Consider the following 121,896-nt stretch of genomic DNA (forward strand, 5'->3'; position numbering starts at 1 on the left):
AAGCTAATTTACTGTAACCATCCATGCTAGTGAGAAAGAACAGCTTTTCATAAATTAACTCAGTAAAAGTCTGTGAAAAAAAAAAATATGAGGTTATGACAGCTGAATTTAATGTTTTCATAATGAAGCCTTCTTTTTCAACTGGAAAATCTTTTTTTTTTGTTTCCAATATTTATATTTTAAAAGGCTTAAAATGTTCAGAAGCTCAAATAAAAAAAGTGGTTTTCAAAATCAGCATAACAACATTTCAAATATCCCCAATCTTTTTTTTCCCAGAGACTATTTCCCACAGAGTTTCTATTCACTATGTTTTATAAGCTGAGGGTCTTCATGCCAGGAAGAAAATATACTTGAAAATCAGACCTTCATAGAAACAAAAACAACAAAAAAAATATACTTGAGACTCCTTTGTAAACTTTACTTATTTAATTAAATGTTATCTCATGGATGCCTATCCAAATATTGCAAATCAGGCACAGGCACTCTTCTAAAGCAGTTCATACTACAGTCTTTGCCAATAACTTTGCCTATTTTCCAAACATCTGCTTCTGTTTAGTGTGATTCATTTAAAATCACAGGCACTGGCAAAATGAATGCATTCCATCATGCCCTTTCCTGTACTTTGGTACTCTAGGTGTTATTCAGACTTTCTAGATCAAAGAAAGAACCACTTCATATTTCAGTTCCAGGGTATGAAATACTGCAAGAGGAATCTGATCTATCCATACAGTAGTATTATGCTATTTCTAGTTTCATTCCTGCCTGATGAGGGCAAGTGAAGAAATATGTAAGCACTTAAAAGCATAAATTGAATTTGAACCTCGAGCACTTATGTTTAATATGTTGGACAAAACATTTTTGCATTGCTGTTGTCAGGCTCTGTAACCAGTAAAGAGTTTCTTTTATACTGACTGCATCAGTACAGCAACGTACAACTTCCCAGTGGGAGATTTGATACTTAGGGCTCAGAGAGTCAATCAGAGTCTGCAGTAAGGCCCAGTTTTAAATAAATAAATAAATGTTACTGCATTGTCTAGCTGCATGTGTTTCAGTATTTGTGATCTTACAAAGGTGGACAGAGTAGGTCTGTAAATACATAATTGTTGCAAATGTTCATTCATTAGAACACAGGACTGAATGTTGAGTATCTCATCTCTAAAATGGGAATAATGATACTTCCTAGCCTGGGTAGGTATTAGTCTCCCTTTTGGGAAATCACAGGGATTTCGCTACAGTCACATTTTGCTGGTCTTTTTGTCTATAGGATGGGTTAGTCCATTAATAATATGCTAATAACAAAGTATTTGTCCCCTTTAAAAATTAGATCTTTGTTGCTATAAAAACAAGGTCCACAGAAAAAGAAGCAGTCTCCACTGTTGCCAGCCCTTACTGTCTGATTGCGTGACTTGGCTTTGCACCTCAACTCTCTGCACATTAGTGTCCCTGATTGCTAGATAAGGTAATGGTCCCCCAAGCTACAAAAGCGCTTTAGCATCCCTAGACAAAAGGCACTGTGGAAGCACAAAAGAACTGTTTACATGAGTTAAAAAATAACTTTTAACCTTTGATCTTGAAGATCTGTTTCACATGTGCACCATATGCTCAATGGCCTAACAGCTTCAGCTTCACTGTTTTCCTGTGGATACACTCTTTGACTTCACAGCCCTTATGCTTTTAGCTTGATGGCATCCGAGGTGTTTCTTAGCATTCATATTCTGCCAGCAACACATATGCTTTGCTCCTCAGGATCTGGGAAATTTGCTGCATTCCTTTCTTTTCAACACTAATCTTTGGAGAAGTTAACCTTTGAAGAAACCTAAGCAAACAAACAAGAAATCCCACAAGCATAAGGGATTTGCAGCATGTTGAAAATGCATAGGGGTGGAAAAACAACTCTGTAGTTGTCAGCTGAACCTGATCCAAACAATCTGATCAAAGATGATAACTTGATTTTGTTTTGTACAGAAGACCTTTGTTTATACATCAGGTGCTTAATAAGGGGAAACCATTAGCAACATTTAAGCAGCTGTTCTAAAATAAGAAATATGATGTCTAGAAGAGAAGAACAGTAGCCTACAGAAGAAATTAAATTTTTATAGGACTTCTGGTGACAAAGGAGATTATACGGAATGTAGAAGGTTTACTTCAGGGCAGAAGATATATGAAGGATATTTTGCCTCTAAGGGTTGGAGAAGAGTGGCTGGAAAGTTGCCCAGCAGAAAAGGATTTGGGGGGGTCTGGTCAATAGCTGGCTGAACACAACCCAGTAGTGTGCCCAGGTGGCCCAGAAGGCCAGTGGCATCATGGCCTGAATCAGAAATAGTATGGCCAGCAGGACTATGGAAGTTATTGTCCCTCTGTACTTGCTGCTGGTAAGACTACACCTCCGGAACTGTGTTTACTTTTGAGCTTCTCATTATAAGAAGGATATTGAGTTGCTGGAATGTATTCAGACAAGAGGAATTAAGCTGGTTAAGGGACTAGGAAAGACATATGCGGAGTGTTGGAGGGAAATTGGGTTGTTTAGTCTGGGGAAAAGTAGTCTGAGGGGAGACCTCATTGCTCTCTACAACTACCTGAAAAGAGATTGCAAGCAAGGTGGGTATCAGTCTCTTTTCTCAGGTGAAAAGGGATAGGATGTGAGGAAACAGCCTCAAATTGTGCCAGGAGTGGTTTAGACTGGATATCAGGAAGAATTTCTTAATGGAAGGGATGGTTTGGCATTAGAACAGGCTACCCAAGGAACTGGAGTCACCATCCAGGAGGTATTTAAGAGACGTGTGGATGTGATGCCAGGGATGTAGTTTAGTGGTAGTTGGTGGTTGGACTTGATGATCTTAAGGGTCTTTTCCAACTTATTTGTTTTTATGATTCTATGATTCTTGTATTTGTTTTAGGGAACATTGTGGAGCTATAAAAAGAGCAGGAATAGAAATAGGAATAGAGGTAGTAATGAGCACGTTACATATGCATTGTATAGTGATTATGCTCTAAAGACTAAAAAACAAAGACCATTTGCCCAAGCCAAATGGACATAAATAGAAAGAAAACATGAGAAATGAAACAAAAGAGTAGCCTCACACTTTGAAAACTGCAAAGTCACTTCAAAATACAGGACAAAGAGAGGAAAAGAGAGGTTTTTGTCCCTCATCCCTCCATCTCTACCTTCCCCATTTAGCAGTCAACTAGCAGTCAGCACTTTCTTACTGATGAATCAGTCTCATATCCTCATGCACTAAACGCACCACTCCATCTCCCTCTCCTTCCCTCATGCCAGCTCTCCAAATGTAAGAACAGCCATGCTCTATATTGTAGGTCCACTTAAGAAAACAGCATACTAGCTCTGTAGGCCAGTGGTAAACATGGGAATAGCCCGAGTGTGGTTCAGTTCTCTCCGTTAGTTCAAGTCCTCCTTACAGTCAAGAGCAGTCATCAGTGGAGACTTCTTTCATGAGATTGCCTAATCCCATTTTGAACCCATTCATAGTTTTGTCCTCTTGCCGTCACAGAATCACAGAATGGCCAGGGTTGGAAGGGACCTCTGAAGATCATCTAGTCCAACCCTCCTGCAGAGAAGGATCACCTAGTGCACATTGTGCAGGAAGGCATCCAGGTGGGTTTTGAATGTCTCCAGAGAAGGAGATGCCACAACCTTTCTGGGCAATCTAAGCCAGTGCTATGTCACCCTCACAGTGCCCTCTCATATAATCAGCTGGAACTTCCTGTGCTTCGGTTTTGTGCACATTGCCTCTCATCCTGCTGCTGGGCACAACTGAAAAGAAACTGTTTCAATCCTCTCAACACCCTCCCCTCAGATATTTATACACATTGATGAGGTCTCCCCTCAGTCTTCTCTTTTCCAGGCTAAACAGGCACAGTTCTCTCAGCCTGTCCTCTTGAGACAGGTGCTCCAGTCCTCAAAGCATTTTTATAGCCCTCCTCTGGACTCTCTACAGTAGCTCCATATCCCTCTTGTACTGGGGAGCCTGGAACTGGACACAATACTCCAAGTGTGGCCACACCAGGGCTGAGTACAGAGGGAGGATCACCTCCCTTGACCTGCTGGCAGCGCTGTTTGAATGCAGCCCAGGATACCATTGGCTTTCTTGGCCACAAGGGCACACTGCTGGCTTGTGGTCCACCTGCTGTCCACGAGGTCTCCCAGGTCCCTCTCTGCAGAGCTGCTCTCCAGTGAGTCACCTCTCAGCCTGTACTGGTGCCTGGGGTTATTCCTCCCTAGGTGCAGGATCCTGTACTTACCCTTGTTGAGCATAATAAGGTTCCTCTCATGAGGTTGCCTCTCAAGTTGTATCCATTGTCACTGAACTACACAATGTGTTCAGAAAAGGTACTCCACACTTTTTGGAGTTCAGCACTTCTCCATATTGTTTTACTTGCTTCCCAGTCTACTTCTTGTCTTATGGGAAGTTCCTTATTTGCTTTTTCCAGACCATTCATGATTTTGCAGCCCTCTATCACAACAGCCCTCAGCTACCTCTTTTTCAAAGTGGACAGCCTATTTAGTCTCTCCATAATTACATAATTCCAGTCTGCTGATTATTCTTAATCCTTTACTTTGTACCCCTCTCAGTTCCATTAACTTCTTTTTGCAGTGGGAAAGATCAGAGCTGAGGACAACTTTCAAGATGTGGGCATGTTATAGTCTTCCCATGGCATCTACAAGTCTACTAGACTCAACAAGAAGCTGAAAAGAAAAGAAATGGTAGCTGCATAGCAACCAGTTATAATCACTGCAAGTCCTTTTGTACTAGACAAGTACTTCTAAAAGTAAAATAAAATAAAATAAAATAAAATAAAATAAAATAAAATAAAATAAAATAAAATAAAATAAAATAAAATAAAATAAAATAAACAAAATTAGCAACCACCAAAAAAAAGAATAAAAAATGAAGAGAAACATGCAAAACAGTCATCTTTGCCATCACCCAAAACAAATAGGCAGCAGAAAAATAAATTTGAAAAACATTGCTAACACCAAGCTATGCTGCCAAATGTTTTCTTCTGCCTTGCAAAATGATGTATGTTGATTTTATTTCAACCTCCAAACAAAGTAATTTGGGTTCTGGGAAAGTCAAAAAATTAATAGCTAAAATACTTTCTAAGTGTGGCAAGTGCTACATAGAACAGCAAAAAAAGCTACAAAGAAAAAAAAAAAAAAAGCTACATAGAACTACAGGCCTGTCAGTTTGACCTCAGTACCAGGGAAGCTCATGGAGCAGATCCTCTTGAGAGTCATCACACAGCACTTGCAGGGCAAGCAGGCGATCAGGCCCAGTCAGCATGGGTTTATGAAAGGCAGGTCCTGCTTGATGAACCTGATCTCCTTCTATGACAAAGTGACGCACTGGGTGGATGAGGGAAAGGCTGTGGATGTGGTCTACCTTGACTTCAGCAAGGCTTTTGACACCGTCTCCCACAGCATTCTCCTCAAGAAACTGGCTGCCCTAGGCTTGGACTGGTGTACGCTTCGTTGGGTTAGAAACTGGCTGGATAGCCGGGCCCGAAGAGTCGTGGTAAATGGAGTCAAATCCAGTTGGAGGCCAGTCACTAGTGGCGTCCCCCAGGGCTCGGTGCTGGGGCCGGTCCTCTTTAATATTTTCATCGATGATCTGGACAAGGGCATTGAGTGCACCCTCAGTAAGTTTGCAGATGACACCAAGCTATGCGCGTGTGTCGATCTGCTTGAGGGTAGGAAAGCTCTGCAGGAGGATCTGGATAGGCTGCACCGATGGGCTGAGGTCAACTGCATGAAGTTCAACAAGGCCAAGTGCCAGGTCCTGCACCTGGGGTGCAATAACCCCAAGCAGAACTACAGGCTGGGAGATGAGTGGTTGGAGAGCTGCCAGGCAGAGAAGGACCTGGGAGTGATGGTGGATAGTCGGCTGAATATGAGCCAGCAGTGTGCTCAGGTGGCCAAGAAGGCCAACAGCATCCTGGCTTGTATAAGAAGCAGTGTGACCAGCAGGGCTAGGGAGGTGATCGTCCCCCTGTACTCAGCTCTGGTGAGGCCGCACCTCGAGTACTGTGTTCAGTTTTGGGCCCCTCGCTACAAGAAGGACATCAAGGTGCTTGAGTGGGTCCAGAGAAGGGCGACGAAGCTGTTGAGGGGCCTGGAGAACAAGTCCTACGAGGAGCGGCTGAAGGAGCTGGGCTTGTTCAGCCTGGAGAAAAGGAGGCTCAGGGGTGACCTTATTGCTCTTTACAGATACCTTAAAGGAGGCTGTAGCAAGGTGGGGGTTGGTCTATTCTTCCACGTGCCTGGTGACAGGATGAGGGGGAATGGGCTTAAGTTGCGCCAGGGGAGTTTTAAGTTGGATCTTAGGAAGAACTTCTTTACTGAAAGGGTTGTTAGACTTTGGAACAGGCTGCCCAGGGAAGTGGTGGAGTCACCATCCCTGGAGGTCTTTAAAAGATGTTTAGATGTAGAGCTTAGGGATATGGTTTAGTGGGGACTGTTAGCGTTAGGTCAGAGGTTGGACTCGATGATCTTGAGGTCTCTTCCAACCTAGAAATTCTGTGATTCTATGAAATAATGCAAAGCAAGTGTAATGATAAAAGACTAAAAGAGAAGACAAGTGGTAAAAGCAGTAAGCGTGACTACAACTGATGGAGGACTACACAATGATCAACATAAAGCAAAAGGTGCAATTTCAATGTTAAGAGTACAGAATACTGAAACATCATATCTGAGTGCTGTCATTCAGTCATCCCAGACTAAAAAACTTTGAAGTGATGATACTGATTTTTGACCCTCTGTAATAACAATTAAGTTATGTGTAAAGTGTTTGCTGTAGTTTTAAAGTTGAAAATGTGTAATAAATTGAGTAGCTAGATTATGAATGCACTTGTATCATTCTTTCTAACCCAAAATCCTAGAAATTTGAGGTGAACATTGAGAAGCGAAAGCATGAATTAATGTCTGATTGAAATTTGATTATACAAATAGGGGACATTTCAAGCTGAAGAATGACTTAAGCTTACAAAAGAATTTTGAGAACCCCTAAGCAAGGGCTAACCACTTGCAAGAATCTACCTCAAGTTAATTCATGTGTTCTGGGTTATTTCTCAGAATAGTTTCAGGAACCTTCAAGGAACAAAGACACTCTTTAGGGCCATTTATAAATATTTTTTTTCTGATGCAGGTATGTCCACCTTTATGTTCTCATCTGGGCCCCTCAGTTGTGATGATACTAAAGATTGTAGGGCAGTACAGGGAACAGGATTAAATGTATATGTATATATACATATATATATATATATAAAAGAAATACATATATATATAAATGTATTTAATTAGGTTTCTTCATTCAGATGAATTAAGACAATTTCTTGTCCATCCCTGCAACTATACTAACACAGCAAAGAAGGGTGAATAGGGATGTGGATGAGTGCTTAGGGCCAAGGGAGAAAAGTAAGAATTTCTAAATTTTGTGCCTTCGCTAGGAGGATTTTCAAGGAGCCACAGTCTTGTCTACAGACACTGAAGGAGATACATCTGTCATAGTGCCTTTTGGCCACAAGAGGAATAGACTTGAATGCTTAGTGATATTTGATATTCATCTGTGTATCTTGTTAGGCCCTTTCTGTCTATTAAATATCCAGAATGACTGGTGTCACAATAATAGGCCCATATACTTTATTTCAATAGTGACCTAGTTGTCAAATTACCTGTCAGGCAGAGAACTGGATGAAGCCGTGAAATCAGTTAGTTAAACTGGCCAGTCGCTGGCAGATAATGAGGTAAACAAGATCCTACCAAGATTTGTTACAGACAATTAGACCTGGTTATATGGAAAATGGTTTTCAAATATCCAGCACTAAAGATGTGTCTAATAAATCACTGCCTAGGAGGAGTGGAATTACTCAGTCCTGTAACTATCTGAAAGTAGTCTCTGCAATACTGAATATGGATATTAATTCAAGTGAGGTGAGTTCTATTTGCAAAGATGAGGCAATACTCAACCAAGGGTGTCTTTGGAGCAGAGAACTTTCCAAGAAGTAAAATACTTCCTTAATTGAGAAAGTTTTGTCATAGAACCTAACAAGATGAATGTAAAAGAAAAAAAAAAGAAAAAAAAAGCACTGCAACATCATATCATTTTAAATTTATTTTTATGTTTTTAAAAAGAAACAGAATCTACTTTCTGATGTACATTACAGATACTATATCATCCCATTAGCAGCTGTGGCTCAAAAGACAAGATTAAATATTTCCTTTCCTTAATGACTAGATTTATTCAGTAATGGCTGAACCATTTGCGTGACCATTTGACAGGAAAGCAGAGGTGGTTAATGAGAACTTCATTAAGACTGATGATGAAACAATACTGTAATAAAGGCATAAATTCAGAGTGTGGGAGGATGCAAAGACAGGAGTAAGCACTGCAAATGTGTAGTTTGACCTCTTCTGTAACAGAGACTGTGAGGTTTGAAATAAATGTCTGGCTTTTAAAAAAGAAAGAAAAAAAAATGTTTTAAATTGAAGAGATTTTCATTTCAGGAGGATGTTGGTTATTGTTCTGTCAAAAATTTGTCAATAATACTTATGAAATGTACTTGATTTCAAGTCAAATTTTGCTTAAATTCAAATTCCAATAAATGTCTCTTGTCATACTTTTGTTTTTTTATGTACCTGATGCCCATTTTTGAGGAGTCAGGAGTATACCCATATATTTTTGCTTAGTTTGGAATACCAAACAGGTGTGTTTGCTTTACTACCATAAAACCGTCTTTTACTAAGAAACTGAAGATCTCTCTATTAACTCTTTTTTTCCTCCTATTTTGATATCTGAAAACTGTGATAAACTAACATCTTCACCTTCCTTTTTTATAAACTAAACAAACCTGTTTCTTTAAAAATTTCACTGAGACCTTTTTTTTTTTTCCAAATATTTAGTAATTCTCATGTTCTTTTTCTTGCTCCTCTCCAGTTTTAAGGCCATCTGTCTTAAAGTGAGAACACTTGCACTTGATACACCATTCCATCTGTTGTCACAGCCGCCCAGATACAAAGGCAGAATATCTTCGATTTATAACTTAACTATTTTCTGTGAAGCATTGTTCAGGTGAACTTGATGTTCATCTACATATCTACTGAGATTTCCAACTGCTTTTATAGCAGTTCCGGAATAAACCATAGTGAATACATGTGCAAGTGTCAATGTGTGTGGATTTCTTATCGTGAATAACCCAAGCAGAGATGAAGAGATTGAGTAGTTCTGAATGAATGAGTGAAATTACGGAGGCAAGATGAATGGGATTTTGTGTTAATCTAAAAAGATAATGAGAAATAGATTCATTCTGGTTTATTTTTTTTCCATCCAGACTATAAAGCCCTGACTGGAATGCCTTTATTAGGAGCAAAATTGCTCCATGCTCCCTCTCTAGTAGTTAGAGACAGGCACTTCCAGGGGAAGGTTCAGATCTTGGTAGGGAACATTACACTTTCACTAACCTTCTGTTATATATTATATATTGAGTATCCTAAAGGAGCTGCGTTACAGATCACAGCTTGCACTGACAGTTCTTCATCTGACTATTGTTATTAGAAAAAACGAGATAAGGCAACTATTTTGTAGAAAGGTAGATCTGTGATTTTTATGGAAGAATGCATTAGCATTCAGCGTTTACTATGGTAAAAACTTTCACTTACAAAGACTGTAGGAAAAAAAGAAGCTATTAACCTTCATCATCATAAATAATTAACCATGATAGCAGCTGTACGTAAGATCCATCTCTCAGTTAATGTTTATCCAGACAGATAATACCTGAACTGACCAAAACCAAACACAAATCCCATGGCACACCGAAGTCAATCTGTCAAAATCTGCTTACATGTCTAACTGCATGAAAAATAATCGACTCTTTAAATAAATAGCATTCTAAAATTATTTTTTTGCTTGTGAGCTAATTGAGATCCTACAGCTCTTTGAAGGCTGTTTATTATTTGGAGTGCAAATATAGAGTGTTACAATTTGGGGAAAGATCCTGTGTGCAACACAAATGTGGAATAGAAATTACAAGAGAAAGGATTTGCGAGAAGAATCCAGAAAAGCAAGACCATGTGACTGTGGCTAGAAATCTTGTTAAAATACAGCACTTCAGTGACATGTTCTCTTCATAGAAACAAAACAGGAAATCAGGGAGGACAGAAGCTAGGGATGCATGAATGAAGATCAAGAGGCTTCTCAAGAGTAAACGAGAACTCAAGTTCAGTTTTGACCTTGAAATTTTTGAATACACATATATAGGTTCTCCAAAAGCACCTCTAAAAGGAGGCAGGGGTGGGGTGTGAATTTCTTAAGTTATTCAGCTGTAACTTAATAGTCTTCTAATTTCAATGTGTTTTCATTTTTGTTTTTAATCTTAAAGTATAATTTTGCTCAGGTTGTCAGAGCTGAAGGGATGTTAGGGACCCTCCTTTGAAATTAGGTTTGACAGTTCTCCATCCCAACACTACATTTGCGCTAATTGCAGACTGGCACAAAAGGAGTAACCTTTTGCAGACCTGTGGACTTACTAATCACTATTGCCTCAGGGAAAAGTGGTACCCCTGTGCTTCAGTCTGAGGCAAGAGAGGGCAGTATGTGTGAGATATTTTTTTTTTTTCTGTAGCTCTTCTGAACCAAATTTTGGAAATATAGAGAAGAAATACAGATGTGAAAATGAGAGAAGACAATGAAAGAACTAATATTAGAAGGATTTAAAAAAAGGACGGAGGTAGCGGGGGGGCAGGAGGGGGGAGAAAACTGACTGAGGAAAGAAGGTCAGAGAATACAGGAGGAGCCAGCAGACAGCCAAAGCCTAGTAAATGTTGTCTTCAGTTCAGTTATTGTGCTAACATGGGAAAGCTTTATCCTCAGCAGCCTGTCTTTTCATGCTAATTGTCTCTTTTCATTTATGAGCAAACACAGATATTGTTCGCCACAGTGATTTCTAAATAGTTGTTAATGGGCTCTGGAAATGAAATATGGAAAGCAATTCCTACCTCTCAGACTTATTTTTTGAAGCTGGCAGCATTCAGGGGCATATATCAATCACCACTTCCATTTTGACTGGCTCACATCTGAAAAGTTTTCTTTGCAGTCATAAAATGTGGATATGAAATTGTTTGATCCATGATCCTGAAGCACTAAGATAACTCTATCATGAAGGAAAACAGCTTACTCGCTAAGCTGCCCCAAATAGGCTAAATGTGACTTACAGATCCAACAGATGCAAGTACAGAGTGATAAACAAAGGAGATACAACAGTTATAAATCATATTATAGAAAAGTCATTGCTGAAAATTACAGCAATAAAAGGTTTTAAGAAGAGTGTGCTTAGACATGATTAATAGAGTAATGTTCTCTGTGTGCTTCTGCTTTGGTATTCAGCAAATACCTTGGAGCTTTTGTTTTGTTGTTTGTTTGTTTGTTTGTTTGTTTTTTCATACTCCCCAGGGCAGGTTATTCCAGGGTTGCTCAACAAATAACTGCTGAAATGATACCGCTTAGGCTGCTTGTGTCTGCCAGAGTAGCCCTGCCCAACTACACAGATCCTTTATAAGAAAGCCAAGGAGGGAGAAGAAACCCTGTAGGACAACAAAATAATAAGTGCCTGTACCTCAAAAAGGAAAAGGAGAACAAAAAAGATGAAGAGACAAAAATAAATAAATAAATAAATAAAATAAAATAAAAGAATGGACATCAGCATCTATTTCTAGATCTTTACATGAGGAACACAGATCCCCCTCCCCAGGAATCAGAACATTACAAAATGAGTTTGAAGGTGATCCTGGAAAATGTTCATGCAGAACAATTCTGCAGTGGCAGCAGGAGGGATGGACTGGATGTGAACTTACTCTGGGTCTCTTCCATCTCCAGTTTCTATGAAAACAGTCACCATTCTGTAGAAATATGGTAAATATTTAAAAAAATCATAGATACAAACTAAATAAAATATATTAAATAACAAGTTCAGCCAACTTAATCATGACTTTTCAACTTTTTGAAACAAGACAGCAGGGAGGAAGAAGGAACAGGCTTAAGATTTTCAGTCCTCTTTGTTTAAGGCTAATTCACATAGGACACACCTTCATGAGACTCGTTCAATAACATTTATGGAGCTGGGCTGGAGTTGTTGTTGGATTGTTCTCAGTCCACAGAGCTGCTGATTCTACCCAGTGCACACTGGGTGCTGTCTCTCTCTAGCAGCCTTTAATTCAGATTTTGCTTTGTTTGTATTTCACTCCTTAGCTGGATCAGTAGATATCGTTTTGGGTAGTGTAATACCAGTCCAGTCCTTGCTGCATTTACTCACCCAGAAGAAACTACACCAAGTGCTGATTTCTTTCTTCATTCCTGCACTGAACAAAACAACATCAGTTATCCTCCAACAGCAAATCTGCTCCTCTGTAAAAGAGCCATGTGTTGCAAATACAAAGACTTCATAATCCTCAGCAGGGGAAGAGGAATTTTTGATATAAAAAACACAGAGCTCTGTATTTGAGCACGTGGTGCATCTATAAAGTCTAGCTGTAGTGAAGGGACTTGTGTTCCATGGGACAGCCACTAGACAGTGATATAGCCTCACTTACACGGCCAAAGTATGTCAGCTTCACACACCACTAAATGCCCTATCTGGCATTTCCTTCACAGCCTAACAACTCAAATTTTCTCTGAATCCTAGTCAGATCTCCGCTTGCACGTATTCCTTCTGTGTACTCATATCATTCAGTCTCAGCAGAGAGGAAGTCTTGAAGCCTTTTCTTCTATAAAAATCCAAGATGAGGAACATTCTGGGATAGAGGGAGACAGGAGTATGCCTTGCCTTTTATGATGTGTCTGTCCACTGGAAGGAAGACCTCAGTTTTCTGGGTTGTAGATCTTCAGAGTGCTGTCTTCACACTATCAGCTCAGCTTCTTTTATTAGCACTAAAAACAACTTAAGAAGATATGGCAGACATAGTTGTTTTTCCTATCATGTACTTCCCTGGACTTATGTAAGAGAACAAAACAAAGGAGAGCTTGTTTTATGCTTTATATCTATAATTCTCTTCAGCACATTGGGGCCTGGTCACAAGGCTAAGCCATTGGTAACGTGGCTCAAATTTGGACTCCAGCTTCCCAGGCAACTGGCTCAAGCCAGTTGCACCCATACCTGTAGCATTAGGCATACCTCTGACAAGCACCAGCTGCATCATCAGCAAGCTTTGCTGGAACGAGCATCAGACTTTCCAGTTAGGCCATCTGACTTTGTGCCTTGCTATTTAGCCTTCATACCTCACTCCTGGCCCCTTCTTCTTCTCCAGCCACATGCACACCTTTTGTAAGAGGCACAGATAATAGGCTAACTTACTGGAGCACCAAGCCAGTCCTAGCTGCTGCACTTGAGAGCTGCAAGAGTTCTGTTTGGGAGGTCACCTACATCTCTGTCCAGAGTTTGCTAGTTAGAGATATGGATGTAATTGTCCTCTTAACCCTCTGCAGAGTTTCTGCAGGGAAATCCTTCTGTAGCCCCATTTGTGGTATTATTTTGTCCTTCGCTCCCAGTAGGGACCTTCAATGCAAGAACAAAATGACTATATGCAGAAAGCAACCCTTACTTCTCTTCTGTATAAGCTGTCACCTGCCTGGTTCAAATCAACACAACTTTACCATTCCCCATGCTTCTGTGGGACTCCATCACCTCATGGCATCTGCACATTCCCTATTCCCGTTACTCAGTAGGAGATTAACTTGGAGAGGAGAAAGTCATCCTCACAACCAATGTGTCTGCGATGTCCTGCAACAGAGATATTATCCCTGACCAGAGGCCATCAAAGGCAGCATCAAAAGAGCTGACAACTTACATGAGTTGGTTCAATTGTGCCTCTGTTTGCCTTAGTGCAGGGCATAAGTTGTGCTACATGCATAAATCCACAGCTAGGCCTAGGTGGCTACAGATGCTACTCCAGTCCATGGTCTCTTCCACAGAGCTAGACAAAATCTATGACATAATTTCCACCACTGGCTAGGCGGGGCTGGTTCAGCAATGAATACAGCAAAATCTGTCTGTCAGATATTGTGGATGAAGTTTGGAAAGGCACCACAGGCATTTTGTGACATCTGGCCTGGATCCTTTACTACTTAAAATGTTTTGTTTTCTTCCATCATTTCTGCCTCTGTCACATAACTATAGCTGTGTGTTTGTTCGAAATATCCAACTCTCTCTTCTTCTACAGTTTCTCCACAGCCAGAGAACAGACTTTAGAAAAAGGGTTTTTTTGCTATGCTCTGGTGTAGTCCTGGAAAATATGATTCCATAAACTTGGTGTACTAAGAAATCTCTAATGTTTCTTAAAAGAAAACTTTATTTTTATTTGGGATTCAAAATATTAACACATTAGAGTGCTGTCTGGAACTGCTAGATTTGCTTGGGTGCCTAAAGATCTTTAGTTTAACCTTAACAGTGAATTCTCTGCATTTGTAAACCTTTTCTCTAGAACCTCTTCCAATTAAGCATGATTAAGAGTTATTCATTTACCTTTGCAATCTATAAAATATTTTTTTTTTAATCTGGAAACTGTAGTCCTCTCATTATGATTATACAATTATACTTTAAAAACTCCTAAGGATGTTGCTCTATTTCTTAAAAAATATATATATATTGTACTGCAGTAGAAATGGGAAAATAAATTAACTGCAAAATTAACTGCTTCCTGATTTGTGCAATGCTATTTGAGGATCCAGGTGGGTTTGAGAGCATTGGTAGTTCTGCAAAAATATGTGGACTAGTCATTTTCTAAAGTTAGGCCTTGTGAATCTCTTTCAGAAGCGAAGGTCTTGTGTCAACTCTTCAGGTTGAAAGCTACCATACACTTTTAATATATTCTAAGCGTCACTCTCACAAGTACATTGAAACTCTAACAATATTTGCATTGTTATTATCTTCGGAAAATTGAAACTAAACTTTTGGAACGTATCCAGACCACTGGGGTTGAGCTGCAGAATGGCACAAAAATCTGAGTATAGAGCTACACGCAGCATGATATCTTAAAAAAGCAGTAGAGATAAGCTTCAGATATACACCTAAGAGATGAGCTTCAGATACAAACTATGTAATGATCCCAAAAGACAGTGTGGCTCTCAACCAGTGTTGAACTTTGGATGTGAAAAGAAGTGTAAGGTAAGTGCTAGCAAATACTGATGAAAACATTTTTTCTCTGTATTTCGTTTCTTAAGATCCAAATAAATTGTCCATTTGGGTGAATAAAGAAAATGTGGGGTTATATGTATGCACGCAACCACACAACACAGTACAGACAGAGCTGAGGATTTTCTGCTTCGGAGATCCAGGTCTCTGGCACTGTCTTCACCGCATCAGGTTCAAGCCACAGGGGAAAAACAGAGAGAAGAAGGCTGGAGATTTCCCAGCGTGAACTGGAGTCCGACCCCGTTTCTACCCTTTGGAAAACGAAGCAAGGGATGCTTTCCTTCCCCGCGGCAATGCCCCACCACAGGGCTCCGGGCTCGGGTGTCAGCCCGGCCAGTGCCGGCACACGGAGGGGAGCGGCACACGGAGCATCCCGGCGCATCGCTGCCCCGCGTGGGAACTTGCCCGTGGGGGCAGCCCCGCTGCAAAAAACCTTGGTGAAGCCTCGCAGAGGTATCGGCTTCGCCCACCACCCCACACCCGGTGCCCCGGCCGGGCTTTGCCGAGCCTGGGAGCGGGGCGCGCCCGGGCGGGTCCCCGCGGTCTCCGCCGCCCGCCCCGCCTGCGTGGCCCGTGGGAGCGGGTCCGGGTGCCGGAGGCGGCGGGGAGGGCTGGGACGGGGCCCTGGCCAGGGGTTTCTCTCTCCCCCACCCCCCTCCTCCCCTCGCCGCCGGTTCCCGTGAGGCTGCAAGTGCCGCCGCGGCAGCTGGGGGGCCGGCGGGGGATGCTGCCGCCGCCCTACCCAGCGCCGGAGTAAGGGCAGGCGCTGGTGGCAGCAGGAGCAGCCCCGGCGGAGGGACGAGGTGAGCGGGGAGCGGGGGCAAGGGGGCGGGTGGGCGCCCGGCAGCGGGGCCGGGGTGGGCAGCGCTGCCGTCGGGAGCAGCCCGCCCTTGCTGGGGGCTGGGGGCGCACGGGGAAGGGACGGGGCGCAGCCCGCGGGGTCTGCTCCGTGCCCGGGAGGGGGGAGCCCGCAGGGCAGCGCAGCGCCGGGTTTGGGCTTTGCGGGTGCGGGAGAGCGGAGGAGCAGCGGGGTGGGGGCGCGAGTCGGGGGCGACGGGGAGCGAGGGGCATCCCCGGCTGACTGAGCCCGGCCGGCAATGCCGGATGCAGACGTAACTCGTCGGAGGGACCCCCTCCGCCTCCCCTCCACAAATCTGGGGCAGGATGGCTTGTGGTACAGCTACCATCCGGCAAAAGGAGAGATCGCCGGACAGCTCAGAGGTGTTTTCTCTGGCTGAAGTTATCTAGAAATAATATTGAGGCGAAGAACCGTAATTCATAACAAAACTTTGAAGAGCAACAGGTCGTTTCACTGAAATCACACGTGGTGGGGAAAAAAATCGCCTCAAGTTGTCCCGATGGAAAGCAACTAACAGCGATATCGTGTATACTGAATCATAATTATTGCTTGGGGAACTCCAAACACTACTCAAAATGTTACCATATGTCTGAAGGGATTTCAAAAAAACTAGAGTCTTTTCTTAAAACCTTCATTTTTACTTCTGGGGATACAATCTTTAGAATTCCTTTGATACATTTAATCATTTGAAGTGTTTCCGTTTTTGATGATGTTTTTCCAACCTGAAACAGACAGCCCAATATATGCAGACCTCCTGTTTTCTGTCAGGTTTTGCCCCCCAAACCTGCCTCTGTGTGCTTGCTGCACAAACTAGAATTAACCATGCTGGACAACCCAGGCTGCACTTAGAGGAGCAAGGGACATAACGGACAAGCCAGTCACCCTACATATCCCAGCAGCACCAGTGTGATGCTCCTGTTCTGTCATGGTGTGTGGAGGAGAGTGGCTTTGCATCTGCATCCTTCCCTGATTTCCCCATTTGGGTAGTGTTTCTATCACAGTCAGGACTTTCTTGCGAGCTACTCGAGTTTCACTAACTGGTGTAAATGTAAAGAGGATGTGCTGGGAGGGGCGAGGTCAGGGGAATATTAGTGAGGCATTGCTAAGGCTAATTTCCAGACAGTGTAGTGTCCCTGAAAGTGTTTATGCTAGTAGTGGAAATTAGAGCCCTTAACTCCCGTTCCTGATTTAGGCTGGGGCTGGGCAGCTGTGGACTCTTTCCTCTCTGTCCTGCCTTTCTGCAGCCTCACCAAGCTGCATTACTAAGCTCTCCTTTCAATGAGAAATGCAACTTCCAGCCCAGGGAACAGGATCCAGTCCTGCTCCCAGTGAATTCTCTGGGATGTGGTCATTGATCTCAGTGTCATGGTTTCTGTATCCATACATCCTTTCTAGTTGTGAGAGGGGAAAAAATATGGTTAGGATGATTATTAAATATATTTTTGCCAAGGTGTACTGAGTGGCAGTGAAGGGAGCTGATGGCTGTTCAGAGGAAGCATTTGAAGTCACCTACATATTTCCTAGGGTGATCCCGACTTTGTGCAAAGTGTGTTTCACAGTATTTGACACCAAACTGTCCAACCTATAATTTTTTCTAAGGTTAGTGGTGGAATGGGTGACATCCAGGCAACATTTTGGCATTGTTCTCAAAGCAGCAGTAGAGTGATGTTGAAGGAGAAGATTGTACAGTTACTTTCTACACTAAATTTAAGGCTCAGTGGAAGATTCCAGGTTTGTCAGTCTGACATGCTTTGCACCACTCTCAAAGAGCAATGCTTTCTTGATATTAGATTACCTCGTTAGAATTATCTTCTGAAATATAAGCAAAAATGTCAAATGAGACAGTAAGAGCTTTTCAGTAAGCTCCCATTCCATCTGCATGTGTACTGGTGGCTGCAAACAACCTCTTCTGCATAAGTTGATGGACTTTCTTGGTCACTTATTAACTGCAAGAGTGAGGAATGCTTTACCTGCGCTAATTTGTGCCAAGGATTGCAAGAACGTTATTGATACTCAAAGTAGACTGAGGAGGGCATTGGTAGCTCTAGTATCAAAATCTTCTTTTCTAATGTATCAGGGCTATTCCATATGAACACATTTTATTCAGTTGAGAAGGTTAGGATAACTGAACTGCTCAGCTCACAAAATATGAGAGATTGTAATCTTTTCATGTGTATGTGAAACGCAAGTGAGTGCAATATGATCTAGTGACTTAATTCTAAAGACGATTCCAGAACTTGTTCTGGGTTTGGACACTGACCTTGAAAAAACTATTTCCTTTCAGTTTTCCTGTTTCAAAAGTGGGGTTAAGGACAGCATTTTATGTGGTCTTGTTGGAAATGTCTCATTTAGAAATAGGTGTTTTTTTTAAAGCACACTGGAATTTCCATGCCAAAAACTCTGTATTGTTTCAAAGCCTAATTACCATATGGGAACATGAAAGCAAAGGGAAGTTTCAGAATTTTCTGGTCCTTTTTCCCACCGTGTTCAGGAGGTTTCAATCGACTGCTGTGGTGCATAGGATCATGTGACTGCTTCTGTTTTGCATTCTTCAAGTGGATCTTACAACTGGATCCCCTGTATCTGAAACTAGCTTTAGTGATCAAAATGAAGTTTTCAGTCGTAGGGAAAATTTCATGATACTTAACTTGACACTTTCTAATCATTAGCTTGGGGCACTTGGCATTGACTTAATAACATACACATACGATTCATTGCACTGATATTGAGTACTTTGGTGGACAAGACGCTGAACACCTGGGTGAGTGTATGATATGGGGATGGCAGTTAGTAAGTGCCTGGGTGGTTTTTTTTTGTTGTTTGTTTGTTTTTCATGTGGCAAACATGGCTGGGGTGGGAGGAGGCTTTGGGTTTGTTGCTGTTGTTTTGTTTTGTTTTTAACACAACTGTGATACTGTAGCTACAGTCCTGCAGCATTGTCTTACGCAGATAGTAAGGGCCATTGTGCTGTGTCCTAAGTCTGGAGGTAGATTTGAACCATTGCTCCCCAGGATTTCTCAAAGTGTAAGTACTCATGGCTATGGTGGCACTTCACATGCTGTGTCCATTCCAACACCCACCATTTCACTGCATTGCATTGGGAATGGGAACTTGTGGTGGCAGATAAAAAGAGAAGAAGGAAAAGAAGCCAGAGAAAAGAAAGAACAAAGGAATGGAAAAGAGACAGGAGCAAGGGTAGCAGTAATTCTAGCAAAGGGAACATTTTCCAGTGAGCAATTCTGAATGTGATGTAAAAAATAACAACTGAAAGTTTTATTTTACTACACAGAGCCCAGATTCTTCCTTTGATCTCTGTGCAAGCTTCCTTTTGGCATCTGTGGGAGATCAGTGGAAAGAGGGGAGTGTGTAGTCTTGAATTTATGATGCAGCCCATGAACAGTCATGAAACATAATTCAGTCCTCTCCAAAAATGAATACATAGCTGTGAGTCAGCTAGGAAGGTACACTGATGGTCCTGAAATAAATAAAATAAAATAAAATAAAATAAAATAAAATAAAATAAAATAAAATAAAATAAAATAAAATAAAATAAAATAAAATAAAATAAAATAAAATAAAATAAAATAAAATAAAAACTCAGTCTGTTCAGAGACATCTCACCACCAAAATAATAGATAAGCCATCTGAATACACTGCTCATTGCAACTAAAATGTTGGCATCTGTTGAAACTAGCTCACTGTCTCTGCTACTGCCTGCAGGAATTCGTTTGTATGCTTGATTTGTGTAATAGTGTACACAAATAGACTATTTTTGAGATTTTTACTCGTAGTCAGTGTCTAGAGACACAGTTACTTCAGCTTAATAAGGTAGGAATGCATTAAATGGCCCATAATGAATAACAAGAAATTCTCTACACTTCCTTAAATTACAGGATCTGCAAATTTTAGTTTATTCTTAGTTTAAATTGTTAGTAAATTTTAATAGTTGCACTTTAAACTTGCAATTAGCAATATATGAGTATTAAGAGATATTAACAGATGCACCAACTACTCTGAGCAAACCAAATATGCAAGAATTCATGTAACTTTAGTCAGTTGACTTCAGATGTTAATCATGAATAATCAAAGAGCATTTCTACGTATCTACAGAAAGTTTGCTGTAACTTGAGAGTTTGATACCTGATGCATCTGTTTCTTTATTGTGCCACTAATATGCTTGAACACTTGATATTGTGAGTTAAAATATTGGGAAACTAGGTTCTTTAGGATCCTTTACATACCTCTTATGAGAAACAGAACATTTAGGAGCAACCCAAAGCAAAGTCTAACATTAAATTGTCAGTGTAAATCACCTCTGCTGTAAAAAGCCCTCCCCACTTTCTGCTTTCAGTCTGCAAGTCTTTCTAGCACTGTGATGCTGCTCAGAGCAGTGTGCTGGGTTTTGCAAGCAGCAGGGCTGCTGACATATTGCTGTTACCATTACTTCTCTTAGGAGGGCATGTCAGAAACCAGAATACTCATCTATAATGTGCTCTGCAAACAGAAAAAAAGCTGGTCCTTGCTATAAAGTGGTGAGATTGTCCCAGGCAGATTAGGTTAAGGAGATGAAAGACATTTCATCTTTTCATCTCCTGTCATCATGTCCTCAAGACAGAGTTTAACAGATGTAGCCCTTTTCTCCAAGAAGTACCAAATAACCTGTATTTTCTGCTTTCTGTTCTCTGTGCTTTGTTTTCATTTTGCAACATTGCTTGAAATGGTGACATTCATTCCCCATTTCTGTTTTTCCATCCTTTGTCTTACTAGTGGCATGACACCAATAATTAAGCATTTGTTTGAGAAGTTGCTTTGATTGAGAAACTGCCTGTGCAAAAGGAGCACCACTGAAGACAAGCTGTTGGAGACATGTAGTATTATGGGGAGATTTCCTCCAGCCCCATTACTCCTAGCTCCTCTAGCACCAACTGGAAGTATGAGCAGGTGATGGAGATGGGAGCAACTGTCTCAGTGAGTGTGCAGCAGATCTGTGCCTCTTACACCAGCTTTTAGTGTCAAAGTATTCAGCAAATTTAGAAGGTCTTCAGAAGTATCCACTCACGGCTGCATTTGCATGGTCCATTGCACACAGATCTCCACAGAGGCAAGGCAGAAAGAGAGCATGGGCTTTGGTGATGATGGGATTCACCAGTGAAATTACAGATTGGGGATAGAGGTAACAGATTTCATGTTCATCCAGCATTACTTAAATTCATCTTTGAGAAGCCTGAGATGATGTAGAGCTTGCAGACAATTTCATCAAGCCCCCTCCCTCTTCCCAAAAATGTTCAGGATCCTTTAAAATACATAGTGACTGTCATTTTCGATGCAAAACAGTACGCTGCCTAGCCCACAGCTGCTGTGTCCTGGAAGGGTAAGGACCTGTAGGTTTGGTGTTATGTCTGCCAGCCTGGTGCAGTTCTCTCAGAACAGTGTGTAGGCAGGTTTAAATATCCAAAACAGTGTCTAGGTAGTTGGTGCTTTTGGCAGGGGTTGCCTTCTTACTCCCATCATTTTTCACCTCTCACCTCATTGCTGTCACACACAATGCACATTTCTGCTCTGTTCTTTGGCCTCACTTGAGAGTTGTGGGAAGCTCTGTGGGTCTACATGTGCCACATGCAGTCCACTATGGTAGCTGTTTTCAAGGTGAACTACTTAGCTGCATGCATTCTTAAATATTTTGAAAGTATCATAATTGGTATTTGTAAGGAACTTCTGACTAACATTGAGTGAGCCAGCCATCCAAGCCCTGCAATACTAAACCAGTTTTCAGATCTATCTTTCTTTGTTTAAATTTTATAACACATTCTACATTTAGCCTTTGAGGAGGAATTTAACTAAACTGTACCCTGTCTACACCAAACAGTAAACTCACTCTATGCCATGCACTGGGGCATCTTGCTAAGATGTTGTTCTCTCTACACAAGGGTTTTGAAAGTATTTTTAATAATGGAAGTAGTTCCTTCCAGGAGACTTCATATTAGAAAGGCAGCAGTTCTCAAAGGACAATTAAGGACAACTAATCTACATCACATTTAAGTCCCACAAATACCATGAGTCTTTCTTCATAGTCATATACTTTGCAAGACTGTCATATTCTTGCATAAATGATAAAACAGCAAATGCTGCTGATGAGTTTTCTCCATTTAGTAGCCTTCAGTCTAGGGAAAAAGCACAGATTTATAAACCAAAATGTAATCCTAAGTCTTACGCTGCTTTTATCATGATTCCAGGCAACCTGCCTACAGTCCTTATCTTACCATAGGAAGACAACTGTAATTCTTCTGTTTTATGAATTAGAGATTGAAGGGGCTGGATCCAGTTAACAAATGACATACTGGATATAAAATTGGTTTCTAAACAGCAGAAATAGTTTCCACCCATTGCACCACAACATCCTTAAATACATCACCCTATATATTACCCTTGTCTAAAACATTGTAATAAAGACACAAACATTAATAGCAACAGTGGTGTGTGAATCTATAGGTGAACGCAAAGGCATGATTTTTTGGTATGATTTAGACTTATGTCTTCAATAAATACATCAATAAGAGATTCTGTTTCTTTTACTTCCCAGGACAGTGTTAGGTTGAGTAATTGTACCAGCTAGCAAAGGTAAACTGCTGCTTCCATATCTTGGAAGGCTTGTTTGCACATTTAATGGTATCATGTATCATGTGTCATATATCTGATGTATCTTGTCCATTTTCATGGGCATTTGCATACCTACACCTCTGAAAAGCTATCAAACAGAAACCTCTGCTTAATCTTAAGGAAAAGCCTTTTTCCTCCTCTCTCTACAGTTAGATCAGAGCATGTACTTCAAATATGATGTCTTGGAGCTTTCAATTTGAGAACTTTGAGCAGAGTCTCCCTATGAAATGATGCAGGAGGCATAGCGTCAATGTGTTAGCATGCAGAGAAGATATCTTGACCATCCAAGGCTAGGCAGCATCTGAATGATACTTTGAGGGTGGAAAAAATTCTGTGCCTGAAGTGGGTAATGAGTATCTCAGGAACATTTGAGCATTTGAACTTCAGTTCCTTGGTATTAAGAACTGCAATTGCTTCCTCTTCTGGATTGTCTGCCACATTTACTGTATTTGTTTCTCTGTACTTGTGTGTTGACATTTTGGTCCACAACCATGAGAGCCAGAAGTGTTTAATTTAGCTGGAAATTGTGATTCAAATTAAAACACCTGATTGCCAATCAACAAAGTCATAGGTACATTCTTGCTGAGTTCATGCTCTGACCATAGATGTATCTGTAGCTCTATGTCTGGAATCTCATACAGGCAGAGCCTATCAACTTTTATTGGAAAGAGCCAGAATGAAGCAGAGTAAGTCCATGGGGTTGTTTTGCTGTAGCTAGTGTTGTTGCTTTCACAAAGTTTATTTAAGTTTTCATTTCGGGCAAGGAAGTATTTTATGATGGAAGACCAACAAATATTGGGCAGAAGGCACTCTGAATGGAGAGGAGTTTAATACGACTAGAAATGCTGATATGTTCATGTGATGAGTGTGGTGAGTGTCATGGATGAACTATATGGGGAGAAGAGATACAGTGGTTCTTTATGTTGTTGGACACCTCCCATGCAATGATAGAGCTGAAAGAACTTAGGTAGGGCCTGGATCTAGCCAGATTTCAGTACTTGTCAAACTGGAACTGCTCTGGTTGAATTCAGATGTCTGACATTATGTCTACAGTGCTGAACAAGGTAGCTGGGTAGAGTAGTGTGATGCCACTATATCAAAGTAGTTTAAAGATTTTATTCTGAAATGTCTTCTTCCTGAAAGTTTTATGGTTTTGCCAAATTATCTCTCGTGTAAGCAATACTGAGATATCTTTACCATTTTCAATTTTTAGAGTGAAATTTTATTCTGGGATGTGATTTCTAATAGTCCTATTTTCCTATTCAATACATCTGTTGCCATATTTATCAAGGTGAGAGCTGCACTTACAAAAGACAAAAACAAATCTTGAGCACTGTGGTTTCTATTAACATTGCAAAACTAGCAGAGCTGACACAACTATTTGTACCCTCTCTCTTCATTAGTATTGCCTAGAAAATTACTGACTTTTAAGTGACAGTTGTAACACCAGACAGGAAAATATGGAAGCACCTAAGTGACACAGAGGGCACAATTCGTTGTAACAACTTGTTGTTGTTGTTAACAATTTGCAGACTGGAAGGTAATCTTGGAGCAATGGCCATTAAAAATAATAATATATTACAAATTATGAAGTGAATACACTTGCACACAACTCATGGAATATTAAGATTTTGTTTTTATCATAGCTTTTTAAAACAGCTCTACGTTATGTGGCCTTGACTGAAAGCTCTCCTTGTAGTAAATCACAGCATATTTAAATAGCTGCCTCAGAAACAAGAAAGTATGGCTGAATTGATCCAGGATTTGAACATAAAATTCTAGACAGTAATAACTGTTGACAATGGCTTGGCCTCCAGATACTGTCTTTCATCAAAAGATCTGAAAGAGCTTTTAAAAATGTATAATTACAGCATAATGGGTTTCCATTTTGTATCAAGGATTATCAAAATATAAAAAATATACAACAATAATTTTCAGATCTCTATTGCTGGGTACTCATGTTCATTTTATGATTCATGTTATTGGTCTAAATATGGGTTTAGATGGCAGTTTGCATTCGAGTTTGAAAGTAACATGATTTCCAGACCCAAAGATGACAGGGAGAATTTTCCGTGAGCATATAAAACATTTAAAAGCCTATTTTATTTATTTTTGCCCACTGGGATCTGTGCTCTTAAATTTCTTTTTTGCTTTAAATAATTTGTCTTTGCTTCAGTTTGTAGTCGCCAGCTAACAAAGCTCTATGATGCTTAAGCTAATAATGTAGCATCTTCTTCAGAAGCAAAGCAACTACTAAAGTTATTCAGGCAACATTACAGCAACAATAACAAGGAAGGAAAAAGGACATAATTCTTGGTTAAGCATCTAACATAACAGTGCCGATGTGTACCCAGCAATGCACATTTCCTCCTACGTTAAGTATTTTAGGTGAGAAAGAATTCACATCCTGTTGGAGAAGGGGATTATGAGATACATATCTCTTAATTAAAGGAACACGGTTTCACTAATAGAGCTGACAGTAGGGTTAGATAACTCATGCTCTAATCTTTTTCTTTTGATACTGTGGACTGATAGAAGTCAAAGATGAACAGTGACCCTAAGGGATCTCTCTGCTTTTCCTATGTACTTTGTCCACATTAAATTTAAGTGCTCTCATGTTAATATTTTGGCACTTTCTTCCAAAAAGTTTGTGGATTACAGTTTTAAGTTGTTTCTAAAATTTAGAGACCAATCTCCTGAGAACCTGCTAACTTCCTTAACTTTTTCTGTAATTAGAGAAAATACCCATGGGAGTTAAAGATAACCTTCCCCCAGTGGTACTCAGTTGTTAAAAACCTTGTCAGAATCATGGGCAACTGAGTGATGCAGGGTGGTCCTGTAGTTATACAGCAACATGCAGGGCTGAAGCTGGCCTCCCTGTTTGTTACTGGATTTGGGGAAATGCAAAGATGTCATAAAGTTATTTCTGTTTCACCCTGTCCCATCTGGCCTTATGCCAAGAACAGCTTGGAGAATCTGGGCATGACTTGTACAGCAGCATTTACTTATGTGTAATTGTTGCAGCTCATAGTTCCTCCTCGGTTAAATGTTTAACCTATGGGTTGTAACAGATGCTGAGATGCATTGCTTTCCACTATCTTTATTTTTTCATTAATAAAATAATAAAATACTTTTATACATGGATTGTGTAGATCTTAAGAAGGTAAAAAATAAATCTGTCTTCCACTGCTTACTTAGTTTGCAAGTCCTGACAGTTTGTTGGAGTCCTGATATCTGTTTATCCTGGTGCATATTTGCAGTGCAACTTAAAAGGTTTACAATAACCATTTTATGAAAAAAAAATATATAGATTTCCTCACTCTGAACAAAATTTATAACTATATCAAATGGTCTTATCCTAACTCTGATTCAATATACCTGCATTTTTCCTATGACTGAAGAAACAGAAAGATCTTGTGGTTCTTCTGCAGATTGTTAAATGAACTATCCTACAACCATTTCTTCCAAAAAATTCTACATGCTCCAAGATGTTACAGTGATACGTACAAAATGATAATAACAGCTGCTTGATATGATATTTTTCTAGGAATACTGTATGAATGTATAAATAAAGATTACATGATAATGCAAATCTCATCTAGTTGAAAAATGAAACAATGGACAAACAGATCTGTACAGACTTTAGCTCGTGCTGTGGGGTTGAGCTAGCTAATTTTTTAGTTCAGTTCTAGTTCAGGTGTTGCCATGACAGAAGTTGTTTCATCTCATTTAAACAAAAAGGAAAAATAATCAGTCAGGTTCAGCCCGGATTTGAAGAAAAGCTCCTGCTCTTGCATCCTGATTCCAGGATCATTTAATCACACATAAGTAATCAGATTATTACTAATAGAATATAAGTAAAATTGATAGCAGATTTTGAAATTTTAATCAACTTTACACAGATTTAATACTTATTTAGAAATTTTTATCAGTAGTAAATTTCCTTTGCTGTTCTTCATGTATTATTCACTATTCCATAGTCTTAAAATATTATTAGTTTAGAAGTTAGAAAATATGTATGCAGCTAATGGATCCTTTCAAGGTTAAATGATACCAAGAAAAAGAAACCTTCTTATATGTTATCTGTCTGAACAACAGTTTTGTATTGACAGAATAGAATAGAGCTTGAACCAGACATGCTACTTCAACTTTGTCTTTACCTGTATTTTGAGCATTTCTGGTATCCTATGTTATAAAAAAAAAAAAAAAAATGGTATTAAAATAATAATAAAGAAAGAAATAAAATATATGTACTTCTAATAATCATATGAATGCATTACATTGAACATGCTTTGAAAAATAGTTTAAAGATAATGGCAACTGGCACTGCAAGACCTGAGTGACAGAGACTGAACTCTCTTTTCAAAACTGACTCCAGGTCAGGCTTTTCAAGTCAGAGAATTGATGCTCTCTGGTGAGCAAGTCAACACTTAGTTTTGTCTGGTTAACCACTCATCAGTTTTTTTATCCTGAATTACAGATTTCCTACACAACATATGAATGACCTGTTGAAAGATTTGAAGGTAGCAATTAAGTTGGGAGCTACATAAATTGCCATGGAATAAGATGGCAAGTAAAGAGACTGGGATGCTCCTCCTCTGTGATGAGATTCCAGCTGTGTACTCTTTTTATCTACCTTCTGGCTTCTGGTACTGTGCATTTTTCTCACTAGGATCCTGAATTTCCTATTGTCAAACCTTTTCAGTATTGGTAAATTTGGTTCAGACTTCTTGCTGTGTGGTTTGACCAGTGGCAGACCACATTTCTTCGGTCTACTTTAAAAGCCTAGCTTCGGACACTTCATCTGGGGGTCTGAGCAGTTCACCAGCTTGTCTGGGTGTGTTCTTGAGCAAAATGGTAGATTACTATAGTCATGTGTGAACAGGGATAAGGGAGATTGGAGGTCTTTTCAGTGATACTCATCTGAAAGATGAATGAGGGCAGGATTTAACAGAAAATTAAATTATTTAAATCAAATTATGGAAACATGGAAGTTGTATCAGAAAGGTGGTGTTTGTTGTTGTTGTTTGTTTTGTTTTGTTTTTGCAAAAACACAGTATAGTTTGGGGTCAAAAAACAAAGACCCACTTCACAATTGAATTACAATAATCTGAAGTTTGGTTGGTTCAAGTCTTTCAGCCAAGTCAACACCAAGCAGAGATGGCAGATCTCCAGAAACTGTGTTATAGACAAGTGTCCACCTCTCCAATGTCCATGTTTGTTCCTGAGCAATGTTTCTGACATTTCTGGCTTAAAACTGGGAAAGGTTTTGTAATTCTTCTGACGCTGAATGGAAAAATATCTTAAGTTCTGCCAGCATTCACTACATAGGGATTATTTATTTATTTATGACATAGCTTTGTTATAGGGGTGGCTGTCTAGTGGTTTTGAAACTGAATGACACCTACATGGTAAATAAATACATCTTGGACAGGTGTAAGCCAAGCTCCTGCTGCTTTTCAGCAAGACTTAGATTCTCAAGGGTGAGATTTTTATACTTAATTAATACCTAAACATTTGACTAGGAAGTTACTGGGCTTTTCAAACATACCTAATTATCCAGCTCTTTCTGACTTCAGTTCCCAGGTCTGAGGACTCTCATCTATAGTGTCTATTGAAACGGCAAGTGTTTGTGGTGTTGTGACATAAACAATTAGCATTTATTTGATCAAACTGTAGTCCAATGTGTTTTCTCTCACTAAATCTCCAGTTCTTAGTTTCATTTGTTATTTCCATGCCCTATTGTTACCAAACATTGTAACTGTTCATTCAGCAACTTTTTTATGGGGGGTGAAGGGGAGAGTGGTTGTTTCAGGTATAGGTCTATATTTTACAGAAGATGTTCTGGCTTAGGAAAAGTTGTACTACCTGCAATGATTGGTCCATTTCAATGTGTGTCAAATGTATTAAAAGTGTTTAAACAGGCACCTCTCTCAAGACCAGAACTTCTGAAGGTGATGGAACTGTGTAACTATATGTGTTTGGCACCTGTATTCTTGCAAATGAGACATCAGAATTTACCCTAAAAACTGTATTGTTTTAAAGCTGCAGGTAAAGCTCAATTTGCGTGTTTTTACAGGGCTTATATGATGCTAATTTTATCCAACATGGCTAGATTCCAGAAGACACAGAATAGGTAATAGTCTTAGTAGTGAGACCAAACCCAGGAACAGCAGATTGACAGGCAGACAAAGACACGGTGCTTCACTGCTGAGTTTACATGATTTTAAATACATAAATGTATTAATGAAACTTTTGAGTATAAATATCCATTTATAAACCATAAATTCAGAAATAATCATATAGGTACATAAATAAGAATTGTGATGGTGTCTAATTGATAGTTCTTGACAGAAGATACAGTAACAAGCAAATATAGTAAAGACAACTGAGTCAAAAATGGCTTACCTTTGAAATAAGAAAAAGAACAGCTGAACATGCATTTCTGGATTTCAACAGAGTGTTCCTTATTTTTTGTCCCCTAAGTACAGTTTCAGCATGGTCTCTTCGTGATGGTCTTACCATGTACGTAACAATATGTTTGTGAGCACTTTCCCATCTCCATCCTTCAGCCAATATAGACAGAAAAAAGCAGTACAGAATGGATACTGTGTGACTGGTGTCAACTGGTGGAAAACTAAAGCACAAGATAATTTTTTTTTTCAACCCAGGAATATAACAGGCTTACAAAAGTGATTTATCTTTTTTTTTTTTTTTTTTTTTTTTTTTTAAGTAATGACAAATAATAAGAGCAATAAAAATATTCATTGCTAATGATGAAACTTACTGGTAGAAATATGAAGTCCTTTTGCATCAGTGCTTCAACAACTTAAAACTGTAGAAGATGAAGATGACACTTAAGGTGAAAGGTTAATTATTGCAGCTCAGTGTATATAGTTCTGAAATAACCAGCAATAATTTATGCTGAAGAAAGGGTCTAGGCAAGTCATATAGAGGTGTGGATCTATTTTTCTCTGTATCTGTATATAAATCTTGGTGTTCTTACTGGGAGTCTGATAATCAAAATAATATATTTTTATAATATTCCCCTCTTATTAATCTATCTCTAAGATAATATTCCTAAGATAACAGGAAACTTTTCTATCTCTTCAGAAAACCCTTTGTGGCTTCCTATAAACTCTGAAAACACTTAGTGTCCCTTGATACTGATGTTCCAGACAGAGTTATTAGTGCTGAGCCTCCAGACACAGAAATTGAATTTACAGGCTCTTTGCTCAAAGGCTTCAAAGAGCTGAAAGGATGGAGAGAGTCTGGCATGGAATGGTATACTTTTCCTGATTTCACTTTACATAAATTAAATAAACATTTACAAATAAAATCATGAAAACATCTATTTTAATTAGGTGCATAAGAATTAGCTGTTCATTATATCCTCCCACTTGCACATTGTGGGGAAGAACTATTTGTCTTCCAAGAGTGTGGAGGTGAGGCAAGACTTCATTTAATGTTCATTAGGAAGTCGTGGATCCTTGGAGAGAAAGTATGAGAGGTGTATGCAGTATTATTATCATTAAAAGGTATGTATAATAATATCCTCTTCCTTTATTCTACTGAGAAACAATGACTCATTTTCAGTATAATCCATCCTCCACTGAAAAGGTCAAAGCTAATTGCTATCTCTCTATTTACTGTCTTGGTAAGAAGAGGTTTCTTTTGCTGCATCCAATATACAAGGAGTAAACGGCCAAGCAAGAAATCAAGCTGTCAAGAAACATGGCATATACAGTGAACACTGGAAATCTTACTGATACAGTGTACCTCCTACTACTGTTTTCATAGCCATGTTTTTGTTGTTAATAAGTTAAGCTCAGAAAGAGGTTATAAATGTTAATGTTAGATTTGTGTTCTCCTTGATTCCTTGCAGAAGGACCAATACGGGGGTGTTTTGCTTTGTTTGAAGTTGTTTCCTTCAGCTTTGCAAATATCAAGAGAAATGAGCTTCCTGTCCTCTTAAGATTTAGGAGTAGCCTTGACATTTAATAATTAAATGATGATTGTGCTAGGTCTTTTGCAAGGCTCTTTAGCAGTGTTTTCAGACATAATTAAAAAATAAATAAATGGGAGAGGGTAAAAATTTGATTAAAATTAGCTGCTCCAAGTCACTTTCTGAATGTTTGTGATGATACTTTTGTGATGGTACTTTTTCACTGCCTAGCTGGTATTTTCATAGAGTTTTCCAGATTGCAGAAATGCAGATTTGCTCAAGTGAATTTCTGTGGTACATCTTAGGTCTCTCTTTTTAATAGCGGGAAGGGGAATTATATGACCATTTTTCCATTGACAAGTTGGTTTTAAGATTATTTCCCTTTGCTTTGTATCACATTAGCTTTTTTTAGCAAACTACAGATCTGGTAGACTTGGGCTTAGCAAAGGCACATTTTGAATATTGAATCTGTGGAGTTAAAAAGCAAAGAAAATTGTACATTACTTTATTGAGAAGCCTCAGGAGGGTTAGAGAATGTGTTTTCAGGTGCTGCATTTGTGCTTCCCATTGTAAATGTAGTTAGCTCTCTTGAAAGTGAACTATCAATGAAATGACCTCTTGCTAATCTATATTTATTCTTCTTCTGAGGCTTTGTCTTTGTTCTATTCAGTTTCTAAGTCAAAACAAAATAAAACACCATTGCTAACACTGCAGGTTTAGCCTACTATCTGAAAATCAAGCTGGGCTTGTTCTGCTTCACTACAGTAGCACCCACAGCACAAGCACTCTGGATCTGGAATTTATCAGGGCTTTTTGTTTATGTTCAAGACAAGTATACACGTGACCTAGACTTCAACTTTTACAATGCTGACACTATAGGAAACACTTCCCTTGTCAGTAAATTGATATGTCAACACCACTAGTTACAACACTTAAAACCAGTGGCAACTTTTTTCAGTTTCTGTTAACTTTTTTAGATACTCAAAAACAGTTGCCTAGACAGCTGAAATGTGAAAGCTCCACTGAGTTAATTCCTCAACAGCCAAAGTATAGACAATCTGCAGCATAATCCACTATCACATTGTTCTCATTTCATGACAGTGATAAGTATGGCACACATACTCTATATACATGTTGGCTTTTAAAAATGTTATGCTCTGAGGAGCTTGCAGCAAAACTGTCATGGATATGTACCCTTCCTTTACCCAGATGCTATGCATGTCCTTTGCTGCACATATAATCACAATAAACAAGGCTGTGATTGCATCCCCTGAAAAAATGTGTTTGAATATTTGAAGATCTTGTAAATCTATCAAATCTCTAGGTTTAAGTTTGTTGTTTGCATCTCCCTGTGGAAGTCTAGGGAGATAAGAAGAGAAAACAGTGACTTAGCTGCACTTGGGATTCTCGCCAGTCTTTGTGAGATGGAAAATTCCTTCCTAATTCCATATCTGACTTTAAATTTGACCCTCAGCATGTGAGCAAGATAGACCAACACACACACTTCAGAAAAGAAAGATTCTTTGTGTCCTAACAGGACACTGGTGCAACTTTTCCAAGGTCCTAGTCTGGCTGCTGCCGATCAATGAAGCTTTGTCTTCCGTCAAACATCCTAGAGTGTGTGGGTAAATTGGGCATCAGAAAAAAGAGCTGTTCTCTACCTCCTTCAGGCCGTCAACAGAGACCTTGAAACATGAGAGTTGGTTGTAGTGTACATCTCAATGCAGAGTTACCAGAAAGATGAGTTTATGGAGCACAATTCAGAAAGCCACTAGTCACCATGGGAGAGTTGTAGTTTATATATTCCGACATTAGTGATCATTTAAACATGAAAATTATTCTCTTCAATGCTAGCTTTTCTGTTCTTCTCAGTTTTTAACAAAACCAGTTTTATTTTGCTATCTAGATGACTAGTTAATAAATAATAAATAAAGAAACTCAAAACGAGACTGATCTCCAACTGATCTCTATAGAAATGCCCCCACTCATTGATATAATGCCTTTAAAAATCCTTTGAGATTTCTCCATAAATTAGTTTTGAATCTCTCCTTTAATTGCAATTTTCAAATGCATTTGCCCATATACCTTGGAGAAGTCCATTTGGTACTCTACACAGTCACATTTATCAAGCAGCTTCTCAGAATAAAATAGGGGGAGGTGGGGGACACAAGACAATTCGTGTTAATTTCACTTTATCCTTTCTGATTTTTTAGAAATAATGCTAATTTAATTGATTTCATTGTTGTATCCACATTGATATTGGGGTACAATGCCTAAAATTTCCTGGGCATTCCTTCTTTAGTAATTATTTAACACCTAGATACATTTGCAGTTCTCTGGCCCTTTGGAATTTTCCCCGTTTTCCATGAGATGGTCAGTATCAACATCAGTGGTTCGAAGAACTCCTCATACAGTTTATGTAAGACTCCAGGCCTGTTGATTTGAAAACATTTAATTTTAGCAGATCTCATCTCACATCTCTTTTTATTACCTACAGTGAATTTTGTTGGGCTGACGTAATATGGGATGATACATTCTCCAGCTTCATTCCAAGGACAATTTTGTCCTTGTGCAAAGGACAAAATGTTTATTGGGTATTGCCGCCTTTTCTGGATTGCCATTTATAGTTTTATCATCCACACCTAGCAATGGGCTCATGGCCAGTTCAAAACTTTTTCTAATATTTATAAAAATATCTTTTTTCTCTCATAAAACTCTATTAACTATTAGTATTTCCTTGATTTTATTAAGTTCCCTCATAAGTTTCCTGCATATTTTATCTTATAAATTGTTATTAACATTTACTCTTCCTTTTCTTTCATGCTGCAGATAAGTGAGTTTTACTGTTTTATTGCCATCATCTAGCCCAGACAGCTTCTGGTTTAGTATAAATATTTTTGTGCTTAGAAGTGCATTTTTGGCTTGTGATTGGATATGCTTAGCACTTTATTTTACATTTCCCATTTGATTTTACACTACCAGTCAATTGGGCTAACAATCATCCTAAACTTTGGAATTTTGTCCTGTTTAAAGTTCCAAGTCTATATTTTGGAACCGATCCTCTATTATGATTGATGACACATTCTGCTTGCACATGGTGACTATCACCACTACCTAGGCAACTGCCAGTTCAAGGCAAGCAGTTACACCATCTACTCCACCAGAAACACATTTGTGGCTGATCTATTTTAGCTTTGACAGGGAAGTGTCTGCATTACCACAGGAGCCCTGGTAATCTTAACAGTCATTTTGTTATTGTACACTTGAAAGATACAGTACATACTTTTTAGCAAGAGTACAGCCCTGATGACACAGTTTATTTCAAGTTAGCAAGGAAATTGTAATAAGAACTAAATGATAATAAGAAGAAAGCTTTCACTGAGGAGATGAGTAAAAAGTCATTAGGAATGATTCCAGCAAGATTCCAAAAGGAGGCAAATGGTTGCCTAAAAAGATTTTATTTTTATTTTTTTTTTTGGTCCTACCAGCTGCATTCTTATTCTGTGCTGTTTGTTGCTGGATCACAGCATTTCTAAAACATCATCAATGCAGATACATTCTGATCTTCAGGTTTATCTTTGCGTGGAGGAGAGCATGGGTCATTCCCCAGCCTTGCACTTGTATCATTGCTGGAGAACAGATCCCTAAATGAAGGGGTGAGGCACCTTTTGAAGCTTAATAATGGTCTGTCTCTTGCCTCCCTCCAGTTCTTTTCCTGACATTTCCAGAGGACAGAGATAAAATTTCCGAATTTCCTTACAGAATCACAGAATTTCTAGGTTGGAAGAGACCTCAAGATCATCGAGTCCAACCTCTGACCTAACGCTAGCAGTCCCCACTAAACCATATCCCTAAGCTCTACATCTAAACGTCTTTTGAAGACTTCCAGGGATGATGACTCCACCACTTCCCTGGGCAGCCTGTTCCAATGTCTAACAACCCTTTCAGTGAAGAAGTTCTTCCTAACATCTAACCTAAAACTCCCCTGGCGCAACTTAAGCCCATTCCCCCTCGTCCTGTCACCAGGCACGTGGGAGAATAGACCAACCCCCACCTCGCTACAGCCTCCTTTAAGGTATCTGTAGAGTGCAATAAGGTCGCCCTTGAGCCTCCTCTTCTCCAGGCTGAACAAGCCCAGCTCCCTCAGCCGCTCCTCGTAGGACTTGTTCTCCAGGCCCCTCAACAGCTTCGTCGCCCTTCTCTGCACCCGCTCAAGCACCTTGATGTCCTTCTTGTAGTGAAGGGCCCAAAACTGAACACAGTACTCGAGGTGCGGCCTCACCAGAGCTGAGTACAGGGGGACGATCACCTCCCTAGCCCTGCTGGTCACACTGTTCCTGATACAAGCCAGGATGCTGTTGGCCTTCTTGGCCACCTGAGCACACTGCTGGCTCATATTCAGCTGACTATCCACCATCACTCCCAGGTCCTTCTCTGCCTGGCAGCTCTCCAACCATTCCTCTCCCAGCCTATAGCTCTGCTTGGGGTTATTGCACCCCAGGTGCAGGACCCGGCACTTGGCCTTGTTAAACTTCATGCAGTTGACCTCAGCCCATCGGTGCAGCCTATCCAGATCCTCCTGCAGAGCTTTCCTACCCTCAAGCAGATCGACACATGCGCATAGCTTGGTGTCATCTGCAAACTTACTGAGGGTGCACTCAATGCCCTCGTCCAGATCAGCGATGAAGATATTAAAGAGGACCGGCCCCAGCACCGAGCCCTGGGGGACGCCACTAGTGACTGGCCTCCAACTGGACTTGGCTCCATTCACCACGACTCTTTGGGTCCGGCTATCCAGCCAGTTTCTAACCCAACGAAGCATGCGCCAGTCCAAGCCTAGGGCAGCCAGTTTCTTGAGGAGAATCCTTCTTTGGGAGATTTATAGACTGCCATGAATAATTATAGGAGCGACTCAAGACTAAGCTGGATGGTTCTCCTTTTGTAAGGAGAAAAAAAAAAAAAAAAACTCCTAGGTGAGGGGAAAGTATGGCCAAGAAATGGTGAACACACATTGATCCTTGTGGGTTCCTTCCAACTCAGATTGTCTATGATTCTACGATTTGTTTTATGACTTGAACTTGCAGAGGAGTCACTCCTGTCACCAGAATTGTGTTGTTTCCCCTCCCAAGTAGTTGCTGAAAGCACCCATTGACTCTACCAATGCTGAGAACCGTTCAGTGATAGAGTGAAAAGCCGTGGATGGGGGCAGGGGTTGGGGTGAATTTGTGCCCATGGAAACCATCACTGGAAGTGAAATGCACATCTAAGTCTGGCCCTGTCCTGGCATGCCTTCATTTGCTACGTTAACCCTGACAGCAGCACCACCAGTCAGCCTAATTCCTTGTTATAAACAAAGATATATGCATAAATATCTAGTCAAGGTAGGAAATGTGTTTATTTTTTATTTTTACATTTCTATTCTATTCTTTTATTTTCTTTCTTTTTCCACTTGCTTAAATAAGCACCGGAGAGCTGTTGTGTTTTTTGTTTTTTTGTTTTTTTTTTTTTTATCACGCTCCTGCTCCTGCATTTTTCCAACCCAATTAGGCCATTACCACGGCTAAATGAGGCATGGAGCCTCCAAAAGTCACACCGTCGTCCCGGAGATGAAGCACATATAGCTGCAGAGTTGGCAGGCAGGTGAGGTGGCTGGGGCTCACTGGAGTGTGACCCTGACTGTTTTTGTGTTCCAGAAAGATCACCTTCAGAACGAGGTGGGGAGGGGAGAAGTCAAATTAAAATATTACTTTAAAAGAGCACCGTGCTCACTAGGGGTTGCAATGTTGTGGTCAAATGATGTGGTTGTGTTTGTTAGGGATGCATAGATGATCCTGCTTACCTCAGGCCTATGTAGATTCTTTGGGACATGGTACTCAAGGCCCAGTGGCTAATTGGCAGGAGTGCCAGCTCACAGTTCCTATCCACGGTCTCTTCTGATTTCTGAACGACATGGGAAATAAAAAGGGCTGTGAATGTGAAGAATGTGAAAGCAAAGACTGTGAAAGCCATAATATATCTTCCTGGGTTTCTGACATCATTTTTCTCCTCACTGGTCAAGAGCCCCATCCCTACCAGAGCCTGTCCATAGGCCTGTAGTGCTCCTGGGCAATCCCACTGCATGGGGGGGATGATTAGTACAGCAGCCAGGCTCCATCTGACAGTGTTTGGGTCATTTGTACTGTGCCAGCTTGTGCAGTAAAGCAGAGCATTCTTCAGCACTTTCCATGACACGAAAGAATAGATTTGCTTTTATCTTTCTATGGGAATTTTTTGTGCTAGGTATTGAAAGGAAGCAGAGGAAAGGGTCATCTGTCCTGCAATGATGCATTGATAATCCTTGCCAATCTTTCTTCAGTAACAAATTGGAAAAACTTATGTGTCTAATGAAAGGGGGAAAAGGGCTCCATTGGAAAAATAAGGAATGCAAACTCTATAAATTAGACTCACCAAAGACAAGCTTGGGATCCCCTGCTTTATTTCAGAGAGGAACTCTGACAGAAAGGATGATGATTTTCTGTCCTATACTGTTTTAAGCACATAAGTTTTTGTGTGCTGAAAAATAATACTTGCACTTTTAGGCATTCCTTTTTTGTACAGTGAAGGTTGGATGAAGTCCTTAGCTCAAAATGCAGATTATTTTAGAATTTGAATATTTTCCCTTGTCCACAACTTCACCTCAGTTCTGCTTCCTTCACTCACACTGAGCAAGATGTTGATTACTTTATTCTAGAACTGACTTATAGGGTTGATATTCACAAAACTGCTTAGGATGTTAACCAACTGTTAACTAGTGGAGCTAGAAATATTTCTTGAGACACTAATGTTATAATAGTCTAGCACAGTATTGTTGAAGCATATATCACTGGGTACTGCAGGATCTCACACCAAATGAGATATGAGGTCTCAGACCAAATGAGATGCTGCTTTGAATAAAGATGGCAATTTCTATAACTCCCATACATTACAGAGCAGAAACTATGCATCTGTAGGGTTCAAAATTAATTCTGTAAATAATCTTTAACAGAATATTGAAAAAATATTTGAATTAGTCCTCCTCATCTTCTACAATTAATCATGGAAAGTTTTGTACAAACTTGTAAAAAATATAGTACATCCCTGCAAAGGGCAGGTGGAGCAATAGGGGACAGCTATGCTGGGTGCTTGCACATTGCTGCTTTGGATTTGGTACTGCCAGTACTGGCTGCATGTCATGGGTCTTTGTTATCTCATTGACATCTTTAGCAGGGAAGTGGAGCTCCACAGACCCAGCCAGCATTTCTTAGATGAATAATAAAGCCATAGAAGATAAACAAGTCCTTGCATATCACTTTGATCTTCCAGTGCATTGCACATGAAAATAAGGGTTATTGGTCCTATTCAGGTATCAGCATATAGTGTATGGTATTGTATTCCACCCTGTGCTACTGCTGCCATGAGACATGCTAGCACAAGCCAGCTCTGCAGGGTTGAGTCAGCAAAACCTGCTGTTCTCTCCCTGTAGGACTAGGGCAGGACATATGCCTGTCTGTGTCAGTCACTCACCTCTCCTCATGCCTACATTTCTATTGTTGATTTTCTTCTTTGCCTTCCACTGATCTATGTTTAGTGAATTTCATGGGTTCAGCAGAACTTCTGTCCTTGTTAAGAGTCCAGATTTTCCCATGAACTTATCAAGACTCTCTGTATATTAATAATACTTTCCTTTCCTGGGGACCTTTTAGGTCCTTATTCACCCTTGCCTTCTTTAATGGGAAGAGGTTACACATAGTATACAGGCAGAAGAAATACAAAAATGGGAGAGATTTTTGCTATTAGAATGAAAGGAGAGAGAAGAAAGCTGGAGAAGGAATAATTATTTGGTTTAAAAATCATAACAAATAGAAAATAGGCAATAGAAAAATGGGGGAGGGGAGGGGAGGGGAAGACATCCTGGGACAGTAGAGAACTAGAAGTGTAAAGGAAAGAAAGTGTAGGGAAAAAAAAATCTAAAATAATTTATTAATAAATCACACTGGACAATGATAAATTAAACCATCCAACAAAAATAAAGTGTTTGTTTTTAATAAGAGTATAAATGAGAATGGAGCAGCCAGCCAGGGGCTACTTTGGCTTCTGATTCAGCAAACCACTAAAGTACATGGTAAGCTTTTAGAATCTACTAAATTTCATTACAGTCAATCTCACTAAAGTTGAGCACATACTTAAGTGTTTTTTCTGAATTGGATTTATGTTGAAATTGGCTCAGAATTACAGTTGTCCTTATTATTTGGTTCACTGAGGATTCTGCAGGGGAAAAAATGGGATCAAAAATGTGTTTTGCTTCAGACTGAGATATTTTTTTTTTAATCAAATAAAATTAAAGGAAATTACTAGGCAAAATATGTTTCTCCCTTGCAAGCAATTTCACAAAGTTGAATTGGGAAAAATGTTCAGTTCTCAAATCTGATTTATATTTTTTTCCTAGAGGAAAGTCTGAATCAACCTTAATTCAGCTGATATTCAGTTTGATATTTGTCAGTTTCACATTGAGGAAGCATAGTTGCAAGAAATTTCTGAAATAATTTCTAGCTACTCTTACAAGTCAGGAAGACAAGTCCCAGACAAGGAAAGTGATTGGAGTAAGGCTACCTAGTCAGGAGAAAGAAGCAGGTATCATGTCAAGGACCCTTGCCCATGCCACCTCCAGGAAAACATCATTTTTGACAAAGCCATACCACATTGTTATCAGAAATCTGTTATCCTACTTATTTTTAAAGTTATACTTTACAGACAGATTGACATTTCTAGTAGCTTGCAATGAACCTCAATGCATCATAGAAAGTTTTGGAAAGAATTTTGCTGATACAACCCAGATTCTTCTCATATTTATTTAGATAATCCAAGCTTATTTTGCTCCTGCTATTTTTAAAGGAATGATCAAAAGCTAGTTTATTAACTCTGAAAAATACAGGAAGATACTTATGTTTTTCTTTATTCTAGTGTTCTTATTCTATAATTTCATGTTCTCTGACATTTCATCTTGCTAACCAGAATATCTTACACTGGCCAGTCAGAAAGTGTGAGATCTCTTTTGAATGGCACAGCACTACATCATGTAATTTTAACTACTTACAGACCACTGACTACTTTGGCATCTCCTACATCACTCTCCAATTCTTTCCTGCTTCATGACATAGCATAGAGAGGAAACCATTTAAAAATGTCTAATCCTTTTGACCAGTCCTTCTAAACAGTTATTTTCTAAGCAGTTGGAAGACAAAAAAAAAAAAAAATGGATGTAGGGTACAAAGCATCCAAAACTTGATAACAAGGATATTTACTTCTTATTCTAAAACAGATTAAAGAAGCACAGTTTCAGAAATTATGTTCATGGATTGGCATTTGTTCATATACAAGAACTGATCTGAAGCTTCTTTTCATTTGCTTGTAGAGAAAAACATCTTAAGAAATGCCCTGATGCAAAGTGTATAATACGATTGTATTTTTTATGGGCATGCCTAGAAAGGAAGAAAGATTGTGCTAGAGGGATTGAGCCCTCTTCTCAACCCCAGACATGCTTCTGTTAGGAAAGAAAGAAGATTGACTAAGAACTGAGAAAGATGGAGAAACTTCCAGTTACCTACATAGTGTTCTGTAAGGCAGTGTTGGATTTTCTTCTGTGAGCTGTGAACATAATGCCCATTTACACTTCTGTATCTTCTAAGGACAACCTCAGAAAAGCTATTAACACTGAAAATTAGGAATTAAGAGAAATTCAATTGGGTGATACTTGCTTGCAAAGCTTAGATGCAGAAGAAAAGGCTTGCTTGAGATGCGGGGATGTATATATAATATGCGGGAATGTAAGAAATCCTGAAAAGCACACAGATTGAATGCCTGACCATTTCACCTGCAGGCAGAAGTGTGAACTAATGAAACTTTGCAAAGAATATCTAGTGCCATCCCACAAAGTTGTAATGTCCTCATTCTGCAGAGCACCCCTCAAGCTTGCTTTTTCCATCTCTCCAGGATTGTCTAGTAACCTCCCAAAAACATGGAGTGGGGTAACAGAGTTGTCACTGGATTGCACATGCTTACACACTTCAGCATGGTTGATGGGACTATCTTTAGAAAAAAGAAAAAAAAAAAAGGAAAAGAAAAGAAAAATTAGAAAGACTAAGATCATTAAAAAAATATATAATCTTAGTAAAGTACTTTACCTCTCATTTTATGGTAGCTTTTAAGGGTCCCAATCTCCCCTCTAAATGAAGACAAAAATCATAGAATCATTCCGGTTGGAAAAGATCTCTCAGATCGTCTGAGCCAACACTTAGCCTAGTACTGACAAGTCCACCACTAAACCATGCTACAAAGTTCTACATCTACAAGTCTCTTGAAGGCCACCAGGGATGGTTACTCAACCACTTCCCTGGGCAGCCTATTGCAATGCTGCACAACCCTTTCAACAAAGAAATTTCTCCTAACAACTGACCTGGACCTTCCATGGAGCAACTTGAGGCCATTTTGCCTCATCAGTTGGTGCTTGGAAGAAGAGCCTGATACACATCTTGCGACAACCTCCTTTAAAGTAATTGTAAAGTACAGTAAGGTCCCCCTTGAGCCTACTTTTCTCCACATCAAACTCAGCTCCCTCAGCCACTCCTCACAGGACTTGTTCTCTAGACCCTTCACCAGCTTTGTTGCCCTTCTTCAGACACACTCCAGCACCTCGATGTCCTTCTTGTAGTGAGGGGCCCAAAACTGAACACAGTACCTGAGGTGCAGCCTCACCAGAGCTGACTACAGAGGGACAGTCACTTCCCTAGTCCTGCTGACTACACTATTTCTGATATAAGCCAGGATGCGATTGGCCTTCTTGGCCACCTGAACACACTGCTGGGTCATGTTCAGCCAGCTATTGACCAATACCCCCAGGTCTCTTTCCTCCAGTCAGCTTTCCAGACACTCTCTCCCCAGCCTGTAGCATTGCATGGGGTTGTTGTGCCCCAAGTGCAGGACCCAGCACTTGGCCTTGTTGAACCTCATCCCATTGGCCTCAGCACATGGGTCCAGCCTATCCAGATCCCTCTATAGAGCCTTCCTGCCCTCGTGCAGATCAACGCTCATGCCTAACTTATAATCATCTGCAAATTTACTGAGGGTGCACTCAATCCCCTTGTCCAGATCACTGATAAAGATATTGAGGAGAACTGGCCCCAGTACTGAGCCCTGGGGTCACCACTAGTGACCAGCCTCCAGATCTCCATTCACCACGAGTCTTTGGGCCCAGACACCCAGATACTTTTTAAGTCAGTGAGGCATACATTCATGAGCAGTCAGCTTCTTCAGCAGAATGCTGTGGGAAATGGTGTCAAAAGCCTTACTGAAATGTACGTAGACCACATCCACAGCCCAACTTACCTGTGATCCTCAGACTGTTGTTATATCTAAGTCATATTTTCACCCACTTTAAACAACTTACAGGATGGTAGGTTTTTAACAGGATGGGAAGGAAACAGCCAAGTAAGTTATCCATGATAAGGCAAGAATTTCAAACATAGAGAGGAAAAACACAGCAGATGCAGACCACATGAATTCTTTGGCACCTCAAATCTTTAAATCTGAGATTGCTTGAGGGCCCAATGCATTTTCCAGCATAAATTAGGGTAACCAGTAACTGGTTGGTTCATGACAGCTTTCCAAAAGGCTAGAGACAGGCTGTTGAGCTCTTAGAACTCCCTAAAGCCTGGAAATCACTTGAAGCCCTGCAGTTCTGCCATGGCTAGTGGGTGGTGATGGTGGGTGCTTAGCTCCGAAGGATTTTTTAGCTATTCATTAAACAGTTTGATGACTTTATCACGTTGCTTCTTGTCTAGTCATTTCCCAATAAGCACTGGGGGCACAGCAGAATGTTTTGCTTGGTAGGATGCTTTGATATCCTCACTCATTTCAATGTTTTCTGATACGCATACGCACACACTTTTGCTATGATTGTACTGAAACAGGAACAGGAGTGGAAAGATGAAAATTTACAGGATTGTCTTATTCCCTCATGGAGTTTGCTTCAGAGATTTGTGGTATGTCTTTCAGAAATGGTGTTTAGCTCTTCTTATGGAAAATTCTCACACTTCAGAGGAATAAAGAGATGCCCATGAGGTCCTCAGAGCTGCTTTGCAAGCTAGCCTGAAGCCTTGCCTGTGTAGAAGTGGCTCCAAAAACCAATGCCACCCACCACATAGATATCCACTAGGCTCTTTCTGTCCAAAAATCACTTACGGACCCATGTCTGTTAACATCTAATGGAGTTAGCTGAGACCATTCAATGTTAAAAGCCAAAATATGTCTCTGAGATTTTTTCTACTTCCACTTCTGTTTTCGCTTTTTTTTTTTTTTTTGCTTCCCACCATCAGCAAACACAGGGTTATTTCTACAAACAGATATCAGTTCCCAGGACCTAAATCACACTGATCAAGGATTTTGAACATGCTACTTCTGGTTTGCAAGTTATTTCAAAAGTGTTATGTGAATCCCTAAATCAGGTGTAGTCCTGATGCTATGGAGGTTGCTATGAAGTCACATGGTCCCACCTGTATTGCTTGGCCTGGAATCATACTCTCTTTATGAGACAGTAAAGTCTCATAGTCTCTCTACTAAATCCACACATGGTAAATGCTGCCTGATGAGCTGAGAAGGTGTGGGTTACCTGGTTGTGCAAAAGCCAGGAGCTGATGCTCTTTTAACTGCCCTTGCAAACTGCCATTTGCTACCACCATATTTGTTTGAGACTCATTGAAACAGTGCTCTGGTTAGACCTGGCTGAGGCTTAGGCATCAATCTCTAACAGTTTAGGATTCCTTGTTCTCAAATTGCTCTGTTGTGCAGATTATCAATAGTGATACCCTAGGCACTTTTCTCCCCCCCTGCAATTTAGAAGTCCTGAACACAGATCAGAGTGTGACTTTTTATTATTCTTTATTACTTGGACGCCAGTACATGAGTTTAGTGGTAAAGGAAAACTAGTGATATGACTGCTACATGAAAATAATGCTACAGATATGAAAACTATTCTAAACACCTAGCAGATGGTAACCCCCTGACAAACTTCACACTGAAGGGCATATCTGATGCAGCAGAATTAAATGTGATACAATTGCCTGGTTTACTATATACATTTTTATATTTAGTTTATCCTGGAGAATTAAGAATATTAATCTAGGACAAATTCTTAGGTTTTCTTCACCAACTTAAACATATTCTAAGGCCCACTTTCTTTCTGCAGGCTATTCCTCCCTGTGCTAAGAATATGTGTTGTTTTTTCTTTTTTAATTTGACCTGGCCAGCTTTTGTTATTTACGAGCTTCAGCAGCTTCTTCAGTATCATGGCAGATTTGTATGAAATATTTTTGGCCTTGCTTTAGCTTCTCTAATGCCAAATGTGATTCTGATATATCTTTTTTAACACGTTTTTTCAGTAATATAATAGGATATTTGCATCCTGATTCCTGCCAACAGAGTTCCATTTATACCAGATATCACCCCCTTAAGCTAATAACAGGGCACAGAAACACTGTCTTGGAGATCCTGTGCTGATAGTCTTGATGATTTCATAGTCTCATTCTTAGTAAAACTTGTAGCATTTGTGTTTTGTTTTGTGTTTTTTTTTTTTTTGTGCTTTTTTGTTTTGTTTTGTTTTGTTGTTTTTTTGTTGGTTTTTTTTTTTGTTTGTTTGTTTGTTTGTTTTTAATTTGAAACCAAATGTGTGTGTAGTGGTTTTTAAATGAAATCATTATTCTAGATCTGAATTTTGCTGTCCACACCACATGTCTCTGAACTCTCCATACTTTTCTGAGGTTGAGATCCCATTCTGAATCATGTCACTTTACCAGACAAAAATCTCTCTACTATAAGGGAAGGTAATAATTGTTGCTTTTGACATTGGCAAAAAATGTTTTATTTTCACCTAACATTTTTCTACTTTAAAGACAGAACAGTTTAATTCCACCAAGTGATTTCAAATACAGATCTTCTGTTAGACCATAGTAGCAGTCTGGATTTGGTTATATCTTTGATGTGTTCATTTTGACCAAACAGGTGAAAAAATGCTGTGCTAGTGCCTGCCATGATGACATATATGAACAATTTACTTTTCATAGTATCATGGTACCTCAGAGCTAGAAGTCTTGTCTGGTCTCAGAACTATGAAGTTTTGTGTTCTGTGTCCATCATCCATTTCTCTATGGAATGCCCTTCTTCAGCTGTCTTGAGCAATGAGATTGGACACAAACTCGACCACATTTATCCTCTAATCTCTGTTCTACCTGAATCTCTTCCACGTCCATTGAGGGCAGGCATGTTGCTCAACAGGACTCTAGTGGGTAAGTGATGAGCTCAGCTCCTCCAAACCAACCAACACCACAGCTCTGGGACAATCTCACCTACAGGCCCTGCTTACTGTGGGGCATCCAGGCCTCACAAAGGCAGGGCAGACTGGCTAAGCAAGACTATGTGGCAGTCCAAGGTCTTTTGGGGTCTGTGGATGAGGACAGGCTTATTGCCATGGTACACAGCCAGGACCAGGAGTCTTCCCCAGCTCCCTGCTGTAAAAAGGTCTTGCAAGCCCAGGAGACAGCGGAGCTTGAGCATGTTGGCAACCTTGCAGCACCCAGGCTGACCACATGCAGTTCAGCAAGTTCTACCTTTATTCTGAATGGGAGATAAAACCTTCTGAAAGATGAGAATTTCTTCTGAAATTTCAAGGCATTGTGGATATAAACAGGCTCAACTTTGATTTGTGTTCAGCTGATGATCTACCGTAAGTTAACAACGTCATGCTGTTCCAAAAAAGACAAGTGCCATGCTGAGATGTATAAACATTATAGGGCTGTAGCCTGCAAGTAATCCTACCACTCTGCTCAGCTCTGGTAAGGGCCCAGCAAGAACACTATGTTCATTTCTGGGCACTAGTCTACACTAATGGAGACACACCAGAGAGAGTTCAGAGGAACGAAACAAGAATAATCTGAGTTCAGGAAAATATTGTTTTTGAAAAAGGAAAAAAACAAATGATATAGTTTGTTTGGTCTAAAATAAGGGGATATAATAAGAGGAAGGGAATTCAATTTCAAATAGGTGATTATAACGAAGAAAGTGCTAATATATAATAGCAAAAGAAGATAGGCTTAAGCTGCAACAAAAAAACATTCAAGTTAGATGTAGAGGAAGCATTGGAATAGGTTGCTCTGGCAGTCCGACACATCTCCTTCCTTGTAAGGCTTTAGACAACATATGCTGGGACTAGTACAAACATTGCTGTGCCCATCCTTGGCTAAGGGACAGGCTACATAACCCCTTGAGATCCTTTCCTACTCTGTTATTTTTGAGAAGCTGCTATTTAAAGTTGTGGTTCATTCCTGTCCGACTAAGAAGTAATACGTACTATGAAAGTGCCATTCATATTCTTTTCACACAAAGAACAAACTGAACATTTCTGAATTTTCTGCATGATTCCTGACAGCCAGATTCAACTAGCAAAACAGTGCCAACTGCTGCAAATCTCTCAAATACATGTGCCTGCCCAAGGATACCTCCTCTTCTCCCTCAGGTAGTGTTTCTGCCATGACAGTAGTGTCCCATTGTCTCCTCCTGTGCCTGGAGCCCCTTCAAGTTCCTCAACTGAAGTTTAAGTGAGATAGCTGCTATTTTACTTCCACTTTCAAAAGAGTTTAAAATCAAAAGGTCTGACAAAACAGAAGAAAAAAAGGAGTTAAAAAATATTTTAAAGTCTTCTGCACTGGAGAGCATATAATCAATGTTTACATGCTAATACTAAATGTTTTAAATGTAAAACTATTTGCAAAGAAAAGAAAATAGTAACAAAGCTTCTTTCTAAATTTAGTTGTTTGTTAATTTAATGTTTTTAATTTGTTAGCAGAAAACTGCAGGAGCACAGTAATTTGTTCTATTAGTGGTACAATTTCCACCTGTATTTTGCTAAATTCTTATGTCTCCAGGCATGCATTAGCAGGTAATTCAATATTTGGCTGCATAACACTCTCCTTTAATAAGGAAGAGGCCCATAATCTTAATACAATTATAGAAAAGAGACCTGAAGGAAAATTTGCTGCAATGAAAGATGATGCTAGAGGATATTAGCTCTTGTTACTGGCACTGAGCAAATAGCTGCTCATCACAAAATCAGTATCTTAATTTTTTTTCAACCTCAGGCACAGACAGCACTTGAAAGCAGCTGGGAGACTTTTGTCATATTAAATGAGTTGAAGATACCTAATGTCCGAGCTGTAGGAGGTATTTATTTACAGACAGCCATCGACTGAGATTTACAAGGAGCTGGACATACACTTAGTTTTTGTCTGTTGTTTTTTTTTGTTGTTGTTTTGTTTTTTTTTCTTTTTTGTTTGTTTGTTTTGGTTTTTGTTTGTTTGTTTGTTTGTTTGTTTTCTGGATGTCTTACAGGACATCTGCATCTTTTTTGTCAGTACATCTTTGTACATCTGTGCCTCAGTTTGCTGCCACAGGGATGTGACTTATACATCCACAGCCTATTACAGAGAGGACCTGTGATATTATTTCAGTTCTGAGTCCCAATCCTGTGAATAGATAGTTCCAAATTATTCAGTGAGATGCTAATTATCACCTTATACCATGAATGAGTAACTTTGTTCTCATTGTCTAATGCCTTGTCATGCTCTTGAATGACATCTTGGAGTACTGAGTTCTGTAAATACTGTTTTAAAATTAACCTTTTTTTATCAGTCCAAATCTGTTACCTTTCAACTTTGTCTGCTGCACGGAAAGATAAAGAATGTGAATTCACTTTTCCTGCATTTAATACTTCAGGCATGTACAGTTGGGTGACAAAAAGAGGTTCCTAAATATTTAGTAGCATCAGCTCAAACCCCTTCACAGCATCCCAGCGAACTAAATTACATTGTCTGTCTGTTCATGATGAAAACTCTTTCCTCTTTCATAAGCAAAGAACCCTAAAGGTAAAAGAAAGCCGTATTAAAGAGAAAACAGAAAACTGGGAAAAGCAGATTATTAAATCAGAAAGATGTGGTCTTAAGCTCACCCTCTTCCCACAGAAGATGTGGAAGTCATTGATCCCTTCCCACCTTGGCTGAGACCCACACACAGTGCCCCCTGAAGAAGCATGCATACCTCCAGCTCTCTGCCAGTCGGAAGGGAGTAAAGAGAGAAGGATGCCCTTGGCTAAATAGTAAGACCATCCCATCTCTTTGCAACCACCTGAAGAAATTATTGCTCCCTACTTCAGACACCTCATTTTTAAGTACTGTACTCTAAATTCAGCCTTGTTGGTGCTGAACCTCTCCTCAGTATGCTGTATCAGCTTTTTTCCTTTTTTTTAAGTATAAAAGAAATAAAAATTCAGATAACTCTTCCTCCTGCTTCCCTTTTTGAGGACTCCTCCCTGTTCTCCTGTGAAGCTGCCTTGCTGGCTGGAGTAACTCCTCATCTCCCTCAGCACAGGAGTGATTCCGCAGCCTACCCTTAGTCTGGGTACAGCATGTTTTGTCCATACTGGAGGTGATGAGTGATGTTCTGTTCCACCTCAAAACTGGTGGTATTTAAGCAAGAGTGTTCAACAATAGCATGACTGCTGTGCCAGTGATGCTGGCTCCTCTAGTCCGTGCTCTCTAAGAGATGCTGGCAGAATGCTCCCTACAGAAAGTAGCCTCTTGCCAAAGCTCCAGCTTGCCCCTCTTTCCTATGTCCACAAATGTCAGGAGTGCTTGATTATTAACTTAGGTTCCATATACTGCCTGTAATTTCACATCTTTTCTGTTCTCCTCTTTCCTTCATGTCCTTTTTTAATTTAAACAGTACCAGATTTTCTAACCATGAAATCTCTCCTGGACACACAACTTTTTCACTGTGTTTTTTTTTGGGGGGGGCTGCTTTTATATATTCTATATTCTACATTGTGACATGTGTATCTGAATCAACACTATCTGCAAGCATATTTAAGTTGACTTCAATAATACTGTTATGTTACTTCTCAATTTTAAATCTTGCTGTGCTCCCCAGAAGACCATTTTGCATACCTTTTGGCTGCTGTTTCTTTTGGAACAGAATTACAGAATTTCTTACTGAAGTGTTCAGAAGAGGTCCCAGTTTTCCAGTTCATTTGAATTTGTGCCTCCCTGCTGCCTGATCTGAGGGGTGCTTGGGAAAAAGGACAAACGGAGTAGTGATAAGGATGTTCTGGCCACAGTTCTCCATGCAGGTGTGAACTTTCCTAAGCGGTTCTTTCAATTGGGCAGGGAGTGGCGATGGGCAGTAGAGAGTGTGCATAGTATACCTGACATCCCTCCCCATCTGCAGTGTATTTGATGTGCTCCTTAAGCACAGAGCTTGCTGAACATTTGTTAGGTGCTTGACTGTATGCACAGGAAGGCTGGCAATGTGCCAAGGTCATTGCATATAGCTCTGTTCTGTAGCAGGCAGACAAAATACCTTTTCTCCTGCCATGAGACCAGATATCCATTCTGTAGATGATTGTAAATACTTCCATGGGGCATCAGACAGCAGGAGGTCTTTGTGAACCAGAGCAGAATGAAACGAGTCTGCAGCTGACTGCAGTGATTGCTTGCCTTTCAGTAACATGTCCCATAGGAGCTGGCAGACTTAGCCTCAGCCAGGTGGGAAGATATATTGCACCCTGAATAGAGCAGTGTGACATAACTCCAGTTGCTTGCCAGAATAATGTCCCAAAGTGTTTTCTAGCTGACAGTGTCAGCAGCAGCTGGACATTTCATGCACATGTTTCAGATTTGGGGGATGGAGATGAAATGCCTACTCAGCAATAGAGATCTAGCTGTCAGGTTTGCCAAAAATGGGAGTTTCAGACTCTGGACTGAGTCCCTTTGATTCTGTGAACATGAAATATGTCTTTTTTCATACAAAACCCAGTATGTTCCTACAAGATGTTTCAATGTGACTCCACATTTCCTGGTAGAAAATCTTTTGCCTAGCTGTATTTTGATCTCTAGCCAAAGGTTTGATTCTCCTTGCCAATAAAAATGTGTTTGTTTAAGCCAGGACCAAAGCATAGTTTAGAACAGATAAGAGCAGCATATACCCAGCCCTCCAAGTGTGCTGACTGCAGAGGCATGAGAATGATGTGAGCTTTGTCTCTCTTCTTTTGTTGACTGCTGCTTCTGGACCTTCATTTTAACCAAAATGTGTGAAATATTTGCATGTGCTTGGTGGTTATAAAGCATGCACAATCATTAGGGCTGAGTAGTAGAAGAACCCCTGTGATAATAGTGTTTCCCTGCAATAGCTCCTCTTTTGACCTGGGTAGAGGTCAAATCCTCTAGGTATATCTACTGCATTATAAACCATCCTCATAAAAATATTCTCAGCACTTGAAAAGTCTTGATGATTTGCTTCAGAAATTTAAATCATCTTCAGGATTAGCAGGGTAGACTGAAAACTGGCCAACTTCAGAGTTTTACTGCTAGTTTTTGCACCTGTACCCAATAGGCAGAAGAGCCATTTATGATGAATTTTCTTGTCCCCTCCTCCCTTAGAGCCACTGCCATTTTTGTATGCCATAATTAAGTTAGCTCTTCTTTTGGCAGGCCTGTAGATGTGCTGAAGGGAAAATGTATTGAGCACAGAGAAGCTGCAGTATTTCTTGTCCTAGTAGGACACAAGCTTCAAACCACTTCAGGTAAACCTGGAGTGACATGCTGACTGAACTTTTCAAGCCTTCCCAATTAATTATGGAGAAGTATGTTGAATTCAGATGCTTCCCTGGAAGTTATTCTTGCTTTAGATGTCTTTCTTCTGACCTTGTTTCATTTTTAGCAAGAATAAGTTCAAATCAGAAAGTAAAGAGTGATCAATGGAAAGGATAGGATGGAAATACACCAAAACTTTATCCTAGTTATTTGCTTAAGAGAAGGTTTTGGTTCCTAATACACATTTGGTTTTTCCGTATTTCCAGCTTTCCCATCCAAGCATCTCCTACAATGTGCTCTGTACATTGAGGTCTGATTGCAAGTTCTGCAGGGTCTTCTGTGGCCATAGTCATGTAGAATCGTGGGTAGGTTTAGTAATACACTTCACAGGTGTGATAGAGAGTTAGGGCATCTGAGAGAATCCCTGACACTTGTTTGAGGAGACATGGCTGGGATCCCTGTGGTGCCTGAACCTCTTTCAAAGTTGGTATGTGTCCTGGGCAGGTTGCTGAGTGGGGACAGCCTTGGAGGGTGGCATACTGAGAGGTTTCTTTGTCAAAGTAGAACCACCCTGGAATCACAGGGCCCTGGTGTGTAGCTGGGATCACTTCTCATTTCTTTCTTTTGCAGTTCTCAGAGATGGGCCCTCTGTAATGCTTTGGCCATGAAGAAACAAGGACTGCTGAATTGCTGTTTTGCAATGGAGAAGAGAGAAGCAGAAATACCAGCACTGTGGCTTCCACCTTGTTGCTTACTTCCCTGCAGTCATGTGTCCCAAATCCTCCTTGTGCTGTATTAAGGAAAAGAAAAGCTTGGACATTGCAACATCTGCTTTTGTACGTCATATTTTCCAATTTCACATCCTATAACCCCTGGTGAAAATAGGAACAATGACTTTATATAGCTGCTGTTTGATTCTTTTGCTATTTATGTGGAACACTGCTGCCTATGGGCCAAACCAACGGGCACAGAAGAAGGGAGACATTATTCTTGGTGGATTGTTCCCCATCCATTTTGGAGTGGCTGCTAAAGACCAGGATCTAAAGTCAAGACCTGAATCAGTAGAGTGTATAAGGTAAGCCACAAAAAGAGAAAACAAAAAAGTTTTGGTGGGGGAGTACTACAGCTAACTGCAAGTGATATGCTATAAACTGTATACATACAGTCTGTAATCCAGTGCTTGTAGAGACCTGCTGTACAAGGTAATGGAAGGATATGGTGTAAATAATAGGAAAAAAAAATGTGAAGACTGAAGTGTGTATTTTAAAAGAGTATCACAAGTAATATTTGGATAGTAAAAGAGGGCAATCCCTGCATTACTCAACATTGCCAAACCAGGAATATACTGATCTATCTGGCCATTCACAGTGGATGCTTGAATAGTATCCAAAAACTAGTTTTCCTAGCAGACAGACAGAAAATCACATGTAGTACCTTTAAGTTCATTTGATTACAGTCATACATGATAAAATAGCTCAGATATCAGATTTGGAGTTTCATTTACAGTCTGCCTCTCATCTTTACAAACTGTTTGGTTTCCTAAACAAGTGAATAGGTGAGAGCGGCATAGGTCACTGCTTTTGAAAAAATCCCACTGAACACATAGCTGTCCCCTTAGGACATTTACAAAGCCCAGACTTGAACTCTTTACTCAGCTTTTCCTCACTCAGTCTTCTTCTTCTGTGTAAACAGTACATATAGATTTTGTCTAAATCTTTGTCAGTTAACCCTGGAGGGAGAAATGCACATAAAAACAGCTTCTCTTATTGAAGTGTAGGCATTTTTATGATGAAACACGAGACACTTTACAGCTCTGCACATAATACACATAACAATTGGGAACTGACAGAAACTGATTGCAATTGAAATACATACATACAGCCAAAAAAACAGTTGATAGGGAATTTTGTCATGACCTTGCATGGGAAAGCACTTCAGTGTCATAGGACCTCTTTTGGAATCATATGTAATAAATTATATATCTAGAATTATTTGGACTTCTCATCCTAGTTCAGTTCTGTTGCAATGGTAATGAAGAATAACTGACAACATTCCTGCAATGCTCACAGATTCCAGGTGCAGTCTCCTACTGAAATATTCAGCAGAATGTATCCATCCAGGTTATGAGAGCATACCCAGATGTTCTCATAGGGAGCACACAGAAAGGAGAGTAATTAAATAGGGGTTCTTTTGCCTTCTTAAGTCCGTGTACACAAAAATCAAAAACTAAATATGTGTAGAATGTCTACTTCATGGAGCAAGATGTAGCTTGTATTAGTATTCTTTCTTTCCTGGATGCAGCAATTTAAAACTGGAATGCTGAGAAGTGATGGAATATTTCAACTGATTGTCTTCTTTACCTGCTCCATGTGACAGGCAGCACATGCCAGTATTTGCAAACTGAATATAGCATTCATTTCTGCTAGCATTGGGTCAGCCTCAGTGACAGTCTTGACAAGGACATATTATTAGAATGCATCACAGGAGAATGTTCCCTCAGAAGTACTGCAAATGTGGGTTGCCAAAAGATTTGTTAACTAGGCAGCACTGCCAACAACAAGCATATCCTGAAAAAGTAGACCAGCTGTTTTACGGACACAATGGGAGCTCCTTATAGGTGGCATTTGATCTGCCAAGAGGCATACTCCACATGAAATTTCCATGGGTAAAATCTATGTTCCTCTTACCTCTGCACCAAGAAGCTGCAGGCACAAAATGAAGGAGTTGACTGAAGAGGCACTTATGCCATTTTCCATATTTCTTCAAGGAATTGGACAAGTTATGAGTTGGTAGCATAATGCAAAAGAATACTTAATGGAAGACAAAAATCTAGCTGAAGAGGTAGTAGCAACTACAACAGGAGCAATTTGTCTAGAGGTAGCTCAAAGCTCTTTCATTGTACATCTTCACCAATAAATGCCTATTTCCAGGAAAGGTTTAATTCAAAAATGGTTAGGTTGGGCAGACCTTTTGAGACTGGTCATCAGATTTTAATGAAGATATTTAATCCATGAGACAGTTTATGTGCTGTGGTGAGGTTTTTGTTATTAGTGCATATTAAATTAAAAGCAGATATTTTTCCTGAAATGATTTGCTATCTCAAGCAGAAAATTCCTCTGTCTGGAATTGCACAGAGATCTCACAAGACAGGACCACAACCAAAAGGTGGTCCTTTTTGGTTTTGGGCCCTATTATTAGGTAGTAACCTGGGGCAGGGTTGTGCGTGCAGACTCAATACATTCTCCAAGTCATGAGCTAGAGTCTTTCATATCACAATTCAGTTTCCTCAGTTCTGGGCAGTTGGTCAGTCCAGAAAAATGAAACTCATACTTTCTGGACAATAAAATTATAGGCTTCAGTTTCTTCCCAAAGTCAAATCTCCCCAGTCTTGTAGAGCCTTTTGTAGGATGGCAAATCCACTAAAGTAGCATAAGCATGGCAACATCTGGTAAAACCAACAGTGCAGAATCTGTTTGATACTTTGGCTGCCCTTTTCACACTTCTCTGAGCTTTCCTCAGTGGTACTGTATCTTTTCAAAGCTGAGTCTAATTCATTTTATATCCATCCCTTTTTTAGATGGCCTTTAATCTCTTTATTGAATAGGAAAATATGTCACATATCCATTAGGAAAATTAGACCCAGGTCACTAGAGTAGTCTGTGGGCATCCTCTCTCCTCTCTCTTTCATAATTCTCTCCACCATTAGGCAATAACAGCAACAAGTCATCAGACCATGGCAGGCTCCTTGCCTCAAGTTCAGGAAAAAAAATAAGGGTCCCACTGAAACTCTACAGGTGGTTTGTCCTCTGTGTCTTCTGGAGTTCAGTATCAAATGATTTATGAAAATGTGGCTTTCCTTTCATCTGAGAACCATTTAACCTGATCTGTGCTGTTTGGACTTTTTTCCACGCATGTAACTCTGTTCAGTGCCATACCTATACTCCTGAACAGGGCCTCTCAAAATGGGTAGGACAGTTTTCCCTCCACTCTTTCGATTTTCACAATCTTCATACTGTTGCAGTACTGTGCTTATATCCCCATCTCAGCATACAAACCTACTGTGCGTACCTTGCACATGACTATTTGAAAAACTGTTCCCATAACCCAGCAGTGAAAGGAAAAGGGAACAGTAATGACCTGTTCATAGTTCCTTTCATGCTGATTCATGCTGATACTGAAAATGCGTCTTTGCATTTTGAGCAAGGGGTTATAGAATCCAAACTGTAAACTTTCTCATGATTTTTCCACACCAAATGTCATAGAGGAGTGAGAGCAATGTGTTTCCTGTGCTTCAGAATTAGTTACAGGGTTTATTGTTTAAACAATCAAGTGTCCCGCATTTGATATAAATACACCTTCTGTCTTTGTGTACCTCAGGTGCTGTCACAGCAACTTTCCTTATAACATTTGCTGATGCATATCTGATGTGTACGGTTGGAGACAGAGTCTGATTGCAGCACAAGCGATCCCTGACCCCTGTTCCCTATCAGCACCAACAGAGGCCTGTTCATAACCTGATTTCTCTGTCCTTTCTTGATGCCAGGTAGATCAGCAGTTTTAGTGGTGGTAGTGTTGTTAGTGTTATTGTTAGCAATGTTATTGATAGTATAACAATATATTTTATATATTGGTCATACATTGGGCACAGATTGGTCATACCCGTGGATTTTTCTCACTGTAATGGACTGTTTGCAATGTGCACATACCTTCACTGTGTTGAGATACAGCATAGCCAATATGGTGTAACAAGGTTGTGATTTTTTGTGAATATTTCCTTTATTCTGATCAGAGATCTAGACAAGGTCCCACACTGTGACAGCCTTTGAGCTGTGAAACACTGCATGGTGAGACATCGTCCTGGTGTCATAGTGTATGGCTTCATACTGCAGGTCTCCAGGACACTTGAGCTCACTGGGTCAGCATGTCTGAGAGAACAGAGTTTTAATGCTACCCCGATGCACTCTCTCTTGTGGATGTGTTTGATAATCCAAATGCAGAACTGTATGCTTACTATGCTATTTAGATCTTCTCTTTCCCCTCCAATAGCAAGTTACTTCCTTTTCTTCTTTCTCTTCTATCCTCCTTCTCAGCCTCCTGAGCTTTGGCTTGCACAATTAATTCTCTTCACCAAAGTTCTAACTTTTAAGGGTGGTAAGCAACTCGTTATACCTCCTGACTGCAGGAATCTGACAAATGACTGAAGGTCTCCCCTTCGCATATCTTAGTAATAGCAGTGGTAGTAGCAGCAATAACATGTAATTAATGTACTGGAAATCTAGAGAGGACAGAGAAATTAGTATGTGTGTACAACCACTACAGCAAGAGGAGTACTGGTATGAGTGAAGAGGCATATGCAGCCTTTGCCACCATTCTTGAACAAAAACTATGTCAGATATGGGAGAGTAAGTGGAAGTTTTTAGCTGTTTAGCAATGTTTCACATTGCTTTCTCCTTTTCCTTCATATTGTATAGGTCTCAGTTACATGCCTTGCAGGTTTTGATAAATGAAGGTCATGAATTCACATGAAGCTGTCTTTCCTTCATGGAAACTAGCACATCTCCCTTTTCCTGCTGGATCCAGATAATGTGAGCTGTTCTATCAAGAACCAGACAAACAATCACTATTTCAGGTTTCTCTTCAGGGTTTCTTGCAGTCATTAGGCTCTGCAATCCTTCATCCTTTCTGACATCCCCCTGTGCATTTATTAGCTTTGGCTTCATCTTACAGATGGAGAAACTTAGAGAACAGCTTGAGCAGGGTCCCATCATAAACCCATGACAGGAGGAGCATGTGCATCCTGAGCATCCCTGGACAGACACATTTATACCAACTAGAAAGAAACCTATGGGAATTAGTAAGATATTGTTTGCAATATCATCTAGCAATCTAGTCTAGCAAAAAATCTTGTTTGCAATCTTGTCTAGCAACATGGACTGCTGCAAAAATAATCTTTCCTCTGGGGATGTGAAGATTAAGATTAAGATTTGTGGAAGATTTTTTTCCTGATATCTTTTTCCTTTTTTGTGTTCCTGCCTGGGAACTGAAAGAACAGTGGATTGCTCTGGGTCTGAGGGAAAGGTGGGAGAATGGTCATGATAGCGGAAGCATTTAAAGAACTGAGTGTACATAAAAATTCAATTCTATACCTTTGGGCACTGAATTATTTACAGTAAACTTCCATTTAGACCTTGATGCCCATTTTTCATAGCTGCACATCTCAGAAATGCTAAAGTACAAGACTAAGTCAATGCTCCTGTAAAAATAACATGTCAGAAAATAAGTTTTGGAGTCTGCTTATTTCCCACTAAAACAATACCAGTATCTATTTAAAGATTCTAGAAGTCTAATGAAAGGTCTGCTTCTATTAGTAAATGCTTTGCATGTTGTATTTTCTTTGTGGAAATTACCAGTCAAATTTCTGCATGGTTGAAAGAATATAACAGTGACTAGTAATATTAGTCACAGCAGGTCAACAAGAGGTCAGCTGGATCTGTGTAACCTGCTGCCAAGTTCAAAGGCCATTTTTACCCATAATTCACATACACACCAAGCCAGAAGTAACCTATTTGCAACCTTTTGTTGGATTCTTACAGTACAATGGAAAAGTATTTATCCACACAATTTCCATTCATGGAGATTGAAGGAATCCTGAAATCTTGCTTCAGTAAGACAAGTTTAGTGTCACTGCGTTCATCTGACTTTATCAGTGTTATCTCTATAGTACTGATAGAATACTCTCAGTTAACAAATGAGACCTTGTCTGAAGATCTAAGAGGTATTAGAAAAGATGGAGTGAGATGTGTTTGTCTCCATCCCATCTGATCCTCTTCTGCTAATCTGCCGATGCTGCTATTACTAGAGGTGCAACTGGAAAGAACTGCATGCCTGCTGTCCATGTTAGTATGAGCTAAATTATCAAAAGTATTTCAAACACATTTGGAATCTAGCTCCTAGACAAGGCTTCCTTCCCTTCCTTTCCCCTCCAAAAGAAAGCCAACCCAATCTCAAGCAAATGAAGTGCAGGCCTAATGCTATAAATAAATATTCATCAGGAACATACATGTATGTCAGAAAGGAAAAGAAAAGCAGTTGTGTATCATGGGTCTGTTATATCTCAGTCACGTAACTCAGAGATTGAAAGTTCACAATCTCATGAAGCTTATCTTTAGAAATCTTCACCTTGGTAATGGAAACATATCTTAAAGTATTTTAAAATGGCACTCGTTTGAAATCTAAAATCTAGTCACTCTGCATCTGAGTGATACACATGCCATATGGAATAACAAGCATTCTTTGAAATCAAGAAGAAGACAGTTCAATTCTTACTGCTTTTGACAATACCACCTGAAATATTGCAGCATTTTAATCATTTAAAACGAATTGCTGTCAAAGGGACAGAAAACTCAATCTAACTTTTTTTATCCACTTCTATAATTTAATGTGAACTCGCTTATACTTATGTTTACACATACTAGAGTGTGTGAAAATCCTTACAGTTGTACTTCCCAACTTCTTGACAGTTTTCCCTTTAAATATATAAAAATGTTTTATTTTTTTCTGTTTTACACCAGAAGCCTGAATATTGTTCCTTGTTTCAAATCCTATTTTCATTTTAGTTAAAAATATCTGTGCACAGATTTAGATTTTTAAAAAGAAGTACCATAAAACCCCTTCTTGCTGCCATTATGATTCCCAGAGTTCATTAGAGACAGTGTGAGGCAGCTTGGTATGCCCAGCACATTTGGTTTTTGTACTTTGACTGCCTCATTCACTCTGAGACTTGCCCTTTTATTTCAGAGCTCTCCCATTGCCTTTCACTCCTTAATGGTTTGGAACTAGAGAACAAAAAAATCTAAATGACCAACTTCTAAATGTAACCCACATTCCCATGCTCTAAATGGTGTCCATTTTCTAAAGGGTGATCTTAGTAAAGCTAGCTGTCCCTTTGGTCATACATTATAACTAAGGATTTTTATTGGCCTCAACCTTTCTGACCTGAAGTTGCTCAAGAGATTTGTGCTGAAACCATGCTGTCTGTTGTTTGAAGTACAGCGTCAGAGCAGAACATCTTTTGGAAATTATCCAAAGATTTCTGGTGAAATGAAGTTGGATAAATTAAGTTTTTTAGGACCTAAAGATGAACCTTAGATGTGATATCTTTAGAATTTCTGAGTCCAGATAAGTCAGATAAAACTCTTAGAAAAGCAGTAATTTTGGTATGTTCATTCAGCTTGGAAGAAATCAGTCATGGGAAACATAAATTTTGGAAGCAATTCATTTAATCCAGTAATTAAAAAATGTCATATATCTCAGAAATTGAAAGGCCATGATTTTATAAACCTCGTTTTTAGAAACCTTCACCTTGGTATGGAAAAGCATTTCAAAATAGCACTTACTTGAAAACCAAAATCTACCTTTTTATATAGAATCTATTCTAGGGTCAACCATTTCCCCAGGCTCATCCTGTTCTGGATCCCATCAGTTTTTCCAATTAATCTCAAGCATAACAGCTTTGAAACCTTCCTGTTTCCAACTGCAACTCAACACTAAACTGTAAGCCAGCTGCTAACCTGATCTATAGTGCATTACAAGGAAAGGCAAGTGTCAGTTCATAGATGAGTTAGCCATTCCAGCTGAGTTATCCTAAAATGTAGCAGCTTAATAGACACACTACTGGTTGCTTTCAGAGTTTTACAGCTTTTACTGTAAGAGAATAGCACATGACAAAGTTACTTTCTTCCTGCTGCTTTCCATGAAGAAGCCTCTCTCTGTTTTGGGTTAGTCACTCACCCAACATCAGCTCCTATTCCATGTCAGAAAACACAGCTTCTCCACCTCAGAGAACAGAGAAAGCTTCAAAAAACAGTGTTTCAGTTTTACAGGCCAGCTCTGGTGGCAACTTCTGAGCTTGTGTCTAAAGCAGATGTATGAAAACACCATTATAAAGAGAATATTATTGTTTCAATGAGAACAATGAAGTACCTAATTAGCAAGTTAACAAGTTACACTAGGATTTATGCTTATAACATATCTCTGTTTGCTGATATAAACAGGTTGGCTGTGCCCTCTCTCACAGTGTGAAGTGGTGATATGAGGCCCAGTGTTACAGATGACTAAATTTTCCTGAGCAGAGCATCCAGCAGCATGCCAGTGCTGTGTCTTATCTCACATTGCCTGCCTAAAGCCACCAGGCACTGGCACATTAGGTATCCCTGAGCCCAAGTTCCTGACAGCATCGTGGTCAGGCTTAGCAGACACTGCCATCTGCATTCAGAAATGTGTCAGAGGAGGCAGGCTGGAAGGAAATCTGGCAGGAGAAGCTCTGTGTTAGAGCATTTTCTGAAGAATCATGAGATCCAGGCCCAGTGTCCTCAGGAGAACCAACCCTCCAGGCATGTTCTCTTTTGACTTTCCCAGAATTTAAGGAACTTAGAAAAGGTCATCTTATCCTCACGACCTCTTAACTGAGCTCCCAAAATGATGTGTTGAAAAGCAGAACAAAATCTTTTCGCATATGCAAACCTTTCTTATAACCACTGAACAGACAAAAGCAAAAGTTTCTGAATTCAGCCGGATGCGAGACTGAGATGAATAGTGTAAGCTGCTTTTGCCTTCTGTGTCGAGAATCTTTCATTTTCCCCTTGTCTCAGCCCTGGTCTCATCTCCTCTGTTTCCCTCCTTCTCACTCTGTGTTATTTTTGTTTCACTCTCCCAGGTATAATTTCCGAGGCTTCCGCTGGCTCCAGGCTATGATCTTTGCCATAGAAGAAATAAACAGTAGCCCAAATCTCCTTCCCAACATGACCTTGGGATACAGGATATTTGACACTTGCAATACAGTCTCTAAAGCCCTTGAGGCCACTCTGAGTTTTGTGGCTCAGAACAAGATAGACTCCTTGAACCTGGATGAATTCTGCAACTGCTCAGAACATATCCCTTCCACCATTGCAGTCGTGGGGGCAACCGGCTCTGGGGTCTCCACCGCCGTGGCCAATCTGCTGGGACTCTTTTACATACCTCAGGTATGCTTTCACTTGTCTTGCTTAGATTACAGGTGTGGCCTGCCTCTCTGCTCTGCAGTGCTGCCAGGTGTATGGCGCAGCTGGGGATATTGCTGTTTGGAGAGGGGTACATTACAGAACAAGGATGGAGAACCACACTGCTGCTTATGTGCTCTGTCTCTGTTTCAAACATAAGAAGGTTTGGAAATGGAGAGGCCCTAACTGTATACAGTAACTGAATACATCCTAGGAGGGTTAAGGGGCAAGGCAATGATGGGAAGCACTGTCTTTCAGAGTGGGACAATGGTTTATATAACAGAAAACAGCCTTATTTACCTCCAAATGTACTGTGTCACATCAAAATGAATACTTTTATTAGTAACAGATACGAGCCTTTGGTCTCAGATGTGTCAGATACATATTTGGACCAGTACAGGCATATTCAGAGGCTGTGCCAGGTCCTCCGTTCCACTCTCTGCCACCCACCAGAAGGGCTCAAGCAAAGTTCAACCTCCATGGCTAGTTAGATCTTTGCCACTTCACATAGACCCTCAAGGAGAAGGTCAATACAAAATATGTGATTGTTTTCTTATGGGAGAACTATTTCTTGCTAGAAATTTGTAATTCCCCCCAAAAAAAGATTGCCAGGCAGCCAGTAATGACATCCAGCCAACAGCAATATTGTAGCCTAGGAGGAAAGTAGAGGTTTAGAAGGGTAGAGGATGAGCAGTTTAGCCTGTGACCACTGGTAATTTAGACAAGTCATTGTCAGGTGCCAACTATGACAGCTTAGTTGTGATGTTGTTTCACTGTGGTCACTTTCTAGTTATGCCCACCTTGCATGGAGCTTGGTAAGGCAGACCTCATTCATTGCCAGACACACTTACCTCTGTCAGTATCTCTGATTATTCAAGTAGGTGATCTGTAAAGTTGTTGTTTCTGCTGATCAGGTGCTGTGAAGGGTTGTTCTGGGCTGGCCTGCCTTTCTTTGACCTAGGGACTCCAAAACATGGTTTGTGAGAGTATGTGCGTATGTCCCAACTTGTTCCTGGGTCATCTGCGTGGCAGTGTAGTTGTGCCAGCTGCTGTGCCATAGCATCCTTCATGCAGTTTGCTGACTCTGTTGGGACCAGGGACAGTAACCACAGTCCCACGCTTTTGTTTGACAAAGCTGTTGCTCTGCCAAGACCCTAAGCAAAATTAGAGGCTGGCATATTATAGCCTAATGTTGCTGTTGTTGATTTTAGGTTTCCACACTGAAGACAACTTCTGAAAAGTGCTTGGCTTTATGCATTTAGGTGTTGCCTTGCATAGCCTAACGTTTCTTGTTCCCATTCTAAAATGAGTGTTGGTGCCAGAGCTTACAGAAGGCCTTGTGACAAGATTGCATCACACTGTTCTCTTACTCGGCCCTGAAAGGATATATCATTATTTCAGCCAGGGTTCTAATTCCCATCTATACCACAAATGAAGAAGGAAGAATTTTTGCCTGCCTGGTGCACTGTAATATATCTTGTCTACTTAATGTTCTTATTAGCCTGATTCCCTTGCAGGAATCTGAAGAAATGGACATTGGGTGTCTGAGCAGGAAAGAATGGTTTAAGCTACAACCAACATCTAGATATTGCCCAGAGCAGCATTGGAAGGTGGCGTGTAATAAACACTGTGGTGGCATTTTAAGTCATACTGTTAATTTACACAACATGTTACCAGGTTAACGAGGGCTACTGAGAAGGGTTGGTGGGTTTGACTGTACCTAATAGATGTTTGCAGTTCTCGGAGTTTTTCTTTGAACAGGGAATGATGTTTATGCTATAAGGAAGTAGCCTTTATCTAGTGGTTACAGAAATGGGTAGAGGTCAGTAGGTTCAGTTCGCAATGTGGAATGAAATTTCAGACAGGTGGCTGGAGTCTGACAACAGAAAGCAGGCTTTTAAACTGGGAGTTGTTGGGGAGCATTAGAATATGCATTATCACTGCCATTTACTGCAAGCCATTAGCAAATCCATGTTTAATAAACCCTACATTTCAGTATAAGATGGAAGTATATTTTACAGTTAATCTAAGGCTCATTACTCATCCTGTTGACATAGAAACCGAAAATGTTACGGCTTCTGTTCTATTTCTTAGTATCTTACTTCAGTGTACCCTATTAAATTGCTAGTGGTTAAGAATAAGGGGACTCATTAAAGATAGACTTTTTCACATTTAAAAGAGATGCCAGGACATTTGCTGAAGTTCCCAAACCAATGGGCACTGCTAAGGTCTAAACAGGGAAGCCACTGTGACCTCGTCTAAGGTCACCTCCCTTGGAGAATCCAGGCCTTGCTCTGGAACACAAATAACCCTGGAGAGGAAATTCACCTCTTACAGCACCTGCGGGATTGGGGTACTTTGCTTGTACCTTCTGGCATGAGGTTGCAGGAGATAAGGGTAGTTCTGGGTAGGAGCCTGTCCAGGGGAGAGCACAGCTCTGTGAAAGGACAATATGTTCCTGTGGCCCTTGAAACTGCACTAGGAAACCTCCTTCTTTTCTTTCTTCTTGCAGAAGCACTAAATGCCAGATTTTAAGGAAGAGATAAGGTTTTATGTAAATTTCCACTTTGTACAAAATGAACTGTTTATAGAAGACTTTTCAAAGTGAGAGGCAGTCCTAAAGAGTTCAGATACCAATCTCAAAATGCAAAGATAAGTGAGATTTAAAACTTCATATCTTTAAACTATTCTGTTTTGGGTTTTATTGTTTCCCTACTTACAGAACATCCAAATTATATCTTAAAAGCATATGGCACTTGTTCTGCATACAAAAAAGAAAACATTTCTTGATAGTTTTAGTAAAGGAAATAAAATCCCATTTTGATGGCAAAACATGGTGGCTCATAGAGTGAGGAATGTCTACTGGCTTCTTTGCTGATTATGTCCGGCAATCGGTAAATCATGCTAAGGTAATGACTAGCATTACCTCAACACTCCTCAGGGTCAAGGCCACTGATGCATATCACATCCTTACTTCAGCTGGCAGGGGTTGTAAATATGGCCTATGTAAATATGCCTATGGTTCCTGATGGAGCCTGTTTAAGGATGGGGACAGAGGTGACAGGAGAATCAGTGCCACCCATGGCTCACCTCCTCATCATTCTCCCAGGATGGTGTCAGAGTCATGCTCCCTCTGACCCTTGGCCTTACAGGAGGGCACACACTTGCTCCATCCACTGAGGTCTGAGCAGCTGCTTCTCCCTGTGTGTCTCTGTAGGACATCCAGAGGTACAAGTACATAGTCTCTTAGATCGTGTGCAACCACAGGCCAAGAGAACATGGCTGACCATGTGGTGCCAGTCTTCCGTTCATCCCATCTGAGGTTGTACAGGTTGACAGTTAATCTACGCAAATGTTGGCATTTTATTCCCAGGCAGTTCACTTCATGGTCTCGTTTACTTGTCTGCTGTGCTCTTGCAGGTCAGCTATGCCTCATCCAGTCGTCTTTTGAGCAATAAGAACCAGTTTAAGTCCTTCCTCCGCACAATCCCCAACGACGAGCATCAGGCCACCGCGATGGCAGACATCATCGAGTACTTCCGCTGGAACTGGGTGGGGACAATTGCAGCTGATGATGACTATGGACGGCCAGGGATTGAAAAGTTTCGGGAGGAGGCGGAGGAGAGAGACATCTGCATCGATTTTAGTGAGCTCATCTCCCAGTATTCAGACGAAGAAGAGATCCAGCAGGTGGTGGAGGTCATCCAGAACTCCACAGCAAGAGTGATTGTTGTTTTCTCCAGTGGCCCGGACCTGGAACCACTCATCAAAGAGATCGTCAGGCGAAACATCACTGGCAAGATCTGGCTGGCAAGTGAGGCCTGGGCCAGCTCTTCCCTGATAGCCATGCCAGAGTTCTTCCGTGTCATTGGCAGCACCATTGGGTTTGCACTGAAGGCAGGACAGATCCCAGGCTTTCGTGAGTTCCTGCAAAAGGTGCATCCCAAGAAATCCACCAACAATGGCTTTGCCAAGGAATTTTGGGAGGAGACATTTAACTGCTATCTCCCCGATGGGTCCAAAAATTCTCCAGCTTCAGCTTCCTTCCACAAGGCCCATGAAGAGGGCTTGGGCATTGGAAACAGTACAACTGCCTTTCGACCTCCATGCACAGGGGATGAGAACATCACCAGTGTGGAGACACCATACATGGACTACACACACTTGCGGATATCCTATAACGTGTATTTGGCAGTATATTCTATTGCCCACGCTTTGCAGGATATATATACCTGTACCCCTGGGAAAGGGCTCTTCACTAACGGATCCTGTGCAGACATTAAGAAGGTTGAGGCATGGCAGGTAAGTTCTTTGTTGCTGTTAAGGCATACCTGTGCAAGATACTCATAGAAAAAAAGAAAAGCTGTCCTGGAGCGCCTCCAGGCTGCCTGGGGAGGGGTGCCTTTCACAATCCTGGGTCTTGGACAAACAGTCAGGCTCCTAGGATTTAGCATATCACTGCAGGCAATTTAGGTCCACCTTGCAGTGAAAGTAATTTGTGTAAGGTTTGCCTGCAGTGGAAGGGGTTTAAACTAAGTTAAATTTTCTTGTATTCGCTACAGGCCAAAAGTGCACACACACACAATTACCACAGCTTGGCTGACACAAGGTAATTTGATCATATATTAAGCCCTTACATAAACAAGAGGGTCTGGAGAGAACACATAAACAAGGAAAACAGTTTTTAGAGTTCATTGTCTTTGGCAAGCTCTACAGGTTTTGCAATCCCACAGCAATTTTCCATACAGGCCATATTTTTTTTCCACAGTTTTCAGCTTATATAGGATCAAACTAAAGCAGATTGAATAATGAAGAAAAATAATGTGTGGCCGTTGGGCAAATAATAGATAAATAATAGATGGCAATGGTATTTGTGAACTGATAAAATGATATTAACAACACATTCACTAATTCAGTTGATAAATTCTGCTCACTGGTTTATGGATAATATTCTGGCATTCTGGTCTTCTGATCCTTTATTAATACTCTATATCCTGTCGTGCATTTGACTGTGCTATCTAATGCACTATTCATTGTGTGTTTAGACTATCCAGTACATTCTCAAATAGAAGGATTAGATTTAAGGTTAACAAATGAAAATATGCCAAATATGCAGCAAATTAGTTGCCCATTTCTGGTCATGACATAAAACTTGGATCCCAAACTGAAATCTGAAAGATTCTGAAATCAGAAGAACACTAATGAATGAAAAGAGGATCACAAGCATGTTTGTTTGTGTAATTCCCTCTGTCTGGGATAGACTAACCAAACTAGAGGCTGCCCATGACACAGACTTTGCAGATATTGGGTCAGCATTCACATGTGTGAACTGCAGTTTGGTTTCTGTCTGTTCTCGGTAAATGCATAAACATCAGTCAAAACAAAGTAAAAGATTCTTCTTGGCAGTTTTGAAAACTGCACTCTTTAGCTCTAGGTACCTAATTTGGGTCTGCCAAAGACATTTTACTTGGAGTTATTGAGTGCAGGTTTCGACCCTAGTGTAGAGGAATTCTGCAATTGCTGGCTCTGAGGTTTCTGTCTTTCAATGCTATTTTGCTTTTCAGGAGTATACTGGCAGAATTGGGCAAGTCATAGACAGATTTAGCTTTAATTTGTATTGCTAAAAGTGTTTCAGAATAAATATATTTTTAAATTTATTCCCTCATGCTTTGTCGCCTTGGAAAGAAAAAAGAATGGGATATTCACAATAAATTGCAGTAATGTGTTTGTTGAGGATTCCAAAACAGGGAAGAATGTCTTTTTTTTTTTATTTTATTTTCTTGTCTGGTACTGAAGGATAGCTATATCAAAATGTAAAGCACACTGATCCAGGCTTCCTGGCTTATAGCACCAAGAAAGAGTTGGGGGGAAGAACAGGACTGGATAGGAATAGCAGGTGCTACAAGGGAGCAGTGCATATCTGATATGACCACCATTATGTGGTGTTGGCTGTCAAGCATATTTGCTATTTGTGCATTTTTTCACTTCATTTCAACATCAAACTTATGAATAGCAGGTAAATGCCAAATCTGTGAGCACACCTACTTCACATTGTAGCTCATTGTAGCCCCTTGTAGCTCATTACATTCAGGAAGCTTTCCTTAGCCACAGGAGTAATGAGTTTACCTCACAAACCTCCATCCTCCAGCATCTCCAGAGAACACTTTTCTGAACAACCAGAATCTAAGACTGAAGAAAACCTTACTGCAGAAATTAACTTCCTGGAACACAGCAGTTCTGTGGCTGCTCACTTTTCATACAATCACTTCAATGGTTTCTTAGTAGAAAGCAATCAGCAGGAGTGAGAAAGGTGTTAGGAAGCCTCCCTGCCAGACACTGGAGGCAGCAGCCACTAAGTGTCTGAAATCACTGACCAGGTGGTGTGTGTGACAGACAATGCAATCCCTGTGAACTTGTGGCTCCATTATCCTGAATTCCTTTCCATGGTTGTCTTTGCCAGCAGGGTCAGTGGCTGGTGAGGATAAATAGTGTGTTCTGCTTTATAATTTCATATAGTTTGAATTTGTTTCTTTTCAGTGATATTATCCCACTAACTCATAAGAGTTATTTTTTTTTTATTGTCTGCTAGTATATTATGTACTTAGAATACAAACCTTTTAGAGGAACTGTTATATATATTTTGTTCAGGGTGTTTGTGTGGATTTCTGTATAGAAATAACATTTTTATCTCAGTGATCATTTCATCTGAACTGGATAGCATGAGGCCTGGCACAGAACCGTGAGCCAGCTAGATACGCATTCTCATTCACTGGTGGACTGTGATATTTTTAGAAGCGTGTATTGAGTAAAGCTAATTCTGTTTGTTTCGCTGGTTCATGGACTTGCTTTCCCCAGACACAGGCTCTCCCATAAGCTATAGAACAGTATGGCAAGGGTACAGCATGAGCTCAGGCCTCCTGCACTGAAGCTTCTTCCCTACCTCTTTGTCCAGTTTATCAGTAACAGCTCCAATAGTCTGCTGTTACAGCCCCTCTTTTCTTAACATCTTCTTTGATAGAACAAATCCACATTTTTGAACAAACAGCTGATGGGCTTCTCTTTCTGTCTCAGAATAAAATTGTTGTGATTCAGTAGGGTTTTGAGAAGGCTCTTGCGAAGGCAAAAGTGTGCAGTCACAGGGTCATGGAGCAGAGCATCCTTAGATGGACTATTTTCAAGTTGTGATTTTACTGGAAGCTGTAAACTTTGGCAGGCTCATGAGTAAAAAATGAGATAGCTCTTCTAGTCACTGAGGCAAAGATGTACATGCTGAAAAATGGTCTGTCCAAATGGTTAGCAGATAAAGGACACACTCAAGTAAATTATGCCTGGTAAAGAATGCCTAGAAATCTGATTGACCTCAGACTTTGTGAAAAACTGCCTTATGCTGTTCAACCAAAATTTAAGAAAATAATTAAATAATTAGAAAAAATCAAATATGAATTGGCTTCAACTTATTGGATTCTGTGAGGCCTTAAAGAAGGGAGTGTTTCCTTAGATGACATACATCTCTCCAGACTTTTGAACCTAAGCGCTTATCTAATCAATTTTGTGTCTGTTGAACTATATAGGCCGGTTGGACAATTAAAATGGTGTACTGAAAACAACTGCGTTGTGAAATACAGAGCAAGATAATTTCAAAACAGGTATTAACTTAGGCTGGTATGAAACTTAGTCGTTCAGGAAGAATTGCTGAAGGCAGTTTCAGATCCTGTTGGGACTTTGAATAGACTGACTATAAAGAGTTGTTACTGGAAAGTGACAGCAAATGGGTGCAGAGAGCCTCATATATTGATTAGATCTCTGCACAGATGGGTAAAGATGGCATTAAACACCTCCCAGAAGAGACATTTCAATCAGATGTGGATTATGGTGCCTAAAAACACTGAGCTTGTAGGATAACTACTGGCTCTACTAATAGCTTTAATAATTGGACAATTCACAATATACCACTTAGAACTAAATTTAGACTTAAATTAATAAAAAGAACCCTATTTTAGGCTTTTAGATATTTTGCCATAACAGTTATTGTGTGGTATGTTGACATCCCAAGAGTATTAAAGCATCGTTTACTCAGTCAGGATTTCTGACGATAGATTCTTCACCATTAGTAAACACAGTTCCCTGGGCCCATGTGTGCAATGGATTAGTTCATATTGTGTTTGTTAAAAGTGGAAAACAAAGCAACTATGGCATTGGGTATAGACTAGGTGTCCACACTGGTCCTTTCATATGGTGGCTCTAGCTACAGATAGAAGCATATAGAGTACACTAGAGAGCACCATCCAATAGCACTGACAATGAGCTCTCCCTGTACTTGTGCTGCTGCTTTTGTCTGTATAGAGACAAAACCTTAATAGGAACCTCAAAAATGTTAAAATAGAGTCACTTGCTAAATGATTGTGCAGTTTACAATCCTTTGTATAATAAACCATGTAAATGTATATCACATTCAGGAGAGTAATCTTGATTCATCTAAGGCATGCTTTACATTAGATGTAAAGCCTGGGTATTTCACTTCTGAAGGGCTGTGCTTGCCAGCATACTTGTGTTGAACAAGATTTATTATCCCCAGCAGATGTGCTACCTAGCAGAGCTTTTTCTTTATTAGTACAGTCTATGGCAGGTCACAGCTCCTGTCACAGATCGTCTCTTATTTCTAGTTTGAATTTTTAACTAGCCTTTAGTTCCACTGGTCTCTATTTGGCCTTGTTCTATTAAAGTCCATCATATCTCTCAGTGAGGTGTTTATGCACATTGATAAATTATTCCTCAGTCTTATCTTGGTAATTTAAACAGAGTAAATTTAGTTCATAAGATACTTTATCTGGTTTATTTCTGTATCTTGTCCAGTTACTCATCCTTTTTGACACATTTTCAGCCTCAACCAGACAGTGGAAAAAAAGTCCCACATTTACATACACTTATTACTTCTTCATTTATACATGAACAAGTCACATTAGCCTTCCTTACCATGGTGGAAAGGCTGCAGTGAATTGCCTGTAATGCTTTACAGGATGTGATACCCTTTCTGTGCCTGTGGCAGGAATTTCTTATGCCTTAACACGTAAGTCTGAATTTTACCACATTAAACCCAGATGTGAGAGAGCAACCTAGGGGGAATGATTTGTCTTTGTTGTTATTTACCCTTACATTAATCCATTTGTTTTCTGCAAGTTCTCCCAGCAGCACTTCTGTGTTTGCTGCCAGAGTACTGAAGGACATATTGGATAGCTGAGTTGTTTACTGAGCCTTGAGGAATTCTCTGTGAATGGATGGTTTGCTTTTAGAAATCTGCTGGTAAACCTTTAGGAGGATGCTTTACATTAAATGTAAAGCCTTGGTATTTCAATTCCAAAGGGTTGTGTTTGACAACCAAACTTGTATTAACAAGACCCTTATTTCTCAAAGCTTTACTGACTGGTAGCAATTATGTGTCTGTCCTGTAATTTTGTATTAGTTCATCCTCAACCCCTAACTCTTGTTTTCCCATTGTTTTTCTTGGGAGTGAGGTCAGGTTAACCAGTCTGATTACAGAGGAGGACATACCTCTGCCTTTTATTGTCTTCCTTTGGCCCCTGTTGCAAGCCCATCAGAGGCTGACTCTAGAGTGTCCCTTTGAGCAGTGGTGCATGTCCTACATGGGCTGATACAGAGGAAAACTTCAGACATGCTCCTGGCTATGCATTACACTTGAATGTATACTAGAAATGTGGGTTTTGATTGCTGTGGAATAATATTAGGTAGCATACTGACTTTGTCATTCAAGGCCAGTGGCATTTTTATGTGTATATTGTAATCCAGCTGTATTAGCACTCTTCTTATTGCTAGTAGAATGCTGTGAAGAACTGTCTGCTTCTGTCAGTCTTTTAGATCCAATTTAAATTGCTCAGGCTGTTCTCTAATCTCTTTTTAAGGACCTTCCACTTCCATTAATGTCATATTATGGCTTCAAAGCAAGTGCCCTTGGGATAAGAACATCCTGTGTGTTTTTCTTTCTGATAGTGAGTGCAATAACACATCACTCATTCTGCTTTCCTGCTCCTTCACCATCCTCTTTATCTGTCTCTTTCAATCTTACGTCATGAGGGTCTGGCATACGTGACACCCTCTTCATTTTAATACATTCAAGACGTTTCTTAATACACCAAATGATTTTTTCCTATTTGTTCTCCAGGAGTTTGTATATGTGTTCTACTTTCCATTAGTATAATACTTGTGTTTCAGAGTCTTGTTTGAATGATCTCTGTTGAAGCAACACTCAGAGCACACCACAATAAACAGTGCTCTTTGAGATTTATTTGTATGATGAAGTCAGTGACATATCATTACCACCTAATTAATGAGCTTTTGTTTTAATGAACACAGACAAAACCTCTGAACTGATACTGGGTTTATCATGTATGCAGATCAGGCACAGTTGTTCCATCATTTCCTCTAGATTTTCAGTGGATTTTCTCTGTTCTGTTGGATACAGAGACCTCCATTATGACTGGCCTACACTTGTACATTACTGAGTCAGGTGACTAGTCAGAAAACTGTTTGATTTTTTGTATCCTTATATTCCAGGCCCAGGGATTCCCCATAGACATGATTTCTTCCTTTTGCTGACATGATTTTTGTCCTAAGTAATAGCAACTACATTAATTCCCACTGTATTTGTAAGGAGGGGAAAGATGCTGTCATTACAGGCATTTTTCTCCAGAAGTATAGGATCACAGACTTCCAGATGCATATTTAAATCCTACAGGCACTCCTCTTCATTGGTGGATCAGATGAAGTCTTCTTGGGATGGCACTGAACTGGGACCAAGGCTACCTCAGATGCCTTCGCTGCTGAAGTTACTCGGAGGAAGGACTCTTTTGGACTATACAGAACTAATCATACAATTTCATGCTGTGGGCTATACAAATATCTTGAGTTACCATCATACAGCTGGATTTTCATTTAAATCAGAAAGAGGGAAAAACGTCAGAGTTAAAACTCTTACCTTAGAATTAACCTAAGATTATTCTGAAATAGTGTTAAAACTTATTGCTATTGTCACCTCCATTCTCCCCTAGAGTTAATCAAATTCACTAGCTTCAGTTAAATCCAAGTTAGTTGCAACAACATTATCCAAATAAACATTTTGAAAGACTCAAAATGAAGTGAGTCTTTTTCCCATTAAAAAGTAATTACAATTAAAAATAGAACTGTGATTTGAAGGTCACATCTTTAAGTCTGACTTTAAAAAATACATTGCACTGAATTTCAATTGACTGGATTTCACATGCTGTTTTCCTACATAAATCTTTGAAAACTCCGTGGTTGAGATGTAATGCAGAGGATGTTGCCACTCTGTTTATTTGCTCTTGTATTACATACATTCAATCAAAGCTAAGCAAATGAAAATTTTCCTGCTACACTTTTTTGAGCAAAATCATCATCCTTTATCATAGCATCCTTAAATGATGTGTTATTCACTACCAGCTTTGCATTATTTCAGTACCAGCATTCTATGGACAAGTGCTCATAGAATGGAAAAAACAATTTCACAAATGCTCAAACACAATGTACTTTACAGCTGTTCTGCACATGGCCAGCATTAATTTTTGAGGACCTTCAGGAAACAAAATATCTTGGTCCCATGTTTACTATGTCCTGTGCCCTCCTAACTGATACTTGCCAATTGGAAATCAAATGCTGTATGCCATGACCACTGGGCTAATACAATAGTCTTATAGCCCAGAAAGCCAGCCATATCCTGGTCTATATTAGATATAAGGAGAAAATTCTTTATTCTGAAGGCACTGGAACAGGTTTTTCAGAGAGGCTGTGGATGCCCCATCCCTGGAAGTGTTTAAGGCCAGGTTGGATGGGGATTTGGGCAACCTGGTCTAGAGGAAGGTGTTCCTGCCCATGGCAGGGGGGTTGGAACTAGATGACCTTTAAGCTCCCTTCCAACCAAACCTTTCTATGATTCTATGAAATCTTTCTTTAAACACTTCAAGAGTAGGAGTGACTGCAGATAATCATAGATAATCTGACCATAGATAATCACTGCAAAAGAAAAGGTAAGGCCATAGCAGGAAAGAGAAAAAAAAATGTGTGTTCACTATGGAAGAACTTGAGAGAACTTGAGAAGGTTCTTGAGTTTGTTCATTTATAGGGGACTTCTAGAGGATCTGTCTGATATTGCAGTGCATGTAGAAGAAGCTAGGGGACACAGGAGCATTCAAAACTTAATAACTACGTGCAAGTGAATAACATTATCCCAAGAGCTCTGCCAGAACTCATAGATGAAGTAGATGAAGTCCTGCCTATGGTGCCCAAACTCTTGTTTAAAACTGTGTTGGGCCCTGAGGCCTACAAAGATAGCAGGTGTGAAAATCATTTTTTAAAAGCTCTGGAGGAGATCCAAGCAACTAGCAAAGACTGACTGAGCCCATTATTAGAAATAGTACTTTAATAATAATAATAATAACAACAACAATAATAATGATAATAATAATAAAGCATGGAGGCAAAACAGAATATACTGAGGAGTTAGCATGACTTTTGTGAAAAGAAGTCCTATTTTACAAACCTCCTGAAGTTGTTTGAAGGCATCAGGCTGCATGTGGATAAGGGAGATCCTGTTTGTAGTGACAGCTCAGGCTTCTAGGTGGCTTCGTACGTTTGCCACCAAATTCATTCCTTTCATGGATAAACTGTTGTTTGAAAGACAATGAGCAAAGGAAAAAAATAAATGGTTGGTTCTGACTAATCACAAATGATATCTTCAAGACTGAACAGGTCCTCAGGTGGACTGCTCAGTTCTGGCTGAGCAATAATCAAAGAAGCAAATGGAGTGTTAAGAATGGTCCTACTGGAAAGGGGGCGGAGAGGAAAACTGTGCTGGAGCCATCTTATTAAGCCTTGGTGCATCTCACTTCAAAAATATGCAGGTCTCTGAATGGATGAGGTAGACTGGGAAAATTTGGAGAAGAGTCAATGGAGCAGCTTCTGTATAAGAAGCAGCAAAGTCAGATAGGACTCATCAGCCTTGGAACGAAATAGCTGAAGAGAGATCTGACAAAGGCTTGTAAAATCCTGAGATGTATGGAAAAGGTGATTTGCAAATCATGATTCTTTGTCTCTTCCAACATAAACACAAAGTGTATCAAAAGAGATTAGCATCTGCTCTGTTCCAACAAGTAGTTTTTGTCATAAAATGTAGATCTCTTTGCTAGGAAGTTGTGGATGTGAAAAGCTTGCACAGGTGCAGAACACAGATATGCATCATGGAAAAATAATCCACTATGGGTTATAAAGTACAAATAGCTTGGGCCCAGGAAATCACTGAGCTGCAAAATGTGTGAGTATTCTGGGGAAGTATCATGTCCCCTTTGACTCTTGCCTAGGCATTTGCTGTTTGGCTACTGTCAGAAACAGGTCCTGGGGAGATGGGCTGCTAGTCTGACCTACTACAACTGTTATGTTTTTATGCTCCTTGCAGTGGAAATAACATTACTCAGAATATCCAGTCTGGATAAAGCATGGGAGGCAACATGGCTGGGAATGGCTTTACCATGGGAATGGCCTTACCTGGCTAGGAGTGGCCTAGGAAGGTGGACTAGAAGGCACCTTACAAGTTCTTTCTGATAACAGGTGTTTTAATTAAAAGGCATTGTAATTCAGACAGAAGAAAAGGGGGAGAAATTACAGAAAGAAACATCTGAAGTCAGCAGCTTGTGGAACAGGCTCCCCACAGGCTTCCACCAGCTGCTGAAGGTGTACTCAAGCTATGAGGTCAACACTTTTTTCTGTAAACTCTTGGTTCCAGAATGCTATACATACACCCGTGACACATGCCGTTGCCCTCACTGAAGCAGGGTCTTTTAAGTCTTCATGAATTGAGTCCTGGGTATTTATGTTTCTATGTTTAGTTACAAAATATAGTGACATGTTTTTAACTGTAAAGCCTTTAGCTAATCATTAACAGACTGCTGCCTATAAGAGTGCAGCAGTAATTCTAGGCAAGCGTAGAGTCTACAACTTCCTCTTCTGAAGTTTAGTGCTTATATATTTCTTGGCTGTTTAAACTGTATTTTCATCCCATAGACATTAAAACTGGTTGTGTGATATACAGGTGACATCCTTGGATTTTATTACCTTCTAAAACAAGAACATGTCCTAGCAGTCACTCAGTTACTGGTTCACAAGGTGCCCCTCATAAATTCACACTTGAAGGCAAACTTTGGTATTTGCTGAGAGGGGAAACCTATTTTGTTACTCCTGTTGTCCTGATGCACCTCCGCTGTGAATTTTAAGGAACAGAGTGACTGAGATGAATGCTATGAAGATAGATTTTAAAAAAATATCCAGGGGATCCAGAAGTTTCTCTATCATTTGTCTCACTGACAGTAAGAACAGCCAGCCTCCTGCCTCTGCAGCTGAGCAGGAGAGGCAGGACTTAAACTGAAGCATCTTAAATACAGCTCTTGCAAGATTGTCCCTTAATGTGTGTAGTAACTTTAATCAAAAGAAATGTGTGTTCTGCACCTCCTGCCTATACAGATAAAGTTCAACCCAGCAGTGATACCCACTCAGGGCTAGTGTAGTTCAGCAGTGCTGCAGTACTGCATGAGAGTGTAACATTTGATTCTATGATTTTGTTGGAGTGAGGAGAAGGATGAAACGCAGCTCATCATGACTGAACTCTGGTCTGGATGTCAATACTGGAGGTGTTACCCTGGGGTAGGTGCTAGAACTTGAAGAGGAATGCAGGTTTCCTGCATCATCAGGTGCTTGGGTACTGTCCTTATGGGCAAGGTTCCTGCTAACACATCCAGGATTGCAGCCCTACTGTAAAAAAAAAAAGGCCAAAGTGAGATAATGCAGTATGGAGGAGTCCCTCCAGAAGAGGGACAGTGGGGATGAGAAAGACAGAAAAAACTCTTCCCTCCACCATCTAACTCAACATTCAAAGACTAAATAGTGTGTTAATATTTCAATGTACTTCCATCAACATTACACAAAGATTAAGTAGTATAGTATAGCCAGTCATGTCCTGTGTAGTACTACTCTGATTGTTCCAGACTCTCTCAGGTTGGCATTAATATAAGTGTGAGAAGAGACAAGGGTATCTCTGGAGCTCTTGGGATTTTATTTTGTGATAGAAGGATCCTAAGGGGAAACAGAGAAAAATGAGACAATTTAGCAAAACTGACAGGAATTAATGAAGTGATTCTGCTCCTCTGTCCCTATGTTTCCAAGTGAAAAGGCTTCAGCGAAACATTTTTATCTGTTCTATGTCTATGGGGTGAGGAGGTCTCTGCCTGCCCACAGATTGATTTAGTTTGGGTTTTTGTTTGCTTGTTCATTTTGTTTTACATTTTGCCATCCAGGATTGTATGGTTGGGCACCCATAGATAAAAGAGGGAGAACTGGCCTCAAGCTGTTGTAGGTGCTAGAACCAGAGCAGCAGTGGTCTAGGGACAGCTGACATCCAGCTGCCGTTAGAGTCACAACAGCTGGAATCCATACATGACTTCTACAAGAATCTCAATTTAAATTAGAAAAAAAAAAAAATGATAAATGCGTAAGACAGCAATTTATTCTTGAAGATTAGAAAAGTACCTACTATGTAAAAGAATTGTCTCACAGTCATTTGTACAGGTTTTCTTCTATGCTGCTGCTCCTTTTCTCTATTTGTCCAGCTATCAGGATCATGAATTTTGCAACTGCAGTTGTTCCTGGTTTAAACTGCTCTTGTTCACAGCATGTGACAGCTTAAGGCATGAAAATTACAGGAGTCAACACGTGGGGACAGGCAGAATGTGATTACCTGAAACCATGTGACGAGGAGACAGGAGTCCAAAAAAGTGCTGTGAACTGCCCAGGCCTGCCATGTGGTGAACAAGTCTGATTTGCTGGATTTTACTCAAGTACATTGGACTTGGAGTTTTTAAATCAAAGGACAAATTTGAATTGCTTCGCAAGCATTTATGTTTCTGAGTGATTAATCATTCAGAGATGAATGATGCCAACTGGACCTGAGGAAGTGGCTTGAAGCTGCGACAAGGGTAGTTCAGGCTGGATATCAGGAAAAGATTCTTCACCAAGAAGGTGGTCAGGCACTGGAACAGGTTCCCTAGGGAAGCAGTCACAGCACTGAGCCTGCCAGAGTTCAAGAAGCATTTGGATAGTGCTCTGAGACACATGGTCTAATTTTTTGTGTGGTCTTTTGGGAATCTAGGAGTTGAACTAGGTGATGCTTGTGGGTCTCATCCAACTTGGGATATTCTATGATTCTAAGATTGCTTTTATGTAGAGCATAAATTTTGCAAGAGCAGGGTGAGTGGGATGCCTGGGTGACCAAAACACTTCAGTGGCTGCTGTCACTTTTCTGCCCCTAAAGAAGAGCTGTTGGAGAGGTTGTGGGAAGGGACTGAAGAGGGGTAACAAAAAGCTGAGAGGGGCAGCAACTAGTAAGCAAAGTTGCAGATGGCTGCCATCCATCCAATGGGCCACAATACTTTGCAATGTCTACAAGGTTTGTACAGAGTTTCTGTTTCCATGTGATGTTCATGAAAAAAGTCAGCTACTGCTGTAATGTAGTGATTTTTAAGAGATTAAACACTGTAGTAAAGTGATTATTTCCAGTTTTGTCCCAATAGCAGACATGTCCTGTGTTAGGGTTGTGACACAGGTGTTCACAGTGTCTCTATATCTCTCTCCAGGTTCTGAAGCACCTACGCCACTTAAATTTCACCAATAATATGGGGGAGCAAGTGGACTTTGATGAGTTTGGAGACCTAGTAGGGAATTACTCAATAATAAATTGGCATCTCTCTCCGGAGGATGGCTCAGTCGTCTTTGAGGAGGTTGGGCACTACAATGTCTACGCCAAGAAAGGGGAGAGGCTCTTTATCAACGAAAACAAAATCCTGTGGAGTGGATTCTCAAAGGAGGTAAGTGCTTAAATCCTCACAGCAGTATTTAACAAGTTGCTTCAAGATGTAATTTGAACCAACCTTGCATACTCCTCGTATTATTGCTCCATGCCTCATTAAAACACCCATTCATCTTATTGTATACATATTCTCTGCCCCAGTCCTTCACGCCCTCAGTACACACTTCTGGAAATAATGAGCTGCTTCTCCCTTCCTATACATTTGATAAGCCTATGTACGAATGCTTTAAATAATGCCTTTTCTCTGGCCCAAATAGTTAGCTTAGGTTTTCGTAATGCTGTTTCTACAAAGATTAGAAATTCATGCCTGGCTGTTGACTAGGTCAAGGTTTCTTGAGCACAGTAGTTTCATCACTGAAAACAGACATCTCTTCTGCTCCCAGTATCTCTGAAACAAGAATTGTCTCTTCCTGTTCCAAGTTAAGCTGTTTCTGCTGTCTTTACCCTCCATGTCCCAGAGCCTTCCTCATGTCTTTGCCTTGCAAAACAAACAGCACAACTCCTGTTTGTTGTCCTAGGTTAACTTGGACTTGGTTCTCAAATGGTGGAACACACCAGCACCTGATACCTTTTTTTAATTTACCAGAAGGTGTATGTATAGGTATATGTCTCAAAAGTACTTGATGTAATCACTGACTTTCATTAGGCCTAGGTCCTTTTCTGCTTAGTTGTAGGTGTAAGACCTTTTTATCATGATTGTATTTCTCTAGCCTCCAGGGCTCTCTCCTCACATGATGGGAACATGATAGTGCAGAGATCTCCAGACAAGAGCTAAGTGTACAGACTGGACAGAACAGACAGCTTGGCTCCTGGAGCAGCTACTGAGCTTGTGGCCTGGGAGGTGACACAGGGTGTGTTAGTTTAAAAATGTTGCCATTGGGCACTGCTGCAACATTTAGATGTGTTAAATTGGCACCTGATGAATGAATAAGGCAATTCGCTTCCAGGTGATTATTCGCTTTGGCTGGCAGACTGAGTAACTCTGTCTGAACAACTATATTTGCCTTACACCTTTACATCATCAGTTAAGCATTACCTTTACTCCAGCTACACCAGTTTCACTTACGGATTAAATTAAGTGCTCTCTGCCTAATCAGGATCTGCTAATCAGGCAGAGCTCACCACTGCAGAAATACCAAGCCCTGGCTTTTCTAAGTGCAGCTAGAGACTGAGCCTAAACTGCAAGTGGAGTTAAAAACCCCGATACTCTGATCCCTTCTTCTGATTGTTACAAATGTCACTGGCACCTTTTCCAACACTCAGGACACTCCTTTTCTTTTCTTTTCTTTTCTTTCCTTTCCTTTCCTTTCCTTTCCTTTCCTTTCCTTTCCTTTCCTTTCCTTTCCTTTCCTTTCCTTTCCTTTCCTTTCCTTTCCTTTCCTTTCCTTTCCTTTCCTTTCCTTTCCTTTCCTTTCCTTTCCTTTCCTTTCCTTTCCTTTTTTCCACTTAAACTGAGTAATTATGTTTTTTTTTGGTCTGCATTCCTCCAACAGTGTAACATTTATCTCTATTCACTGTCCTATGCAGCTGGATATTGATGACTTTCATGACAGGACAGGTAAATTGTGTGCCACCAGGAAGGGATCATGATCTTTAGGTCTACTGTAGGTATTTTTTTTCAGTTTATAAAATTTGAATTTCTTCAAGATAAAAGGCTCTGCTCAAAAGACTATCCAGTACACTACTCATTGAAGACTTCTGGCCTTCAATCTTCCTCAAAAAAAAAAAAAAAGATTAAACATAATTAATTTTAACATGGGAACAGCGGTATTGGCCAGATTTGCAAAAGAACAAGTTAAAGAGTAGGTAAGATAGATTCATTCTGGCAGAACTTGATGAAGTTTCCCACAGAATACTGAAGAAGACAGCCAAAGCAATCTCAAAAGTACTAGAAATTTGTCATTGAGAAATGTGGAGGATGAGTGATGTCTCAAAGGATTAGGGGAGGGTAATCATAATACCTGCTTCTAAAAGCAGATATTGGAGAGCCAAGGGAATTACACACAATTGAGCTGAGCTTCAGTAACCCCAAAAACTTGATAAAAAATATATTAAACAATTTATAAACACTTAGAGGATAGTAAACTGATAAGAAAAAGGCAACCTGGATTTGTCAAGATGAAATCATGTCAAACGTATTTAATTTTCCTCTTTGGCAGCACAATCGGCTTAGTAGATAATGGAGAAGCAGCACACAACTTCAGTTGGGGTTTTGATTCAGCCCTGTTCAAGCTCATCACTGGCAGCCTAGGGAAGGACAGTCTAGAGTGATCAAATCCTCTTGGTGGATGCACAGTGTGCAGAAAAACTGACCCAGGGAATAGGTATTAACAATTCACTGCAGAGAGTGCTTCAGGTGGGGAGCTGCTGGAATTTGCCCTGGATATGCAACTGACCAGTTGATTTTGCAATCCTGATTAACAGCTTAGAACCAGGATTCCCAAACTGTGCTGCAACTGTTTTTCAGAGCAACAGGCAGCAGCAACCACTCTCAGCTGCATGTGAATACCTGAGCCAAAAGGTGGGCATCTCCACAAAGGAGTTGCCACTACCCATGACTTGCTTACCCTGTGGCTGAGGTTTATGCCTGCACACAGGCAATTTCTAGACTAAAACCCAGGGTCGCTGCCTAAGCATATCCACAGAGGAGCTTTCTGGAGATGAGAAGGTTAGCAGCACTTGGGCCAGGCAATAGGAAAAGCGAGGAAGTTAAAGGATTCAGGTAGGTTTTAGATCCTACGGAAAGGAATGGAGAAGGGGAGGTAGGCTCATTCCTTTCCACATAGCAGAAAACCTGCAAAAAAACATGAGTGGAGGCTTTCAACCAGAGCAGCCCTTAGCTACATACAGGTCAGGGCACTCTGCTGGCAGTGGAAAATGTGGGTTTAACTAACATTTTTACATGCCCATGCATGCTCATCTGACCATTTACTGACAGGATATGACCATGCCCTGGTGGGTTCATGCATAGGATAAATGTGCAGTCAGAAGGTGACACTTCTGGTCATTTGCAGCAGCAAAAGCCTGGAAACCCAAGTAACCTTTCTGCTGAAAGTTCTGATGAAAGTGAGATGGGGGGTTTACAAGTCTCCTCTATGGACTTAAACATGGAAAACTTAAGGTGTACTTCTTGTGGACATCCCCTTTTCTGTATCTGCCATATAGCTGCTGATCTGCATCTGTAGATGCTCAGTGTTGTTAAAATGGGGCCTTTCTCTCTTTAATATGAAGGCTCCTCTTGCATAGTTATGTTACTTTTTGTTTCTAGGCCAGAGAGGGTCTTCAGGACATTGGGAGAAAGTGGGTTTCAGGGAACCGTTTTAAGTCCCATAAATCTTTAGTAGTCGATACGCAGTCTATGGGATTGGGGATCAGTAGTCAGAGGTCATCATCTCCAACGCTGACTCAAATTCCTGCCAGTAGACATGGATTGTCTTTTCTTTTAATCACCTACTGACTGTTTTTTAGCATATGTCTCATGGGTCACAAACCAGTTCACAGTGCACACAACACAGTAGAGATTACAGAGCTCTTGCTGATCTTCCCCACCATTCCTTGATGCAATCCTTCAAACAGGTATCACTGGCTTAAGGGAAGACTATTATGCAAGATGTGTCTCTTCTGTGGAAAGAAGAGGGGACTGTCTGAGGCTCTCCAACATTTAACCAAGCAGCAACACCCTTGGAGTAATCCCAAGGTCCTGCTGTGGGAAGTCTGTACATAGGGCACTATTACCATTAACCTTCTTTGGTCTCTTTTCTTACAGGTACCTTTCTCTAACTGCAGCAGGGACTGCCTCCCAGGCACCAGAAAAGGTATTATTGAGGGAGAGCCCACCTGCTGCTTCGAGTGTGTGGACTGCCCCGACGGGGAGTACAGTGATGAAACAGGTAATACCCACAGGGTTGCTCTGGGGTTTGCAGTGGACCATATGAGCCTTCTGTGCATCACCTACAGTTCTGTTAAAGTCACTTACCTGCAGTGCTGAGCTGGAGGCTGCTTTGCCAGGGGCTTTCACAGAAAGCCTGGAAGGACATTCTCCTGAGAAGCTTATGGGAATTGAGTCCTGTGGTCCTCAGGTCTTGTGTTCTGCTAAGCTGCTTGTCACTCCTGCTCTGAATTAGGAAAATTAAGGCAGAGAAATTGAAAAGGACTTGCACATAGGAAGCCTCTCAGGCCACAGGCAAACTCCACTGCATTGTAGCAATAGCTTTTGCTTCTCCAAAAACCTGGAGGAAAGAGACACTCTCTACCCTAGTCCTAAGTACTGTAATTATCTGTCTGCCTCCATCTTTCCTCTTGCTATCAGCTTCTTATTTCATGCTTTACAGAGAAATAAAGACCATTCCATTCCCGACTTCAAAAGCAAAGAGGAACATTTCCCTTTATGAGGTCACCAACCACAGCTTCTTAACATTGGTGCTGCAAGACAGCAGAATCTCTTGGGTCCTATCAAACACCCACAGCCACAGCATTCTTTTTGTTGGTTGAGGTGGGAGCTTGGATCAAGCCACACAGGTTCTGCAGTGAAGGGAAAAGTTAACTCCAGTTTTAGAGTTGCTTGAAATTTTCTGAACATCCAACACCATCTTCTTCCTTCACCAACTTCCAACACCAACAACTTCCTCGGTGTTGGACATGCCCAGGCTAACGAAGGCAAGTAAATCCTTTCCAAGCAGCAGTCCCCCACATACTGCAGAGTGCTCAGGACCCTCTCCAGCAGCACCAGCCCCAGTGCATACTGCAGACCTTACTTGAGATGAAAACCAGTAGGCTGCATGCAAAACTTAAGAAGTATTCTCCTTTGGGAGAGAATCTAATCTGCATCCTATCAGACAGGAATTGTAATACTTTTACAAGAACACATAGTAAACACATAGCACTTTAAAGCACTATAGGTACATAAACATATATTACAAGTTGCTTACATGTAACATATTTTAATTAAATAGAAGCAATCCTGGTCATTTTTAATAGGTGTCATTTGGTGTTTTTCACAAGATTTTGGGAGCTGGCCCTGGTACATTTGTGAAATTTGTGAGGCTGAGGGAATGACTGCTTTCTGACTCCTCAGTTTTCTGCTGCAATTTCAGCTGACAGCAATGCTCTTTACTTCCTGTACTTACCAGTTTTATAGGCACAGAGAACAGTTTCACAACCAGTCTCATCAAACTGACATAGTGATACTACTGAAAGAGACAATCTCTCGTCTCCTCCCCAAGCTGTTTGCTTTCATCCATTGTCTAGTACTTGTGCAACCTCAGAGCAAATTGGATTAGGTCTGTGGTCTTCCTGAAAACAATCTCATTTTTTGGCAGATTGCATTTCCAACTGGAACAAGAAGCTGCATGAATTCTCGTGCTAACACAAAGAGGGGAAGGAATGAGCAGCCCTGGGGGAGGAGGGAGATCTGTTTTGCTCCCTTATGTGGCAGTGTAGTCTCTAGGTCAGCTCAAGACAAAAGTGAAAGCACTTCTTTAGGATGCAGTGATAAATAGTTGCCTCTGTATCAGGTGGAGGTGGCTGAATTCCCTGGCATGTGAAGTTAGCTTTGCCATGCATGCAGTTTGCAATAGGCTTCCGGGTAAAAGACACACAAAAAAAAAAAAAAAAGTTTGGCTGAACAAAAGTAAATGAAATGACATGGTGATGGGAGCTTCTGAGTGTGCTTTTACATCCAGTGCAAGTTTTTCAGGTGAACAACTTAGGTGAGAGAGACAAGCAGTCATTAGGAGAGCAGAATCATATCAAGCAGTGGATGCTCCCCACAGTCACCCCTCCAGAAGAGAGAGCTTGAAATGCTTTGCACTCATTAGCTCTGCATTCCCGACTTCTTCATTAGCACCAAGGAGCTTCTCAGGGAGTTATTCTCAGGGCTTCTGTCCACACACAGGTGCAAAGCTCAAGGGGAGCTTAGAAAGGGGTTCCCCTTTGAAAGGGGTTTTTTGAGTGTTTGTTCCCAGCACTCACTGCAGCCCACTGCTATCCTGATGGGATCCCAAAGGAAGAGGCAGGATGTAACCTCCAACTCATTGCTCTCAACCCCTTTCCACTGCTATCAAAGGAGTCATGACCCTCACCAATGGAGCACAAGACCTGTCTGGGTTGAAAAGCAGGAGCAGCAGGCTCTTCCCTTTTGATTATGGCAGCCATTGGAGACAGATGTTACCATCCCAATAGGTTCTAATTATTTTTATGCAGAGGAAGGAGACAGAGGCATGAATTCTCCCTCTGCAACTATCAGTGGGACGCTTGTCTGAGTGGTATCCTTAGGACACATCTTCCCATGATGTTCCAGCATGAAATGAGAGTGTGCTGGGAGTCAAGGGCATTTCCTGCCTTCAGAGATGAGCAATTTAAACAGTTCTAAGACTCACTTCCAAGGAATAAGAAATAAGCTCTCAAGCACTTAAGGAGGCAAGCACGTTTTTCATTTTCTCTCTAGTAGAGACAGGCAGGATGTTTCACATGATGATAAGAGTGCGAGAGGCATGAAGACAGAGAGAAGCAGATGATAAAAATGAAGAAACAGAGGGGGACACAGCTTGTGTAACAGCTAAAAGTAATCAAACAAGCTTTGCAAAGTTTTACCAAGAAATGGATCCAAAAAACAGAGTGCATGGGCATGATTTTTTTTGTTGTTATTGTGTTGTTGTTTTTTGTTTTGTTTTCATTTTTTGTTTGTTTGTTTTGTTTTGTTTTAAGTTGGCAGGCTTCTTGTTTCACTGTAGAACACTCTGAGACAGTAATAAATGATATTGTGAACCTGCAGGCATCTGAAGGGAACACTCCCTGTATTTAAGGTGAAGAACAGGGTGTAGCTGCCATGCACTTTGTCTCCCATTTCAGTCTCTTATTCTGACAAACCTTCCCTCTCCCTGTCACTTCTTTTTCAGACGCAAGCGCTTGTGACAAATGCCCAGAGGATTACTGGTCCAATGAGAACCACACATCCTGCATCCCCAAGCAAATAGAGTTTCTGTCCTGGACAGAGCCCTTTGGGATTGCCCTGACTCTCTTTGCTGTGCTGGGAATTTTCCTGACTTCTTTTGTCCTGGGAGTCTTCACAAAATTTCGCAACACTCCCATTGTCAAGGCCACAAATCGGGAGCTGTCCTACCTCCTCCTCTTCTCCTTGCTCTGCTGCTTCTCCAGCTCACTGTTCTTCATTGGTGAGCCCCAGAACTGGACTTGTCGTCTGCGGCAGCCAGCTTTTGGCATCAGCTTCGTGCTCTGCATCTCCTGCATCCTGGTGAAAACCAACCGCGTCCTGCTTGTCTTTGAGGCAAAGATCCCCACAAGCCTCCACCGAAAGTGGTGGGGCCTCAACCTCCAGTTCCTCCTGGTCTTCTTGTGCACATTTGTACAGATTGTCATCTGCGTGATTTGGCTCTACACAGCCCCACCATCCAGTTATCGAAACCATGAACTGGAGGACGAGATTATTTTCATCACTTGCCATGAGGGCTCCCTGATGGCCCTTGGCTTCCTCATTGGCTACACCTGCCTTCTGGCAGCCATTTGCTTCTTCTTCGCCTTCAAGTCTCGAAAACTCCCTGAGAACTTCAACGAGGCCAAGTTCATCACCTTCAGCATGCTGATCTTTTTCATTGTCTGGATCTCCTTCATCCCTGCTTATGCCAGCACATATGGCAAGTTTGTCTCTGCTGTGGAGGTGATTGCGATACTGGCTGCCAGCTTTGGGCTCCTGGCCTGCATCTTCTTCAACAAAGTCTACATTATTCTCTTCAAGCCATCCCGCAACACAATCGAGGAAGTGCGCTGCAGCACAGCCGCCCATGCTTTCAAGGTGGCTGCCAGGGCCACGTTGAGACGGAGCAACGTGTCACGCAAGCGCTCCAACAGCCTCGGGGGCTCCACCGGATCCACCCCTTCTTCCTCCATCAGCAGCAAAAGCAACCATGAAGACCCTTTTCCTCTACCAGCCTCGGCTGAGCGGCAGCGCCAGCAGCAGCGTGGGTGCAAGCAAAAGGTCAGCTTCGGGAGCGGCACGGTTACCCTGTCCCTGAGCTTCGAGGAACCGCAGAAGAACGCCATGGCCAACAGGAACACCAAGCGCAGGAACTCCCTGGAGGCCCAGAACAGTGACGACAGCCTGATGCGGCACCGGGCCCTGCTTCCCCTGCAGAACAGTGAGTCCCTCGGTGCTGAGCCTGGCTTCCAGGCAGCTTCCAGCCCAGAGTCCAGCTCGCAGGAATCAGTGGTGGGAGACACCAAAGAAGAGGTACCAAGCCCTGAGGCAGAGCCTTCCCTGCCATCAGCTAATTCTCGAAATTTTATAGGCACTGGAGGTGGCTCTGTCACAGAGAACACGGTACATTCCTAACAAAAGAAGATCATGAAAAGCGCACCAGTCCCCAAGAGGAACTTGCTCACCTCTTGCTTCTGAATGGGAAAGACAACAAAGATACATATCTGTGACATAGCCCCACCACACGTTATTGTTAGTGCCGGCAGGGTAACACACATGCCTCCAGAGGAAGGACTGTCAGAAGCCTGTGTCTGGGGAGCCTTGAACTGAATTTGCATTTGCTTTATTGAAATCAGGACATCTTGGAAGGACAAGTGAAGATTGCCTCTGGTGGGGCTTAAGCAGAACTTTGCATGCTGCCTTGCCTGTGTAAGCTTTTCCTGCCAGACTGCAACTCAGCTGACTACGGGAGGCACTGGGCAATTCCACTATACTCTGCTTTTACATTTATGTATAATATTCCTCTTCCCCACTATGTATAATATTCCCTCTTTACCCAGTATATGTGATCTGTAACCATGTGCATCAGGACTCTCAGCTCTTCAAAAGCAAGATAGACAGTTTCACTTGGGGAAAGCACAGTCAGGGGGAAAATAAAAAAGCCCCCAACGTCCTGCATGCTGTGTACAGCCAAGGGTGTGAACATGTAAAGTATTTAATGTGACAGAGCGCCTTGCTATTTATATTTAGTAATGTCCCAATTTCTCCTTTCCGCCCAGCAAGAAATACTGGACGATACCCTTCCTAGACTCCATTGCACTAGACCAAGCTACTAGCTTCCTACTGTTTTCTTCCGGCTGAGGTGGCTTAACCTCCAACCTGCCTGCTTCGGTGGAGGGGGAGAACAGCTTGTAAATGCCCCTGGAGAACGTTGCGAGAGCACAATGACATGTATTCATGATTGATTATGTTGCTAGTAGTTGTATGCTTAACAAAGTGTTGCTGCTGTAATATTCCACATGGCATACATGGCTAACCCTTTCACACCATAGTCAGTGTTGTGCTTTGCCATATTAATCTGCCTCACACCTACAGATAGCATTGCGCTAGTCATGACAGTACTCGTGGGCCTGATACAAACCCAGTAAAACAAGGTGAAATGGAGGAGTTAGGGATGGAGAAATAGCCCCCAAATTTGGTAATATTTCAGATGAATATTGCAAGTGTGCATGCTGGTAGATGATGGGGTGAAGAAAATGTACAGACCTGGGCTCTGAGATATTCCAACAGACAAATGAGTAAATTTTGTATGTTTTGGTTCCTATATGCCTTCTACTTGGTTATGTCCCTCCTGGCCCATCTTGAAGAGAGGGTACTTAGAAGAGGAAGGGTGCACTGTACCTAGAGGAGAAGAGTAAGGACTTCAGAAGACAGCACAGTTGACCTTCATTACTCTTGACTCTTGTTTTACACCCCCAAAAGCAGACGTAAGTGCTCCTGGTTGTGCAGGGTATGCCTGGTTCCTCTCCATCCATGCTGGAAAGGTTGAAGTAAGAGAGTTGTTAGAAGAAAATTTTGTTGCAGCCTGATGAAAGTAAGAGTGCCTCTAGGCAGCCCAGCAGGAAGGGTGAGGCTATGTTGCAGAATTTACTTCCCTATTTACAGATCCCATAGACAAGAACAGGCATCTGCTGTGAAGATGTCAGTACCTTCACTCATCAAACATGAAGGTAGTCTAGACCCCTGTGGAAAGGCATACGGGCCTGCAGCTTAGCGTGAGCAGAGATGAAAGGACTGTGTGAATGTGTTGGGGAAAATACAATTCTCTTGTTACTGTTTTTGCTTGTTTGTTCTTTCGCCAGGGCAGGAAAATAAAACTTGCAGGTGACATTACTGCATAAAAACTTTGTTTTGCAACCTCCACTGGCTGCTGAGGAGTTTTGCTTTACGGGGGCACAGTGGAAATCCAGAACCCAATGAAGAGTGCTATTGAGACAAGTTATTTTAACCCTTCTGTTGCTCTGCTATATTCTACTTGGAGTGGGCTCAAATTTTAATTACACAATGTAAGAACCAATCCAACTTTAACTGTTTGGCCTGCAAATAAGAATATATGATTAAAGCTATGGTACTGCGGGTTAAAGGAAAGAAAAAGAGTTTGAAAACACAAGTCACTGCAGCCACACTTTCAGAAAACACTAGACCAAGTGGGAGTTGCTCATTGTTTCTGAAAAAAACACAGGTCCCTTTCCCAGGCTGCTGCTGACTGCAGCCCCCAGGCTTAATTTAAAGGTGCTAATTGAAACCCATGGATTCCTGGGTCTAAGCAAACATGTGAATGCAGATAGCTATTAGATGGCAAAAGGGCTAAAAAAAAAAATACTTTAATTACAGTTCACTCTCAGTAAAAGTTCAGTAGCCAAATAACTTTAGGACTAGTGAACCACTCCTACAGGCCAGACCCAGTAAGTAGCCCCTGAAGCTGACAGCCTTGAAAGTATAGAAGTTCTCAATTAACCAAATGAGGACAACACAAGATATAAACTGTGCACAAACACATGTAATGTGAGACATGAAGTCACCACTGCCTGCTTTGTTTGGAGGACAATATTCACTGGCTACACTCACAGTAGATAATGTTGATATTGTTTGCTAAGCTTCTTGGGTGTTCTTAATTCATTACATCTACTTAAAAGGAAGTTCTACCGTGGCACACAATGAGGCTCCAATGGCCTGCCATAATTTCCTTGTGACAAATTTGAATGCTCAATTTCCTGGGGAAGCCCCATCCACCTTCACTGCACACTTACCCTGCGCTGAAAGCCTCAAGCCACACAGGCTATGTGCGTACTTCTGCTGCAGCCTTATTTGAGTGACGCACGCACTAGAGGCTAGGGAAATAGGTAAAGAAGGAACCTCTTCATGAAGGTGATTTGCAACCAAACTCTTTTTTTTCCATTCATGGAGGGTGTATCTTCTCGTCCTGCTGCATCCAGGAGAAGGTTGCTCAGCTGCCTGTAACACGAGACAATACTGATGAAGGTTACGTGCTTCTGTGGAAAGCTCAAGCACATGAACTGCCACTGGCATGCCCCAGCAGAAGTCACTCGTGTGAATGGCTGCCCCTTCCCACCACCCACGGCTCAAAAATCTACATCAAAGTGTGTGCCCTTGGTTGGTATCTGCTGGACCATCAGAAAAGGGACGATGCAAGGGGACATAATTTCTCCTTCCCCATTCTGTTTCACGTGTGTCCTCCCTTACCCACACAGGAAATCCCTGCAGGATGCAACACCCACCGCTGGTAAATTCAGGGATATATTTACCAAATTTACAAAGGGGCCTTGGGGATGCGCAGGGGGAGGCGGGTTTGCTGTTGTTTTTCTATGGAACCTGCTCAGAGCAGCCAGAAATAAACACAAACCCAGCGCCCTGGGCCCGCCCCGGCGGCAGGCCCGGCCCCGGGGCGGGCCCCAGCGTGGAGGCTGCTGCTCGGCGGAGAGAAGAGAGGGAAAGGCCGGGAAAGGAGAGGGAAAGAGGGGAGGCCGCCGTCATGTTGTGTGGGGGCGCCTCGGCGACCAAGCCTGCCACCAGCGAGACCCAGAAGATCGCCGACGAGGTGAGGGGGACGGGCACGGCGAGACCCCGCGGGCCCGGGCGGCTCCCGCAGGGCCTGAGCCCGGCGTGGGCTTGCTGGGGGCTGCCCTGCGCTCCCACGGTGCTGGGGTCGCTGCCTGCAGGGATAGATATCGAGAAAAACATGCTCTGTGAAATCAGGATAGGCTTTTCAAATGATCTTCTTTGCTTGAATCTTTGTACTAGAGCCTGCCGGTGTGCTTAACGCGGGTGCGTTTCCTGTTCCTGCTTTTCCAGCTCTCGGCTCCGCGGCGTTATTTCGTAAGAGCAAGGATTCCCTCCCGGGTTTGCTCAGTCTTTGGCTTCTCGCTGGAAGCTGTGCCAAGGATTAGTCAGGGTGATTTTGAACCTTCGTCTTTCTCGTAGCTGTTCGGGGAGTACGCAAACAGGCTGTGCAGATCATCCAAGAGCTGCCAGGATGTGATAATTTCAGCCCTGTCACTGAATTGCAGATGTTCAGGTGGGAAGGGGCTACACCTCCTGCTCAGTGAAGGGTCAGCAGTCACAGTCTGCTTGGGGCTTTGTTCACTCAGGTCCTGAAAAACTCTATGATGGAAACTGCACAGCTTCTGTAGGTAACCTGTTGTGCTGTTGGACTGTCCTCATACAAAAAAAAAAATCTTTCTCTCCTCAAAGGGCAAGTGTTGCAGCCATCTTAGCTCATGGTGGCCCTTCACTGAGCTCACTGTGTTTATTGACATCTCTCTTTCTTGTTTTGGGGGCCAAAAACTGGACAGAGTATCCTAAATGTGCTCTGACGAGTGCTGATGCAGCCCAGTGTGCTGTTAGCCATCATTACTCCGTACTGAGTCAGGATGTCCATTTGTCATATGCCATGGTGAGTCATTGCCATGATACCCCAACAAGCTACAGCTGCATGTGACTCTGAGCTGTTTGTAGCCACCAAGACTAGTGCCAAGCTTTGTGGAGGAAATAAAAAATGTGCTGATCTGGGGCAATTCTGAGACCTGTGAAACCAAACTTGCACAGCACCTAGGGTTAGTTAGGGAGCACAGGACAGGATAGAGGCAGTGGTACACTTACATCTGCCCTCCCCTGTGCTTCCTAAAATTTGGAACAGTAGCTCTACTAGGAATGAGAAAGGAAACCACTTGCTCCATCCTCTGACTCAGTGGGAAGAAGCAGGGAGGACTGAATTACTGTGCTTTCTGGGACTCACCCCTCCATGCATTTGCAAATGCAAAATTATTGGGTGCACTTTGATTTCTATATGCCAAAAAGCATGTGTACACAACCATCCAAACATCATTATATTACTTTTGATGTACTGCTTATAGCCTGGAGGAAGTATAGAGCTGTGACCTCAGAGGGAAGATGTAGAGTATGGTCACAGCTCCAAGGGACGGGGTGGCTACCGATCCACTGTTGTATACAGAAAAGCACCAGAGTTTGGTCCAGCACCTGAGTGGTGGCAATGGCACTCATTTTCCCCCAAGTTGGGATGCAGGCAGGACAGCAAATGTATTAATTTACAAAGAAGAAGTGTAATATAACTGAAAAGAGAAAATCTATTAGCTGCTGTTACTCTTGCACTGAGAATGGAGTAGGGTTACGTAATGATGCACTGCAGCTGGGGAAGGCCTTCTGGGTACCACCAAGCTTGCAGCAGGGATTTTAAGACTAATTTATATTGCTCTTGTAAACAAAGCCTAGAATCTGCTTTCCTACCCAAGAAGCCATGATGTTCTCGGCAGACAAGTGTGGGACAGAAAAGGTGCATGCAACTCATGAGAGCTCATGTCCCTATCAGGGGTACTGGGCAAGTTATTCTGACTTCTTCAGCACAGGTTTTACACTCTGGAAACTGGAAACAATGACTGAGAATGCTTGTTATTTTGGGGAGGGAAATATTTACAGTTTGAAACACTTAATAATTGCAGATATTAAATGCTGGAAAAACTGTCAAGTGTTGTAAAGCCTCAATCCGACGTGTGTTTCTTTCCAAGCTTGCTTTTTGGAGGCCTGTCCGTTACGTAATTTGAAGAGGGAGCTAACGCTGAAGACAGCCTTCTTCTTTTTGTACAAATTGTATGTTTTAAATATTCTATTTTAAAAGACCTAAAGTCTTGTGCATGCACATGGTAAGCCACTTTATATTTGTTGTTAAATATACAGGGCAGAAGGGAAGCTGAGATGTTAACAGTGGAAATAACATCAACATAAATCTTCTAGAATCACAACACAGTGCTTTGGTAGAGGCTGTCTCCAGCCTTGGTTTCTGTCTGTGGTGATGGAACCACATCACTGTCTTGGTTGTGCTGCCTCTCTAGACTCCTGGCTTGCTTTAACACATAAAAAAGACCTTCAGGGTAATCAGGCACACTGATAGCGTGAGCCTTCAGTCCTAAATACTTGAGTATTGCATCAGTCTTAATCACTTGATGTTTCCTTAAGGTGAAGCCTCAGCTAGAAGAAAAAGAAGGAAAAACCTTTGATGTCTTCACTGCAGTGGAGTTTAAGACTCAGGTGGTTGCTGGAACAAACTACTTTATCAAGGTAAAGGACATGGAGCGGTGGAATCCCCCCCCCTTTTTTTTGTCCTTTTTTGTATTTTATAAAACACGTTTTTCCTTTACTTTACCTACACAGGAACACTTGTGATTTGGCATTAATAAGTATATATCTGTGCATTTAAATTAAAAAAAAAAAAAAAAATCACCCCCGCCTCCCAGCCTGTCTTACTTAGTGAAACTTGTTTTTTAAAAATTACACATCCATGACGCTGAGCACTGATATTGTATTAAGTGAAGTCCAAATGTGGAAGGATACAGTTAAGCATCAAACCTGCTTTGACTCTGCGTATAGTGATGTCACACAAAAAAAAATAAGCAACTGTAATCAAAGCATTTCAGTCTTTGTTCTTCCGGATAAGATTAGAGTATTTTTCATGTATTTAATCACTTCTCAGCAACTCTGAGACACATTCCCTGTCTCAGGCAAAGGGAGGATTAACAGACAGAAAGATCAGGTGGTGTTTCCACAAAGTCACAACTCCCAGTCTGCCTCAAGCAAGGCCACACCTTCTGAGGTGATGTTTTCCCTTACTGTGTCTCTGCTTCCCCAACCTCAAACACAGCAACCTAAATCATCCCTCCTGATGAAGGTGACTGTTACTCCATAGCATTCACTTGTTTCTGTGCCTTTCAGGTCCATGTTGGAAATGAAGAGTTTGTGCACCTGCGGGTGTTCAAAAGCCTTCCTCATGAGAATAAGCCACTGAGTCTCCACGGATACCAGAGCAGCAAGTTGAAGCATGATGAACTGACTTATTTCTAGCAAACTTATGTGACTGTGTGACTTCCTAATGATTTCATATGTATATTTTCTATAGGCTGCAAAATGTTGATTCCTGTTCCAACAAAGAACAAGACAATATCTTTTTTTTTTTTTTTTAACAAAGCTGGAAAGAAAATCCATTTCTCTTTTTGCCATTTTCTTACTGTGCAATATCTAAATGAATCACATAGCTCTCCTTTCACCTTTTGCTAATGCAAACCCGAGGAGATGCACTGGCTACAGTGCACCCCAACCAGAATACTGTGCCTGAGTCATGTTTGTGGACTTCCCTAGTCTGGAAGTTGCAGGGGAGTGACAGTAACACTCATGGAAGGTAGACTTGAACAGAAAAGACTTTGAAAGCAAGAGGAACAGGAGTGCTGTAGTCTTCAGAACGTTCCCTTAATTTTTTCTCTTGCAGCACTAGGATGTAATATCCAGTAGAGGGTGTATGAGATTTTTAAAAAACTTGCTTATTTTCTGAGTCCTAAGGCGAAGTCGTAGAAAGGAATTCAAACTGTACAAGCATTTCTGCACTGACAACAATAAATACTTCTCTCAAATTTAGACTGTATATTTCACTGGCATTTCTCTGTCTTCTTTACTGCTTTTTCAATAATAGTTGCTATCTTTTTCATTTTTTTTCCGTGAGCCTTTTTCACATTCCAAATGACTAAATAAGAATCTTTTCAGTTGAAAAAGACCTCTAAGATCATCTGGACCAACCCTTAACCTAACACTGCCAATTCCATTGTTAAACCGTGCCACTAAGTACCACATCTGTGTTTACATGAATATTTGTTTTAATTAGAAATAATTTGTTTTAATTGGGTGAGGCAACAAGAAAGGCTTTGGGGAAGAAGGATGGGGGTTGGAGGTCAGGTCTATGTGTGTGTGAGTGTTGAAAATTTTGATATTTTACTTTGGGAAAGGTGGTGCTGCATTCTGAAATGACAAGAAACAGCCCACCTGTGTATGACACAAGGGCAGATTCTTGCTTCCACACTGAAGAAACTACACATGCACATTATTATGCCTCTTGTGGCAGGAATGCTGTGTGAGCATGTAACTAGAACGGTTTAGAGCATGATCTGCTTCCTAACTATTAAGGGGAACTTCAGGGAGCTCAGACTACTTTTTTGCATATATTCTTTTGCTCGCATCAGCCCAAAGAGTCCTTCCACACTCCCAATGTAGAACATTGGTGGAATATGTCAGGGCTGTTATGCACTGCTTGTTTTGCTAAAATAAGGTGCTTCTGGAGATAGCATTTTTTGTTGCTGGTAAACTCTCCATCCTGAATTATTTTATATGGTTCAAAAAAGCTAAACATATTGCCAAATGGTATTGTGAGAGAGGTCAGCTAGCACTGATAATGCTCGACTTAATGCATGCCTATTCAGTACAGCACCAAATATGAACACAAGCAAGGCATGGCATGAGACCCATTGAAACATTTAATGTCTCACATCTGAGCCCAAACTCATTGGCTTGGATAGCACTGGGTGTAATTCAAGAACACCTACCGAAGCAGCTGCTAACACAAAAATATGGTTGTCATGGTTTGGGGTTGCTTTCTTCCTTTGTTCCCTCAGAGCTTAACTGAAAATTGATCTCATTGCAGGTTTCTGATTCTACAAAAAATGAATGAGCTGCATGCATCTCCAGTAAACCATGCTCTGTAATCATGATGGTCACGCTTTGCTCCAGGGTCTGGGTACTGGGACTGAGCTCTTCCTGCTGCAGCAGGAGGTCGCTCTTCGTGCTACTTGGAGTAGGTCGTGCCTTTCCTCACCCAACCCTAACCAGTCAAGCTGCCCTTACAGAGGGGCACACCATTTTGCTCCTCAATTCCTCCCCTAGAAATTTCTCTCACTCTTTCTGAAGAGCAGCCAGTAGCATGTATTTAATGCACTAAGAGCAAACCCAAGAAATAGGTAGCCTGTTACACCTATGAACACTGACAGTACTAGGAAAGAAGAGATAAAAGGAGTGTACTCTGTCTTAGAGCTACAGCACCTTAGGTGGCAGAAACAGCTCTGACTAGTATTTCAGAGCCCTCTCGAGCTTTAGACAGGCAGCAGACTCAGACACAACAAGCAGGAGATGAACACAGCTTTCAAAACTTATTTTATTCTCATGCATTTACTGACACAGGCAGAATCCCCGTGCAACTTGCAGAAGTCGGGAAACATTCCCCACCATCGCTCAGAAGGGGGTCACAGGGTCATCTCTGGTTTTGTCGGTTTGATAACTCTCAAGGTTGGGACCTTGTTTCTTTTGAGGAAGGGCTTGGAACACCCTTAAGTGGGCGTAGCTGGTATCAGAAATTTGAACCTAGAAACCAGAACAGTGGGAGAATGAGGATCATGTCTGAAACTAAAAGGTGCTCTTACATACTTGGAGGGAGATCTTCTCTCAGAAGCTTAAGTTTAGGCATATCTTCACTTCTACTACAGTGACTCTTAGCCCAACTCTGGATGATAACACGTGGCAGGAGCTACATGGAGAACTCAGTCTCTATGTATCACAGATTGTAATAAAACACATAAAGAACATCAGACAGATGTTAATGGAAAATCAGGACTTCTTGGGGGTAGAAGCACCAGAAGAAACAAAAGGAGAAAGTTTTTGATGGCATTCCATTTAGCTCTTCGAGATCCTTGTCCATCAGCATGAAACTTCTCTGGACATTTAGAGCAGGAGACAAAAGCCTAAGTCCTAATGGCTCAGAGGAGGGACGAGATGCAGACACCATATCAGCTCCTAGACGGTACAAAGAGATCTATCCAAAACCTTCACATGGTCTTAAAAACAACCCCAGAGATGCCATGAAAACTTGAAAGCCAAGATCCCTTGTCTTTCTTACTGCAAACAGGCTCCTGTCTGGACAGACAACATGACATGTCTTTGTGCTTGCAGGGATGTGCATGAGCGACTGAAATAATTTTTAAAATAAACTTGCCTTCCCCTCCACAAAGCCTTCACAAAGATTTCCTACACAGTTGCACAGAATTTCCTGCATACAGAGCCAAATACAACAGGTGCTCAACTCTTAGTGTGTGAGGTCTACGGTATAAAAGGAAGGTTTAATGCCTTAGGCTGTTAAGAGGTCTTTACATGCCTTCTGGTGACTGCAGTGTTGCACTATGTTCATCGTTGTCTGGATTACATCTCAGCTGTAAATTTGTTGGTAAAATATTAGTGATGTGGAAAATTCCCAAGTATAAAACAGCTCGTTCCAGTTAACGCAAAATTGAAGAACTGTTTCCTATCACTTGCAAAACTGGAAAAGACATCATCAGTCACCAGTACTATAAATGCATTTATTAAGATTGAATTTGTTAAAATAAATCAAATTATAGTAAACACTACTGGAGGACACAAGAGGGAATATGAAATCTGCTGCTTTGCCTTGAAAGGCAACAGAGAGGACAGTTCCGGCTAGTTTAGATAATTTGAGCTGAGAAGGCTATCCACTCTCTTCAAGTGAGATGATCTTACAAAACTTATCATTCACATCTCAACAAGCACAGTGAAAGTTGTTTAAGTTTTTATACTTCTATTCTAGAGTAGTGACAGAGGTATTTTATAAGCAGCTAGAGATAGTGTTGATTCTTGTTGGTCCCATCAGGTTGTCTACATTTGCTTCCCTTTCTTGCTATAAACCACTATGCAAGTCACCTATATTGTTTGACTACAAAGTAATCCCTCTTATAAAACATACAAACCTTAATGAAATAGTTTGTTCCAGCAACCAACTGATCCCTGTATACTATGGCTTGAAAGATATCGCATGTTATCTTTGCCCTTCTTTCAAACTCTGGCTTCACCTGTAAAAAGAAAAAGAAAAAAAAAAAAAAAAAAACTGTTGGCAGGTTCATATTTAGGCTGTTCCTTCCCTTCTACCACTCCAATTTACATATTTCTAAACATGTACCTGTAAGAAAATAAACCCAGAACCATCAAAATAATTCAATTTACAACCACATCTCCAGCATTCTTTCCTATTTCAAGTGTTGCCTCCAGCATTCTTTAACATCACGTTAGAGTTAGGCTTCCTAAATAATTTTTTTCCTAAAGCTGCATATTGGTACTTATCAGGTACAACCTTCTCCTTTCATATATAGCAACCACAGTGCAAGAACAGTAGAGTTGGTCTTTTGATTGTATTCAAAGATTAAGTGAAGGTAGCCAGTACTATGCCTGCCGATGGGCAAGGATGAAACAGAGAAGTGATTTGGGTTTGTCTTACTTGCACAGTGCCCACGCAGAACGCTGAGAAAAATACTTCCTGGCAAGGGCATTTTCTTCACTTTCAACACTCAATATCACCACCTGGTCTCCCAGCCTTCACACAAGATTCACCCTTCATACAGACTTCATCTTTAGATAGGTTGCAACTCACCTGGTCAGCAATATGCTGGATTTCTGGAGTAGCAGGCTTAGTTTCAGATAAGCCCCCAAGCACCATAGTGGCAGGTAACATCTCCGAAATGATGGGTGGTTCTGAGGAGGGAAATCCAGAGTAGTCTGAGAAGAGTCACCAGGCACCTTGTATATATATACCTCTATGTACCATGGAGTCCTATGACTATTAACAAATAGAACCAATCACTACTCTAATCTTAATCAGAATATTGCCTGGCTGGCAACTTTAAAGGTTTCAGGAGAAGTGTTTAGTGCAGAGATGACTAATCAAGGGGTTTCCTGAGAATAAGCCTGTAATAAATAGGATTACATTGTGATGGAACATAGTACATCTTTATATTCCTAAGAATGCTCTTTGCATACATTGTAACATGCCACGTCAGAGTAGAAAAATGTCTATGGCAAACAAAGCTGGAATCACAAGGTTCAGTTTAACCATTAACAAATGAGGGGAGACCTCATCGCAGCCTATAGCTTCCTCATGAGGGGGAGCAGAGGGGCAGGCGCTGATCTCTTCTCTTTAGTGACCAGCAATAGGACCCGAGGGAATGGTGTCCAGCTGCAGCAGGGGAGGTTTAGGCTCGACATCAGGAAGAGGTTCTTCACAGACAGGGTGGTCGCATACTGGAACAGGCTCCTCAGGGACACAGTCATGGCAGCAAGCCAGTCAGAGCTTAAGAAGCACTTGGATTGTGCTCTTAGTCATATGGTCTGAATTTTGGGGTAGAGCTGTGTGGTGCCAGGAGTTGGACTCAATGATTCTTGTGGGTCCGACCCAGCTCGGGGTATTCTGTGATTCTGTGATTCTGTGAATTGCCCTTTCCTTGCCAAATTGGGGTGTTGACCACCTGCCGCTGATACAAGAAATGGCCCCCTTTTGGGATGTAGCATCCATGGCTAATCTTGGAATTGGTATCTTATTACAAGGACAGAGTGCCAGCCTGCAGGTACTGTAGTACCTTTGTACACAACTACATTGTAAGGATGAGAAAAAGAGAAGTTACATTTAGCAGTGACAACTTGATACCATGTTTTAACCAATTTTAGCCAGTGTTTTAACCCCCTTAAACAGTTCTAAGTTTTTCTGATTAATGATTCCGCTCCTTTTGCCTGGTACCCTGACGTGGGCTTGTGTAGTCCGTGTCCTGTTTGGATCTGCTTGGAAACAAGGTCTTGCTGCTGCCACGAATAAGCCATACCACAAAAAGAGACTTGGTGCTTTGACTCCTGTTTGTACAAGATCCCAGCCTGAACCATTTTACAGAGAACAAGTTCACACAGGGATTCATGGCAGATTTCAAAACCTGGATTCTTTTTTACCTTTAACCCCAGCTTGCACTGGAAAATAGGAAATACCCTTGGGCCAAAATTAAACTGGGGATAAATATTTCCAGTTTCTCAAAGGGAATTCCTGCTGTGCCTCCGGAGAAATACTAGTTTCTGTAAAGACAGGTATTTTCCAGTTAGAATTAAAGTTGCACCCAGGTATTTTGTATAATCCTGTTATCAAGCCGAGTTGATGAATCCCGTCAGTATTGTCTTCCAGCTGGGGGCATCGTCAGCTAGATGGTTCAGAATGCAGGCCCAGGGATCCCACATGTGAACTCTGTCTGTGTCATGATTTGGACCAGGGCCTTCCATATTCAGCCGTGGTTTTGACCTTTTGTTGTCTAGGGGCCAAGCACTGTCACCTAGATCAAAAAAGGCCTCTAGCTGCTCCAGATGCCCCTGAGCACTGCGGTGATGCTCCAATTGCTCTAGTGCTTGCTTCAATAGTTGGGGCATCTTTTCCCCTACATTTTTCAGGGTTAGACAGACAAGTCTGAAGCCCGGCAATATATTCCGCAATAGAAGACTCTCCCCAGGTGAGACGATTAATATTCCACCACAATAATCTTTTTCCTCTATCAAGTGATGTCATTTGAATTTCACTATACACTGTCAAATGAACTACCTCAGGAACAGAATAACCTAGATTCCATTTTTTGTATCTTTAAAACCAGTACTTCAAAAACTTCATCTAATTCCAAATCTTCAGCTTCTTCCTTAGAAACCAATGCTTCTTCTGGGGCTTTCTCTGTGCCATCAGGTGCTACTTCATGTGACCTGGCAGAAGCCTTTTGTAAGGGGATGGTGGTCTGGTAAAAGTCTTGTATCAAATCTGCATAGTTGGTGGCTATAATAACATTGAGCATTCAAACTTGCATTAGACCAATAAGGCTCAGGAGCAGTTTCTGATTGTTGCAATAATACATTTACAGCAGGAAAGAAGTCATCAGGTAAATCACGCACAGAAGACAAAGCCCTCTTTACAGTGGGATCCATGCACAAAGAGTTATTCAAAGCACAAAGTGAACAAAGTAGAGTTACAAGCAACATCAGCAAGAAATGCATCAGGGTTACCTTGGTTCCAAGCTCTGTAAGAAGAGGGGTGTAATCTTAATCAGAACTAGATGGGGACAGAAATGGTGAAAACAGGAGCAAAAAGCCATATAAAGCACTAGTACTATTAATAGTAAATGTAAGGAGCACCTTAAAATCTTATGTGTATAATGGCTCCATGAAAGCAAGAAAGGTAAATGACCGTCTCCAGCCATCCATACCCTAAGACAGTTGGTTAGGGCTCAAACTACAAGCCTCTTGCCTCTTCACCCACATGCAGGTGACCAGTCCATACATTCAGGAAATGCAGCAAAGCCTCACTCAGCATTTCCCAGCACTCAGACAATCTAGACAGATTTTATATGCAGGAACATTTATGTTTTTCTTGGAACTCCAGGGTCAATTTCCTGCTTATTGACTTCCTCACAGATAAGGAGTGATGCAACAGACTGAAAACGTGCTTCATATCTAACTTCAAGACTGTTCTTGGTACATAGAACTTGAGATTGAAGAACTAGAGCTGACTGGGGTCTAAATTCAATGGTATACAGATCAAGATAAGAGCATGTTACAAACCAGGATGTTGCAGAATGCCCCAAGCTTGAGCAGCAGTGTTATGTAACTGGATGAAAGCCGGATGGGGAAAAACTGCTGTCCTAATACCACTTCCTGAACAAAGTGAAAAACATTCACAGTTCTTGGGAATAAAGGGAGTGGCAAGTGTTGGAAGTTTTCCATTTTCTCTCAGTTCACCACACCACATGAGGAGATCCTCACAGCCCCGTTCATGGAGGGAATGACAATTCAAGCCAATGAGTTCAACCTCTTTCATCTGTACAAGACATTGCTGATTCACTCAAGCACTGATCGTCTTCTGCCACATTCCTACCACGTGTCTCATTCACACAGCAAGACAGATGAGCTAGCTAACTGGGAGAGCCAGCTCACCACGCTGAGGCCACAAGTCACAGAGTACATCCAATAACAGCAAAGCACCTGGGCTAAACCAAGCCAGTTTAGAAATTTCTCCACTCACCAGGATGCAGATCTCACTAATGCCCTTGGAAGGTATTCTGATTCAGTTCCCAAAGCAACACAACCCCTAAGGAGAACGCTTGCTTCTGATTACTGAGAAATGCACTAAGTACAAAGGCAAGTTAGGTTAGAATCTCAGGTAGACAGGAGGAGTGAAACTAAAGACTTTAATAATGTGTGGAAGTCATTCCACACTTCTGGGTTTGTTGGGTTTTGTCTTCAAAGCACAAGAACCTTTTTCTTCCCCCAGAACGCAGAGTTGTGCAGATGGGAAGGGAAGCCAACCTTAACTGTTCAGCTGGCACTGAAGTTTACACATGAATATTAGCCCGTTGCCTTTCAACAGATGTATTAACGGCTGTCTCAAAATGCAGTGATACATCTAACACCAGGGTGCAGTGCTCTCTTGCACACACAGCTCATGAAGTCGCTTTGAAATGCTGACAACTCACAGATTTGTTCATCAGTGGCAACGGGCTATCTAAGGCAGTCTAAACCTCTCTCCATTAAGCTCTGGATGGAATTAAACAGCATTTAGAATGTTGCCTTGAAAAGAACAGCCATCCTCATTACAGCTCTGTTGCGCTAAGAGGTGTAGGTTATGGGCCCGGACAGATTCAGGGTACCAAACTATCACAGTCACAGATTCACCAATAACAAATCAACCAATGTGAATCCGGTTGGATTCAGAGTACTGAACTATCACATTCACGGATTCACCAACAATGTAACACATCCTTAACAGTCACATTCAGTGAGAACTGTCACAGCTAGGAACAATGCAATTCAGTGAAATTTATTACAGCAAGAGGTACACAGGTTCTTTGGATTGCCAGCGATGATTTACTGTCTGCAAAAGCAAGCTAACATGCATGAAATACACAGCCTGGCAATTCATGCGTTAAAAAGGTACAAAGACCCTACAGAGATTTCTATGTTTCTGCAGAGACACCCACTATAACCAAGTGTTCAAATCTCACCCAAATGTGTCCCAATTGTGGGAGGGGGGGAAGAGACGCTCAGCCCGTCAACTGGTCCCAGAAGTCAGGATGCTATCTTCCCTAACATCCCCTCTCTCTTCATCCAATTTATATTACTTTCTGTCTTCTGGGTGGAGATTGAGTGACTCTAGTCATACACACCTTTCTTATGATTGGTGCTAAATTTTCTCGCTTTTGTTTAAAGTTATAGGCTCCGAGAAATTCAGAGCACATTCTCAGTGAGGGGTGGTCGCACCTTGGAGGTGGGTAGCTTTGGGGATGGAGGTGTGTTTTGGTATTATAATGATATTATAATGAGCAAAGTTCACCAAAAGGACAGCATTTTGTCAAAAACATGGCAGGCCATTGGCCCAGGGTAGCAAATATGCAGCTTATCAGTTCCCTTGTACCTTTGAGTTCCCATCTTAACATGGAGCCTGGCCGTGATGTCTCCACTCCACTCTACTCCACCCTCCGTACAGTTCCTCTTAGAGGCAGCACACCAGCTTCCCCTAGTGCAACAACATCTAAGGTTAGAGGCCTACGGAACACTTTGGTAATGCAGCTACACTCCACCCTGAAAGCTTCTTCACTGCTGTACATTGTCTTTAAAATGTGAATATTAGTTTAATCTTCCTAGTCACTTTAGGCAATTACTCCACAATCTCTTGCAGAACATTGACGACCTTGACTGTGTCTCTACTCTGGTCCGATGTAAACAATTTTAAGTAGTAAACAGAAACTATAGTCAGTAAAAATACCGGTACAGTAACAACAACAATAAAAAAAAGAATCCAAACCCTAGGATTAGGTATTTATTAGTAATTTTTAAACAAGAAATGAAACCATCTCCCTAGAAGTGACTGGGACATCTAAAGAAGTGGGACGGTCTGAAGGTTGCATAGTGAGTGATAAGACATGACTACCTGCACGAGATCAAGACTCAGCAAGGATATCAGCTAAGCTTCTCGTTAAAGTGCTTTTACTTGCAGAAACAAAGTTTCAACCAGAAAAGGGATGAAATCCAGGTATTTGTTGGCTCCAGTATTTGATACACGTGACATCAAGAGGCCCAGTAATGTTGTGACTACCTTGATGGCAAAGTTGAAAGAGCATTCAGTCACAGACTAAGCAAGATCCCAGAATGGAAAGGGGTCACTAGACACAGAGACCATTTTATCTGCACTCGTTTAGCATGGCCCACAGCTACACCAGTGCCACTTACATCCCATCACAAAACATCCCACCGCACAGACAGCACGTGTGCACCTGCAGCCCAGAAAGCCAACCATGTCCTAGGCCACAAAGATGATCAAGGGGCTGGAGCACCTCTCCTATGAAGACAGACAGAAGGAATTGGGATTGTTCAGCCTGGAGAAGAGAAGGCTCCGGGGAGATCTTAAAGAGTTCTCAATGTGCTCTGACGAGTGCCAAGTAAAGGGCAATAATCACTTTACTCTCTCTTCTGCCTCGACTCCTGCTGATGCAGCCCACTGTGCTGTTAGCCGTCATTACTACCAGGGCACGCTGCTGGTTCATGCTTAGTGTACTGCCCACTGGGACCCTCAGATCTGGACCTTAATCATGAATTCGCAGAATGGGTTGAAATCTGGTCTTTCAGGGATTACTTCTCTCTCAGCTCTCCATACTGTGTCAGGATGTCCATTTGTCATACACCGTGGTGAGTCATTGCTATGATACCCCAACAAGCTACAGCTGCATGTGACTCTGAGCTGTTGGTAGCAACCGAGCCTAGTGCTGAGCTTTGTGGAGGAAATAGAAAATGTGCTGAGCTGGGGCAATTTTGAGGCCTGTGAAACCAAACCTGCACAGCACCTAGGGTGAGTTAGGGAGCACAGGACAGGATAGGGACAGTGGGATACTTACATCTGCCCTCCACCATGCTTCCTAACATTCAGAATCCACTCTTGTGTACAGAAAAGCACCAGAGTTTGGTGCAGCACCTGAGTGGTGGCAGTCGTGCTCACTTTCCCCAAGTTGGGATGCAGGCAGGATAGCAAATGTATTCGTGTACAAAGAAGAAGTGTAATATAACTGAAAAGAGAAAATCTATTCACTGCTGTTACTCTTGTGCTGGGAGTGGAGTGAGGGCTTCGTAATGATGCAGTGCAATGAAGAAGGCCTTCTGGGTAGCACCAAGCTTGCAGCAGGGATTCCATGACTATTTCATATTGCCCTTGCAAACAAACCCTGAAATCTGTTTTTTTACCCAAGAATCTTACTGTATAGCCATGAGATTCTAGGCAGACAAGTGTGGGACAGAAAAAGGGCAAGCAACGCATGAGAGCTCACGTCCCTATCAGGGGTACTGGGCAAGTTATTCTGACTTCTTCAGCACAGGTTTTACACTCTGGAAACTGGGATTGATGACTCCGAATGCTTGTTATTTTTTGGGTGAGCGAGAAATATTTACAGTTTGAAACGCTTCATATTGCAGTTATTAAATGATGGTAGAACTGGCCAGTGTTGTAAAGACTCAAGCTGAATTATGTTGCTTTCCAAGCTTGCTTTTTGGAGGCCTGTCTGTTACGTGATTTGAAGAGGGAGCTAACGCTGAAGACAGCCTTCTTCTTTTCGAACAGATCACATATGTTTTAAATCTTCTATTTTAAAAGACCTAAAGTCTTGTGGATGTACATAGGAAACCACTTTACATTTGTTGTTAAATATACAGGGCAGAAGGGAAGCTGAGATGTTAACAGTGGAAATAACATCAACATAAATCTTCTAGAATAACAACAAAGGTCTTTGTTAGAGGCTGTCTCCAGACTTTGTCTCTGTCTGTGATGATGGAACCACATCACTGTCTTGGTTGTGCTGCCTCTCTAGACTCCTGGCCTTGCTTCAACACACAAAAAAGACCTTCAGGGTAATCGGGCACACTGATAGCATGAGCCTTCAGTCCTAAATACATGAGTATTGCATCAGTCTTAATCACTTGATGTTTCCTTAAGGTGAAGCCTCAGCTAGAAGAAAAAGAAGGGAAAACCTTTGATGTCTTCACTGCAGTGGAGTTTAAGGCTCAGGTGGTTGCTGGAACAAACTATTTTATCAAGGTAAAGGACACAGGGCAGTGGAATTCCTCCTAGGCTGCAACAGGTTGATTCCTGTTCCATCAAAGAACAAGAAAATACCTTTTTTTTTTTTTATTTTTTTGTAACAAATCTGGAAAAAACAATCTCTTTCTCTCATGCCATTCTCTTACTGCCCAGTATCTGAAGGAATCACATAGCTCTCCTTTCATCTTTTGCTAATGCAAACCCAAGAACCTGCACTGGCTACAGTGCACCTCAACCAGAATACTGTGCCTGAGGCGTGTTTGTGGACTTCCCAGGTCTGGAAGTTGCAGGGGAGAGACACTAGCACGTGTGGATTTGCAGCAAGCAGCAAGAGAAAAACATGCATCTTTTTATGTACTGTTTTGCAACGGTGAATACATCTGTAGGTTTAAGGTATACTTAAATTCAAGTGTATTTTATTGGCAAATACCGGAAGGTGGACTTGAACAGAAAGATTCAGAGAGCAAGGGAAAAGAGGAGTACTGTAGCCTTTGGAAAGAAACATTCCCTTGGTAATCATGTTTTTCCTCTTGCAGCAGTAGGATATAATGTCCAGTAGAGGGTGTATGAGTTTGTTTGTTGTTGTTTTTTTTTTAATTTGATGTTTTTCTGGATCCTAAGGAGAAGTCCTAGAAAGGAATTCGAACTTTACAAGCATTTCTGCACTAATAAGAGTAAGTACTTCTCTCAAATTTAGATGGTATATTTCACTGGCATGTTGTGGTGGTTTTACCGTGCTGGGCAGCTAAACCCCACAACCGCTCTCTCACTCCCCCTCCTTTAGATGAGGAGGGGGAGAAGTAAAGCAAAGAACAACTCACGGGTTGAGATAAGGATAATTTAATTAAAGGGAAATATAATTATAATTATAATAATTAAATAAAGACTACCATGAACTAAACAATTTAACTAAGGGGAAGTAAAAGGGAAAAGGGGAAAAAGGGAGGAAAACAAACAAACAAAATAAATGAAAGCTATATGGAAGTGCAGAGGAAAGAAATTACTCTCTACTTCCCACAAATGAGCGATGATTGACCACGTCCTTGAAGCAAGGCCTCAACGCACGCAGCCGGTGTTCGAGAGGAGGACCGACGTCTTCTCAACGAGAGCCCACCCCTCCCCTCTTCTTCCTGTTTCCACCTTTTATTGCTGAGTGTGACACCACATGGTATGGAATATCCCTTTGATTGGTTTAGGTCAGCTGCCCTAGTGATGTTTCTCTCCTCACTTTTTTGCCCACCCCCAAGGAGGGTTAGAGAAAGGCCCAATGCTGTGCCACTGCTGCTCAGCAGTAGACACAACACTGGTGTGATAACACTGCTGTTCCAGCTACAAGTACAGAGTACGGCACTGAATGGGCTGCTGCCGGGAAAGTTAACATTCCAGCCAGACCCAGTACAACCTCCACCCCTTATTCCATAACATTTGTGTCACACTCAGATCCCCATACTTTAGCATACAAGCATTCTCATCATTATCCCTTGTCCTTTAACAGGACAAGGATTTAACAGGACAGGATTAATAGGCAGGTGTATCTTTTCATTCCATAGGTCTTTCTTGGAAAATGTTCATAAGAACTGTTGATGATTAGGTCTTCATCTGCCAAAGTGGCCACTCAAGGCAGGCGGAGTTGGATGTCTGGACACCAGCACCAGCTTAGCTCAAGTCCTTGTTGCACTGCCCGGCTCCTTGCAAAGTTGACCTGTCGTTGATCCTACAGCATCTTCCTACAACATACAACTTAGATTATAGATTAGTTTTCTCTCAATGTCAAATCTCCTTGAGGCACACACTTGATATCCCCATTCTTTTGCATGACCCACCAGGTATACCCTGGTCCTTGGGCGAAGACAATCCCACAAGTGGGTTTGCCTTTTCCCAAGGCAGGAGCAACCCACACTGCCTTCCCCATCCACCTTCCTATATGCACTACGGGAACTTTAGCTCCTTTCACAGTGTGTAGGGGTTTTGTTTCGGCAGGACCAGCACGGCTGTCAGACCCCCTATTGTTAACTAGCCAAGTGGCCTCTGGTAGATTTGTGTCCCATTGTTTCCACGTCCCAGCACCTAATGCTCGTAACATAGTCTTTAACAGTCCATTGTACCTCTCAACCTTCCCAGAGGCTTGTGGGTGATAAGGGATGTGGTACACCCACTCAATACCATGCCTCTTTGCCCAGGAGGTAACAAGATTGTTTCGGAAATGACTCCCATTGTCAGACTCAATTCTCTCTGGTGTACCATGACGCCACAATACTTGTCTTTCCAGGCCCAAGATAGTGTTTCGGGCCGTGGCATGGTTTACAGGGTATGTTTCCAGCCACCCAGTAGTTGCTTCTACCATGGTGAGTATATACCGTTTGCCTTGGCGAGTTTTTGGGAGTGGTCCGATATAGTCAATTTGCCAGGCCTCACCATATTGAAACCCTAGCCATCTCCCCCTGTTCCAGGGAGATTTTACTTTCATGGCTTTCTTGATTGCAGCACAGGTCTCACACTCACGGGTAACCTGCGTGATGGCCTCAATGGTCAAGTCCACCCCTCGATCACAAGCCCATCTGTAAGTGGCATCCCTCCCTAGATGTCCTGATGTTTCATGGGCCCATCGAGCTACAAACAGCTCACCCTTACGTTCCCAGTCTAGGTCCACCTGAGCCACTTCAATTTTCGAAGCTCGATCCACTTCTTTGTTGTTCTGATGTTCTTCAGTAGTGCGACTCTTGGGCATGTGGGCATCTACACGACGTACTTTAACATCCAGGTTTTCTACCCGGGCAGCAATATCTTGCCACAGGGTAGCAGCCCAGATAGGTTTACCTCTGCGCTGCCAGTTGCTCTCTTTCCATTGCTGCAGCCACCCCCACAGAGCATTTGCCACCATCCATGAGTCAGTATAAAGATACAATACTGGCCAATTTTCTCTTTCGGCGATATCTAGGGCTAGTTGTATGGCTTTTACTTCTGCATACTGAGTCGACTCACCTTCCCCTTCCATGGCTTCCACAACTCGTCGTATGGGATTCCACACAGCAGCTTTCCATTTCCGATGGCTCCCTATCACACGGCAGGATCCGTCAGTAAACAACGCATACTGCTTTCTGTCTTCTAGCAACTCATTGTATGGTGGTGCCTCTTCAGCACGGGTTACCTCTTCTGTTGGCACTCCGAAATCTCTGCCTTCCGGCCAGTCCATAATCTCTTCCAGGATTCCTGGGCGATTGGGTTTTCCCATTCGAGCCCGCTGTGTAATTAACGCTATCCACTTACTCCATGTAGCATCAGTTGCATGGTGTGTAGTGGGAATTTTCTCTTTGAACATCCAGTGTAACACAGGTAGCCGCGGTGCCAAGAGGAGCTGTGCCTCTGTACCCACAACTTCTGAAGCAGCTCGAACACCCTCATATGCTGTGAGTATTTCTTTTTCAGTTGGGGTGTAATTGGCTTCTGATCCTCGATAGCCCCGACTCCAGAAGCCCAGAGGTCGATCTCGAGTTTCTTCTGGGGTTTTCTGCCAAAGGCTCCAGGTGAGCCCATGCTCCCCAGCTGCAGTGTACAGTATATTTTGCACAGCTGGTCCAGTACGGACAGGCCCAAGGGCTACTGCACGAGCTATTTCTTGTTTGATTTGTTCAAATGCCTGTTGTTGCTCAGGGCCCCACTCAAAATAGTTTCTCTTTCGAGTCACTCGATATAGAGGACTCACAAGCTGACTATAGCCTGGCACATGCATTCTCCAGAATCCCACGAGGCCTAGGAAAGCTTGCGTTTCCTTTTTGCTAGTTGGCGGAGACATTGCTGTTATTTTATTGATCACATCCATTGGAATACGGCGACGTCCATCCTGCCATTTTACCCCCAAGAACTGGATTTCCTGTGTAGGCCCCTTGACCTTGCTCTTTTTAATGGCAAAACCAGCTTTCAGGAGAATTTGGATTATTTTCTTCCCTTTCTCAAAAACTTCTGCTGCTGTGTTGCCCCACACGAGGATGTCGTCAATGTACTGAAGGTGCTCAGGAGCTCCCCCTTGCTCCAGTGCAGACTGGATCAGTCCATGGCAAATGGTAGGGCTATGTTTCCACCCCTGGGGCAGCCGATTCCAGGTGTATTGGATGCCCCTCCAAGTGAAAGCAAACTGCGGCCTGCATGCTGCTGCTAAAGGGATGGAGAAAAATGCATTAGCAATATCAATTGTGGCATACCACTTGGCTGCCTTTGACTCTAGTTCGTACTGAAGTTCTAGCATGTCCGGCACTGCAGCAGTCAGTGGTGGCGTGACTTCATTCAGGCCTCGATAGTCCACTGTTAGCCTCCACTCGCCATTAGACTTTCGTACTGGCCATATAGGACTATTAAAGGGTGAGCGAGTCTTGCTGATTACTCCCTGACTCTCCAGTCGGTGAACCAACTCATGGATGGGAATCAGGGAATCTCGGTTGGTGCGATATTGCCGTCAGTGCACCGTTGTGGTAGCAATTGGTACCTGTTGTTCTTCAACCTTCAGAAATCCTACAACAGAAGGGTCTTCTGAAAGGCCAGGCAGGGTAGACAGCTGCCTAATCTTCTCTGTGCTCAAAGCAGCTATGCCAAAAGCCCACCAGTATCCTTTTGGATCCTTGAAGTACCCTCTCTTGAGATAGTCTATGCCAAGGATGCACGGAGCCTCTGGGCCAGTCACAATGGGATGCTTTTGCCACTCATTCCCAGTTAGACTCACTTCAGCTTCCAGTACAGATAGTTGTTGGGATCCCCCTGTCACTCCAGAGATACAGGTGAGTTCTGTCCCTTGGTAGCCTGATGGCATTAAGGTACATTGTGCACCAGTGTCCACTAAAGCTTTGTATTCTTGTGGTTCTGATGTGCCAGGCCATCGGATCCACACAGTCCAATAAATCCGGTTATCCCTCTCCTCTACCTGGCCAGAGGCAGGGCCCCTCTAGTCCTGGCTGGAGCGTCTGCCACTTAATTCTTGCAAATGAGAGGTAGAGGTCCCTTCATCATGGTCAAGAATAACATCAGCTCTTCTACTGCCTCTGGGGTACTGCCCAATAGAAACCGGAGCAGCATTTCTTTTAGGAGCCCCTCTTCTTGCTGCTGTATTTCCTTTCAGTTCACGTACCCGAGCAGCTAGGGTTGAAGTAGGTACACCATCCCATTTCCTCATATCTTCCCCATGGTCACGCAGATAAAACCACAAGGTGCCACGTGGTGTACGTCTTGGGTACTCTCTCTCTTGAGCAGGCGAATGCTGATTCTTAGTGGCTGAAGTATCACTCTGTCTAGATGAGGGGGAATATACTTTCTCCACAAGCTTGTCAAGTCCTTTAGACAATTTCTCCACAGCTGAGACACAGGACTGTAGCGGAGCAGAGAGATTGTCTTCATATTTTTGAAGCTGGCAGGAGACATCATACATTGTTGGTCCCATCCCCTCATCCCAGTGAATTGCTGCCAGGGTACTGGCATGTGCTGATGGTGCACTCCGCACAAATTTACGCCACGTGGATGTTGTGCACTGGACTTCATCGGGGTCTTGAGGTGTCTGGGCATTGTCCAAATCACTATAAATCATCTCCCGCACAGCTAATTCCCGCAGATGTTGGAGACCTTTATCCACAGTGGTCCACTTGCCTATGTGATATACAATATCTTCCTTATGGGGATATCTTTCTTTGATAGCTGCCAGGAGTTGTCTCCAGAGGCTGAGGGCCTGTGCTCCTCTCCCGATTACTTTGTCGATTACCCTTTCTCTAGAGAGGGATCCCAGCTGCTTGGCTTCATTGCCTTCTAATTGTAGGCTACTGGCCCCAGCATCCCAGCATCGGAGCAGCCAAGTGAGGATGTGTTCACCTGGGCGTCGACCATAATCCTTTCGTATTTCTCGCATCTCACTCAGGGATAAGGATCAAGTGATTTCTGATTCCTTTATGATTTCCGTCTCGTCTTCCTGCTGTTTTTGTGACGGCTCTGCTTTAGAGGTGCCTGCCAATTCCCCTTCTCCCTCCTTCTTAGGAGAGCCTTCTTCCCTTACTAAACGAGCTGACCTCCGTTTCCATTGTTTTGACTTGACTATGGGGGCGACTGATACCATAGTTGGTTGGTCCTCTGGGTCAGCCACAGCATGTGTTACTTGGTCATCAGATTCAGAGACTTCCTCCCGCTCTTCAAATTGCTGGATGATGTTAAACAGTGTTTGATAGGAATAAACCAGGACCCAGCACAATGCTGCAAGCTGTTGTTCTCCGGCATTATCAGGGTCAGGACATACAACTCTCAAACATTCTACCAAGTTTTTAGGATTTAGCACTTGCTCAGGGGTGAAGTTCAAAACTATTGGAGGAGACACTCGTGACAGGTATCTGCTAACATCATCCCACACACCGTGCCACTCACCACAAGACTGTTTTGGGACAGATTCCCAAATAAGTTTTCTAAACAATCGACTAATCTTAGAGAGAAAATGAAACCTGTTATTCAGAATTAGAAATAGCAATACATGGGTTACAGATGGAGCTTCAAAATACTCCCAAACTGTTGTAATTAGCCCACTGTGAAAGAAGGGAAAGGTACCATTCCTGATATTATTAATAAACTGGTGTCCAGATGAGAAAAGGAAGGCAGTGTAGTTCTGAATATTCTCTGGAAGATAGTTTCCATGGGACCCAAATGATAACAGCGCAGAGCCTGAATTCCAGATTAAACCCAAGGTCAGTGCTTGGCAGCACAGCGAATTAAAAAAAGTGAACACAGATTGTAGCACTTTGTCAGATCAGATATATAGGAGAAAGGAGAATATGACACGGATTGCATGACATATGAACAAAGCTATTATTAACAGGACAATGTACATGGTTACTAGTAAGCAAGTGTGTTAGTTGTATGCGTTTAATCAATTCTATTGTTATCTCAACCCTTCGAGCACCACGTTGGGCGCCAAAAAGGACTGTGGTGGTTTTACCGTGCTGGGCAGCTAAACCCCACAACCGCTCTCTCACTCCTCCTTCTTTAGATGAGGAGGGGGAGAAGTAAAGCAAAGAACAACTCACGGGTTGAGATAAGGATAATTTAATTAAAGGGAAATAATTATAATAATTAAATAAAGACTACCATGAACTAAACAATTTAACTAAGGGGAAGTAAAAGGGAAAAGGGGAAAAAGGGAGGAAAACAAACAAACAAAATAAATGAAAGCTATATGGAAGTGCAGAGGAAAGAAATTACTCTCTACTTCCCACAAATGAGCGATGATTGACCACGTCCTTGAAGCAAGGCCTCAATGCACGCAGCCGGTGTTCGAGAGGAGGACCGACGTCTTCTCAACGAGAGCCCACCCCTCCCCTCTTCTTCCTGTTTCCACCTTTTATTGCTGAGTGTGACACCACATGGTATGGAATATCCCTTTGATTGGTTTAGGTCAGCTGCCCTAGTGATGTTTCTCTCCTCACTTTTTGCCCACCCCCTAGGAGGGTTAGAGAAAGGCCCAATGCTGTGCCACTGCTGCTCAGCAGTAGACACAACACTGGTGTGATAACACTGCTGTTCCAGCTACAAGTACAGAGTACGGCACTGTATGGGCTGCTGCTGGGAAAGTTAACATTCCAGCCAGACCCAGTACACATGTCTATGTTTTCTTTGCCACTTTTTCAATAGTAGTTACTATCTTGTTCAGTTTTTTTCCGTGAGCCTTTTTCACATTCCAGATGACTAAATCATAGAATCACTTCAGTTGAAAAAGACCTCTAAGTTCATCTAGTCCAACCCTTAAACTAACACTGCCAATTCCGTTGTTAAACTGTGCCACTAAGCACCACATCTATGTTTACATTAATATTTCTTTTACTTAGAAATACTTTGTTTTAATTGGGTGAGGCAACAACAAAGGCTTTGGGGAGGGAGGATGGGGGTTGGAGGTCAGGTGTGTGTGTGTGTGTGTGTGTTGGAAATTTTGATAGTTTACTTTGGGAGAGGTGGTGCTGCATTCTGAACTGAGAAGAAACAGCCCACTTGTGTATGCCACCAGGGCAGATTCTTGCTTCCACACTGAAGAAACTACACATGCACATTATTATGCCTCTTGTGGCAGGAATGCTGTGTGAGCATGTAACCAGAATGGTTTAGAGCATGATCTGCTTCCTAACTATTAAGGGGAGCTTCAGGGAGCTCAGACTACTTTTTTGCATATATTCTTTTGCTCACATCAGCCCAAAGAGTCCTCCCACACTCCCAATGTAGAACATTGGTGGAATATGTCAGGGCTGTTATGCACTGCTTGTTTTGCTAAAATAAGGTGCTTCTGGAGATGGTATTTTTTGTTGCTGGTAAACTCTCCATCCTGAAGTATTTTATATGGTTCAAAAAAGCTAAACATATTGCCAAATGGTATTGTGAGAGAGGTCAGCTAGCACTGATAATGCTCGACTTAATGCATGCCTATTCAGTACAGCACCAAATATGAACACAAGCAAGGCATGGCATGAGACCCATTGAAACATTTAATGTCTCACATCTGAGCCCAAACTCATTGGCTTGGATTGCACTGGGTGTAATTCAAGAACACCTACCGAAGCAGCTGGTAACATAAAAATATGGTTGTCATGGTTTGGGGTTGCTTTCTTCCTTTGTTCCCTCAGAGCTTAACTGAAAATTGATCTCATTGCCAGTTCCTGATGCTACAAAAAGAATGAGCTGCATGCATCTCCAGTAAACCATGCTCTGTAATCATGATGGTCACGCTTTGCTCCAGGGCCTGGGTGCTGGGACTGAGCTCTTCCTGCTGCAGCAGGAGGTCCCTCTTCCTGCTACTTTGAGCAGGTCGTGCCTTTCCTCACCCAACCCTAACCAGTCAAGCTGCCCTTACAGAGGGGCACACCTTTTGGCTCCTCAATTCCTCCCCTAGAAATTTCTCTCACTCTTTCTGAAGAGCAGCCTTGTGTTTAATGCACTAAGAGCAAACCCAAGAAATAGGTAGCCTGTTAGACCTATGAACACTGACAGTACTAGGAAAGAAGAGATAAAAGGAGTGTACTCTGTCTTAGAGCTACAGAACCTTAGGTGGCAGAAACAGCTCTGACTAGTATTTCAGAGCCCTCTCAAGCTTTAGACAGGTGGCAGACTCAGACACAACAAGCAGGAGATGAACACAGCTTTCAAAACTTATTTTATTCTCATGCATTTACTGACACAGGCAGAATCCCCGTGCAACTTGCAGAAGTCGGGAAACATTCCCCACCATCTCTCAGAAGTAGTCCAGAGGATCATCTCTGGTTTTGCCGGTTTGATAACTCTCAAGGCTGGGACCTTGTTTCTTTTGAGGAAGGGCTTCGAACACCCTTAAGTGGGCGTAGCCAGTATAAGAGTCAGAGATTTGGACCTAGAAACCAGAACAGTGGGAGAATGAGGATCATGTCTGAAAATAAAAGATACTCTTACATACTTGGAGGGATATCTTCTCTCAGAAGCTTAAGTTTAGGCATATCTTCACTTCTACTTCAGTGACTCTTAGCCCAAGTCTGGATGGTAACAGGTGGCAGGAAATACATGGAGAGCTCTGTCTCTATGTATCACAGATTGTAATAAAACACATAAAGAACATCAGACAGATGTTAATGGAAAATCAGGACTTCTTGGGGGTAGAAGCACCAGAAGAAACAAAAGGAGAAAGTTTTTGATGGCATTCCATTTAGCTCTTTGAGATCCTTGTCCATCAGCTTCAAACTTCTCGGGACATTTAGAGCAGGAGACAAAAGCCTAAGTCCTAATGGCTCAGAGGTGGGACAAGATGCAGACACCATATCAGCTCCTAGACGGTACAAAAAGATCTATCCAAAACCTTCACATGCTCTTAAGAACAACCCCAGAGATGCCATGACAACCTGAAAGCCAAGATCCCTTGTCCTTCTTCCTGCATACACACTGCTGCCTGGACAGACAACATGACATGTCTTTGTGCTTGCAGGGGTGAGCATGAGTGGCTGAAATCATTTTTAAAATAAACTTGCCTTCCCCTCCACAAAGCCTTCACAAAGATTTCCTACACAGTTGCACAGAATTTCCTACATACAGAGCCAAATACAACAGGTGCTCAACTCTTAGTGTGTGAGGTCTACGGTATAAAAGGAAGGTTTAATGCCTTAGGCTGTTATGAGGTCTTTACATGCCTTCTGGTGACTGCAGTGTTGCACTATGTTTGTCATTGTCTGCATTACATCTCAGCTGTAAATTTGTTGGTAAAATATTAGTGATGTGGAAAATATCCAAGTATAAAAAAGCTCACTCCAGTTAACGCTAAATTGAAGAAGTGTTTCCTATCACTTGCAAAACTTGGAAAGCCATCATCAGTCACCAGTGCTATAAATGCGTTTTTTAAGTTTGATTACATATCAGTCTTAACTTCTGAGTAGCTTGGTCAGGCTCCTCAGTAGTAGGTAGGCTACTCAGTACTTGGTAGGCTTACCATGGACAGCACGCAAGTACTTTACACATGTGATTGCCTAGGTCAGCAATAAGCACTAAGGGAAGAAATCTAACTGGGCGTGACTTCTGGCTCTACCGCAGCCTTCCTATGAGTCATTACTCTTCATTACTCACTACCTCATCCACAAAACAAAGGCACATCTCACAGGAGTAGGGGAAGGATAAACATCATTTGTTTAAGTAAGACTCTAACTGGCCATACAAGTAGGTGGCCTGTCAGTACTATTCCCTTGTACCCACAGAATGTAGAAATAACTGGTAACAGTTATTTTATGGAAGGGCTCAGGAAAGGAGGTTTGGCACTATCTGTCCTTCCTGGGATCAACTAAATACAGGCATCTGAGAGCAAATGCTCTTTACGTCTCTGCAGAATCACTGTTCCCCAAACCCTATCTGCCAGTTCTCTTCCATAAAAAACAAACTCTGACTCTTGTCAAGAGAGCGCATCCTACCCAGGCTTATATCCACTCATACGTGAGGTTATATTAGAGCAGTCACATGTAGGGTTTGTGCTATGTACAGAAAGCCAGCCCGCCTCTAAGCAATGTTTTCAAGCCTTCAGTTCTGCTTGCAAGATATGACTTGCAATTTCTGATATGTTACTTCTCAGAAAACTGCTGGAATCCATGGGTAAGGCTTTCCAATAGACGATGAATTGCACTACATTCGTCTGCAAAGTGGTTGGTCTGTTTGTTTCTTTGTTTGTTTTAACTAAAGAAAGAACAGGCAGGCTGTACCTCTGCAGCAGATGACACAGAACCAAAGGATCAGCACACGTGCTTGCATACAAAACCGATCAGAAGAATCTGGGATGCTCGCATTAAATTAACAAATGGACTAACGCTCCATCAAATGCTCAGGCTGGCTTCAAAGTAATCATCATAAACACTACTGGAGGACACAAGAGGGAATATGAAATCTGCTTCTTTGCCTTCAAAGGCAACAGGACAGCACAGTTCTGGCTAGTTTAGATAATTTGAGCTGAGAAGGCTATCCACTCTCTTCAAGTGAGATGATCTTAAAAAAGTTATCATTCACATCTCAACAAGCACAGTGAAAGTTGTTTACGTTTTTATACTTCTATTCTAGAGTAGTGACAGAGGAATTTTATAAGCAGCTAGAGATAGTGTTGATTCTTGTTGGTCCCATCAGGTTGTCTACATTTGCTTCCCTTTCTTGCTATAAGCCACTATGCAAGTCACCTATATTGTTTGACTACAAAATAATCCCTCTTATAAAACATACAAACCTTAATGAAATAGTTTGTTCCAGCAACCAACTGATCCCTATATAATAAGGCTTGAAAGATATCAAATGTTCTGTTTTCCCTTCTTTCAAACTCTGGCTTCACCTGTAAAAAGAAAAAGAAAAAAAAAAAAAAAAAAAAAAAACTGTTGGCAGGTTCATATTTAGGCTGTTCCTTCAATTCTACCACTCCAATTTGCATATTTCTAAACACGTACCTGCAAGAAAATAAACCCAGAACCATCAAAATAATTCAATTTACAACCACATCTCCAGCATTCTTTCCTATTTCAAGTGTTGCCTCCAGCATTCTTTAACATCACGTTAGAATTAGGCTTCATAAATAATTTTTTTCTAAAAGCTGCATATCGGTACTTATCAGGTACAATCTTCTCCTTTCAAATATAGCAACCACAGTGCAAGAACAGTAGAGTTGGTCTTTTGATTGTATTCAAAGATTAAGTGAAGGTAGCTAGTACTATGCCTGCCTATGGACGAGGATGAAACACAGAAGTGATTTGGGTTTGTCTTACTTGCACAGTGCCCACGCAGAACGCTGAGAAAAATACTTCCTGGCAAGGGCATTTTCTTCACTTTCAACACTCAGTATCACCACCTGGTCTCCCAGCCTTCACACAACATTCACCCTTCACACAGACTTCATCTTTAGATAGGTTGCAACTCACCTGGTCAACAATATGCTGGATTTCTGGAGTAGCAGGCTTAGTTTCAGATAAGCCCCCAAGCACCATAGTGGCAGGTAACGTCTCGGAAACGATGGGTGGTTCTGAGGAGGGAAGTCCAGAGTAGTCTGAGAAGAGTCACCAGGCACCTTGTTGTCGACGGAAGGAAGACACAGACGGTCAATATGAGTGAACAATGAACTTCAACTTTAATGGATAGCTCAGTCGCCTTTTATCTAGTTTGAACGTAATCAACTCATACATATTGCAAAAACTAAGCTCAGGATTGGCTAACATTTCCCACTCTTTTCAGTTAGTTCCTCCTTCTTTTAGCCACCGTCCCGCCTTAGGGACTTTCCCCATCGCTCAAGGGCATCGTGTCCTTGAGCCTGATTGGCTCTCAGCCAGCTACGTGCCAGACTCATGTGAGTTGAGTACGGTACTTCACTAGCCCATTTCCTCCTAACTGCCCAACATCCACATGTCCTATTTCACTTAACCATTCCTCCACAATTCCCCCGTTTTTATTTTGCGCTACAAATACCTTCTCTGTGAGTTGCTCTAGTTTCTTAGTTAGGCAGTTAAAGATTATACGTGCAGCAGCTATAATCAATATAATTATAAGTAGAAAGCGAAGTCCCTCTTTAACTAACAAAACCCATCCACCCATGTTCCCAAAAACAGATTTAAGCCAACCTTCAAACCAACTATCTTGTACTACAATTTTTTGTGTATGATCCCTTAACCATTTCAACTGGTCGTGAATTGACTAACCATGGTCGGAAAGATAAAAGCAACACATTCCTTCTACATCTTCACACCCATGTCCCTGAGCCAGCAACAAGAAATCAATAGCGGCCCTATTTTGCAATACAGCATGTCTTAGACTCTCCATATCTTGTGACATTTCAGAAAGAACTTGTGTTGTTACATTTGATTGTTTAACAGCCCAACAAGCAAGCTTATTAATGTTAGTCAAAGCGTGTGCAGTTCCCACACCAGGCACCAAAGAAGCAAAGAATCTTTCTGCTGGACCCCACAATTCTACATCATCATTACAGTCAGAACCCAAAGTTTTTAGTTCTCGTTTAATTCTTCTGCTCCTTGTCGAGTTCTGCCACGAGTGTAAATCTGGAGCGAAAAGTGTGAGTTGCCCTAGGTAACACGGTCCTCCAAAAGCATTGGCGGGTACTCCTTGCCATGCACGGTCTCCACAGATCAAAAACATGCCAGAGAGAAGCAGCACAGCCGCCGCTGCTTCCATGGTTACGTCAGACAGGCTGCAGGGTCCTGATGTCCGTCCCTCTGCTCTGTGCCGACTCGCCAAACGGTGAGCTCCAAGCGCAGCGCTGCTCGTGGCGGTGACTGAGGGGGGGGAGGCTCCCATTGCCCCGTAGCCCCCTGAGGCAGCGTCACCGTTCTCACTGAAGGCGGCAGTGGGCAATGCCCAGCTCCAGCACTTCCCAGCAATCCCAGTCGCTCTGTAGCGGCAGCAGCGACTCTCTGCTCAGCCTGATGTGTAGCTAAAGCGCTAGTTAGTGACTGTTCTCCAAAGCTTCAATAATTTTTTGGCAGACTTAATATCATTAATAACATCAAACAATTTATCTCCAAATTTACGCCACTCTGTTTGTTCAAAAAACTGTATCAGGATTTGTAAAACAACCCTGCGCTACTGCATATGCTAATAACCCTGGTAATTCTTTTTTACAATCTATATCTAAAATGCTCCACTTTTCTAAAAAGCATCTGAGCAAATTATACGCCGCTTGTCTTTCATACCTTTATATATACAGTTGCAGCCTTTGCAAAGACCTCGGCGGCGCTTCTCCGGCGGGACCCTTTATAGGCTCATCCCGAGTGCAGGGACTCCCTTCCACCTTCCGAGCTGCGGGTGCGGGGACTCCTGTCCCTTTCACCTTTCAGACCTCGGCAACGCGTGACCGGCGGGATCCTCTCCCGGGTGCGGGGATTCTTGTCCCTTCCACCTCCTGGGCTGCATTGCAGGACCGGATCCTCCCTTATTCCGTCGAACACGTGGCCCAGGATTACTGCCAGCAGTGTCCAAATCCCGTTCAGACCGGTCCCTGTTCGGGCGCCAATTTGTTGTCGACGGAAGGAAAACACAGACGCTCAATATGAGTGAACAATGAACTTCAACTTTAATGGATAGCTCAGTCGCCTTTTATCTAGTTTGAACATAATCAACTCATACATATTGCAAAAACTAAGCTCAGGATTGGCTAACATTTCCCGCTCTTTTCAGTTAGTTCCTCCTTCTTTTAGCCACCGTCCCGCCTTAAGGACTTTCCCAATCGCTCAAGGGCATCATGTCCTTGAGCCTGATTGGCTCTCAGCCAGCTGCATACGTGCCAGACTCATGTGAGTTGAGTAAGGTACTTCACTAGCCCATTGCCTCCTGACTGCCCAACATCCACATGTCCTATTTCACTTAACCATTCCTCCACACCTTGTATATATATACCTCTATGTAACATGGAATCCTATAACTATTAACATATAGAACCAATCACTACTCTCATCTTAATCAGAATATCTCCTGGCTGGCAACTTTAACGGTTTCAGGAAAAGTGTTTAATGCACAGAGGACTAATCAAGGGGTTTCCTTAGAATAAGCCTGTCATGGGTAGGATTACATTGTGACGAAACATAGTACATCCTTGTATTCGTAAGAATGTTCTTTGCATACACACTAACATGCCACTTCTGAGTAGAAAAATGTCTATGGTAAGCAAAGCTAGAATCACAAGGTATGCCCTTCAGTTTAACCCTTAACAAATGAGGGGAGACTTCATCGCGGCCTACAGCTTCCTCATGAGGGGGAGCAGAGGGGCAGGCGCTGATCTCTTCTCTTTAGTGACCAGCAATAGGACCCAAGGGAATGGTGTCCAGCTGCACCAGGGGAGGTTTAGGCTCGAGATCAGGAAGAGGTTCTTCACAGACAGGGTGGTCGCATACTGGAACAGGCTCCCCAAGAACATAGTCATGGCAGCAAGCCAGTCAGAGTTTAAAAACCACTTGGATTGTGCTCTTAGTCATATGGTCTGAATTTTGGGGTAGAGCTGTGTGGTGCCAGGAGCTGGATTCCATGATTCTTGTGGGTCCGACCCAGCTCGGGATATTCTGTGATTCTGTGATTCTGTGAATAGCCCTTTCCTTGGCAAATTGGGATGCTGACCACCCACCGCTGATACAGGAAATGGCCCCCTTTTGGGATGTAGCATCCATGGCTAATCTTGGAATTGGTATGTTATTACAAGGACATAGTGCCAGCCTGCAGGTCTCTGTAGTGCCTTTCTACACAGCTACTTTGTAAGCATGAGAAAAAGAAAACTTACATTTAGCAGTGACAACTTGATATCATGTTTTAACCAATTTTAGCCAGTGTTTTAACCCCCTTAAACAGTTCCAAGTTCTTCTGATTAATGATTCCGCTCCTTTTGCCTGGTACTCTGACGTGGGCTTGTGTAGTCCGTGTCCTCTTTGGATCTGTTTGGAAACAAGGTCTTGCTGCTCCCACGAGTAAGCCGTACCGCAAAAAGAGACTTGGTGCTTTGACTCCTGTTTGTACAAGATCCCAGCCTGAACCATTTTACAGAGAACAAGTTCACACAGGGATTCATGGCAGATTTCAAAACCTGGATTCTTTTTTACCTTTACCCCAGCTTGCCCTGGAACATAGGAAATACCCTTGGGCCAAATTAAACTGGGGATAAATATTTCCAGTTTCTCAAAGGGAATTCCTGCTGTGCCTCCAGAGGAATACTAGTTTCTGTAAAGACAGGTATTTTCCAGTTAGAATTAAAGTTGCACCCACGTATTTTGTATAATCCTGTTATCAAGCCGAGTTGATGAATCCCGTCAGTATTGTCTCCCGGCTGGGGGCATCGTCAGCTAGATGGTTCGGAATGCAGGCCCAGGGATCCCACATGTGAACTCTGTCTGTCTCATGATTTGGACCAGGGCCTTCCATATTCAGCTGTGGTTTTGACCTTTTGTTGTCTAGAGGCCAAGCACTGTCACCTAGATCAAAAAAGGCCTCTAGCTGGTCCAGATGCCCCTGAGCACTGCGGTGATGCTCCAATTGCTCTAGTGCTTGCTTCAATGGTTGGGGCATCTTTTCCCCTACATTTTTCAGGGTTAGACAGACAAGTCTGAAGCCCGGCAATACATTCCGCAATAGAAGACTCTCCCCAGGTGAGACGATTAATATTCCACCACAATAATCTTTTTCCTCTATCAAGTGATGTCATTTGAATTTCACTATACACTGTCAAATGAACTACCACAGGAACAGAATAACCTAGATTCCATTTTTTGTATCTTTAAAACTGCTTCTTCAAAAACTTCATCTAATTCCAAATCTTCAGCTTCTTCCTTAGAAACCAATGCTTCTTCTGGGCAATGACTTTGCTAGCAGGTGCTAAGTCCTGTGACCTCGCAGAAGCCTTTTGTAAGGGGATGGTGGTTTGGTAAAAATCTTGGATGAAATCTACAAAGTTGGTGGCTGTAATAACATTGAGCATTCAAACTTGCATTAGACCAATAAGGCTCGAGAACAGTTTTTGATTGCTGCAGTAATACTTTTACAGCAGGAAAGAAGTCATCAGGTAAATCACGTACAGAAGACAAAGCCCTCTTTACAGTGGGATCCATGCACAAAGAGTCATTCAAAGCACAAAGCGAACAAGGTAGAGTTACAAGCAACATCAGCAAGAAATGCATTAGGGTTACCTTGGTTCCAAGCTCTGTAAGAAGAGGGGTGTAATCTTAATCAGAACTAGATGAGGAGAGAAATGGTGAAAACAGGAGCAAAAAGCCATATAAAGCACTAGTAATATTAATAGAAAATGTAAGGAGCACCTTAAAATCTTATGTGTATAATGGTTCCATGCCAGCAAGAAAGGTAAATGACCGTCTCCAGCCATCCATACCCTAAGACAGTTGGTTAGGGCTGAAACTACAAGCCTCTTGCCTCTTCACCCGCATGCAGGTGACCAGTCCATACATTCAGGAAATGCAGCAAAGCCTCACTCAGCATTTCCCAGCACTCAGACAATCAAGACAGATTTTATATGCAGGAACA

At 41.7% G+C, this 121,896-nt stretch overlaps 4 protein-coding genes across 7 annotated transcripts; 2 read left to right on the top strand and 2 right to left on the bottom strand.

Annotated features, from left to right (window-relative positions):
- The first annotated feature begins 15,572 nt into the window (after positions 1 to 15,572).
- CASR (calcium sensing receptor) lies at positions 15,573 to 88,011 on the top strand. Of its 3 annotated transcripts, none has more exons than XM_082763881.1 (7): positions 15,573 to 15,648; positions 50,993 to 51,437; positions 60,078 to 60,384; positions 63,820 to 64,701; positions 77,106 to 77,336; positions 81,105 to 81,228; positions 84,235 to 88,011. In XM_082763881.1, the coding sequence occupies exons 2-7, from the start codon at positions 51,253 to 51,255 to the stop codon at positions 85,683 to 85,685; spliced, it is 3,180 nt and encodes a 1,059-aa protein (XP_082620007.1). In that variant the 5' UTR covers positions 15,573 to 15,648; positions 50,993 to 51,252; the 3' UTR covers positions 85,686 to 88,011. The 3 variants fall into 3 exon arrangements, with proteins under 3 accessions (XP_082620007.1, XP_082620005.1, XP_082620006.1); XM_082763879.1 differs by lacking the exon at positions 15,573 to 15,648 and adding an exon at positions 15,856 to 15,998; XM_082763880.1 differs by lacking the exon at positions 15,573 to 15,648 and adding an exon at positions 18,697 to 18,815.
- Positions 88,012 to 89,010: 999 nt separating this feature from the next.
- On the top strand, positions 89,011 to 93,057 carry LOC309876772 (cystatin-B-like). The gene is made up of 3 exons (XM_082757457.1): positions 89,011 to 89,169; positions 91,602 to 91,703; positions 92,355 to 93,057. The coding sequence occupies exons 1-3, from the start codon at positions 89,104 to 89,106 to the stop codon at positions 92,481 to 92,483; spliced, it is 297 nt and encodes a 98-aa protein (XP_082613583.1). The 5' UTR covers positions 89,011 to 89,103; the 3' UTR covers positions 92,484 to 93,057.
- Positions 93,058 to 94,691: 1,634 nt separating this feature from the next.
- Positions 94,692 to 96,972, bottom strand: LOC309873768 (cystatin-A5-like; the record flags this gene model as incomplete). The annotated part of the gene is made up of 3 exons (XM_082751480.1): positions 94,692 to 94,820; positions 96,215 to 96,316; positions 96,892 to 96,972. The coding sequence occupies 3 exons, from the start codon at positions 96,970 to 96,972 to the stop codon at positions 94,692 to 94,694; spliced, it is 312 nt and encodes a 103-aa protein (XP_082607606.1).
- Positions 96,973 to 113,528: 16,556 nt separating this feature from the next.
- Positions 113,529 to 118,920, bottom strand: LOC309873889 (cystatin-A-like). 2 transcript variants are annotated; one of them, XM_082751679.1, is made up of 4 exons: positions 118,572 to 118,920; positions 116,793 to 116,938; positions 116,111 to 116,212; positions 113,529 to 113,758 (listed from the first exon to the last, which is right to left on the bottom strand). In XM_082751679.1, exons 2-4 carry the CDS (start codon positions 116,856 to 116,858, stop codon positions 113,624 to 113,626), a joined length of 303 nt encoding a protein of 100 aa, XP_082607805.1. In that variant the 5' UTR covers positions 116,859 to 116,938; positions 118,572 to 118,920; the 3' UTR covers positions 113,529 to 113,623. The 2 variants fall into 2 exon arrangements, with proteins under 2 accessions (XP_082607805.1, XP_082607804.1); XM_082751678.1 differs by lacking the exon at positions 118,572 to 118,920 and having other exon boundaries at positions 116,793 to 116,997.
- Between the last annotated feature and the right edge of the window lie 2,976 nt (positions 118,921 to 121,896).

The sequence above is a fragment of the Aythya marila genome (genome assembly GCF_965140915.1).
Source record: "Aythya marila genome assembly, chromosome: 1".
In the NCBI taxonomy this organism is placed as follows: Eukaryota; Metazoa; Chordata; class Aves; order Anseriformes; family Anatidae; genus Aythya; species Aythya marila.

What these genes read in the sequence shown, in the direction of transcription:
- CASR (XM_082763881.1), top strand. Translation starts at nt 51,253, where the DNA reads ATGACTTTATATAGCTGCTGTTTGATTCTTTTGCTATTTATGTGGAAC. An exon ending in GAATCAGTAGAGTGTATAAG is followed by an intron (nt 51,438 to 60,077) that starts GTAAGCCACAAA and finishes TCACTCTCCCAG; the next exon opens with GTATAATTTCCGAGGCTTCC. An exon ending in GACTCTTTTACATACCTCAG is followed by an intron (nt 60,385 to 63,819) that starts GTATGCTTTCAC and finishes GTGCTCTTGCAG; the next exon opens with GTCAGCTATGCCTCATCCAG.
- LOC309876772 (XM_082757457.1), top strand. Translation starts at nt 89,104, where the DNA reads ATGTTGTGTGGGGGCGCCTCGGCGACCAAGCCTGCCACCAGCGAGACC. An exon ending in CCCAGAAGATCGCCGACGAG is followed by an intron (nt 89,170 to 91,601) that starts GTGAGGGGGACG and finishes TGTTTCCTTAAG; the next exon opens with GTGAAGCCTCAGCTAGAAGA. An exon ending in GAACAAACTACTTTATCAAG is followed by an intron (nt 91,704 to 92,354) that starts GTAAAGGACATG and finishes TGTGCCTTTCAG; the next exon opens with GTCCATGTTGGAAATGAAGA.
- LOC309873889 (XM_082751679.1), bottom strand. Translation starts at nt 116,858, where the DNA reads ATGGTGCTTGGGGGCTTATCTGAAACTAAGCCTGCTACTCCAGAAATC. An exon ending in TCCAGCATATTGTTGACCAG is followed by an intron (nt 116,213 to 116,792) that starts GTGAGTTGCAAC and finishes TTCTTTTTACAG; the next exon opens with GTGAAGCCAGAGTTTGAAAG. An exon ending in GAACAAACTATTTCATTAAG is followed by an intron (nt 113,759 to 116,110) that starts GTTTGTATGTTT and finishes TCTGGTTTCTAG; the next exon opens with GTCCAAATCTCTGACTCTTA.